Source organism: Pollicipes pollicipes, unplaced genomic scaffold (assembly GCF_011947565.3).
Source record: "Pollicipes pollicipes isolate AB1234 unplaced genomic scaffold, Ppol_2.1 Scaffold_7231;HRSCAF=8579_pilon_pilon_pilon, whole genome shotgun sequence".
NCBI classification, from domain to species: Eukaryota; Metazoa; Arthropoda; class Thecostraca; order Pollicipedomorpha; family Pollicipedidae; genus Pollicipes; species Pollicipes pollicipes.
In genome coordinates, this window is record NW_023597034.1 from 1,314,149 (window position 1) to 1,443,687 (window position 129,539).

The 129,539-nt window shown below is 55.2% G+C and overlaps 5 protein-coding genes and 1 pseudogene across 5 annotated transcripts in view; 5 read left to right on the forward strand and 1 right to left on the reverse strand.

Moving 5' to 3' along the window:
* Positions 1–21,208, forward strand: part of LOC119109236 (katanin p80 WD40 repeat-containing subunit B1) — a 30,995-nt gene extending 9,787 nt beyond the window's left edge. The window contains exons 3-10 of the mRNA XM_037232828.1: positions 13,955–14,173; positions 15,201–15,326; positions 17,060–17,247; positions 17,951–18,101; positions 18,829–18,885; positions 19,240–19,409; positions 19,754–19,946; positions 21,140–21,208. Coding sequence (XP_037088723.1) covers positions 13,955–14,173; positions 15,201–15,326; positions 17,060–17,247; positions 17,951–18,101; positions 18,829–18,885; positions 19,240–19,409; positions 19,754–19,946; positions 21,140–21,208 — 1,173 coding nt within the window. The remainder of the gene's footprint in view (positions 1–13,954; positions 14,174–15,200; positions 15,327–17,059; positions 17,248–17,950; positions 18,102–18,828; positions 18,886–19,239; positions 19,410–19,753; positions 19,947–21,139) is intronic.
* Positions 21,209–23,193: 1,985 nt separating this feature from the next.
* On the forward strand, positions 23,194–26,392 carry LOC119110313 (katanin p80 WD40 repeat-containing subunit B1-like). Its single transcript, XM_037234089.1, has 4 exons — positions 23,194–23,293; positions 23,599–23,855; positions 25,194–25,388; positions 25,839–26,392. Exons 1-4 carry the CDS (start codon positions 23,222–23,224, stop codon positions 25,969–25,971), a joined length of 657 nt encoding a protein of 218 aa, XP_037089984.1. The 5' UTR covers positions 23,194–23,221; the 3' UTR covers positions 25,972–26,392.
* On the reverse strand, positions 26,092–32,897 carry LOC119109237 (translation initiation factor IF-2-like). The gene is made up of 7 exons (XM_037232830.1): positions 32,860–32,897; positions 31,077–31,307; positions 29,894–30,032; positions 29,518–29,713; positions 27,819–27,928; positions 27,102–27,279; positions 26,092–26,096 (listed from the first exon to the last, which is right to left on the reverse strand). The coding sequence occupies exons 1-7, from the start codon at positions 32,895–32,897 to the stop codon at positions 26,092–26,094; spliced, it is 897 nt and encodes a 298-aa protein (XP_037088725.1).
* An 11,276-nt stretch (positions 32,898–44,173) lies between these two features.
* Positions 44,174–56,840, forward strand: LOC119109613 (dnaJ protein homolog 1-like; annotated as a pseudogene).
* A 24,021-nt stretch (positions 56,841–80,861) lies between these two features.
* LOC119109614 (uncharacterized) lies at positions 80,862–85,571 on the forward strand. The gene is made up of 4 exons (XM_037233317.1): positions 80,862–80,973; positions 82,193–82,301; positions 83,324–83,440; positions 85,274–85,571. Exons 1-4 carry the CDS (start codon positions 80,882–80,884, stop codon positions 85,442–85,444), a joined length of 489 nt encoding a protein of 162 aa, XP_037089212.1. The 5' UTR covers positions 80,862–80,881; the 3' UTR covers positions 85,445–85,571.
* A 17,071-nt stretch (positions 85,572–102,642) lies between these two features.
* On the forward strand, positions 102,643–120,832 carry LOC119109238 (E3 ubiquitin-protein ligase MIB2-like). Its single transcript, XM_037232831.1, is given in 22 exon segments — positions 102,643–102,739; positions 104,716–104,949; positions 105,263–105,434; positions 105,970–106,076; positions 109,368–109,555; positions 110,089–110,223; positions 110,594–110,806; positions 111,619–111,790; positions 112,851–112,984; positions 113,257–113,415; positions 114,296–114,451; positions 115,361–115,450; positions 115,452–115,518; positions 115,869–115,972; positions 116,267–116,441; positions 117,055–117,136; positions 117,946–118,029; positions 118,244–118,274; positions 118,869–118,899; positions 118,964–119,146; positions 119,505–119,646; positions 120,501–120,832. Coding segments are annotated over 21 exon segments (2,889 nt in total). The 5' UTR covers positions 102,643–102,739; positions 104,716–104,717; the 3' UTR covers positions 120,733–120,832.
* The last annotated feature ends 8,707 nt before the right edge of the window (positions 120,833–129,539 follow it).

The following is a 129,539-nucleotide window of genomic DNA, read 5'->3' on the forward strand; positions in this document are numbered from 1 at the left end:
GCGCTGATCGGCGAACTCCGCGCCACCCCGCCGCCGCGGCGGCATCGGCGCCGCTCGTGCGGCCGACGCCAGTGGCCGACACCGCTAATGCGCAGCTGACGTGACCGGACCAGGCGGGCCGCCTCCGCCGCTGCCGCCGCTGCGGGCCGGCGGCCGCTCGACATGCACGGCCGGGGCGCGCGACGCCTCCCGGCGCCTGGAGCGTGCCGCGGCGCCGGCCGGGTCCGACACTCGAGCCGCGGCGCGGGGGCTGGCGCCACTTCTCCGAGACGGGCCGCTCGCGCCCGGTGACCCGGGGTCACCGGCCGGCCGATTCGCGAGCGTGCCGCGGCGGTGAGCGGGCCGGCCGACACCCGACACCCGAGCCACGGCGCGCAGGGCTGGCGCCGCTCCTCGGAGACGGGCGGCGGCGCCGATACCAGGCCACCCCATCAAGACGGCGATTTGTTTCTGTTCCAGCCGATGGCTGATGGAGATCTAGCGCTTCCGTGTTGGGCCTGGCTGCCGCGGATTCGTGATGCGGTGTTTTACTGCGGGGACAAAAACAGCAGCAAAAATGGCGTGTTGGTGGGTGAAAATCCTGTATACGGACCCGTGAAACCCAGATCTCTGATATGACGCGTCATATGATCGTTATCTTCGGGCGCGTGAAGGCGCCGGTTGCGTCCGATCTTTGTTTCCTTTGTTCTGTGACCGGCCCGCTGAGTGGACGTGGGCCGCCGCGGCTGACGTTACCCTTTCGTCGTCGCGTCCGAGGCTCGACCGTCCGGCGCCTCGCCCTCTGGTGAGTGCGCGTGGGCCGCGGCGGCTGACGCTCCCTGCATTGTGGCGTCCGAGACCGGAGCGTCCGGTTCGCCGGGCTGGCCGGCAGTGGCCGGGCGGTCGTGTGGGCGGCGGTCAGGGAGTGAGGCGCCACCTCTCAGGGAGGCCGGCCCGGCATGACGCAGCGGCCGTCACCGACAGTGGCCAGGCTGCGGAGGGGCCTCAGGAGAGGCGTCCTCCTAGAGGTCGGGCGACGGCGGCTGGCCGAGGTCGGCACTGTCGGCTCCCGGAATGCGCCGCTTTGGGCCGTCTCGACTGGGGCCAGCGATACTTTTCACAGCCAGCTGCCAAACAGCGTCTGTACGCTGGCCGAAGTGCCGTTGCCCTGTTGTTGCGCTGTCGACGGCGCCCGCTGTCCGGCGCGGTTGGCGCCTCTGTGCTGACGCGCTGCGGAGACCCGGCCGTGTAATTGGCACGAGGACGTGCCGCGCGGCCGTGCCCGTTTCTTCACGCCGCCGCGCCGTGACTTGCACGCTGCAGCGGAGCTGGCAGTGTGGGTGGCACGGCGCGGTCGTGCCGCTCAGGTGTGAGGCCCCGGCGCCAGTCGAAACCTCCATCGCGACCGGCGAGGCCCGACCGGGCGGAGCACCCGCCAGCCGCCGCATGGCGCCGCGACCTGCGTCGTCCGTCAGCCGCCCGGCCGGCTGGAATCCGGCGACGTGGGCCGCGAGCGTCGGCGTCATCTCGCGCTCCGCCCGGCCCGGACCGGATCGGCCGTGGGCAGCGGACGGGCGGCGCCGCGGCCGAGCCGGGGCCGGACGGAAGCGGGCCGCGCCGCCGGCGGACACCGGGCCGCCTCCCGCTCCCCGCTCCCACGGCCGCCGTCGCAGCGGTTGCGTCGGATGGCCCGCGGCCTGGCCGCCGCACGTAACGCTGATTTACGCGCGGACGGGGCCGGCCGGCGGCGGCAAGCCGTGTCACACGGCGCCAACAAAGAGCTGCGGCGTCGCGCCGACGCGCCGGCGGCGGTGGCGTGGCGGTCTGCGTGACCCGCTCGCCGTCCGAATACCGGGCCAACACCCGACAAACAGGCGGCTCGGCCGAGCGGCGCACGAGAGCGGCACGCGCGGGGCCGGCGCCGGACGCGCTGTTGTGACGCGCGCCGGTGCGCGGCCGGTTCACGCGGCTTCGCCCCTCCTGGGCTGTGCCGCACCCGACACCGCCGCGGCCGGCGGTGTCGGGTGCCGGCCGGCGCCCGTCGGCGGCGTGCGAAGGTCGGCCGACCTCAGCGATCGGCTGATAGCGGCCCCGCCGACGCACACGTGAGCCGCGAGCTCTGTCGAGGTCGGGGCGGCCGCCCTCCTGGCGTCAGGTACGCCCGAGAGCGCCTCCGTGTGATGCCGGCCGGGTTCGCCCTTGCTCTGGAAATCTCGATAACACGAGCTGCGGCTTGTTCTGGGCCGTTCACGAGGTCCTATGGGGCAGATGGTTTCGCCATGTTAGTCTCGTCTCATGCTTCCGAGCTGTTTATTTATGTGGCTGCACCGTCGGTAGCGAGTTGTGTGTCGTCACCAAACGTGGTCGGAATGTATTGAGATTGTAAATATAGCCACACTGCAGATTTACGTGCGATTCGCGAGTTGGCCTTCGTTTTTCGGCAGCCCGGTGATTGTTGTCTTCGCGGTCGCATGCGCGGTGCCGATGTCATTACAGAGGAAGATGCAATGTTCAAACATTCGTGTCGGCTCTGTTGGAATTCGAACGACTTGCCCATTTGGATCAGTTGTAAACGGTAGCCGGCGATGAGGAAGTACTTGATCCGCAGGTAACTGGATTCTTGTCCACTGGCGGTGATTAGAATCGATCTCTCCCCGATGGTGAAGGGGCAGACGTATGAGACGGACATGCGTAACTACCCCCGTCAGAGAAACGTAGCTATTACCAATGCAGGTGTGTAAATGCTAATTGGAAGGCCATTCGCTTGCGGCAGGGATATGTGACACGATATGTGCGGAATGTTGGTTTGTAAGTCGGTAGGCGAAGGCCATTGCCTTAAATGCTCGTGCCTAGCAGGTAATCCAAATGGCGGGGGTATGAATGTCCTTGGTTGCGACGTTCACACGTTCCTTCCATGTCAACACGCCGAACCGAACAAGGACTCCCAGCACAATCCGCCAGGGATGACCTTTCCACTTGAAGGCTGCATAGGCCGCGTTCTTTCGAACCAACTTTACGAGTTAATTGATGAATTGTCTTCTGATAGACAATGGTCCCTGACGCATGACGCAGCCGCAAATGGAAGCCAAACTCGCGTTATTGTATTAAGCCTTATATAGTGGTTGTTACCGTTGTGTTTGGACTCTTCTTGTAGCGGCGTCGCCGGAAGACAACGCTGATGGCCGACGTAACGAGACGATTCGTGCCGGAAGGGATACTAGGCCGCTGTCGTGCCCCGGCGGGCCCGTAATTGCTGCCGTCTGACCCCAGTTCCGGTGATTAGCTCTGTTGCTGCTCGCCTGACGCGGGGCGTCGAGCAAGTGAAGCGGCTGCGTGATGACGCTCTGCCGCCGCACGTCGTTTTAAACCCGCCGAGCGGCGGCCAAAGTCAGCCAAGCGCGTCCCGTGCGAGGGGCGCGCCGGGGGTGTTCCGCAAGGCGGCGTCTTCGCCCTCTTTTGTTTCTCACACGGTGGCCGCGCCGCGGATGCGGGCGTTTACCGCGGTGCCCTGGCCGCCCACGTTCCCACGCGCTGGGAACAGGCGTGGGTAGCAGAACACGAGCGCCCATTACGCTGTTCTTTGTGCGTTTCTCACGTGAAATCAGCCGGACGACCCCGCTGCTGGCGGCGCCGGCCGCGTGACGTCGGACATGTCGAAAGCCTTCGACTGTGCGTGCGCCGGTCACGTTCGGCGGGCAGGCCTGACTGCGGGTCGGCAGGTGGCGCCGCCGCCTGACCACGACCGCACGACCCGGCGCGGGTTACCGCTCACCGTCCGCTGCTCACCGCTCACCGTCCGCTGCTCACCGTCCACCGTCCGCTGCTCACGCTGCTGCGGGCGGTGCGTGCCGACAGGCAGGCCGCGTCCAATTACCGGGCGACGCGCGCGCGTGGGGAACGCCGCCGAGCGGCGGGGGCGTGATGGATGTGTGGCTCTCCGTCTGTATGCAGACGGCGGCGTGGCCCGCCCTGACCTCTCACCGGCTGACGGCGCCCCTCGGGATGCCGGCGCCGCGCCAGGCCGGGACGGCCGCTCCTCTCGGCGGCGGGCGTGCGGCCCGGGTCGCGCTCGGCCGCCAGAGCGTGCGCGGCGAACGCGCTGGGCGCCGCCGGTACCGCCGCATACCAGCCAATGTCGCCCGGCGGCATGATATGCCCGCCGGCGCTGACTCGTGCAGCCGCTCTTGGGCCGGGGCCGCCGGCGCCGCCGCCGCCGGATCGGCTTCCAGACGGCGGTCATCCCACCGCGGCCAGATCTCGTTATGAGGGCGCCGCACGTTTTCAGGCGTGCGGGCATTTCACCGATCGTATGGGATCGTGTAGGCACGCCCGTGGAGACAGTCATCGCGGCTTCCGGGGAAAGCTTCTGTGTAATGTAGATTTCTGTCGTGTACATGACGTGCATGCGACAGGCGTGCCCCACATGCATTGTTCTGCATCATGACGCGCTTTGTCGCGCCGTCGTGTTCGTAGTGGCCCATCCACGGCAGGGATACACACACATGGGAACTGCCGTGGGCGGCCGTGCCGGCTGGCGGTCACGTGCGGAGGGCCAGTCTGGTGCAGCTCACGCCCCAGGCCTCGCGCTCGACGGGCCGGTGACGGTGGCGATCTGAGCGCCCCGGACCCGTGCCGCTCCCCGCACAGCGGGCTATCGTCGGCGCCGACCATTCTCATGAACGTGCGTCGGGTGACGCGACCTTAGATGCATCGATCGATCTGCCAGCGCCACTGGGGTGGTCGGAGGGCAGCAGACTCGTGATGGAGCAGCCCTACGGATGGAGCAGCCAGTGGTTTGCCCAGCAAATCCCGCCTGCGCCTGCAGTCTAGCGCAGATATTACGTTATGTTGGCGAGCTGTTTCATAGCTGCCGCCCATTGGGAATGGTTGGTCCGACAAGGCCTGAATCTGGCAGAGATCTGACCTGACACGGCCAGTGTCTGTTCTGACACGGCCGTTATCTGTTCTGACACGGCCGGTGTCTGTTCTGACTCGGCCGCAGTCTGGCCTGGCACGGCCATTGTGTGGCCTGACACCAGCCGCAGTCTGTTTTGACACGGCCGCAGTCTGGTCTGACAAGGACGGGGCCGGGCCTGACCCGGTGGCCGGCCGGCTGGTCACGGCTGACCCTGCTGTGGTGGCATTGGGCCCTCTCTTGCGGCCGCACGGACGCCGGCCGTTCCGCAGCGGCGGCGGCGGTGGCGCAGCGGCTCGACCGTTGCCAGCGATCTGCGTCAATTTGCAGCGCGCCGCGAATCTGGGTAACAACACCCGGGGTGCAGTTTGGGTGTTATGGGACGGCCGTCAAAATTTGGCCGGCCGACGCGGTCAGCCGGACAGGCTGGCCTTGGAGCGCCATACATAATTCAGCGACTTCGATCGAAATGGCAGGTTTAGCTTGGGGTGCACCCTCGCCAATGCATACGATAGTGGCCTTTGTTTCCGCCTCTACCGTCGTTTTTAACCGTCTGGCTGTCTTTTCTTTGTCTTAGGTGTCTCCTTTGCCCATGTTAGTACACCTAAAGCTTCACCAACAGACACAATATCTGCCAATCTGGCTATGCTTGTCTATCTGCGTCTGTGTATCTGGGCGGGGGGAGGGGGTAAAGAAGTCTCCCGCGTCACTCGGCGTGAGGGGTGTGGACGGTGAATGGCTTTACATGTTGAATACTTCATTACACTCCAATGAAAGTTGTTAACGTTTGGTTACCGGCATGCTGAAACTGCGGAATTGTACGCTGGTGCGTCACCGGGCTACCCCGGCGAGCAGGCAATCCATCACTGTCCGCCAGATAAAAGCCTCTACGTTTTTGACCCGACGGAGAAGCTAGTCAGCGCTGGGGGCAAATGCGTCATTGCTTTGTGATGAAGTGATGGGCGAAAGATGTAATGAGATTTGGGTTTGGATGAAGGCCAGATGAAATCTTGTTGCTCCAGAGTAAGCATGCCGCTTTTCACCATTCTTAGATATTGCTTGCATATCCAAACGGGGGGGGGGGGGGGGGGCACCTCGCAGGAGTGTGGCTTGGCTATCTCACCATATCAGTATGCGACCAGGGACAGTTCTCGTGTCAATTCTCCATGATAATCCCGGCTCATTTGTACCAATTGTGGCACTGACTTACAATTCTGCCTCTACTTGAATAATGACCACGCAGCACGACCTCTTCGGAGTTGCCTGAGGCTCTCAAAGCTTCTGGTGGCTCAGCAAGCTAAAGCGTGCTCATTGGTTTAAGTTATCGTTCGTTCAGCCGCCACCATGAGCTACGGTTTGCTAGGTGGTCACTTTGAATTTCTACCTGTTGTCTGTGGCACACACACAGCAGACTGTCCTCCAGGCAAAGCGCCCGTATTGACTGGCGCAGTCGCCTCCTCAGTCATCATCAGCCGTTCCGGGAACGACGTCAGCCCAGCGAGTGGGGCGGAGTGAGCTCGAGGCGTCTGTCTCGGGCCGTCTCCGTCTGGTCCGTCGCTGCCCTCTCGCCGGGCTCCGGTGGCAGCGGCCCGGCTCCGCGCCGACACCCAGCGCCGGCCGCCGCTGCCCGGCCCGCCCCGTTGTGAAAATCGCCGTGGCCGCGTCGCGTCACGGCCCAATTTTCGTGTCGCTTTTTGCGCGGCCGCTCGTGATGGATGACGGCGCGGGCGTGCTGCGCGCGGCTCGGGTCAGCGGCGGGTCAGCCGGGGGTCAGGCGACCCCTGCTTCCGGTCGGCCGGCGCCGGGTCACGGCAGGGTGGCCGGCCGCCGTGGGAGCCGCGCCGCGCTGAGCCTCGCCTGCCATTAGTGCGAGTCAACAGAGGCGGCCGGCGGCGGCGCGCACCGCTAATAACGCTGGCGGCGGCGGCCGGGACGGCTTCATCGGCCGCGGCGGCGGCGGCGGCGGTCCTGCGAGGCTGGCGGCGGCGGCGGTGTGCTGACGACACCGGCCGCCACCTCGGGCGCCGCGTAATGGCCGGCCTACTTGAGCCGGCGGACCGGTCAGGCGGCTCTCCGGCCGCATTGTCGATCTGTTTGTTCGAGTCACGTCGGCTGTGCCGTGTACATAGTTGCGCTCGATTCGGGACGCGTCCGAGGGCCGCCGTCTCGGCCCGTGCTGACCCGGTCTTGGTGCCCGGGGTCGGTGCGTCCCAGAGCTGGGTGGGCCGGGCTGGGCTGGTCATGGCTGGCGAACGGTGGCAAGCGACGCTCCTCTGGTGTCTAAGCTGGTGGCCATTGCCGGAGCTGTTCCTCTCATCGAACGCCATGCAGGGCACTCCGTGCCTTGTGACGGGCATGAAATTGCGCGCATTTTTGCCCCTGGCTGTAAAGATAGCTCGCCGATAAGCGATCAGCAAGCAAGAAACGGGCGCAGTGGCCACCGCCTGCGGCCGGCCGGCCGACCCGATCGGTGCGGCTTGCCCCACAATACCGGCGTGCGCTGTGCTCCTTCCGCGATAATGTATTCCCATGCGGCTGTCGTGGGGATAACCGAGCACGTGTGTCCGGCGCGCGTCGCTGCCCGGGACGAACTCGATCCCGGCCACGGTGGCCGCCCCCAGAGTCGGCCAGTGGCTCGGGATGGCGGATGGAAGGCACTTCCCTGGCAGACTCCGTGGGTATGCGGGGGAGGGGGGGGGGGGGGGGGGCGGGGGGTGACCGACAGGCGGCGGAAGCTGAAGGCTGTCGGCTGAAGGCGGCCGAGCATAGGGCACGCCGAGCAAGTGAACCGGGAGACACGCCGTCGGTGCCAGCGCCAGCGCCGCCGGTAGTGGCGGCAGGCTCCTGTTGATCGCGGCGGCGAGGCTCCTGTCGGTCGGGCGGCGAGGCCCCTGTCGTCGTGGCGGCGAGGGCCCCTGTCGATCGTGGCGGCGAGGCCCCTGTCGATCGTGGCGGCGAGGCCCCTGTCGATCGTGGCGGCGAGGCCCCTGTCGATCGTGGCGGCGAGGGACTCCTGTCGATCGTGGCGGCGAGGCCCCTGTCGATCGTGGCGGCGAGGCCCCTGTCGATCGTGGCGGCGAGGCTCCCGTCGATTGGGCGGCGAGACTCCTGTCGGTCGTGGCGGCGAGGCCCCTGTCGATCGTGGCGGCGAGGCCCCTGTCGATCGTGGCGGCGAGGCTCCCGTCGAACGGGCGGCGAGGCTCCTGTCGATCGTGGCGGCGAGGCCCCTGTCGATCGTGGCGGCGAGGCTCCCGTCGAACGGGCGGCGAGACTCCTGTCGATCGTGGCGGCGAGACTCCTGTCGGTCGTGGCGGCGAGGCCCCTGTCGATCGTGGCGGCGAGGCCCCTGTCGGTCGTGGCGGCGAGGCCCCTGTCGATCGTGGCGGCGAGGCTCCTGTCGATCGGGCGGCGAGACTCCTGTCGATCGTGGCGGCGAGACTCCCGTCGATCGTGGCGGCGAGGCTCCTGTCGGTCGGGCGGCGAGACTCCTGTCGATCGTGGCGGTGAGGCTCCTGTCGATCGGGCGGCGAGACTCCTGTCGGTCGGGCGGCGAGGCTCCTGTCGATCGTGGCGGGCGAGGCCCCTGTCGATCGTGGCGGCGAGACTCCTGTTGATCGTGGCGGCGAGGCTCCTGTCGATCGTGGCGGCGAGGTTCCCGTCGATCGGGCGGCGAGGCCCCTGTCGATCGTGGCGGCGAGACTCCTGTCGATCGTGGCGGCGAGACTCCTGTCGATCGTGGCGGCGAGGCCCCTGTCGATCGTGGCGGCGAGGCCCCTGTCGATCGTGGCGGCGAGGATCGGGCGGGGAGGCCCCTGTCGATCGTGGCGGTGAGGCTCCTGTCGATCGTGGCGGCGAGACTCCTGTCGATCGTGGCGGCGAGGCTCCTGTCGATCGTGGCGGCGAGGATCGGGTGGGGAGGCCCCTGTCGATCGTGGCGGCGAGACTCCTGTCGATCGTGGCGGCGAGACTCCTGTCGGTCGTGGCGGCGAGGATCGGGGTGGGGAGGCCCCTGTCGATCGTGGCGGCGAGACTCCTGTCGATCGTGGCGGCGAGGCTCCTGTCGATCGTGGCGGCGAGGCTCCTGTCGATCGGACGGCGAGGGTCCTGTCGATCGTGGCGGTGAGGCTCCTGTCGATCGGGCGGCGAGGCCTCCTGTCGGTCGTGGCGGCGAGACTCCTGTCGATCGTGGCGGCGAGGCTCCTGTCGATCGGGCGGCGAGACTCCTGTCGATCGTGGCGGTGAGGCTCCTGTCGATCGGGCGGCGAGGCTCTGTCGATCGGGCGGGGGAGGCTCCTGAGGTTCAGGAAACATGCGTGCGAGGGAAGTATGTGGCGTTTCGGCCGAGACCCGTAGCTCGGCCGGCGACTACCTTGTCCGTCACTGGGCGCGCCGTGTGTGGCTCCTTCGGGGCGGGGTCACGGCCGGCGGGGCGCCGTGAGCCGACCGTTGCGTGGCTGACCGGGGCGCCCCCGGTAGTGCAGGTCGTGCCCAGGGACTGGCCGAGGCGTACCTGCCGGTCCGGCCCGAGACTCGCCGCCGGCTGAGCGATGGGCCTGTCAGGGGGTTCCCGTGGGAAGGGAGAGCGGTCGGTGTCTCCAGTGTGCCCCGGTGCACGGTCTGAGGCCGATGAAACCAGTAGTGGGACGGACCCGTCAGCTCTGTTGCGCTTTCCAAGCTCAGATGGCGGCCAGCGTCGTATGGTTGGTGATGTTATGTGAGCGATGCTGGTGGCTATTTCAAGAGCTCGAACATACTGGAGAAGACTTTCCTAGCCGATTCAACGCGGTGATCAAAGGAAAGACCGCGGCTTTATTTTGATCGTACAGCACTGGGAGAAGCCGAATCATCCAATATGACAATTTTCACCAAACAGTGATATTGCCCACCGTTGGCCCATCATTACACTGTAATTGTCAGTGCCAATGTGACCACACTGGTGTAATCGCCGCCGAGCCAGGTGAAATATGACGGCGGCAGCCGGCCGGCCGGCCACGGCGGCGGCGTGCACCGTTGTCGGCCGGCGGCGGCCCGCCCCCGCTCCGGCAGCTGCCGGGCGCCGGCGCCGCCGCCGCCGCCGCCGTCGTCCCGTAACGGTGCGCCTGCCACGGCCGGCGGCCGCCGTGACCGCCGGTCAGCCGCCGCCGCTCCACGTGTCCTGCCGGCCGGCCGGGCGGGCCGTGCTGCGCCGAGTCCGACCGACGCCGGGGCTGGACCTGGTCGAAGGCAGGCCTGGCAGTCGCAGGACCCGGCCACAGGACGTCCCGCCTGGGACCGGGTCAGTGTATGCAGCGGGCCGGCGGTCCTGGCGTCTGAGCACGTCTCCGCCATGGGTGCAAGTCCAGGTCAGCGCATGTAGGGCAGGCCTCATGCATGCAGTGCATGTATGAAATACAGGTCGCCGCACGAACCTGGCATGACGGAGCGTCTGGTGCTGACCGCGGCCTCCGAGCGTCCATGACCGGTCACCCGGGCCGGCCCGTCGGCCGCTCGCTGGTCGGGGCCGTGGTCGCGCAGGTAGCTAGCAGTTGGCGTTTTGATGTGGCGGTTTTCCTACCGCCGACGCCGTGGGACCGGAGCTAAATCCGGTGCAGACTCGGGCCGAACGCTCAGACCGGCGGTCACCGTCGTGCAGCCGCGGAATTTCCGCTGTGGGCCGCACGACAGGCGACAGGGCCGGGCCGGCCGTCTACGGCGTCCGAGCAAACGGCTGCACCCGATCGCCGTGTGTCACAGTGACTCTGCGGTTCGCACGGGATTACTCGGCGGGCACGTCTGCAACTCCGGTCAGCACGTGGTGGGCTCATTGATCAGTTACGCAGCGGGCGCCAGTGTGTCCGCCTGTCGAGGCCGCGCCGTTGTGTGTGACGTGGACTGCCGGCCGGCGGGCCGACCGCCGGCGCCAGCGGGCCGGCCGCCGGCAGATGGTGTGGCCCCGGGCCGCTCAGCCGGCGCGCCTGTTCAGGGGCTACGCCCGGCGCCGTGGGCGGACCGGCCCCGCTGGACGGCGACTCCGCCCGCCGCGCCGACAAGGCTGCGGTCTGACCCAGAACCGCTCGCCGCCGGTCGTGCTCCGCCCCGCTGGACAGCCGGCGTCGGCGCTGGGCCAGCCGGGCTCCCGGCCGACGCCGCTCGTCGAAGACGTCGCGTCGGCGCCGCCTCCCGGCCGTCCGTCCTCTAATTGGACGGATGATTGGCGCGCCGGTCGATGGGCGAGCGGAGCGGCCGGCGTGGCGTGGCCCGGCCGTGCACGCCGGCCGGGCGCCCCTCGCCTGACCCGGCCACCGCTGCCCGCCCATCGACCGGCCGTGCATGCACAAACATGGTCCCGACCACGGGGTACGGCGCGCCTTTGTTCCCATCCCCGGCCGACCGAACCCGGCTTCGTGACACGAGATCGGGGCGGCCGTCGGTGGTTCTGCACTGTCGCGATGGGACAGATGCGTGCTGTGATGGTTGTTCCTGTGTTGTCCACCACCATCCACCAGCGCAGACGATTTGACGTCGAATGTCCGCCGATTCCCGCGGGGACGTCGGAACTCTCGGCGGGCAGAGATGCGTCTGCTGCCATGGAGACGCCGTGGCCGGTGCGCCGGTGGCCGAGCCGGCGACGGTGGCGCCTGCGTGCCCGCCGGGAGTGGTCGGGGCCCGCGCGGAATGCGATGTGGCCGATTGTCATGATCCGCCCCCGACGCGCCGGGCCTCTGCAGGCCTTACTCGGCTATCGGACCATCTGGGTGCGTGACGGCAGAGGCCGCCGGGTCCGGGAGCGGGACCCGGCGCCCGGGCCGCCGCCGGCCCAGGCGTCGGCCGCCGCTCCGACCGTCGGCAGGTCTGGCGCCGGCGGCGGCGGGCCGCGCCAGGTGCGTCGGCCGCTGCTCCGACCGTCGGCAGGTCTGGCGCCGGCGGCGGCGCGCCGCGCCAGGTACGTCGGCCGCGAGCGCGGCCGTCTCGTCGCGGCCGACCGGCAGGGGTGGCCGCCGCCGCCGCCGCCGCCCCGCCGCCCGCCGCGTATTGATCAGCTGTGCGTGGGGAGGAGGGGGGGGGGGGGGGGGGAGGGGGTTCGAACGGGCGCGTCTGCTGAACTGAATCAGCAGCGGCTCAGCGCGTGGCCCGGACGTCGGTCGGCTCGGGACAAGGCCGGCGACTGTTGACCGGCGGGCGGTGCCGGTCGGAGCCGGTGGCGGCCGCTGCTAATTGACGGGTGACAGGCGATCACGGGCCCAGGCGCGTGTGGCGCGCGCGACGCCCACTCGCTGTCGTTTTTAACTGGGATTTATTTCCAGTCGTAAGTGAGGGATCGAACAAGGGAGTTGACGCGAGTGACAGTGACAGAAGCAGCCGTCTGTCCTTGTTGTGCTTCAGCCTTTACGTCAGAATCGTTTGTCATCCCGGCTGCCTTGGAGAATACCGGAAATGACGGGCCCGTTTCTCCGGTCTCGGCGGTGTCCAGAGGTCGTGACCTGAAGGACGAGCGGCGGCCTCGGTGCCGTCAGGTGCCCACTGTCTCCAGCCGGTATCGACCGCGCCACGAACAGCTGGTGGGCTGCACTCTTTCGTCAGCGACGGACGCGGCGTCCGGAGCGGGCGATCCGGCCTGCAGGTGCTCAGGCTCGAGGGCTGCACCGAGCCAAACAGTGCACGGACGGCTGTGTTGTTCGTGAGTGCAGCCTGCTGCTGCATTGGCATCGAACACTTCCTGGTGCAGATGCATATGATCAAAGCCCGCCTGTCACGAGGCGCATTGGCTTCAAAACAGTTGTTATGTAAGATGTCGGTCGAGTTCAAACGCGGACACCGGCGCGGTGGCCGTGTGTGTCGGTGCTGCCCATCCGAGCCAGCTGCGCGCCTCTGTGCGCCGATTCAAGCCCCGCTTCGTCCGACTACAGATCCGTTAGCGGACGTGGCGGCTTGCGGGCACATCGGCAGGTCGCCGATGTCGCCGCATTGCCGCATGGTGCTCACAGGACAGCCTGCGTGAAGGGCGACAGCACTGCGCAACCGGGCGCTCGCAGGCTCTCCGAAGGTGCCGACCAGAGATGAAACTGGCGTGGCGGTGTGTGAACCCTACGAGCCGGAAACAATTGCGAGTGAGAGGCGGCGGAAAGGCGCCGTCCAGCTGCCGCGCGCCACGGCAGCTGGGGGGCGCCGCCGCCACGCTCTTAGGCTGCCGGTCCGGAAGGCAGTCATGGGTCGTGGGCGCCTCTCCCAGCGCGGATGTCGCGCCGTGCTGACTGTCCAACTCTGCGGACCGGCGCGGCGTGAGCGGCAAACGACGCGTCCGGCTGCGTGCGAACCGCGCCGGTGGCGGCTCGGCCCCGGTCCCTCGGTGCGGTGCCGGCCGACAGTTGTGGTCCTGTCCCGCCTGCAGCCGGGGCGCCGTCGCGGGGCCCAGCCGCGCTGGGCGGGCTGGTACGAGGTCGCGCGCGCGCCCCCGTCCTAACTCGCGCTGTACCGCCCCTCGCGCTGAAGGCGCATTCCCCTGGGGTGGCGTGAGCGAGGCGGGAGCCGCTCTGGGCCGTGCTCTGCCGTCGGTGGCGGTGACGGCGACCTCCGTGATCGGGCTGGGAGTCTCGGCGCGCCAGGTGTGCGCGGCGGCCACGGCTCGGATGCGTCATGCAGTCAGGAGAGGGCGTTGCGCAAGCCTGGCGCGGCAGAAGTCAAGAGGCCCCCGTGCGCGCCGTCAGCAGCGCACCTGTTCTTTGTTGTCGTAGAAAGGTCGTCCGGTGCCGGTGGGGTTTGATCTTGTGTGCTGATTCGCATGCAAAAAACGCCGATCTGATATGGTGTCGTTAACCGACAATGGCGTAGTCGCGTGAAGCACCACTTTGTAAAGGAGCACTTAAGCCGAGAGCATTTACCTCTAGCACTTAAACTTGCCAGCGTAACATTAGCAGAGGAACTGCGCAGCGGTAGCGTGACAAAGTCTGCTTTTCCTCCTTGTCGACCGTTGCCTGTCGGCTCCCAGCCCTGTAACCGTTGTGCGGTGCGCCGGCCGAGCCGCGCCGCGCCGCGCGCCGGTGGCGCTACCTGCGGCACCTCACTGCTGCCATCTGTCGCCAGAGCCTGAGCGGCCACACGACGGCCGTCGAGTGCGTGCGGTTTGGGCACACGGAGGAGCTGGTGTGCGCCGGCTCCAGCTCGGGCGCCATCAAGATCTGGGATCTGGAGGCGGCCCGGCTAGTGCGCACGCTCACCGGCCACAAGAGCAACATCCGCTGCATCGACTTCCACCCGTACGGCGACTTCCTGGCCTCGGGCAGCTTCGACACCAACATCAAGGTGGGTGCGGCGACGTCCGGCGGAGAGCCGCCGGCCGGGCTCGCAGCTCGGAAACTCGTCGCCGTGGGCGTGGATGTGCAGTTGGCGATGCGCAGAACACCTCTGGGGGGGGGGGGAGGGGGGTCGTGCTGCCGGTTTATCCGGCGTTGGGCAGTGTAGCACGCGTCCGGTGCGATGTCAAACGGCTTTAGCTGTGATCGGCACAATTGGTGGCAGTCATCGGCCATGCGGCTGTATTGAGCCAGGCTTTATACGCGCCGCCGATGTGCTGTGTGATCAACCGCGGCAGTCAGACGTGCCGAGGCGCCATGCGCTATTCAATTCTAGCTGCTTCCATTCAGTTGAAGCTCAATTGAAGTTCAAAGGAGGGCCTTTGCGTCCAATTTGATGTCCCCCGGCTTGATAGTCCTATGATTGGCTTGTGTCATCGCAGCCTGTTCGGCGGCGTGGCCGTCGCCGTCCGGTCGCCGCAGCACGGCTGTTGTTGGCTGTTGACTGTTGACACGACTGTTGACTGTTGTGCCGCCGGGTCCGCTTAGTCGCACTCCTGGTGACCCGCCGTATGTCGCCTGAGGCGTTCCGGCGTGCCGACGGCGCCGGGCAGCGCTGCTGACTCGGGCGCGTCCAGGGCGCTGTGAGGGAGGCGCCACGGGCGGCGATCGAGCGCAGGCGGTGGCGGTTGGGCCGCGTCGAAGGCCGGTGGTGCCCCCTTCCTGTGGGGTGACGAGTGCACCTGTGCGGTGTGGCCACGCCACAGGTGTCTCCTTTCCCAGACAGGGCTCGGCTTATCTTGGAGACGTGGGTCGCCTGTTTGTACTTTTGTGCTATATGGACTTCGTCCGTGAGCCATGTCGCGTGATGTTCGATCACGCATGTGCCTTGTCGCTCTACCACATGTGGTCTCCCCTCCCGCTCCACCACATGGTCCGTTCCCGTGATTCAGCTGCCTCAAGTCTGGAGCTGGCTACGTTTCATCTCAGCTGATCGGCCTGTTCCAGTGGCGTGACGTCACTTTCCTCCATTTCAGCTGTGGGACATCCGAAGGAAGGGCTGCATCTTTACGTACAAGGGCCACAGCCAGATGGTGAACAGCCTGAAGTTCTCGCCGGACGGCCAGTGGATCGCGTCGGCCGGCGAGGACGGCGGTGTCAAGGTCGGTCACGGACGCCCGCTCGCCGGCGGCGCCGCGTGGGGGCGGGGCCGGCCCACTCAGCGGGGTCGGCAGCGGCCGGCGCCGGGCCGGGGCTGATGTCAGCCGCGTGGGCGCCGGCCGTGTTTGCCATGCTCTCGGCCGGTCGCCGCCGTCCACAGAGGCCGCCCTCGGGGTGACCGGGATGTGGGCGGTGCCACTCGCCGGTCGGAGGAGGCTCGCGGCCGGCTCTGCAGCCGCCGAGTGCTACCCTCCGCCCCTACCCCCACTCCCTCCCGCCGTCTATGAGTGGGCGGTGCCACTCGCCGGTCGGAGGAGGCTCGCGGCCGGCTCTGCAGCCGCCGAGTGTCCCCCCCCCCCCCCCCTCCCGCCGTCTGTGAGTGGTCGGGCAGCGATGCGATCCAGCAGCGAGTGGTGCGCTTGTGTGGGCCTCGGTGTCAGGAAACGCAGTCCAGACGCGGAGGCACACGCATTTTGTTCGTCCAGAGCCAGGGGCTTAGTTGCAGTTTCTGACGTGGGACTGGAGGGCCAACCGTTTGGTGGGGAGGGGAGGCGTCTGAGGTATTCGTGACATGCTCTGTTGACAGTCCTCCAACATAATCGCCTGAAGTAGCCAGGGCACCACCTTGGCGTGCGTCGGCTGCCATTCTTGCCACTCCCATTATTGGGAGTGTATGTGCTTGGCATGCAAGCCGGGGATCACACCTGGTGCGAGCTCAGCATGCGAGCCGGGGTCGCCGCCGTCACACCGGGCGGGCCAGTGGCCTGGGGTGTTTGGTATGCTACCCATGCAAGGTTGCGGCGCGCCCGTGCGAGGTTCGGATGTCTCCCGCCCGCCCGCTGCGGAGATGTGCCTTGCGATCGACGCTTGAGACTGGATCGCCAGGTGGTTTGAAACTAATGCGGCCAATGTGTAGGCCACAGAATTGTTGACATCTACAGTCGTGTTTAGATGTATAGCGCTCAAACTCCTTGGCTTGAGCGTTGTGACGTTTTTGTTGAGTGTAATTAACGACCGGATATTGAAATATTGATGTCGTCACGTGGCTCGGACGTGTCACGTGGTGAAGAAGGACAACACCGACGATCACCGTGGGTGTTGCCTTTGGTCGCTACGTTGATGCCGTCAACACGGCCACCAACCGCCGCTGCCGGTTGGTGATTGGTTAGATGAATGTGACCCGCGGTACGACAGAGCGGGTTCGAATTGGTTCGATCAATGTCAGCCTCGGTGTGGCAGACCGGGCTCGATTTTTTCCAGCTTGATGTTCCCAGTACTTAGTCAGAGCACGAGTGAAAACGAATTGCAGGATTTCGCTCAGTGTCGCTACTTAATCGTGCCTGTCATGTTCTGACAACTGTTGAAGACAAAATACGCTCCTTGTGGTGAACCCTGGTGCCCAGCTGCGGGTGGCGTGGGTCGCACAACCGCGACTGCCCATTAATTCCCGTGCATTAGTTATGACGCGGTGCATAGTACTGACTGGTGGTGCGATAGGCCGCTGCATTAACGTTAAGCACGGCCTCCTGCGAGTGGCGCTGAAATATTCATGAACGACGCGTAGCTTGTGCGCCTTCTCTTCGGTGTATGTTGGACGCGACGGACAGGCGGCCGTACTGACGGCGGCGGTGCCGGTGCGATGCCTGCCGCGGGCGCGGTGGATTGTTGGTGCCGGGCCGGGCCTGCGCGTGACGGCGGGAGTGAGCGTGACCACCTGTTGCTCGGCCGCCGGCAGCTCTGGGACCTGCGGGCCGGCAAGATGCTGACCGAGCTGACGCACCACACCGGCCCCGTGGTGGACGTCGAGTTCCACCCGCACGAGTTCCTGGTGGCGTCGGGCGGCTTCGACCGTATCGTCAACTTCTGGGACCTGGAGAACTTCCAGCTGGTGACCAGTACCGACGGCGAGTGCGGACCAATCAGGTGAGCCGGCGCGCCCGCCGCCAGCCAATCACCGCTCGGTGGTGTTAATGGCGCGTGCGGGCCGCCCGCGACGAGGTCCCACGGCGCCCACCAATTACGGATCAGGGCCGGCCGCCGGCATCAATCACGGGTGTTGGCCGGATGGCTCGGGTTAAGCAGGCCGCGTGGGGCTGATCAGGATTCTACGAGAGATGCCCGGCTGACGGCTATTGCAGTCTCCTCGGAATAGCAAGGGCCGGGCTAATCCTGTACGGCTCGGTCCGATCACGCCGGTCAGTGTAATCATGTGCAGAACATCCATCTGCTTGCGAAAATGTTCGACCGCGGCATTATAGCTGACTTACGCCCCGAGTTCGTTTGCGCCGTCCCGTTATACTACGGTGTGAGCATGCAAAGGCCACGGAGTGGGCGGATACGGCCGCCGCCATGGTTTTCCTCTGGCGTGAGTCACCTGAGCGCCCTCCGTCTACCTGATATCCTTCCTTTGGCTGCGACCCTGGAGAGCCGTTCCTCTCCAGTCACTGTCACGCCATTTCAAGACAGACGTGGCGCCTCCGGTCCGTGTCAGCAGTGTCGTGTCGTATCGTCTTACCTCGGCCGCGCAGGAGCCGCTGCACCGTCTGGCGCCTGTCCGCGCGGCCTCCGAGCTCGGTGTCCCTGCGACGTCCCACCTGGATTTATCACCGCCCCCATCGTTGCGCAGGTGTATCGCGTTCGGCGGCGACGGCGACTGCGTGTTCGCCGGCTGCCACGACCTGCTCAAGGTGTACGGCTGGGAGCCGTTCCGCTCCTTCGACACCGTCTCCATGGGCTGGGGCAAGATCCACGACATCGCCGTGGCGCAGACGCAGCTGGTGAGTGTGGGCCGGCCGGGGGAGTGGGCTCCCTGCGCCCGTTGGCGATCGGCGTTTGGCTGTCAGTCGACAACGGCTGATTCGCGACGTGGACCGCAAGCCAAACTGGTCGCCGGGTGTCATTCCTGATTGGCTGTCTGCATGGGGCTATCTCCCGTGAGGAGGCAGATCGATAATCGAAGTTTGTCCTGGCCGGCTTTGGACGTCGTACCCCTCGCGGCCAGACGCTGATAATGGCGGTCGCGTGAGCTGTGCCGCCACTCCGCACCTCCTGTCGCTGCTGGTCCGACGCCAGCCGGGTGGTGATGGCCGGCCGCGGGCGCGTGCCCGCCTCACGCCAGCCCTATCGCGGTGGCGATCGGACCGTTTCGGACACCTGCCGGTCGCTGCCGATGGCGAGATTGCGGCGGCGCCAGGGCGCGCTCCGCGAGCCCAGTGGGCGGGCGGCGGGCGGTGCGGGCGCCTGGTTAGCCGGCGGTTCGTCACCGCGGCCCCCAACGCAGAGGACGACAGGCGTGAGCGGTGTCTGTCAGTCGCGAGGGGCTGCCGTCGTCCCTTTCGCCGGCTGACCGACTGCGGCGCGGCCGGCGTGTCGGTGGACTTGGTGCCGCGCGCGGCAGACTCCGACGCCGTCCGGGGGCGCGTCATGGAGCGGAGACGGCTGCTGTCGCCGCTGCGGCCGCCGCTGCCGCCGCTGCCGCCGATCCGCCGGCGCTCGGCCGCTCAGGAGCGGCGGCCCAGTCTGCTGGAGGAGTCGCTCATACGCTCTGCCTGTCTGGCCATGGTGCGTGGCTCCGGGGGCCGGCTCCTCCGGCTCCCGTCCGGTCGGCCGATACCAGCCGCTGAGACCGTGGTCACCAGGACTGGACCTACCAGGGGTCCGGGCGGGGGCGTGGGTGCCCTGATCCGTTGGGTACTGGGCTGCGTGTCTGCTTGTGCTCGAGCCGGGTAACCCAGTCCTCTAATTTGTGATATGAGCCTTGTGCTGTAGAACGAGCTCTGTTTGGAAGCCCCTATTGCGCGTATAGTCGGGCAGGCGAGCTTGTCACAGACTGAGTTGCCCACTGTCCGTATCTGACCGGGCGCCGGCTGGTGGCAGCTGATTTGGGAAGGCGCTGTGACACCCGCTCGTCCCCAGATCGGCGCCGCCTTCCACTCTTCCAACGTGTCCATCTACATGGTGGACCTGAAGAAGGTGCAGCCGTTCGGTCGGCCGCAGATGCAGGAGACGGCGCCCGCCTTCCGTCACGGACAGCACGTCCGGAAGAGCTTTATCAAGGAGAAGCCGCCAGACGGCAACGGAAACGAGTGAGTGATGTGGATCATGTGGAGAATCAGTTGAGGTTACTTTGGGCTGTATTTGGGCCGATCATCGTGTGATTTGTGCTATCGTTTCGTGTGGTGGGCGAGGCGTTGTGTTGTTATGTGGCTGCAGTTATGCTCTTCCACAGTGGAAGCTATCAATGCGATTTTTCACGTGTCTCAGTCGGTTTTGTTTGGACGAGGACATTCCGTCGTAGGCGAACCTGGAGCATGGGGACAGAAGGCACTTTAAGCTCGCGGCGTCCCTCCAAATCCTCAGTGGGCCTCAGTTCCTCCCATGTCTTCAAATTCCGTCGCACGATGTTCAGCTTCTTCTTTCCGCCGTCCAGTATGGCGGTGCGTGTGGAGGATTCGTCCGACACGAACGTGAACACGGACCCGGAGGATGACACGCTCTCGGTGGTGGACGTCAAGGACGTCAACGACTACACTACCATCTTCCGGCCTCGTCAGCGCACCTGTGAGTGGTCCGAGCGGGACGACGGTCGGCGTCTCGGCCAGGACCGGGCGGTGCACCGTGAGGTGGGCGGGGCCCCCGCCTGCCTCCCCTCCTCCCCCGGCGCGGGACGGTCGGCGGGTCCCATGGGCACGCTTGGCTGGCGACCGTTGGGACTCTCGCACGGATTGCAGGAGTGGGACCTCATGAGGGGAGTATGCGGGAAGCTGTCTGCGATCTGTCTCTGCACTCGTCGGTTGGTGTCTTCGGTGTTCTGCCATTTTGTATGTACATGGAGCCTGCCGTAGAAATGAAGCAGATACTCGATTATGTTTACCGTTCAGCAGTACTTGCCGGAATGTGTGTGATGTAGCCTGTAGAATACGCAGACCTCCGATGTTTTTTTTTTTAAGCTCCATGTTACGTGCATTTTGTCACAATTTAGGGCAATATGCATGCTTTCTGGATGTTCCACGTTGCCAATGAGAAAATTGGGCCACATCGAACACAACATGTTACTATGGCACCACTATCGCTCCAATACGCCGCACCCATTCCCTGCGTCTGCCCACTGCCTCTGGTTGTCGCACTTTCCCTCTCCGCATTCTGTCTGCCGGCCGGCCTGGTATTGCATGCCGCACTCTGCATCGTCGCCCGTCTTGCAGTGAACCGCACGCCGCCGCCGGAGCCGGAGCAGCCGCCGCAGCCGTCGCCGCCGCCACCGTCGCTGGCGCCGGCCCCGGTCCTGGCCCCGGCTCCGGCCCCGGCCCCGCCCCCGGCCCCGGCCCCGGCCCCGCACCCGGCCCCGGCCCCGGCCCGGTCACGGTTACCCACGCCGGCCGCTCCAGTGCGCTCCTCAGGTAAACTATTGAACCCGCCGGCCGGCCGGCCTGGCGTCCGCCTTGCGCATCGACCGGTCGGCCGGCTGGCATGGGGACCTGCTGCCTGTGCTGCCGGCGGCGCGCGCCCCAAAGTGAGCCCGTGTGAATTTGGGTGACGGTGTTCGGTGCGGACTTGCGGTCTGGGCGGGCCATCTGTGCGCGCAGCTGCGGTCTGTCGCTGCCGCCGTTGCCGCTGCCGCCTGGCGGCCAGCTGTGCTGAGGACAGTCCTCTGTTGCCAGATCTGCCGCCGGTGTCGCGTCCGGCGGCCGCCGCGCCGACCGAGCCCCCGACGCGCTCGCCGCCGCCGCCGCTGCCACCTGCCGAGTCGACGCCGCGGCGGCTGCCGGCTGGGTACGCGCCCGCCTCGCCGGCGCGGGCGCCGCTCGCCGCCCGCCAGGCCGTGTACCACTCCACACCTGACATTCGTCCGGACAGCGTGCCCATCCCGACGGAGCCGTACAGGTGAGACGGCGTGCCGGCCGCCGCGGCGCCTCCGGCTGGCGCTGCACGGCTGCAGAGCCTTCGCTTGGACATTCCCAGATGAAAGGGCCGAAGAATGGATGTTCGGTTCGCTTCGCTTTCTTTCCGATCGAGTGCATTTACAAAGAGGAGCGACGGGACAGTCGCATGAGAGCCAGTCAGGGATTTGAACTGCACTGGACGCACCTCTGCTTATGTAGACTGTATGGCATGTGTATCGTTTTCCCAAGTAATGTCCAGGGTGGTCCGGTGATGTGGCGTGTTCCCCCCCCCCCCCCCCCCCCCCCACTAAGTTTCGCGCTTCCACACACGCGACGCCAGGCCGTGAACAAGGCCGTGCTGCACATTGCTTTTCCATGAAACCATGGTAACACAGTTTCTAGGCCGCGCCGGCGGCAGCGGTATTAGTGGCGGAGTTTTTGTTGCGTGGCCGCCGCCAGAAAGCCAGATTGGCGGGGCGTGTTTCCGGGTAGGGCCACCGATGGGCAGTTGGCGTAAACACGGCTATCGGAGGTCAATACCGTCGCTCGCTGTGCCGTGGTACGGACCGGAGCCGAACGACACCACACCGCAGCCGCTGGAGCTGGTCGTGTTGGCTGACGAGGGACCCACCGGTCCCTACCCAGTTTGAAACATGTGTAGACGTTCTGACGTATCGGTTCGCATCGGTCCCCGTGTGGTTCGGAGTAGAGGGAGCCGGACGCCGCGCGCCGCGCGGCTTGTTTCACAGTAGTGATGCGACGGCGGCCAGTGTCGTCCGCTTGGGCGCCTGTGGTGTCGCTGCGGGCAGCCAGGCCGGGTCGGCGATGTGGACGGCCGCGGCTGATCCGTGCAGGGGTAACGACACAGTAACAGCCCGTGTCGTCCGCTGTCTGTCGACCGAAGCTCAACCGGCGCCGTCCCGTGCGTGACGCGCCGCGGTCGGTGCCGCCATGCTGGATCACTTGGTCGACAGAAATCGATGCCGGTGACGGCTGTGGCGCACCGTTTCTGGGCGTCACGAGCGTGATACCGAACCCGGCCTCTGACGCACCTGTGCGGAGCGGAGGCGCTCGTTATTGGGGCTACGAGGGTTGGCCACTGGTGGGGGTCTGCTGAAGCAATGTGTGTACGTGTTAGTGAAGCGATGGCGCGCTGGGATGAATAGAAAATGGAAGAGGGCTCGTTGGCGGTTGCCTTGATTGCGGACAGGGAAGGGAGGAATCTCAGGCTGCGGAGAATGTCGAGCGTTCCATGGCCGTGAGCTGGAAAAGAGCCCCTCCCCCCTCCCCCTCCGTGAGGATCGAGGTGACGCCGCGGCGTGCGACTCGCGTAGCCCGTTGGTTCGACCGAAGCCCCTGCGCCTCTCGGTGCTCGTCATACACGCCCAGTAGTACGCATATTATTGACGGCACGCTGCAGCCTCCGCCAGCCACTGGCAATCCGTCTGTCGTATCGCACGGCTCGGACGGCGCAGCCGTGCGGGCGCTGAGCGTGGGCCGCCCCGACCGGCCTGGGAACGATGCTAGGACCCGCCGCGGCGGGCCGCTCCTGCCGCCCCGCTCTGGACCGTCCAAGCTATGCGGGACGGTCGGCCCCCGGTGTGGGCTGCTGCGGCGGCGACCTGCGTTGTCAGAGCCGTGTGAAGGTGACACCAGACTTCAGTGTCGGCGGCGACTCTCCCAGACCCGGCTGTAAATGATCCAAGCGTTGTATTGCGGGCGGGTGGGGTCTGGCTCCGCGCGTCTGTGTGGTTTTGATATGGCTATGCTGTGCGTCATGACGTGGCCGTCGCTGGCTGCGACCGTGACGCATTGTTTGCCCGGTGCCGGCTGTGACCGCGCGTCTGCTCGCCCCAGGCCGCAGCCGCCCGGCCTTCGACACAGCCCGTCCGACCCGGTGATCGTCCGCGGCCCGGAGGCGGCCGTCGGCCCGGCGCCCACCGGCACGCAGCCGCCGTACGGCTCGTACACGCGCCACGAGTACCCCGCCGCCGCCGCCTTCGGCCGCCGACTCGGACATGGAGGGCCGCAACATCGTGCCGATGACCGGCGACAAGCCGTCCGGCCTCGACATCGACGACTTCCTGCCGGTGAGCGCCGGCGGCCGCGCCGCTGCCGACGGCGGGCCGGCGCCGCGGGGTCGCGGGCCGGGGTCGGCGTCTTCAGAGCTGGGGAGGAGATGCGTGAGTCCCCGGCTGTGCGGGATGTGTGTTTTGTCTCTGCCGTGTCAGCCGCTGTTATAAAGACGCTGATGATGCCCAACGTTTTTAGCGGCAGCTGCATGCATGACGGTCGTGTTTGCCGCCTGGGTTTAGTCAGCTGTCTGCGTACAGGTGCGCACGTTACGTTTGTCGCGCTGGGTTTGACTGAGTGTCCGCGTCTGCCGCGCCCACAGAACAAGTTCGGTCGGCTGGGCTTCGGCGGCAGCCAATACTACTCGGCGCAGTCGGCCGTGTCCGAGGCCGAGGCGTTCAGCAGCATCGTCAAAGGCCACGATTCGATGATGTCTGTGCTGACAAACCGGCACCGCCAGCTGGAGATCACGCACTCGCTCTGGTGCAGCAAGGACGCCAAGACGGCCATGGAGCACGTGGTGGCGCGGCACGACCTGGCCGTCAGCGTCGACCTGCTCAGTCAACTCAACCTACGGCCGTGAGTATGGCCGCCCGCTCAGTTAGCTCAACCTACGGCCGTGAGTATGGCCGCCCGCTCAGTTAGCTCAACCTACGGCCATGGGTATGGCCGCCCGCTCAGTTAGCTCAACCTACGGCCGTGAGTATGGCCGCCCGCTCAGTTAGCTCAACCTACGGCCGTGAGTATGGCCGTCTGCTCAGTTAGCTCAACCTGCGGCCGTGAGTATGGCCGCCCGCTCAGTTAGCTCAACCTGCGGCCGTGGGTATGGCCGCCCGCTCAGTTCGCTCAACCTGCGGCCGTGGGTATGGCCGCCTGCTCAGTTAGCTCAACCTGCGGCCGTGGGTATGGCCGTCTGCTCAGGCATTAACCTGCGGCGGCGAGTATGGCGCCCGGTCAGCCAGCTTATTCTGAGCAGGCTTAAGGCAGCGTGTGCTCTACTCCAGTACGCGCGCGCGCGCACCATTGGGGCTTTACGACGGACTCAGCTGACGAGGCATGTGGCGTCGCCTGCCTCTCACCGTGGCAGGAAGGGCGGGCACCGTGGGTAGCCCTACTCCAGCCAGCTGAACGTGAGGCTGCACGAAGGGACGCGTGATCATCTAGCTTTGCATGGAGCCGCAAGACAGAACTTCACAGCCAGGTGGTAACCCACATCCAATAAACCGACGACAGGGACCCGCCCGCATGATTTGTGGCGTGTGTGCGTGTGCGCGTGCTCGTGTGTGAATGTTTGTCTTCTGGCTGGCGGCGTGTTTGTCACTCGTTTCTGGTTGTTTGCGTCGGCAGTAGCCGCTACCACAGTCGTCCTCGCCAGTTTTTGAGTCTGTAAGACGGTCGGCACGCTCCGCCGTATGTATCCGTGTTGTGGTAGGGGGTTTTGGGTTGTGCTGGCTGGCCACGCTCCGCCACATGTATCCGTGTTGTGGTAGGGGGTTTTGGGTTGTGCTGGCTGGTCACGCTCCGCCGTATGTATCCGTGTTGTGGTAGGGGGTTTTGGGTTGTGCTGGCTGGCCACGCTCCACCACACGTATCCGTGTTGTGGTAGGGGGTTTTGGGTTGTGCTGGCTGGTCACGCTCCGCCACATGTATCCGTGTTGTGGTAGGGGGTTTTGGGTTGTGCTGGCTGGCCACGCTCAGCCATATGTATCCGTGTTGTGGTAGGGGGTTTTGGGTTGTGCTGGGTGACCACGCTCAGCCATATATATCCGTGTTGTGGTAAGGGGTTTTGGGTTGTGCTGGCTGGCCACGCTCAGTCAGGCAGCTGTTCTGTGGACTGATTTTGGCCCGCAGGGCTGTTCCTGCTGCGTGTTCTACTGCTGTTCTGGCGTTTCTGATCACGGTTTCCTTGTTGGGCAGGTCGATCTGGAATCTCGACATATGTCAGGTGCTGTTGCCCTCGATACAGGAGCTACTACAGTCCAAATACGAGATGTATATGACTGTGGGCTGCAACTCGCTCAAACTCATCCTGAAAAACTTCGCCCACATGATCAAAACCAATATCCAGAGCCCCGTGTACACGCACGGTGTGGACATCTCCCGCGAAGAGAGGTGAGCTGCACCGACTCCATCAATCACACCGACTGGACAGTGGCTTGTCGCGCTGTTCGAGCGAGGCGGTCGGCGAAACTTTTGGGCGACCCCGTCACTAGCCAGTATTGCTGCCGGGCTTCTCTCAACTCGTTACTCCTCACGTGTGCACACAACGATACCTGCTCTCCTGCAATAACTTTTTGGAGAACTTCACCTCGATGACGGTCGTAGCATTGCTGCCAGATGTTGTTGCCGTGCTCCATGTTGCTGGGAGCATGCCGGCGTCAAAGCAAAGCGATGCTCGGTTTGATTCGGCAGTGTTCGTGTTCGTTTGCTTCGAATCGTTGCCACTAGTGCGTTGCCAGTGGTCTGGAGAGGTGGCGACATCAGCCCGTATGCCGTCGGTCTCGCGACGACCTCAGCACGGCCGCGGCTCCCCACTAACGCGGGCGTCGCCGCCTGTTTCAGGTACAACAAATGCAAGGGTTGCAACGATCAGCTGCTGTCGATACGCGCGTTCCTGCTGAAGCGGCAGACGCTGCAGGGCAAGATCGGCCAGACGTTTCGTGAGCTGCACATATTGATGCAGGCGCTGGACTGAGCGCGCTCGGCACGCTCGCCGCCACCTGTGATTGCAATAGCCGTGGCCGGGGCCGCGCCAAATTCCCGTGCCTTGGGGCCGCGCGCGGCCGCGGGCGCCGGCCGGCCCGGCACGGCGCGCTTAGTCTAGTCGACGGAGAGGGAGCGAGCGGGAGCGAGGGGGCAGCTGAGACGGGGCCGGCGGACAGAGATCGAGAGCGCGCTAGATCCGGAGCGCTGTACATACGGACCGGGTCAGACGATCTCAGTTCCTGTTGTGTGCGATCATGTGCAAGTAATCGGAGCTGCCTTCCCCGCTGCCGCGGATGCATAATGTCATTTTTACGTGCCAATTATTTCTGTTGGTCGGTAGGTGTGAGTGTGTGTGGGATTCGGTTCTCGTGATATTGTTTCGTTTGTCTCGCGCGGCGCGTCCGCATGACGGGCGGGCCGTCAGACCGCTGTGGCCTTCCGGTAGCCAGTCTGAGCCGTGGCCCGGCTCGGGGAGCGGGCCGGCGCAGTGGTCCGAGACCGAGACCTCCCGGCGCGCTTGTTTTGCGCCGCCGACGGCTAACCCACGCCTCGCGGGCGTCTGTAACACCCGGACGCGAGCTACTAATCTCGTTACGAGCGGCGTTCGCTGGCAGTGCGCTGGCTGGCGCTGCGGCGCGCCGTCGGCGCCACGGGCGCTAGGACCACGGGCCGAGGGCCGCCGGCCGACAGTAACATTCCCCCGCCTAGGCTGAGATCAAACGTAACGTCTTGTTAATACAACGCTTTTTAATGAGGTCCTGTGTCTATGGACGTGGCGAGAAACGGACCGCAGCCGTCAGCAAGCGATGGTGATGTTCACCGCGGAATGGAGATCTCAGAAACTGCGCCTCAGTGACACGTTAAAACACCAATAAAAAGACTGGGGGGGGGGGGGGGCAATGCTGCGGGGCGTCAGCAATCACTGTCCGTGACGTGCCGGCACTAGGGTCGTGTTCGAGCCGCGCCTCTCCTGTTCGAGCCCCTCCACCGGCTACAGCGGGATGGCCAGAACGTCTGTCGCCGGTGCGCTACCCTGCCCAGGGGCCGCCTGCTCAGACACCGACACTCGAACGACGCTGTTGACGGGTGGCGCCGGCCGCCGCGGGGCCTCCGGCTGGCCCAGCTCCGCCGGCTCGGCCAGAGCGTGCACCAGCAGCTCCTGCTGGTCGCCGATGCTGGTGTCAGCGGCCAGCTGCGCCTGCTGGGCGCGCCGGCGTTCCGCGGCCACGCTCCGCTCGTTCTGGGCGGTTGTAGCGGCGGCGGGCGGGCCGCCTGCTCGGCCACCAGCCGCTCCTGGCTGCTGACCAGGCGGGCGACCTCACGGTAGGCGGCGGAGTCGCGCCGGACGCCGCCGCCGCCGCCTGCTGCAGCCGCTCCGCCTCGGCCGCCTCGGTCCGCAGCTGCGCCTCCAGCCGGGTAGCCTCGTCCCGGAGCAGCGCTCGCTTCGCGGGCGCGGCGCGGCTGGGCGGCACGGCTCGGCTCCTCGGCCTCACGCGAGCGCTGCACGGCGGCCGGCAGCAGCGCCCGCTCGGCCTGGCCGGCCGCCGCCTCGGCCTCGGCCGCCTGCTGCTGCCAGAGGCCGGCCGCCGCCTGGCTGTCGGCCAGCGCGCGCTGCACGCTTTCGGCGTCCTTCTCTAGCGCGGCCAGCTGCGCCGTCTGCTGAGCGGCTGCCTGATCGGCCGCCGCCGACGCGTTCAGCGCCGCTGCCGCGCGCTGCTCGGCATCGCGGACGCTCGCGCTCGTGGCTGGGTCACTGAGCACCTGCGCCTGGCGCTGATGGAGCCAGGCGGCGTAGGCGGTCGCCCGTTGCACCAGGTTTCGCGAGGCGGCGCCCACCTTCGCGGCCAGATCCTCGAACGCAGTGAGCTCGCTCTCCAGCAGCTGGCGGTCGTCCTCGAGCGCCTCCAGCGCCGTCTCGTTGACGTCGACCTGGCGGTCCAGCTCCGCTGCGATCCCCGCGACATTCCGCTTCCACCGATCCACTCGGAGCACACCGTCCACCCAGCCGTCTTCTCCGTCGCCGTCATCCCGCCAGCTCTCGCTCGGGGGCGCCGAGCCACCACCACCACCACTACTATCACCACCGCCGCCGCCGCCGCCGCCACCGGCGGCCGGCGCGCGGCCCGTGACACCTGGCGGCCGGTCTAGGATGGGTCGGCCCCGCCGCAGCACCGGTTCGGCGCGGCGGCGCGGCAGGCGCGCCCACCAGTCGGCCAGGTGGCTGTAGAGGCCACGCCGCCGCGGCCAGCGCCGTCGGCGTCACATCAACGTAGGGTCGCGCCGGGCCAGACCAGCAGCCGCCGTGGCACGGCTGCTGCTGCCGCTGCTGGCCGTGTGGCGGGCACGCGCCGGGGGCGAGCAGCAGACAGAGCCGGCTGCGGCTTGCGCTGGCCGGGGCCGCAGCGGCTGCTGCAGGGCGACCAGAGGCCCCACGGACTCCAGCCGGCGGCCGGCTGCGACTCGGCGCACTGTCCGACCCCTGAAACCTGGGGCAGGCGCAGTCAGGAGAGGGGACAACTGCAGTGCACGTGTCGGGCATTGGTGACAACACATGTGGGCATGGCGGATGGTGAAACCTGCCACAGTGGCACAGCAGTAACCAGCCAAACCTGCAGCAGAGGTCCAGCAGGACGCTGTGATATTTGTGGCCATGGTGCGGAACGAGAAAATGCGCTTAGCCAAGGATCCTAGCCGCAAATCTTTCACATTTCCTCGTTACCGGCCTGCCTTTCCTATCATCACAACAGTTGGTAAGATTGCGTAACATGTCGATTGCCTTTCAAGCCGCGGCAGGGCTTCTTCAGCCCTGAGCTAGCTGTAACAGCCATCAATCCGTGTGGACACTTGGTTCCATTCCGCGGACCTGAATGCCCGAACGAAACAACTGAATGCCTCTGGCTGTCGCACAGTCACCGGACGGGAGTCCCGACTCCGTAGGGAGTCCTACGGACTGACGGCCGCAATCCCGTCCGGCTCCTCGAGGACACCAGAGTCAGAAACAAGGACTCCACGTTGAAAAACATTGACGCGTTTTGGTGTTTTCGTGCATGTGGTTTTGCTCCCAGCACGTGTAACCACTAAGCATGTGCCCCTACGGATACGCAACGGTTGAGTTGCGACTTAAGCATGTGTTCCAAAAATGTCGCGGTACTTCCAACACATCAGCATTCCAGATGCACAAGGTTCGCATCGAAAGCTGTGTCCCGGTTTTTGGGAATATACATGTGATCGTCATTGTACATTTCTTTTCTGGCATTAAAATGTCCAGAGCACCTAGCATGAAATATGCGGCAACTGCGTATATTATACGGCGTAGCTGCGTACAGCGCGCAAGCACAGTGCATCTTGACGCTCTATATTCCCAACGCGTAAGTCGACTTCCTACACAAATTCGTCGCAGGACACTCGCGCAGGACAATTTCAAAGCTGCGGGAAAACTTCACTGTGGTCTTGTCGTTCGGGTAACATATCTAAATCGTCCCTTTCCCAGGCTTTGCTGGTCACAGAGGCAATTTCGCAGGCTCGGCGAGCACACTAGTCTTGCTTTCGGTGAGCACGCGCGTCTCTGTCCGCGTCGGCTGCTGCTGTCGCTTGCTGGCCTCCTGCGCCTGGTACGCCGCCTGCGCACTGGCGCGGCTCGCCTCCTGCGCGCGCAGCTCCTCGGTGGCAGCCTCCTTCAGCATGCTACGGAGCGCGGCCTCTCCCCGACGGCGCAGCTCGGACATCTTGGCCTGCTCGGCCGCCGCTAACTGACGCAGCCGCTGCCGCTGCTCCTCCCGTTCCGCCTCGGCGGCACGCGCCCGCGTCTCGGCGGCGGCCGCGCGCTGGCACGCCGCGTCCAGCCGGAGGCGCAGGCTAGCCGCCTGGCGTCGGTCCGCCGCCAGCCGGTGCAGCAGACGGCGCCGCTCGGCGCGATCCTGCGCCGCGCTCTTGGCCTCGGCCAGCTCTAGCCGGCGGCGCCGCTCGAGCTCGGCCGCCAGCCGAGCCTCGGCCGTTGTCCGCCGTCGGCCCTGCCGCTCGGCGCTCAGCTTCGCTGCGGCGACGAGCGCGCTGGCGGCGGCGGCGCGCTGACGCAGCTCCCCGCAGCCGCCGCTCGGCCGCCTGGCGCAGCGCCGCCTGGCGGGCGGCCGCCTGCTCGGCGCGGCGGCGGCGCTGCGTGGCTGTCTCGGCGGCGGCCAGCGCGGCGGACCGCTCGGACGCGCGCGCCGCCTCCGCCTCACGTAAACGGGAGAGAGCTGTGCGCGCCTGCTCCACGGCGGCCGAGACGCGGCGCCGCAGCAGGGCAGCGGAGGGGAGGTCCACGTCGCCGGTGGACGGCACAGTTCTGTTAGGGGCGGACGCCGTCTCTTCGCCTGATGAGACCATTGTGAGACTCTGTGCCACTGAGGTCCAGTTCTGGCCAAGCGCTGCCTTTTCAGAGAATATCTCTACGTGGCCTGGCACCTGGGTCTGTTCCTGATCAGCCGTCGCGTCCACTGCGGATGCTTCTAGGCCACCTGCCGTGTGTGACCGGACATTGCCGATAGTAATGTCATCAATGAGTGTTTCTAACCTGCCTGGTACCGCTGAGGACTGCTCCTGACTCACACTCCAAACGGATGCTTGAAGGCCTCCTGTTGTCTGAGACTGGTCCTGACCTGCCGTTGACACCTCAGCAAGCGTGTCCGGGACCTCATACTCATCTGGCCCCTGAAGCTGAGGCGGCCCCTGGTTTGTCACTTCTTCCTCATCAGGTGTTTCTGGGGTTGGGCGGTTTCCAAACGTGGCAAGCTCTGTGATATTCACGGAGACGTTATCGTTGGAGCGTTTCTTGGCATGTGAGTGATCCCGTTTCTCGACGTTGCCCGTGTGTTGCACGGATCTACGGCATCTCCCTTGCTCCTTTAATGACTGTATCAAATGTTCACCTTACTCTCGTCTTCCCGCACATCCCTGGTTTCTTTAAAGTCGCTTTTCATCAGTGGTATTTCGAAGTCTTCGTAGCTTTCAATTTGCGCTAGAGAACGCTTCTTTCTAACGGGTTCAAACCCGAGAAAATGCAGGATCTTCCAGTGGTGAGCCAGTGAGTCTGTCCTCCGTGCCTCGCGCCTCCACCCGTCCTCTGCTATCTCCGGGATCAGCGTCTCCGTCGTCCCCTCTCGGCCGTGCGGACCCTGGCCGTCGTCTCCCTGCGTCTCCTTCTCCTCCTGCTCGGCGCCCTCCGTCTGGTCGGGGTCACAGCCGGCGCGCGCCCGGCACGGCCGGGTCTGCTCTGCCTCGCCCTGACAGCCGGGCTGGCGGCGCCCACACGTTCTCGAGCGCACGCGTACGCCCTGGCCGCAGTCGCTGAGGCAGCGCGACCAGGCTGACCAGGCGCGCCAGCCGTCGGCGGCCAGCGACGGCAGCGCCCTCACCTGACAACGGCCGCCTGAGAAACCTGTCGACACACAGGGCGGCCGTCAGTGCCGCTGGCCGCCGGCGGGAGGGAGGGCAGCGCCCGGTACCGCCAGAGGGCGGGCCAGGCGCGGCGACCCTGACGCCCGCCACTGTGTGTCGGCAGCGGTTCCCCCCCGCCCGCCATGCCGAGCACCGCAATGCTGGCGTTTCAACAATGTACGCGCATTTTGCTACGCATTTAAGTCACGCATAAAGGGAGAGTGAAACAAAAGCAACAAAAGACATGCGTTTTAAAGTTGCCGCTGCATTTTGAGAGAGAAAAACATTTGAGTTACGCCGATTACACCAGCCCCCTTTCATCAACTTCATAATCATCCCCTGGTTTTGACCAATCTGTTATCACCGTATTGATTAGAACGCGCACTTAAACGCATCCAGTGGGATTCGCGCTAAAAATGATATGCGATAATAGCAAAACGCTGTCTAACGTTTGCTGTTGTCGTCGACTTTACATCACATTCAGTCACAGAGTACGTCAGTTTATGCTGTCAAGCTAAACAAGCTAATCCCGTTTAAGCCGATAGCCACGCCGAATAGTGCCAGTCACCAAAATGCATCCTAGCGGAGCATGTCACTGTACGGTAACAGGGTCGCGTCCCCTGAATCACCACCATGGAAGGCGACTCTGAACGTATGAAGCACTGCGCGGCAACCCCGTGTTACAGCGGTATAATGCGGCACAGCATCGTCTTGGAGCGTCATGTGGAACAGTATCACAGAAAAGCGTTATACGGCACAGCATCGCCCAATAGTGCAGTGTAGCACAGTGTCATATGCAACTATACTTCAACTCAGGGTGATCTTGAAACGAACGCAGCATCCTCCGAGCCTCTAAACACGATGAACAAACACGACGCACCGCGACGTGGCGCGAAACCAGCTTTTTACTTCATTTTCCGGGAATTACAAGTCGTCATCGTTGAAACTTCAGTCTTAATCATGCAGGCTGGAAGCTTGTGTTGTTTTTCATCACATCACCTGACAGTCTCCATTACTTTTCGTTCGCGCTAGGCTGCTTGTGGCGTTCTACGATTTTAGTACGTCTTCCGCATGGCTTTTGAACACCTCCGCTAAGGGTCGGTATTTTCATCTTCGTATATATATATATATATATATATATATATATATATATATATAAAGATAGATGGATAGATAGATAGATAGATGCTTTGCGTTGGACTCGAGCAAACTGGTACTACCTCTCAGCAAGTCCTACACGCGGCTGAGACGAGCCCGGTGACCCACCAAACCACTAGGACTCTACACACGTGCATGAGCGCGCGCATGCATCTGATGACCACACCAGCACTCCGACGCGATCAGGAACCCGTAAAGGCTGTTTCACAAGTGCAACGCCACCTCGTGCGGACCCTGTGTCTGCTCACCAGCTTCTCATGCCTGCCCTGTTCTGCACAGCGTCTGCACAGCTGAGCACTCTGACCTGGCCTGCAGGTGCACCTGAAGGAGCCGGCCTCTCATGCCTGCCCTGTTCTGCACGGCGCCTGCACAGCTAGGCACTCTGACCTGGCCTGCAGGTGCACCTGAAGGAGCCGGCCTCGTTGTGGCAGCGGCCGCCGTTGAAGCATGCTGGCACCAACAGCGCACACTCGTCGATGTCGACACAGCTGGGCTGACTCTCGCGCAGCCGGCTCCAACCAGAGCGCGCGCCGCAGCCGCAGTCGTAGCCCGCGTGCGTGTTGGAGGAGTTGCGGACGCAGCCCCAGCCGGGGCCGCAGGTGGCGCTGCCTGCAGCACCGAAACCACCCCTGACGCCGGAGACCGGACGGCGGGACCGGGGTGTAGAGGCGGGGCCGCAGGCGGCACTGCCTGCAGCACCTGCAGCCCCCCCCCCCCCCCCCCCTTGACGCCGGAGACCGGGCGGCGGGACCGGGGCCTGAGGCGGAGGGGACACAGTTTGGCGGATGGTACCGAGGCGCAGGATTGTGACGCAAACTAAGGGACGCAGCAATGCCAAACACAACAGAACTGAGGTGGAAGATGTCGGTGCTTGCTACAAAAAAGTAACATTGTGGCCAATGCCAGGCGTCATATTGAGATGCATTCACACATTTGTTACAGAGATGATGAAAATGGGAATAAAGCGTGAAATGAAAATACCTAGTCTTCCCAGTTTGCTTAGTTTAAGTCCACCGAATGTTTACCTGATTTAATCTATTAAGTCCACTAGCAGTATCTAGTTTTGCGTATCATGTTGATTACGGAGTGTTAACAACAACAACATTACACCCATGACTCAGGCTCCCGGAGTCATTGGCCGGTGCCGACAGCCAGCAAAGGGCTGAACCTACCATCAGAGCATGGGTCGCGCTCCATTTGGCACGTGGCCCCCGTCCACGCCGGGGGGCACCGGCACGTGACGACTGGCGGGCCGGCGCGGCTGGCCGACACGTGCACGCGGCAAGCCCCGCCGTTCTCACACGGGTTCTCGACGGCACGAGCCTCGCAGGAGAACAGCTCTCGCGGCCGCGGAGAACCTGACAGCAGGCACCGTCCGACATTCATATGCTCAGCTCTGAAACACTGTTATTTATTAGGTTTTAAGGACACATCAGCTGCAGTGGTTACCCGCACTTGGGGTAAATAACCATTGCAACGCATTGGTGCGTGGGTGCACACTTAACGCAAAGAACGTTTAAAAACTGCGTGTAGTTATTCATCTGCTGCAAGTTGCACTGCATTGCTCATGATGTTCAATACTGCTGAAGGATCGTAACAAAAGAATATGCGTCGGAAAATGGGGGTCGTTTTTCTACAGTCCACAGGCACTTAAGGCACCGCATGGGCATAAGACACTGAGTTGCAAAGACAGAAGATATATATATATATATATATATATATATATATATATCCCAACCCTAATCTGTTCCGGACTGTCTCCGAACATTTCCCCAACAGGGGTGTCGGGAGCGCTTCCCTAGCTGCTCACGGTGATTACACACTGAAAAATGTCCATCCCGATTGGTATTTCTCAACGTTTTCCCAAACGGCCTGTCGGGAATCCCGAGTGCTCTCCGTTCTACCTATGGCGATTACGCACATAAATACGACTTCCTCAAGCAAATCTCAAATCTGATTATCGAGAGGCCCGCGAAAATCCCATGTTTCCCCATGTTTCCCCAAGTGATGGTCGGTGGTGCCGGAGACATCTTGAGAGCCCTAAACATTCCCCACGACGGTTGGGGAAACTTGGGCTTTTCCACGTTTTTCCAACATTGCCAATGTTTTCTCCATGCAAACTGCTGGTTGGGCTCCGTCCCCCCTCCCTCCCCCATTGCAAAAACTTGCATGCATCCTTGCCCGTAGAGCCCAGGCTAAAACAAAAACTAGTCGCAGCATGACAACGTAAGGAGAAGCCTTTTAACAAAACAAATATACCGAGTGCTCCCTCATGCGTGTTCAACTAACACAAAAGCTTCATTAAACACAATATCCTTAAGTCTGGTTATTATACCCGTTCTTCAAGAATGCATTATATACAGGCATGCATTTAACATCAAAGAATGATCATTGCAACGCGTCGAAGCCTCTAAAATATCACAGTTAAATCGTATTATCACGCTGATTAAGAACATCGCTTGGGCAAGAAAGTTGAAACGGGCGCATTAAATATCACTCATTTCTCAACTTTTTTGGCGAGTTAGGTTATGCCAGTGAATTCCGCAACACTCGTTGAACACTGATTTAACCTTACATAAATTCTCAAATCGGTTGTGTTGTTGGGACGGTGACAGTAAGCAAAGTGTCAGCTGTCGCAAAATCGCTGTCTAATAAATAGGGTTCAGAATGATCTTCATAGAGGTTTTTGCGCAGAACACGGTAATAGGCATCTTACCGCCGATGAGGCTGAGGTGGTTGACAGTTATCATGACCAGCAACACACCGTTGAACATCTTACAGGGAGCCGTCCCATGCCACTGAGTATCTTTTTCCAGATGAACAGCTCCTTGTTCCAGAGGCTGTGGGCACCAAGGCAGATGGGAAAGGACCAAACATGCAAACGATCGGTTAAAGTTACACGTTAGGGAATGTTCCGTTTTGGCGCGTACGTTCAGCTCAGTATGCAGTAAAGAGTAGCAGTCCGACGCGAACGAAATGAGCACGAAGATTTTATAATTCTCTCAATGTTTCTTTTATATTGCATGGTCACTTAGCTTCTGGTAGTTTTGTTTGGGTGTGTCCGAGGCTTGTGTCAGTCGGATATGACTATAATATTAATATAGTGTCGGCTACAATATGAAATGCAAAATTGCGCTGCAAACTATGTTTCTGCCGGTTTGTCATCACATGAGAAAATAGAGGCAGCAAATTTTCTGAGATCAAATGCATTTGGAGAGTGGTGCCAGCTAGACAGAATTAAATATAGAATCTGGAATTGATTCGCCGGATGTTGTACCACCAATATCACTAGACGGGGATTCGTGCCTCCACAGAACCCGCTTATTCCGGCAGACGTGATCTCGAGCTCAGCAACTGAATAATCACTGCATAAAGTGTCACCAGCTCACAGTTGTGCTATTCAACTGAAACCCGCACATGAGAGACTCATATCCTTGATCTTGGCATAACCTTGATGCCTTTAAACGACAACACGCGATCGCAACACACATCACATGCCAATGCCCGTTGGTGCTATTCTTCACAAACAGCATGTCATGCGTCATTGTGACAGCAAACGACAAAACTCACTTGCGACAAAACCGTCCAACTAAAGACATTTTCCAACTTACCCCGCAACTTACCTTATGGCGTCCCGTTTGGTAAGTCGGTGGTCAGACAATCTACATGACGAATGAAACAACTGGCTTATCGTTCAATTTCTGTTGCTGACAAGGTTAAGTGCGTTTGTATTGCTGAGTCTCCACGAATTTCCACTTGCTCCAAGATCTAAAAACCATATCGCCCTAATGATGTTGCTGATGGCGCGCAATGCTAGACGGCCTACAGGAGGAAGCCTTGGATAGCAAGGTCCGCTACCTGTACAACGCTTTGGCTACCTTGGCCCACCAAAGTCAAAGTTGCAACACAGCATACAAACGTCGGCAACTGCTGACATGCCTCACATTCGCTCTGACATCCACGCTGAAATGTCTGCAGTTGTCCGTTTGCTTATTTCTAATCCTATTTCACGTGCCGAAGTGTTATGCTAACTCCTGTGTGGGACTGGCTTGGCAAGGAAGCAAATACTTTTGCATTATGAGGCGATCGAACACCCGCTTATTGTGAGGTTCATCAAAAGGTTTATCGTGCACATACATTAGAGACACAACCATTTAAGGATGCGTGGATAGAAGCATAAAAGTCCTCATGGGCGTGGAAATATGGGGACCGGGGGCCCATGGGCTCCGCCTTTTTAAGGTGGGGACCAGCAGTGTTAACTATCCCCCTGGGCCCCATATTTCCCACTTCTCAGATCTAATCTGCGTTCAGCTTGCTTTGTGCTATCTTAAAACGTGCATGCCGATTTGTTTAGCTTACCAGCCATGTTCCACGAATGACACTGGATAAAAGTGTGTCATGCGGTAAATAGCAGTATTTTACCCTACAATGTACGGTGATTTTCATGTTTCATATCCAGTTTAAAGGCCGACTCCAGGCTATTCTAGATCCAAATGCTCTGTCCAGTTTTTTATAGAGCTTTAGTTCTTTTGCTTGACTGCTTAGTCTTCTCAGCATGGGTTCATGGGGTCTGAGATGGATCTAGCATAGGAATTTGGCATAGTCCAGTATGCCAGGTAAAAAGTAGGTTTTTTGTTATGCCGGGTTACATGCAACATCGCAAAATTATCGCTACTACGCTATCTGATTGAAAAACCTAGACATCACTTTAACTTCCATGATTTCGTGGACGTTTTGCCATAGGCAACGATGTCATCTTATCTGCCCAACCGATATAGTATTTCCAGGCATTTTATGAAACGTTGGAAGAGCACCGGGCGTTTCGGGAAAGGCCTGACTAAACGGAGCATAAATTTTGTTGTATGGCCGTGCGATCTTTGCTGTTTAAACGGATCGTCTGTTTTGTTGATTGCTCTTTTGCCTTACAGACTATGACGAAATACATGAACTGGTCAAGCGTTAGTCATGTGATAATCAATCATTTCAAATGCGCATCTTATTTAGAGTGAGTCGTCAGAACACCAGCACGTTCAAGTTTGTACCGGGAACCACTGCACCTAGCAACGACGACCGAGAGTCACGAGTCTGCGGGAGGCATTACTGAACGGTTCTGGTTTAGGGACAGGTGTTTTAGGACAGGTGACAGGGACAGGTGTTAACCAGTTGCGTTCGTCCGGTAGTGCAGCGCCATGTACCTGAAGTGCCATACAGCGCGCGTGATATCTTTATCTAGATGCCACCATTTGGCGCCTCGTGTCGTCGAGTAGATTGTGACGAACGACGAGGCTTGTCAGTCCCACACAAGCAACATTTTGAAGACGGTTGTCTCATTCCGTTATTGAGTGCTGCTTGTGTTGAGCCGCGAAATGCTTGTCAACGTTTTGCGAAAGCGTATGAGCCAATATTTTCTCTTCAACCCTCCGGGGAATCTTTTGCGCGTCATCGGTCACACGGACCCGGTCACGCCGTAGAATGGTGGAGTCCCTTTCACCTCCCGCTGGCTGACATCTGCCAGGTAAAGCAATCAGCTGTCTCATGAGCCCCAGCCCATGTGTCTACCACAGCTAGAGTGGGAAGTGTAAAAATAAATATATCGATAATATATACCCCAGTGACCAGCCGCTACATAGCAAGCTCGCAACGGAGGAGAATTACGTGTTCAACGCCCGATAACTGAATGCGATTACCCCTGACCTATGAGGTGAAAGCTCGATGAACGTATGCATCAAGTAATTAAACATCACGCATGGAATGACAATCCGACGCGTTCTGCTTACGGTTTAGTCAGTCTTTGTTAAGGGCACCTTAAGAAATCCCGATAAAGTAATACATATGTAGAGAGAGAGAGAGAAGAGAAGGAGAGAGAGAGAGAGAGAGAGAGAGAGAGAGAGAGAGAGAGAGAGAGAGAGAGATATATATATATATATATATATATATATATATATATATATATATGTATATATATGTACATAATCCATTCGCTTGGTTTGTGTCTGCCTGTCTGTCCCATTTTGCATTACGTTGCGCCATGCCAAACGGCGGGTCGCTGAATGGTGAAATTTGAACACGTCGCGCCGTCACTTGAAGCGGTTCTTCACAGGTACCTCGTGAGCCGCTGTGGTCCGAGGTTTGTTGCGGGACAGTTTTGCACGGGTGGTCCGAAAATGTGAGCCATAAAAAAATCGACGAGCAGCGGTTCGAAAGCCTGACTACATCCTGGGAGCCGGGTATTGGATCGACGAGAATTAGCACCGTTTGACCGGAAATTGAACAGGGAATCGCATCGTGTGATGTGGGCGAGGTTCCTGTCAGGTATCCCGGAAGTCATTTGTAGGATCGGCCAGAAATGCTATGGATGATATTGAAATCATCCCGAAACGATGCAAACACAGATCGTTTACTGAACGCAACAGGTCTTCACGTTCGCCTTTAAAAAGACAGCTCCGTCCGTTACCGAAGCATTGCCTGCAAGTACTTGTAACGACTCAAGTGTCAGTTGGGTGACATAATCCACGGATGTTGTACGAAAAGCCGGCATTATATAAAACGCCAAATTATGTCCTAAAATACCGGGTTACGCTATCCACAAACGGCAAATGTAAGTGTCCCGCACACAACGAATCAAGTCGGCGATATTAAAGAAGAGGCGAGGAAAAGGCAAATGAATACTCGGTGGAGGAATTTATGCCAAAAACAGGCAGTTTCCTGAAACTCCCCATTGACTTTAAATCCCTACCGGCTGATAGAATTCCGCCTCCCCGGGGGAAACTTTGTCGAAATGGAGGGCGTATTTTAGAAAGCTGGGTAGTCTTGGTTACCGAGGGTATAAATGAGTCGAATAGGCCATATTGTTCACCTGTGGAAAACAGTTGTAGATGTATATCTAACATAGTAGCCAGGAGATTTGCTTATGTTCAAAATGTGCTATATGAATTGAGAGTGTACAAAGCCCTCCTCTCCATCCCTCACCCTCTCCCTCCCCTCCTCCTCCCTTGGTTGCCGGGCTTGCCTCCCAGGTCAAGTTCCTTCAGTTTACTTTGAGCCCGGTGGGACTCAGGTTATACTGAAGGGTATACGTATATAAATTGTTTGGGGTATACGTCGGACTTGATAAATATATGTTTATTCGAATCGTGCCCCTAGACCCAGTGGGACAGCCAATGGGGTGGGGGTGGGGCAAAGTCTTGCGCCCCCGCCTGAAGATGGCAGGGGCCTCTTAAGATGGCAGGGGCCTCTGGATGGAGGGGCTCCTATGACCTAATTTGGCCCACTCCTGGGCGAAATCCTGGCTATGCTACTTCTTAGGCTGTTGGGGTCTCAAGTTTCCGCAGATCATGTTTACTGCTGCTTCTCATCTGTTTGAAGCCCGGCAAAATTGGGTTCTTGTGAAATAAGTTGAAAATATCTCCCAGTCTTTCTGTTGTCATGGAATGTAATCTTCGCTTCATGACATGTCTAAATTGGTGGTCGACGCCTGCTTGGTCGTAGTTGGTCAGCTATGGGAGAATGCTGCGACTAATGACCAGGCCATTATCGAACAATGTGACATACGTGACATACATAATGTGACATACGGGTTCGTTGCGACCCCATGTGTCCTACCCTTCCTGCGTCACTGATCGGGAGGCCTTTCGGGAACATGAGGCCCCGTTTTAGGATTGCGAGATCCTTTGCTAGATAATCGCAAGGTCACCATTATTTGGATTTTCGACTCTTACTTACAATATGATACATATAACAATTTGATTTGTGAGCTCATACCCTCGGCGCCTCTTTCATTGAATGCGGAAATAATACCAAGGCGGTCCGTCGGTGTCGGAAGACTCCATTTTGTTCATGAGGCCCGTGAAAAATTGTGTCCCCCAACTCAGAATTCATGGCTGTGCCTCTGGATATGGACAATGTCGAGTGTCTGAACAAAGCGAGCGAACATGTCACGAAATCATGTGTGTTCTTTCTATTATGTCCGTAGCCCAGTTTATACTAATATTGCCATCTGAATACATTTCTCTTTGCTGTCTACGAGGGTGCCTACGATACAATTAACCCAAATGCCTCTTTTTGAAATACAGGGCATCATCTTGTGATTGTTAACGTGTAAGAAGTCATTAAAGCCACATGATCTTAGATCGCTAAGCTATTACGCCAGCATAAAATAAAATAAAAGCAAGGACGTCTCTGATTTTTTCGAAACTCGATCAGGTTTTTACACAGTTAGTGTCTTCCCTGTGAGTTGAAGCTGTACAAGCCGAAACACTCCGTCGTCGGCGCTGGCTAAAAGCACTGATTGAATAGTCTAGCGTGCTGGTACCATGACACCGGTACGAAGTGCGCCGGCTATGCATGTGGATCTCGCAAGAGGTCCAAATATTACAGCAATTTGGGTTCAATGACACATTCAATATCTCAAATCATGCATGGTCATATCCTGCGCGGATTTCCGCGCGAGTCGATGAAGCTCGGCCGGGAGCCAGCTTCTGACCACATAACTTGCGGTTGTGAGGTGAATGCTCGCCCATCTAAGCCACACCCTCCTCGGGATTCAGGTGTAAATTTATCAAGAACAGATACGACATCCGAATCCAGCAAATCATAATTGGTTTTCAAGCATTTTTGGCGTATGTTGTCGAAAGGTTTAGCCATTTCTGTTCCCCGTTCCACACTTATTTAGCAAAACTACACCACTGGCCGTATCATTTCGCGTATCTTTACATGGTCGCAGAACGTCACCCGTACAACCACTGGGCTGAATGTCAAATCTTCTCCGATATCCTGAGGATTTGGACGACATCCCTATGAAATCGTCTAACATCTGGTGAAACCTCTTGGCTCGGGAGGGCAAAGTTCATGGCCTACGTGCTTCCCTCCTCCCTTGACCTCGTCCCTGGGTCGAGAGGGTGACGACCGCTGCAGCACATGCGCGCGCCGAGCCGCCGCTGTCTCGTCCCCGGGTCGAGCGGGTGACGACCGCTGCAGCACATGCGCGCGCCGAGCCGCCGCTGTCTCGTCCCCGGGTCGAGCGGGTGACGACCGCTGCAGCACAGGCGCGCGCCGAGCCGCCGCTATCTCGTCCCTAGGGCGAGCGGGTGACGACCGCTGCAGCACAGACGCGCGCCGGGCCGCCGCTGTCTCGTCCCCGGGCCGAACGGGTGACGACCGCTGCAGCACAGACGCGCGCCGGGCCGCCGCTGTCTCGTTCCTGGGGCGAGCGGGTGACGACCGCTGCAGCACAGACGCACGCCGGGCCGCCGCTGTCTCGTTCCTGGGGCGAGCGGGTGACAACCGCTGGGTACAGACGCGCCGCCGGGTTCGCCCGCTGTCTCGTTCCTGGGGCGAGCGGGTGACGACCCGCTGCGGTATAGGCGCGCGCGCCAGGCCGCCGCTGTCTCGTTCCTGGGGCGATGCGGGGGTTGGGGGGGGGGGTGACGACCGCTGTCAGCACAGACGCACGCCGGGCCCCTGCCGCTTGTTCTCGTTCCTGGGGCGAGCGGGTGACGACCGCTGCGGTACAGGCGCGCGTCCGGGCCGCCCGCTGGCCGTGCTGCCGGAGCCCTTCGGCGGTCTGGCTTTTTCCTGCCATTGACAGGTCCACAAGGCGCTCCTCACTAAACGCCCTTACGGAACGGTGCACTCAACGAGACTGTGATTTGTCTTCGGTGGTTCGGTGCAGCAGTCCCTAGGCGTGAATTCTGCTACTGCATTACTTAAGTCTGGCAAAATATGAAAACTAAACGAAAAAACTTAACTTAACGTCCGCGCGTTGTACACCTGTGAGATTCGCACGTGTGCGGAGCATTCACAAGTGCGTGTGCACTTTGCAGCGATAAGACGCACCTGTGCCCCTCGCAGCCTTATGTCGTATTGCCCGCCGAATCTAGAGTAGCGGAGTCCAATTGGCAATGTTTGTCGGTCTCTGCGCGCCAACGCCGACATCAGTTGTGCGCGCGTGGGGCTCGAGGAACTATACAATGTGGCCTCCCCAGGTTAGGTTCCAGGAACTGGTAGAATATGCCTCAAAGCTCGAGAACATAAGCGCTTGATTAGCTGGACAAGGGCGCTTGATTAGGAGCACGGTAAGCTTGGTGAGTGGGGTTGACGAAATGCGCTCATGGCCTGAGGGTGAACATTGGTCCTTGCATACTGCTTCGTTTGTTTTGGGACCCAAAATGATTTCCGCTCTGCAATAGGCATCCGGTAAATAGGACATGTGTCACTCATCGTACCCTGTTTAATGCAATTATTTTTTAAAATGCTCGATTTTGTTGGTTTGGCTTTAATGTTCGTTTTTGTTCCATATTGCATGCATTATTGGGATCAAATATATTTCACTTCGTTTTCATGTTTCCGCTCCCGCCAGACATCCCGTTTAATGCAAACGAGCTGGTGAAGAAAGCATCTGTTTTACATTTGCCTTTTCATTTCTGCTCTTCTCTCCTTTTCGTGTGCGAAATGCCGAGGCTATCCTGCGATGAACAAATATTTATCCATGTCCCGGCTGCAGGCAGCTGCCGTGTTTCACACGGCTTCATCGTGGATGCTGCTATCCCCGGCGATATCGCTGAACTGAAAAACACTCGTCTCGGTGTGACCATGTCTAGGCAATTTTGGTTACTGAGGTGGCAGTTTTTGTCGACTTATTTCTGCATGATCATCATGTCAGCATTTTAGCTGGTTCAAATGCGAACGATAAACGTGTATTGCATTATGTGGCCACGCAAAGGGCAGTTTTGCTCGAGCTGAACTGACCGAGGGCAGTTCGACCTGTATCTGACACAAACCAAGTGTAAAATAAACGGGTTTTTGGTCATTTGCTCGTTGGAGTTAAAAGCTTAAACATCTCAATTCCCAAACGTTGCCCGCACCCTACCTGCGACGATGTTGGTGATCACTAACCCAACAAAATTGATTACCTTGATACAAATGCTGAGAACCGCCAAATTCAGGTGAATTAGCAGTCGATTGATCCATTAGGGTCGAGGTGTGCCTCCTCTCCCCCCCCCCCCTTCCCTAGTGTGCTCGTGTCTGAGAGAATATTCACATTGACTGATGTTTGACGAGTTCAGAGATCAAGACCGATATCCTCCATCAGGAAGGTCTGTCGATGCCAGTATACTGCTCCGATGCACGCAGATGTCTGGTCCTGGACGTTCAATATATCAAGGGGGCATCATAAATGAGGTTACACATAGAAGAGCAAGAGGTGATGGAGCGGAACTGAAACGTTAAAGAGCCCTGCCCCGTTTCGTTGTTTCCGTCCCGTTTTTTGTCAGTGACAACAAGCGTCCCAGCTTCTTATCTTTCGCTACCCTGTACACCAGCATATGGAGCTCAAAAGAATTCATTAGTGTTGTCGGAATCGGAGATAAAGAAGACAAAATTAGGAACCACACCTGGAGCACCAATCGTCCTCCCCGAATGCAGACAGCAGCACCTAACGCAACGGTTGGAAACTACATATTGTACTTTCGAATGTAGATGGCTCTCCGTCTGCAAGTTGCGCCTCCCAAGGCCAGGCTGCGATCACGTCACCGCCGAATACCCGTCCACCAAACAGGTTCCGAGCTCGCCCTTGCGTCATCGGAGCCATATATGGGGTGAGTGCCCGGCGCGTGTCGGTCCGCGGAGCCGCCGGCTGGCAGCCTCACTCTGTGAATGGACGGTTCGGGGTGGGGTTGCCGAGCCCGTCGGCCGGGGAGGGAAACTGCGACTGGGCGGAGCTGACCACAGCAGTTGGAATTCACACCAGCAGGTGGGTCGGATGCCATTGGCAGCAGATGTGGTCCCTTGGGGACTGTCGGCTGCTGTATCTTGGTAGGTGGTTATGAACATTGGGGACTTGTGGGAGATGGCATGTGGCCGTCAATGCATTCTGTTTGTCCATGGCATTACCCATGTCATAGGTTGTCATACATTTCCATTGACTGCCTCCTGGCCTGTCCCACCCACTTTCAATAGCTAGCTTTACTTGCATCTGTTTGATGAACCCAATCCCACATTATTTCTGGATTGTAAAAAAGGGACCCTGAGCTGGTTTCAGTAAGAGGTATGTAGATCTCTGTGATATGTGCTGCATCCAGCATTCTTTGCACAATTTCAAGGCATGCATCCTTAGCCTGAGCCAGACCTGGCAACTCACAAGAAGAAATTCTGACATACAGCACCACACATTTATACTACAGCATGTTGACTGGCATACTTACATGAGATGCCACCATATCAGTAGCACCTCAGCCTAGCTTCTATGGACATTCTGAAGTGGTGTTTCAATTGCAGTTTGGTGTCCTGCGTTCACTAGTCCCATATATATGTGTGTCTGGGGTCTGGACTCTGGGGAAAGCCCAAAAAGACCCCAGGATCTAATCCCAAGATTCCATCAACATGGAACCCTGTGGGATCTGGAATCAGCTTTATAGTGCATTCCATGCATGCCTGGAGTAGGATACTTTTGATGCCAGAATATAAGATTGTCTAACCCATTCCATTATTTTTAACTATCATGTACATCCAATTATTCAGCTGATGGTGGTTTCGATCACTGAGTTGGTTCTTGGTTAGAAAACATAATCACAGGAACTCCTGGGATAATATTCATAACAAATAAAGACAAAATTGTCATCAGTGCATTCCATGGCTTAAATCAATTTGCCTAGCATGGAGGTATGGTGTTCATGGTGATTTCAGACACTCAAACTGATCCAAACATCACCTTTATATAGGTCCTGCTATTTAATGTTCAGAAGAGCTGCTATGTATATCCTTACCAATATAGGACATACAACATGTAAATACATCATCACTTGTATTTGCCATTGTTGTAGTTATTACCACTACAACCCACATGGTATTGTAGCCTGGATACTGCTCTACCACCCCATTTTCTTTAAACATTTGGGATGCCACAATTTGAGGTGCATGCTATTGCACTTATGTAGGCATGACAGGCATCCAGATTCCCCAACCTTTTTGCCATGCCAGCACACATAAGTACAGATCTTGCATGCCTATGTGGCATTCTAGAATGCTGGTAATCAAGTCATCTCAGGAAGCTACCAAAGTCTTGACTTCTTAGCCTTGCATGTGTGCACCACACTGAGCCCAGGCAAAGCTGCGATTTTTTTTGATGCATGAAGAAACTATTGATGTTTTTACATGAAGCTACCTGTCCTTAACAAGTCCCTGAAACATCGCTTTTGCATGATGCGCTCAGACGGCTGACGACCATGCGCCATACGTGGGAACACGGATTTACCGCGTGCATGGGCTTAGGGGTAGGCGTACCGACCGATCACAAACAATCTATGCCGTTGATGTCAGTCATAACATCATGCCACGATAGATTCTGCGCCTCTCGGTGTTAACAGCGACCCGAATAGCAAAGATTATACCTGACGGCGCATTACGTCACGTAGGATATTTGCATGACGTGCGGAGTCTCCACGATTTGATCGATGTGCGACAGAAGTCGCGCAGCAAATTCAATTACAAAGAGTTCAGCGTGCGCCCCCAGCACGATATGTATTTGATACCACACACACACACACGTACACACACACACACACACACACAGCACGCACCACAGCACGCACGCACGCACGCACGCACGCACGCACGCACTCACGCACGCACGCACTCACGCACGCACGCACACGCACACCCACACACCCACACACAGATACAAATATATATATATATATATATATATATATATATATATATATATATATATGTATATATACATATATACAGACATATACAACACTCATTTCAATGATTGGTATCATATATTAATGCCTAGGACCGACCAGCGATACAAAAGCATGATATACTCGTTTACGTTGCAAACACAATTTGTAGTTCCGTTTGTTAAAAGCACGCGTATTACCCGCAAACGATAATCTGTTGGTGCCTGCATGGGCAGTTATTGTCACGTGTGTTACGAAGATGTAAAAAGAAAACGTATGGTACCGCGAATACCCCGGCAAAACTTTGCGCTATGTCACGTCGAATATAACATCTTGAATACGCTGAAAACACATGTTAACTTGTGGCCGTTGTGTTGCTGAGCCGGACCTGTTGGGCGTAACGGGGATTTTTTCAGTCTGGTCCATTCTCAGTGCAACACATTGTATGTGACAGGTAACAATGTGATAACCACAGTTAATCGCTCAAACTGGACAGTTGCAGTTTATTCCACACCACATGTACACAAAAGTACAAATGTATAGTGGTAGCGTCGCCACAATGTCTAACCATGCCGTCAATTGCCCTTTGCGCGAAAGACTTACGCGTTAAGATCAATTTATGATTAAGTTGACCAAGTATGGTTTATGTACGAACTTTATCAGAATAGGGCAGCCTTTAGATCGTCGATCTGATTTTATTTGTGAATTGGCGAAGCGGTGGAAAAATTTGTGTTCTCATTTATCCGCAAACCTGCGAATGCATCACGTTTTAGAAACATCTGTACTAGGCTGCCATTCTTTCCATGCGATGTTATCATGGGCGCAATGTGACCAGGGTAGTCGGCGCGGCTAAACTCATCAACACCATCATGCAATGTCAATAGTCCAATGTTAGTCAGCTTAGATGATGGGATGCAGCTGTATTCCCAATGCACAGCGAAGTCGCATGATACTGAAAGGCTTGACGGCGCTAAAGCGCATCCGAGACGTGATGTCACGAAGCGAGACGTGGATTTGTGACTGAGACCTTGTCACGTGCGGCTGGCCGGCGGCGCCATATATAGGCATTTAGCCCTCTCCCGGAAAGGGGAGACGGTCGATGAGAAGCCCCCGAGATTTGTTGAGGATACCGCCCCGGTATGCGGTGCAATCGCGCCCTAATTTTCAGTAGCCTATGAGGCATCTATTGCATGTATTTGGACACAAAAAACGTGTCCCTAGCATTTCTGGTTTCGGAGCAGCGGCGGCTTTTGAGGATCAGTGCATGGCGACCTACAGCATGCGCGCAGCAGCAATCAACGATGCTGCGGAGCGCGCTCGGCGTATGGGCATTGTTTCAATAACGGAGCGAAACATCATAAAGATATGGGAAAGACTCATGAAACACCATTGTACTCAGTGCGCACACATACACCATTGTACTCAGAATTGAACAAGGAACATGCCTGTTCAGGTTTCGTATCGCTACAAGACATAACCTGGTATGCGCGAAGTGGTAAAGGTGAAATTGTGATTGTTAGAGAAATTTGACCTTGGCTCTGGCATAATGGGGTCGGTTTTTTTCCTAGCCACATCAAAAACCTTTGCTTATTGCGAGATCTCGTTGAGACCAATCCATTCGTTTGTTTTGCTAAGCCATATCTTTCCGAGTGTACAAACGTCAGGGAGGTCGTATCACCCCCCACCCCCCCCCCCCTTATCAGTCCGCGTTACGAAACACGCCGAATCAGGGTGAGGCTTAAAGCGGCAGAACAAAGCTACCTTGATTTGGGGGCCTGCAGTTTCTGAACCGTGTGCTACTCTCAATGGGCTTTCCTGCAAATGATAACTTGAATGCAAGATCTCAGTACAGTAGCATCTTCAGAGGGCCATAAAGGGGATGTGTCTCCGCGGTGGCCGGGCGCGACGCTGCGCCTCCGATGGCCACCTCCGCGCTGCTACAGAGTCGATCCGTACCCGACAGCTTGAGTGCTGGCTTACCGTATTGATGGCGAGAAGTTGGCGAGAAACGTGCGTGATGCTGGAGCTTTGATGGGGGCCGACCAATTCGCGCCTTGTTTTTGTTGATTAGTTGCCGTCTACTTACTGTTCCTGCGGTCCGATCCGACAGTTACTCGGCAGAATAATAATTTTTCGGCGGATTTGAGCACTATGGTGACTTCAAGCATTGCGCATGTGTTTCTCTGGACTGCAGTCGTGTTCCTTTCGGTAGTTTATAACTTCGTGAGCGGCTTATGGCGCTCAGTCACCTTCCCTCGTTTCCTCATTCACTCTGCATCCCGCATCCTTGCGACGCTCCGTTTGTCCGCGGCAAAGTGCATGCATCAGCCTTGAGTGTACTTGAGTTGGGGAACCTTGAGTGCTTGGCTGTATCATGCGATGACATTACTTAATTTTGGGTATCTGAGATGGTGTGGGTGCAGCTGCATTCCCTCGGGCACTCGAGCTCCCGCACGTACCCCGAAGGGGTTGAGTCCTTGTGCGTGTTAAGTCTCTATGGCGGACGTCTCGCAGGTATGTGTCGTCTTGCCCACCTCTATCCACTACTTTCATCATACCATTGCCGTAAATGGTCAGAACTGGCCGAAAGCGCCCTGATCCGAACCAATCCAAGGGCACGTAGTCACGAGTGGTGGAGCGTGGTAAGCGCTCCGCTGGAGATGATCTCAACAAATCGTGCCGTAGGCACCGTTAGTCGGCTTGTATGCTGTCCAAAGTTGCAGAAATCAAATGATCGCTAAAACCTTACATGATACAATAAAAGCACAGTAACCTCGTTCGAAAACGCCACCACAAGAAATTTACCGAACTGAACACCATGGTGAAGTCGGCGTTTTGGGTGATGGGAGATATCCAAAGGCTATTATTCCAGGTACCAGTAAGCTGGTAGTCGATTGAACTTCCCATTCTGATTGTTGGTCTTTTGGGTTGAGGACTTCGGACGGTCCTCCTGCCCCGCGGGAGGGAGCGATTGTTTGCTAGCAACCGGGGACCGAGCGTCGGCGGTCTGCAAAGTATGTCCATGATTGGGATACTCAGCTCTTCAAGTCCCAGAATTGGCGAGATGTAACGAAGATAAGGATCGGGTGACACGCGAAGAGCACATCCGCACCCCGACCAAATATCTTCACGCTTTCAGTGCCAGCCCATATAAGCTCCTCAGTATCCATATGGGCGGCCGACCCCCCCCCCCCCCCCCGGCCAACGTCTGAAAACAGCCTCTATGACGACAGTTGCACTTCTCCTTTTGTCCTACATAGCTGCCAGTTATTGCACCGTGCTCTTGCTTTTTTTAGGCAAGCACGTGTAAGGCTTATGAAGAATAGTGTCTCAGATTGGAGACCTCAAAATCCAACGTCAAACGGCTTACAAACTATAGTCCCAAATCTCGGGCGGCGGCGCCTGCTGGCTGCTGGTGGCTTTGTGACGTCATGTTGTTCTTACCTTTTCAACCGAGTGTTTCTTTGCGGGCAGACTGGAATGATTTTCTTCGCGACTTTTGTGATTGTTACGACTGATGTGCAATGAGAGGTTTGGAAATGATCAAATTCGCAGCCAGAATTGGCCATATCTAGGTGTTTATATATATATATATATATATATATATATATATATAATCGCAACGGAGAAAGCGTTTGCGGGGTTACTAGTTTGTGACTATATATATATATATATATATATATATATATATATATATATATATATATATAATCGCAACGGAGAAAGCGTTTGCGGAGTTACTAGTTTGTGACTATATATATATATATATATATATATATATATATATATATATAATCGCAACGGAGAAAGCGTTTGCGGGGTTGCTAGTTTGTAACTATATATATATATATATATATATATATATATATATATATATATATATATATATATCCGGAAGTGTTTTCTAAGGTCGCTGGTCTGTTCCCACGAATTGCCAAGACTGGATCTGGACTCTACTTATGGGGCGATTATTCCGATTCCAGTTGGGAGATTTACCTTAGTTTCGGAAGAGCTTGCACTCAGTGGGCCCCAGTAACATTTCAGTTCGAAATATGGTGGTCCGGCTGATGCGATGGATGTATAGCGATCCGTTGCACCTACGCAGCGAGGGCGGTGATTAAGCTATGTGATGATGGTTGATAGCTATGCTTGATAGCAGCAAGCCATGTAAAGACAGGCCGGAATGTATTCACGTAGCGTCCGCGAGAAGCTTGCACCGTCCCCTCCCCCGTCCCTTTCCTATGAATTTTATTACATGCATACAACTGTGCGCAAATATATGTCAACAATGAGCAATTCGCGACAATACTAAATGGCACATACATGTTACCAGTTTGGAAACATGCCATGCTGTTTCATAATTTACGGCATGCAAGAATTTTGCACGTCTGTGGTTCCATCGCTGGGTTTTAAAGGAAGGCCCCATCTTTAGGGCATGTTTCAAAAATGTGCACTGGTGACACCTCGGGACCACTTGCGTCTAATAGTAGCACTGGATAGTACCACCGCAGCACCATCAAAATATAACAGGGATGTGACTTTTAAGTATTTGTAGTACAGATTTCGCTGTCAATGCTCTGTAACGGCACTACACTTTTTTCCTTTTGTGGTGACCCTAGAATGTATCCCGAGTTCAAGGCAACTGTAATTGTCACGACCTTCGTCGTCATGACAACGACCTTCGTCATGACGATGGCAGAATGTGCTGAGCGCAGAAGTCGGCTGTCACGGGTCAGGGGTACCTCTCTTGAGCTGTTTTAGTCCGCACACTGCGGGCCTGCGGGCTCAAAATTCGTATGGCTCATGCAGGCTTGGCGTCATTCATGCCAGTAGAGGTGCCATGTCTCTACGGGTATCAATGACGTCAATAAATGACGTTAAATGGACGGCAAATGAACGTTTGTAGTGGCCAGTGTAGGCGGCAAGGGCCAGTTACCAAGAAGTGCATTAGTTGAAGTTTGAACCAACGCATAACTATAGACCACTTGATACTCCATTCCCAAAATAAGGTGCGCTTCGAGAAGACCACTGTGGTAAATGCCGCAGGGGAAACATCAAAGCCATAGTGTAGCATTTCGTTGAATTCGTGGGACAATGGCCTCATGTTTGCTCATTTTTTTCTCGTAAAGGGAATGTTCTACATTTGAAGGTACTGAAGCAAGCATTAGAGATAAAAAAGCTCGCTTACAGCTATCGGTTACGTGGTGGCAAATACTGCTGTAGGCAACACAATATCTCAAGTAAATATGCTCCTTGATGCGTTGTAGATTCGGAGCTTCTTGTACGTGGGAGGAGTACTTACTCATTGCTTGTTTACTTAGTCATTACCTCGACTCCTCTCCTTTTCTCTCCCGCACTCCCCTCGTCTACTGCTTTGCTCTACTCACATTTTCTTTTCTAGCCTGTAGTCTTCCTCTGCTTTTTTTTTGGGGGGGGGGGAACGAACGTCTCTTTACCTGATCTCTCTAACTACCATCATATTACTGGTGGAATTGCCGTCACATTCGTGTATTCGTAAGTTCAGCATGGAGCCTCTGTTTTCTTGTTGGGATTCCCTTCTAAGTGGGCTAGGTGAGCGTAATGGCGTATTCAGAATCTGACGTCTCAGCGTCGACAGGCCCGCGCTGATTGCCCCAGGGGAAGGCAATAGTTTTAGCTGAGACACAGGCCTGAACCCCACAATTTCCCGCATGTGGTCGCCGGGTGAACGCCTTCCCAGCTGATCCGCGGCATCCTCGCGCATCTGCAGTTTGGTTTGGCGTGACACTGTGCGTGGTCTTCGGATTTACCATTGACCTAGGGATCGGCAGGCAAAGTCAGGCTCGTTGCTGCGCCTCTTTAATTTTTGAACGCCGCTTTAGCCGCGTTAAGGCCTCGCCTCCACACGCGCCAGGGCCTGAGCTCCTGCAGCCCACCACCTACGCTTCTTGATGTTCGTCCACTTGTTCAGTCTGGGGGGACATGTTTCTCCTAAAGGCTGTGGCCCTCGCCTACCTACGTTTATGGATGTCCCTCGACCTGGATTTAGAGGTGCTCCTGCCACTGCTTGAGAGCATGCGTAGGGCTTGAGGGCATCTTTATGTGTACAGGGTGTCCTACTATCGGGGCTGAACGTCGCTCACTCACCTGGGCTAAGGAACATGACTCTATTTTGGTTTGTTACGCCCGTCTCTCGGCTTTTGGTAACACTTGCACCTTAATCGAACAAAAGGTGCCCTTACTTGCAAGTGCTTTCTCCCCACCTATGTTGTGCCGCTGACTCCAGTCATTTTTGTCATGGCCCAATCCCTGAGAGTCGCTTATTGATGTTGTATTGCATTGCGCAGCAATTTGTGTTTTCATATGTAGGTCGGATTTGGGTGCTTTCGATTCAGATACATTATTGTTGGGCATTGGTACGTCCTGATACGCCGATAAAGGTTTGAAGTTGAGTTGTTTTGACTCCATTAAGTGGTAAGTGGACATTGGCACGTTACAGCCTTTTCCTCGTTGTGAGCAGTCAGCCGGGACCAGGCCGTGCCGCCATCTGGGATGTTTCTGTGATGTTCCTCGCATTCATTTTCGCCCCAGTACAGCTGTCACGCGATGGTCACGATAGGTTGGCTCCCAGCTCACCGCTGTGCCTGGCCGGCCGGCCGCTGTGCCCGACTGGCCGGCCGTTGTGCCGGAGTGGCCGTTGTGTGGCTGTTGAGTGGCCGTGGCTCGCTGTGCTGGAGTGGCCGACTGCTGTACCTGACTGGCTGGCGGCTGTGCCTGACTGGTCGACTGTTGCGCCTGACTGGCCGGCCGCTGGGTCTGACTGGCCGGCCGTTGCGTCTGACTGGCTGGCCATTGTGTCGGGCTGGCTGTCCTTTGTGCCGGACTGGCCGGCCGCTGTGCCTGACTGGCCGGCCGTTGTGCCTGATTGGCTGGCTGTTGTACCGGACCTCCGGCCGTCGCTCGGCCGTCCGAAAGTGCCACGCGCGATCAATGCACGCCTCGGCGCGTTTGCGTGCTGACCGCGAGGACTTCCCAGTCGATGACGATCCGGGCAATGTTATGAACAAAGGCTGGTTCTTTCGACGCCTCCACCGTGTTCCATCTGTGTGCGGTAAAACATCAGTCAGAACAAGGACGCATATGCTGTGCGCTCAAAGCCCTGCTTCTCGTAATCGATGCGTCATCGCTGGCATCCCGCGTGATGCGCCAGTGAACCTCTCGCTGGGCCACTTTCGAGTTGGACACGTGCGGCGGGACGCGCGCAGACTGGCCGCCATGCCAGACAGCAGTGCGGCCCCGCGGCGGCGCACCAGTCGGCTGCATTGTGCGGTCGGGAACGAGCGAGCCGGTAACTGGTGTGAGAGTTGTTAGTTGCTATGGAGATGATGCCAGAAGATAAGCTGAGTTAGCCATCTTTGGCAGCCGACGAGCACAACTTTTATAAATGCGTTGGAAAGTGTACCTTTCGTGGACAGTCAGGAGGTGGAGGTCAACTGATGCAGCTCTCGGGCACTAATCCGTAGCTAGTTTGCTAGAAAAATAGCTTACCATGACTTCGGTAAGGCTTGACAGTCGTAGTCGTGGCCATGGGTGAATTTCCAATAATTTATGGGATTTGCAGTCGCCGATAAAATCGCACAAAATCGCAAATACTAATATTTGGGAATATTGGTCGCAATAAACAGGGCTATACGCCTGTGTGATTTCCATGACCCTATTTGCCTTAGCTTAGGCCACAGCACCGCATTGGAGATGGGTGTCAGAGAAGTTGGCGCCGGCCTCTTCGCGGTCGATGGCTGGCTCCCCTGCAGTCGGAAAGTTTTCAGATCCGTTGGCCGGCCGCAGGTGGCACGTTGGCCTACACCGTGCCGTGGGTTTCCCGCCCTCGTCTGGGCTGGTTACAGAGGTTTTATTTCCAACTAAACAAACGCCCCACACGGGTGTATGTGTGGTTTGTGCACGAGAGGACGTGGCCGCACGTGCGCGTCGACTCACGTTTTTTATGTGATGTCCATTTTCTCCTGCATCATGTGACAGTTGCGTCCCGTCGCTGTGGCGCTGGGTCGCTATGACCTAAACACGGCTTCTCATCCGGCGCGTTTCAGCATATTGTGCAAGTTGAATTTCACGTTTTCTGTATTAATACGGCGGGAAAGCAAAATCGTAGTGATGTTGGATTGTTACGGGAAATGCCGGATCAGGCTGCTTGCATGCAAATATTTGGTAACTTAGACCGCAGATTTTAAAGAAGTGAGGGTCTTGTTGCTGGAAACCGCATGAACATGCGATCGGCGGTTGCAAAGATAATAACGTCCAAAAACGGGACAGCCCGGCAGGGCAGGGCCGCTGAAGTGGGATATCTCATAATTCAAGTAAGACTCTTGGCCCTTCGGCCCGCCACTAACCCGTATCCGAGACGTAATAACCTCTCCTCTCTCGAACACGTGCTGACGATGTGGGAGGCGCGTCCAGTCGCGCCAGTCATCTTCCCGGGCCTGGCTGGCTGTTGTCCCGCACAGTCGGATCGCTCCCGGAAAATTGCTTTTAACGAACGGCTGTGTTCTGCATAATGTCACGTGACATTGCTATGCCCAGCGTGTTTATGCTTGGATGGAGATGCTTCCGGAAGACTTCATCAGCTCCGCATCCATTTTTTTGCAGCTTCTGGCAATAACATTCAAAACTGACAAGCGACCGAAGGTGCACGGCCTGTAGCCAACATAAAGGCTTAATTCGATAAGGGATCATTCGATAGCTACGCGTGGGGACGTGTTTGAAGTGGCATTTATTCATATTCACATGATATAGAAGAAATGCTGACGAGACTTCGCCGTAGTCGGGTTCTGCTTTCAATCTCTGTCTAAACTTTGTTTCTACCATTACAGAACATTTTGGTAACTGAACGGCCAGATCTCTCAACTCGTCAACATGGGGAAGGACTATTACAAGGCCCTCGGCATCGGTCGAAACGCCACAGATGAGGAGATCCGGAAGGCATACCGCAAGATGGCGCTCAAACACCATCCGGACAAGAACAAGACGCCCGGCGCCGAGGAGAAATTCAAGGATATCGCCGAGGCGTACGAGGTGCTCAGCGACAAAAAGAAGAAGGACGTGTATGACCGTTACGGGCGAGGAAGGACTCAAGGGCAACATGGGCGGCGGCGGTGGCGGCGGCGCCCCCAACTTCACCTACACCTTCCACGGCGACCCGCGCGCCACATTCGAACAGTTCTTCGGCACGAAAAACCCGTTCGAGTCGTTCTTCGCGTCGGGCATGGGCCCGGGCGGCGGCCTAGGTGGGCGCGTGTTCTTCGACGAGGAGATGGAGGACGGCGGCGTGCCGCTCTTCGGCATGGGCTCGACGCGGCCCGGCGCTTTCCGCTCGCAGTCCTTCAACACGGGCCCGACCAAGCCGCGCACCAAGCAGCAGGACCCGGCCGTCGAGCACGACCTCTACGTGACGCTCGACGACATCGCGCGCGGCTGCACCAAGAAGATGAAGATCTCGCGCAAGGTGATGAACCCGGACGGCGTGACGTCACGACGCGAGGACAAGGTGCTCACCATCAACGTCAAGCCCGGCTGGAAGGCCGGCACGCGCATCACCTTCCAGCGCGAGGGTGACCAGGGCCAGGGCAAGATCCCGGCCGATATCGTCTTCATCATCCGCGACAAGCCACACCCGCTGTTCAAGCGCGAAGGCAGCGACATCCGGTACGTTTGCAAGATTAGCCTGCGCGAGTCGCTGTGCGGCACCGTTGTGGAGATCCCGGTGCTGCACGGGGAGGGCGTGCCGCTGGACCTGACCCGCGAGATCGTCAAGCCGAAGACGACCAAGCGGCTGCAGGGCCGCGGTCTGCCACACCCCAAGGAGCCGAGCCGGCGCGGCGACCTCATCGTCACGTTCGACATCAAGTTCCCGGAGGTGCTGAGCACCAGCGCCAAGGAGATCCTCAGCAGTGTGATATGACTGGCGGACCACTACCTGTGGAGACCGTACTTCGCGGCCGTGAGTGGCGCGCTCTATAGCCACGAAGGGCGCGACGGCGACGGCGAGAGCGACGGCAACGACACCGACGTCTGGTGAGCATGCCGACCGTGACGCGGCCGCGGCTCCACCGGGCGCGTTGTAGTGCCAGCCACCGCTCACGCTGGCGGGGGGGCCGGCCGCGCCCGCCGGCCGCCCCAGCACCATATCGCCATCATCGCGGCGGCGGCACGGCGTGGGCGCCGGCCTGGCCGTGCGGCCGCCGCCTTTTACGGCGCCGGCCGGGCCGCGCGCCGCGCACGCCGCTCGATCGTGTCTTCCACGCCGGACCGTCCAGCACCGCTCGGGGCCGGACGGGCCGACCAGGGGCGCCGCCGCCGCCACGCAGACCGGCCAATGGCGCCGAAAGCACCCAACTCTGTGTTTTTATGTGAATCTATTGCGTAGATATTTAACTCGTGACCGGTTGTTGGCTTGTGCAAGGCTCGATCAGTTGTGAGATGACTTCGGGTATGAGACCTGCCATAAACGCTTCATTCGTGCCTCGGTGCTATACGGACGTCGTTACCTAACTTGTGAAAATGATATGCGAAGGCTGTGTGACTTACGTATTAAATATATTCGGTATGACTACGGCGTGTGTGTGGCCGCGGCGAGACGGGCCGGCGGCCGGGTGGGCGGCCAGCGCGCCGTATTTGGAGTGTGGGCCACGGCCATGTGTGTCGACCGGAAGCGACCTAACCGGTCGCGCCCTTCGCCAACCCGGAAGCGCACGAGCGGGAGAGAGGGGCGAGGTCTGCACCAGCCTGACCTAGAATGGACCAGGTGAGGCGCGCCAGCGCACCATCGTCACTGCCGGTGGTCCGATTGGGCCGGAGGTCCCGCGTGCGTGGCGCCCAGCGGACGCCAGTACCGGCTGGAATTCAATGTCAATGCGTGCAGATCAATACTGAGGCGTACAGGCTGTTCGTTGACGCACTGCCTTGTTCTGTTGCATCAAAGACGTGAGCTGGTGTTTCACAATACCGTCTTTTGAATGTTGGATCCCTGAATGGCTGTCTTGTCCCCAGCGATCACGTGTCTACTAACCTGATTTCACCAGGCGGCGTGTGTGAATGGCAAGCTGGTCGTGCACCACGTCTTAAAGGCTATTTCGCCACATTCGGTTACGTCGTACAGACTATGGTTCCGTGGCTCATCTAAAGCTTGCAGATTATAGATATCCGGTGATTCCGTAACGCAGCGGGACTATGGACGATTCTCTCGCACAGAATATGCTCATAGCTGGCCTTTTAATAACGAACTTTTCTCCAAGAGTGCGGTGGGGATAATTGTTTTCACACAGTTGCCTCTGCGGCAATTCTGCGTTATCTTGGGGCGAGCCTATTGCATGCATGTCGTTGATAACGGGGGGAATTTCCCATGGATGCCAATGGGTTCCATTCTGCATTGTTATCACTGCCTCGTTGTTTGTTTATTTGTTTGTTGTTTGTTATTATTCCCGCAACATGGCTGGCACGTGTGATTCGTGGTACGATGACTTGTCCGGTTCGTAATGACCGCGGCGGCATGCGCGCACGCTCACGCCGCCGTCTCTCCAGTCTCGCGCGTGGTATGGGTGACGCGTGCTGTTCCCACTCCCGGCTTGTAGTCTGGCGTTTGACTGCGTTTTGTGCTCTGCAGGGGCGCGCGCCAGGCCGCCGCACACCGCCCGCGGCTGCGGGGCGGCGCGCTCCTCCGGCCGCCCCTCCCCACCCGCAGCCGCCGCACACCGCCCGCGGCTGTGGGGCGGCGCGCTCCTCCGGCCGCCCCCCCCCCCCCCCCACCCGCAGCCGCCGCACACCGCCCGCGGCTGCGGGGCGGCGCGCTCCTCCGGCCGCCCCTCCCCCCCTGCAGCCGCCGCACACCGCCGCGGCTGTGGCGGCGCGCTCCTCCGGCCGCCCCTCCCCACCTGCAGCCGCCGCACACCGCCGCGGCTGCGGGGCGGCGCGCTCCTCCGGCCGCCCCTCCCACCCCAGCCGCCGCACACCGCCCGCGGCTGCGGGGCGGCGCGCTCCTCCGCGCCCTCCCCACCCGCCCCGCGCTTTCCGGGGCCAACGTCGACAGCCGACCCAAGGCGATGACTCACGGCCGGCTCGGCACGCGCCGCCCGTCGGCATCAGGTGCGCGTGCGGAGGCCGGCACCGCCCGGCTCCGGCCAGCGCTCGAGCCGGGCGCGACTCCTCTCGGCGGGTGGTGGGAGGGGTCTCCGGGATGGCTGTTGTGGTGGCTGTGGTGGATGCTGTTGTGGCCACCATAGCGGCCCAGTTGGAGAGTGCCGTTGCGAAGTCGGATCACGTTCGTTGCGTTCGTGTGCCGCTCCGAATTTGGCGGGGACGTCTCAGCGGCTTTCGCTGAGAGAACGGAGCGGCGTGCCTACGTACGTACGCCGTTCTGGACTGGGGCAGCTGAACATCGCAGATCAATCCCAGCAGCGTACTCCACAGGTCGTCTTAGACGCTCTGGTCAGCAGAATTAGCGCAGCAAACCTTTCGCTATGCCGAGCTTGCCCAACATAGCATCGCAGTTATCTTGTCGTCGGCGACGCTACGCGACCTCTATGCGCTGTGCGGCATGGCTGTGTAGGGCACTGGAATAAGTCGCTCTCAATACGCCGCCCTGACAGCGTCATTAAGCCAGAGCGCAGCTGAGTCGCCCTTGGTATGGTTGCGATAGCACAAGTACTCGGCTGCCACTCGGCTCATCAGATCCATGACAGAGGCCAGACACCGTACACACATAGTGGTCATGCCCCACTTGTGGGAGGCGCAGGTCTGGGCCGGCTGCAAAAGGTGATGACCTCACGGTGCTCTGGCGATTGCGCCCGTGGCGCCGGCGCTGCCAAGAATCACCATCCCAGCCTGAAAGATTGACTCTCGATGGGTCGGAACGAGCCATATCACCTGGGGGACGTTTTAATCAGCGATCTCGCAGCGCCCGCTCGGTATGATGGGGCCAGCTCACGCCGGCGCCCACCTTTTGGGCGGCGGCGGAGACGGCCTCGGTCCACCGCCGCTATAAATACGCCGTCGGGTGAAAATAGCATCCCCGTATGGTGGCGCCGCGGCGCCGTGTATTTCGGCGTCGGTGCGCTGGCGGCCCGCCCGCCGCTACTGGTTCGCTGACGCCTGCCGTCCGTCCGCCGGCAGCCGCAGAGGCGGCCTGGTTTCAGGCGCACCTCCTCGGATGTCCCGCTCCCTGCAGCGGCCTCCCTCGGCTGTCCCGCTCCCTGCAGCGGCCTCTCCCGGCCGTCCCGCTCCCTGCAGCGGCTTCCCTCGGCCGTCCCGCTCCCTCCGGCGGCCTCTCTCGGCCGTCTCGCTCCCTGCAGCGGCCTCCCTCGGCCGTCCCGCTCCCTGCAGCGGCCTCCCTCGGCCGTCCCGCTCCCTGCAGCGGCCTCCCTCGGCCGTCCCGCTCCCTGCAGCGGCCTCCCTCGGCCGTCCCGCTCCCTGCAGCGGCCTCTCCCGGCCGTCCCGCTCCCCGCAGCGGCCTCCCTCGGCCGTCCCGCTCCCTGCAGCGGCCTCCCTCGGCCGTCTCGCTCCCTGCAGCGGCCTCTCCCGGCCGTCCCGCTCCCTGCGGCACCCTCCCTCGGCTGTCCCGCTCCCCCCGGCGGCTTCCCTCGGCCGTCCCGCTTCCTGCAGCAGCCTCTCCCGGCCGTCCCGCTCCCTGCAACAGCCTCCCTCGGCCGTCCCGCTGCCTGCAGCGGCTTCCCTCGACTGTCCCGCTCCCTCCGGCGGCCTCCCTCGGCTGTCCCGCTCCCTTCGGTGGCCTCCTTCAGCTGTTCCCGCTCCCTGCAGCGGCATCCCTCGGCCGTCCCGCTCCCTGCGGCGGCATCCCTCGGCCGTCCCGCTCCCTGCGGCGGCCTCCCTCGGCTGTCCCCGCGGCTTCCGTCCCGCCGCAATCGCATGTGGGATGGACGTCTCCCGCGGCTGGAGTATCCCCCAAATTCGGGGACTCCTACGTGAGCAATCCACAGAATGTGGGGGACACCTCGCTGGGCTTGACGCCTAACTAGCGATGCCCTTCGAAGAATGCGGACGGTTAGTAACATGTAACATGTAATGCGGACGGTTAGTAACATGTAACATGTGATGCGGACGGTTAGTAACATGTAATGCACGTACTGTCCATTACACCATCTGAGTTCATATGTTTGTTTTGAGCTGGCCGAGCATTGGCTTGGCTATTTTTCGATGGGGGTTAACCTCGGGCTACAAATACCAAATTTTACTCTTCCAGTAACGACGTCGTCAACACTAGGTCATCCCCTTTAAATACCAGCCCTAATGTGTAGATATGTTAAGTCTGCACACGTGGTCAGGATCCGCGACTGCTTTTCTATGACTGGATATACTGTGTACTGATCCGTTAGCGTTTGAGATGAACTGCCGCATCTGGCTGTTGTCACAGAAATAACGAACACTTGATGAGCTGGGCTAGTTATTACTGTGAGCACGTGGCATGGGAAAGTGTGCCTAGGTCACACGAAGCATACAAAAGACAAGTTATATTTATCAGATCTCAACCTCTCAAACGCGTTTAAAGTTGCTCACGGACATTCTAAAGCTGAGTGCTATATGAACTTCTTTTAAAAAGATAAGGTACACCACAAAATGTTTGAGTTGCATTATTCCGCAGCCGGATTAGAATTAAGATCACAAAAACTATGTTCTTAACACCTTTAAAGCACGAACACTGCATTACTGCGGATGCCAACGTTTTGGCGCTCTTTTCACCGCCACATCGGCGGTTCACCTATGCGTGTGCGCCCCAGCCCTTCCGTGTTGGCTTGACAAGAAGCAGGGAGCACCCACGCGGAAGTGGCAATATCCCGATTAGGATCATTGTGGACTGTGTCCAGCGCCCACCCATGCAGCCGTCAGCCCAGATGGACCCTGCAGCAAGTCGACTGGGCAACCTACCTTTAAGTATATACTGGCCGTAGAACTAGATGGGGCGAGTGAAGACCACCAGTCAAACACCACTTTGTCGTCATTCCTCACAAATGCCAATCTTCCAACGCAACAGTACAAACGATGACTTTTTTAAAGTCATCAGTCATCAGTCTTCAGTCAAAAAGCTGACGCTGCCAAAGACAGCCTCCGCCACGTAAAGTATCGGTGCACAGCTGGGATAGCTCACGCGCGGTCCTCTCTCCTCGCGCGTAGGAAAGAATGTTCGCCATTTCCCAGCGCTCATCACCGGCTGCTGACCTTGTTGCATACAAGCTTGCAAGGGTCAGGACAAAACGTACGATACCAGGTGGGGTTCTCGATGCGTTACTGTATATGGCTTAAATCGGTCACGCCTTTGACCAGTTTGAAGAAAACGGCGTCATTGGCGTCATCAACTGTTCTTTTAGCGTGCGTTGCAATATATTGCTTTGGTAGTCTTTCCTCGTTCTAGTTTTCAGAAAATAACGTCTGTAATATCAAATTGAAAGCAGCATCGTCATGCGATTGGAAGGGAATGACAAACGTTTGTAGTTTAGAAATTCATGCTGGCTAACAGCCATTTTTGTTTCTGGAATTCTGTGCCGACTCTGGGACTGCATGGATCAGATGATATTGCGTCACTCTCTCCGTGATACATTCTTACAACATAACTAGCGCTGCAGCTGCCACTGATAGGGTGGCATGCAAAATCTCAGCTTAGGTGGCGGCCGGCCCCTTATCCGCGATGATTTCATCACTGAGAATGTTGAGTATGTTTGTACTTTGTCAGTCAGTCAGTCCTTTGAGAGGTTCACTTCGAATGAGATCAGCCTGAAATGAGACCGATGTTTCCAACGCAACGCCGTTGTAGTTCGCGTCGCTCACGCGTGCTAAGTTCTTCGAATTCTCTTCATATCCTACCTGCGTCAACAAGAACCAATAAATGCGCGAAGTCATTAGCCGCGTGATTTTCACGAATGTGTTGTAACAGTGAGGATTTATACCTCACCTCTACTTACCTGCGTATGAAGTGTGCACACCATTGTCCAATATCAGAGCGCACTTAATGGTGCATCATACGTACTGCTCAGCCGGGAAGGCGTATGCCCGCATGTAGGGCCTGACAGAATTATTTTGAATGCAGTCTCCATGTGTGTGGACTTACATTGGCGGCTGCGAACGACAAAGAAATCTGAAAAGAGAATGGGGAGGGGAGAAGCGGATAGGGAAGAGCCTGTCACCGACAAGTGCGTTAATGCCGAGGCGATTATCGCAGGCGTCGTCTCCCCGGCTAGCCCATGGTACATGAACTGGACGAGTCCGAGAGCAGCACGCTGGATGAAACTGTGGCTTTCCGTGCACCGCCGTCGTAGTAATGTCGAATCCGTTCACATTTAGCTTTCTGGACCCATGGCCGCGAACTTGCGGAGCGTGGTATGTCGGTGGGCAGGAGGGAGAAGGGGGCTGCTGCCGGGGTAGAGGGCCGTGCAGTCCGACTGAGCGCCGCGGTTCGGTGCACCGAGGCCGTCGGGCCGAAGGCCGGCGGATGCACGCTACACAGGGGGCGCCGGGTCTGGCGCCGGCCGAAATACGCCCGAGCTTGCCAATACACCAACGAGGCCGCCCGGGTCTTTGATCGCCTGGAAACATCAGTTCACAGAGATGAGCGGGTGCGCGCAGATAAACAACCCTGTGAGATTCGAACAAGCGGCAAATGGGCCGTTGGCCTACGACTTTGACCTTTTTGAGACGTTCTGCGCATGGTGCTTTGTGGCGGTGTGCTCGTATGCAACTCGATTCGAGCGGGTTTATCGCGATCTCGTATAACCTCCAAGAAGGTGTCCGATGAGTGCATTGACCTCCGAAGAAACATGTCTTTCTCTCGCTTGCACCAGAATGAGTGCCGGGGATACACGGGGACGATGGCCAAGCCCGGGCACCCGTGACTACTGAGCGGCAATCGTCGCCAAAAGAGCATGCAGCACGTGAGGCTGATACTGCGGAAGTCCAGGTGGGGCACATCCCTCTGCCGCGCACCTTATGAATTGGCTTGCGCACCAGGTTCTTGCGGGTTCCTATTCTTGGAAACCGACATGCATGAGTCAGTTCCGCCACAAATACCTGACACAAATGTTGGACACATCCTTGAGTCGAGTTCAGCGCACATTGACGTCCCATGTGTATTTGCCTGTTCTGCGGATGTCCCACTCCAGTTGAGGAGGCGCAAGTCAAGACCGGCTGACGGGGTAGCCATTGCCGGTCTGACTGAGGTGGATACGTCAGAGCGTCGAACGGCTCCAAGGTACACAGATGGTCGAGGGGCGGGCCAAAATAGCCTGGGCCGGCCGGCGGTGCCACGTGCCAGGGCACGGGCCTCACGGCCGCATCGACACACGCGCCGGCAGCCGGCGAACGCAGCACTGCCAATCACATTTCACATAACATTTCAACCCTAATGCACCTGGTAGCTGCCAAAATTACGACGCCGCTGTTCAAACTGCCCCGTTTGAATTTCTGTACAAGGAGGGAAATGGGCAATCCTCGTAAAGCTGTTACACGCGGAAAATGTGGCGCACAGGCGGAGCGTTAGATGAAGGCGGCAATCCACACCTTTCGGAGGTGCACCTGCCTCTTCTCTGCTTCAGGACGGACCCAGCTGGCAGACCGGCGCGAAGGCGATCTACCTTCTATCATCATCACATCTGTTATAATTTCAAGTTATCCATGAATCTACTGAAATCAACGAATTTCAATTCATCCATGAATGTGAAATTGAAAGTTTGTACATGTCAATAATTAGGAGTTCCAAATTGTCCCTTGAAATAAGTTATTTTCCATCCAAATTTTTTCGTTTGGACCTACCGAATAAACCTACTGGTGGCATATATTTAACATGTTGTGGTATGTTATTATCGTTACCGTATTTATTTCGCATACACCGAATACAAAAGTTGACTCGAAACCGTAGTTTCAAGCGCGGAAGCTGTTCAGATAAAAGTGAAGTAGGATATGATTTCTTAATTGCAATGAGTTTAGAGCCAACACCGTCGCACACGGAAGTGAGAAACCAGGGGTTGTCGTGGGCTACAATGCACGCGCTTACTATTAAATGCTTTTTGTAGATGCATTCATCAATGATTTGTTTTTATATTTCTTAATTCTTACGGGTTTGCCATTGCCATCTTGCTGTTCCAAATTTCACAAAACTTATCGATACTGACTGGAAGTTTCAAATTCCCATTCAGCTACAAAGCCCAAAAGTACTTTCGACTATAAGCGAACCGAGGCAGCATGAAGGGGATTCATCGCATAGTCGCTCAGATATTGCTTGTTTTGACAGTTATGCACCTTTCACACAGCTCCAAATCTCCAACAGATGTGCTTCAAGAACAATTGATTGATGCATTTCATCAAGAAATGGCAGCTGAACTTGGTGGCTTAGACAATGCTTGCATGATTGGAATGAAAAGTAAATTTGAAGAAATGAAGCTGTTCAGGGAAGATCTTCTAGACAAGCTGGGAGTGCTCAGAAAAGGAGAATATTGTTCTTGCAATCGATCATCAAAAGGTTCTTTAAAAAATGCACGTGATATGCAAAAGCGGCTCAGCGATCAACTCAAAACGCTCCAGGAGAAGCTTAACAAGGTTCTGGAGGACGATTAGATTGATGAGTGCTGGTGCCCGTGATACCCGGATAGGCGTTACATTGGCTCAAGCACCTGCCGAATGTGTCCCATAAATTGGTCAGCCGTTTTATTGCACTTCTTTATTTTTCTTCCTGATGTCGTATTGATCTTCGTACGTGAATAGCAAACTCCATCTTTTGGTTGGTAAATGTATGACACTTGATTCGTGCGAGAAGGTCTTACCATAAATTCGACGTTCTTGGTTCAAGCGATGGTACATTGGTTATACGCTTGAATGCGGAGCATTTTGGCCTGTCACTGGTGAAAACAAAATAAAAGGGACGGGATGACCAGCTCGCTCTAGAAGTTTGAGTCTTAAACTCACCGTAACCACTCGAACATGGCGTGAACCTCTCGGCACATCAGCATGTTTGCCCCTGCTTGGTTGACATAGTTTTTGATGTGGACATGCAATTTCGGGCTCACCAAAGTTTGCACGTAATATACCATAACTAATGTCGTCGGTTATGAGTTAAATTTTAAAAGATTTCCTAACCAAAGGAAGTATGTGACGTACCGATGCAGGGTGTTCCATGAAAAGCAGCAGATTTCTTTTCTTACAAAAATCGTCTGCACGAAGTGCGACCTATATTTTACGCATTCCTTTCCTCGCTGAAAGTCGTGTGCACAAAGCGTGACCTGCATTCCACCCTTTTGTTATTATTGTACGTGAAAGCAAGTTGATGAGAGAGTGAAGTATTGCTGACTCGGCATTCCGCGTTATGTTCCAAGGCAGGGCAATACAAACACTAGGTTAAACTGAGCCGAAGCCACAATACACCCTGGTATAATGGTCACCTGGCGATTTTCAGGAGACCATTTTGGAAATATCTTCCGAATGTTAACTTGTTTTATTCGGGCTCCTACGACTTAAGTGGCAATTTTTGCGATATAAAATAAAGTTTCGTGATCTGTTTAAGATATGAGCCACAGAATAGTGACAGCTGTCAGTTGAATGTCTCAGCTGATGTGCATTTTACATTTGCGCCACCGCTGTTGCTTGAGCATTCCGGAGCGGAGCAGCAGGCTTCAGTTGACCTGGAATTGTTTTGAACTTCAGCTGACCTGGAAGTGCCTTGATCCAGGCAGCCGGCACTATCCTAGTATCATGTAAGCACGGAGCAAAAAAGCATCCATCCATTCTTCTATCCATCGATATATCCGGGAAAAACATCTATTTTATTACGATGAGATTTAAAGAACATTTTTCAAGTCTTAATTAAATTAAAAACTTAAAGACTTGACGGCTTAATTAAAAACTCAATACTCCGGTAATCTGAAAAGGTTCTAGCCTACTGGCCTGTGGCGAGCCGAGGTCGGGGCCATTATCTAGTCATTCCACCACCTTGGCGGACCCGGAAGAGGTGGAAAAGGCCTCACGTGACATCATCATAACCCAGGGCATTGCTTTGCCGACTCGTACATCACCCGTGCACCTCCAAAATGACAACCCATGGGATCTGAAATAAGTTTCATGTGATCTTTTTAAAAATGCAAGGTTACCCAGGCCAGGCAAGGGTAAGGGTACTGACCCGGTTAAAATGCAACCAATATTTTTCAACAGTGACAAGTGCATTTTTCTCGCGAGGAACATTGATAATCATCAGTGATTTCACATTCGTCGACCTCAACTTTAAAAAGATGCTTCTTTGAAGACGGAAACCAGCATCCTGTCAACACCACCTCGTTACACCTTACTACCTCGCACCACGTCACCATCACCTCGGCTCTGATACCCGTCTGGGCGGCCCTGAGACCACTTTAAGGGATCGATCGGGACGAGGAGTGGCTCCGGCAGGACAAAGCAACACCACACAAGGCACAGGCTTGATTGACTCTAATACCTATTCGGGCGGCCATGGGAGGCGTGGGCGGCGGGTGGGGGAATATCTCAAGAATTCTCTCAGGAATGTGGTCCATGTTCACATGGACAAGCTAGCAAACTTCCGTGAGCTCAAGGTCGCCTTGCGGCTTGAGTTGGGATGCGTCACCACCGTTAAGAGCGGCTGGACGGTCGAACACTAACAGCACGCTTGGCTGCCACGCATCCTGAGCAGCCAGCGGGCCATCTGGAGCACCTCCTGAACAGATTTGCGTTCGATCCAACTTTTTAGCCGGCTCAGAACCGACTTATAGATGTTTGGATCTGATTCAGCTCATGACTAATAGCCGTTACATTATTAATATGGCTGTGCCCACTGGACATTTTCTAGTGCGGCTAATAAAGGAATTTTCTGTGGAACTGGCCGTACCACTTATTTATATTTTCAACCGGTCATTGCATGAAGGGTGCGTGCCATTGATGTGGAAGAGAGCAACGATCACCCCTGTGCCAAAGAAAACATCGCCCAAGTTGCCAGGAGATCTGAGACCGCTAAGTCTCGCACCGTCTTTAAAGCAAATTTTTGGAAAAAAATTATTGTCCCGCAAATTCTGGCGGACATAAAACCAAGCATAGCCAAGCGTCAATATGAAAATATGAAAGGTGCCTCAACGTCTCACTATTTAATTAGGTTGTTGCATGATTTGCTGACGTAGTTAGACGAAGCAGACAAATTATTTTCTATCGTTATGTACGATTTTGAGAAGGGATTTGACCTCATTGATCACACAGGAGTTATCCAGAACATGCTTGCAATGGGACTTCGCTCGGGGTATGCAAAGTGGCTTTGCTCATTCTTGCAGGACCGACAGCAGCGGGTCAAGATGCCAGATGGAACCATAAGTCGTTGGAGAACTATAACATGCGACACTCCGCAAGGCACCTCAGTTGGCCCGGTTGCTTTCCTGGCTATGGTTAACGGTGCCGCTGCTGGTATTGACACCCGACTGAACTATGTAGACGATCTTACCATATACCATGCACGTCGAATTGACCAAGTAGATCGGCACTGCCAGTTGCAAGAGCACACTGACGAGATAAGTGATTGGACAACGACAAACAAGATGATACTGAATACTGACAAATGTCAAGTCATGCATTTTTTTCACAGCCAAAAAACCATTAGCACCACCGGACATCCAAACTAATTGCCATCAAAACTAAGCTTTTAGGTGTAACGATATCAAATGACATGTCATGGCAAGCACATGTGGATGAGATTGTAACCAAAGCATCAACAGCTTGTTCGTGTGCATGTTACTTACATCCAGCCATTGCTAGAGTATTGTGCACCGGTTTTTTATGCGAGACTCGCTGCCAAGTCAAGTATTCCCCATATAGCCACTCTTATAAACACAGATATATTATCAACTAAGTAGTATCCTATTTCATGTGTGTATTGTGCACATGTGCTCTATGCGTTGATACTCGAAGCAGTGTTTTTCTCAATAAACTCTCTTCACTCAATCAAACCGACTCCCCAATACTGGCTAACAATCAATCAAGATAATCGCCTCAAGGGAGTGCTGCTTGCCAGACTTCGCATCGGTCACACCAAAATCACTCATTGGCACATCTTTTAGCGCACTCGTCCCTCGTTATCTGTGCAAAGTTGCTGGAGAGGTGGGCAAAATCCAACCATCACGCTGTGAGGCCTTTGTTAAAACACGACAAGAGGCTGGAGGCGGAAATCTTCCCGAAGGAGCCCTCAGTTTCATGCACCCGTGGTCAGCGCACACTGAGTTTCAGCCAGTGCTAAAAATGGCGACGAATGCGCTTAGCAGGTGCGCGGAATGTAAACCTCATGCGGTACAACGGCAAGCTGGAAGTGAAGGACACAGCGACCTGGTGTCCGTCTCTGAGCAGTCAGACGGCAGCAAGGCCAACAAAAGTCCAACCTCTGTTCCAAGACCGAAATTCTTCCTTCGCCAGATGTGGGAATACAGTGGTGGTAACGGGTCTCCGGCTCTTCTCGTCGAGAGGCATTCCACCAAATTTCCGGGCCAATTCTCAGCAAAGCAGCAAGGTAAGAACAAGCCTTCGCAGACAAAGCGACCGTTGTTCATTTCATCACAGTTGACTAGCGCCTGATTCGACACCTGAATGCTGTGCTGGAAACCGAGGCATCCGGATATCCCAGTTTTCTAGAATTGTTGACTTTGGGTGCAAAACAATGCCCTATAAGGAATAATTTGTCATTACTTTTCTCCTATTTTATGGGAATTTCTCACTCTCACCTGTCATGCCAAATAATACTAAACCCCACACTTACTAAGCCACATCATAAACCCACATCGTACTAAGCCCATACTTTCCTTTCAGACGTTTCTATGGTGACATCCTGCGGTATGATGCTGGTATGATGCCATTCAAGTCCTAGCTCACTTGAAGCCTCTTAGCTCCATAGACTACACAGAACCTGGACACCTATGGCTGCATCCTGCCTCACCTGCATCTGAATTATGCGCGAATCATTACGTTTGTCATCAATCCAGCATCCAAACCTGAGTCCCTGGAACCTGCCTGTCTATGGCTCCAAGCTAGATCTGAACAATGAAAGTGAGTCATGGTGGAGCATGTTGTGATATGGTTTAATAACAACTGTGAGCAGTTGACATGTACCAAGCTGGGCAGGAGACCTAGAGTTGGCTCATATCTGGCTGCATCCACGCACACAGCATACCAACAATGCCTTACCATGATGGAACGGTGGCCATGACAGTAAAAAGGGAAGCAAGATATCTTACCTAAATTTGCACCCCGCAAAAGTGCATGACAAACTGCATACAAACCGCACACCATACGATCTAGCCCCGGACGTTCGTCTATGTATGCACAGAGCAAGGACGCTACGTACCTTCAAGCCCGAAAGCCCCAGTGACTCCGCTGTGTGCCAAATATAAGGTTTTCTTGCATCCCGCGGTTGTTTTTTTTTTGTCACACTACGCAAACAACACGCAAAGCCTGGTAAATGGTTGTATTTCATGTCATTTTTTTAAAGAGATTTGGCTACTAAGCTGCACCACTCTCAAAAAATACACATGAAAATTCAAGAAATGAGAAATAGTGTAATATATATGATCATAAGGATACATATAAGTATATAGTGATATATATATATATATATATATAAACAAAATTATATATATATTGAATAAATCAGGATATATATATATATATATATATAAATAACTAAAATAAATGACATTTAGAAGGCAAATGCTGCTGTTTGAACGCTCATTTTCACAGATGTTTACTTAAAAGAGTTCATTGGTCGAGTTGCCATCCTTATAATTTCTATAGGAGACACTGTGATATCGACTATCGCGATCTTTTTCTCGGAAATATGTTTTATGTACCTAGAAGATCCAAATTAGTTTAGTTGCTACTTGTGCATTCTGGGCATTTCTTAGAATCTAAGATGGCGGCCCGCGGCAATCCTGAATTTTGGTCCAGTTTCAACATTTTTATCAATGGCTTGCAGGGTCGTGTGACATCGTTTAGAAGGTTTTTAAGACAGGGAGTCCATTTATAGTCTTTTTTCACGCATGGGATCAAATTCGATGCCAAATTGAGAGTCAAACGCCAGAAATGATCACGAATAATCAAAATCGTCTCTTTTGATCAATACATGTCGTTCGATGTCTTTTCGTGCTCATTATAAGGTTACCACTTACAGAGGCTGCATGTTTTATATAGGGTAAGGTGGGGCAAAACGCCCCGCCGGGGTAGAACGCCCCATCAAGATTCTTAATTTAGAATTTTCCGGGGAACACTTTTTGCTCTGTCAAATAAACAAAATGTGGTCAGCGCGCTGGCAGATAGCGACGGACCTGGTGGATCACGCTGTAGAGATAAAGATAAAAATGTGTTTGCTAGTGTTTTTTTTTTCTATTTTTGGGTTCCAATACCAAATCAAGCGATCGTTTATACCACACTACAGTTCAAATCGTTAAGGCATATCGAGAGATCATAATTTGAAACCAGAATCACCTCACTGTTTGGTGGCGAATTCGTGTTGGTTCTCGTTCTTGGCGCCGCTTTCTATGCCAACGACTGGTCGGGGTGAAACGCCACAGAAGGTCGTGAGGTAAAAAGCTCCATGAAGCGTTTTGCCCCATTTATGTCTTTTGTTGCCAATTTCCTGTTATATCGGCTTTAAATGACTAGTTCACCATAGTTTAATCCGGGTAACTATTTCAAAACTTTTAAGGGACGAAATTTTGAGGAAATGTGATTGCAGGAAGCTAATGATATTGGTAGTTGATTCACCTTTGCAATCTAGAAATGTGGTTAAAGTTAACAGCCATATTGTTTATATTGTAATTAGGCAGCTTGCAATAAAGATTACTTTTTGTTTATCGCATGGTGCGGACACACAACCGAAAACCACAGCGCATGAAATATGGCGAAACTGCCATTAGAAAAACTCTGGATGATCTCGAAAAGGACTGGGTGTGCGGAAGGCGTCACGCAAATAAGGTGTGCCGCTTAGAACACTGACGTCATCGCGACGGTAACGTGAAACGTCCGGGAGAGCAGCGTCTTAAAAGGTACGACACAGTGTTCCCCTCCGATGTGGAAATGGCTTTCAAAGAGCACATTATTGAGATGGAAACTCGCCTTTTTGGCTTGATTACCGTGAACGTACGAAAGCTGGCATTTCAGATGGCTGAACGTATGAAACTCCCGCATCTGTTTCGTGATGGAGCTGCCGGAAAATAATGGCTATGCGGCTTTCTGAACCGCAACCCCGATATCAGCCTCAGAAAGCCGCAAGGAACCCGCATCCATCGGACGATTGACTTCAGCAAAGACATGGTGACTCAGTTGTTTCGAGATCCATAAAGATCTTCTTAAAAAGTTCAAGTTCGAGGGCTGGCAGGTTTGGAATATGGACGAAACTGGTGTTACCACTGTCCAGACATCCTCAAAGATTTTGACCAAGTGTGGGAAGCGTTGCATCGGAGTGTCTACTAGCGCGGAAAGAGGCGAACTTGTGACAGTTGTTGCTGCTCGCAGCGCCGCGGAACATTACATACCTCCGATGATGATCTGGCCGAGAAAGCGTCTGCTGGACAAGCTCATGAACGGAATACCTCCACGGTCCATCGCTGGCACCAATGATTCAGGATGGACGGACAGCGACCTGTTCTTGAAATGACTGGTGCACTTTCAGCAGTGGACATAAAACAGCACCAGCAACCCACAGCTGATCGTACTGGATGGACACCAGTCCCACCACTATCTTTCTTCCATCTTCTACGCCAGGGGACACCACATATATGTGCTGGCCCTGCAACCGCATTCTTCGCACAAGTTCCAACCTCTCGACCGAACCGCCTTCAAGTCACTCAAAGCCGGCTACAACGTCGCGGCAGAAAACTATCTGCGGACGAGCTGAGGCAGAGGCCTCACCGTCTACGAGATTGGGCAGCTGATCGGCAAGGCGTTCAACCGGATGGCAACACCCGAAAGAACCATCAAGGGCTTCGAGGTGACCGGTCTTTGGCCGTTCGACCAAAACGTCTTCACAGAGGAAGACAACGCGCCACCGCTGCTGACCGATGAAGCAGAGCCCAGTGGACGTGGAACTGACGGCGCTGGCCCCAGCGGAGGAGCTGGCGCGGAGGGTGATGCCAGTCACAGAGGAGGAGCTGGCGAGATGGACGGCGCTGGCCCCAGCGGAGGAGCTGGCGCGGAGGGTGATGCCAGTCACGGAGGAGGAGCTGGCGAGATGGACGGCGCTGGCCCCAGCGGAGGAGCTGGCGCGGAGGGTGATGCCAGTCACAGAGGAGGAGCTGGCGAGATGGACGGCGCTGGCCCCAGCGGAGGAGCTGGCGCGGAGGGTGATGCCAGTCACAGAGGAGGAGCTGGCGAGATGGACGGCGCTGGCCCCAGCGGAGGAGCTGGCGCGGGGGTGACGCTGGTCGCGGCGGGAGGACTGGCGAGGTAAATGGCGTTGCTCCTCCCAGCGGAGGAGCTCCGGCGAGCAAGACTGCGTCTGCAAGGACGCTGCTGGGGAGTTGTCACCGCTACACAAGGCAGACAAAAGAAAACGCATCCGTAAAACGGAACGTCTGCGGGCTGAATTTCATCTCCGTCCAAAGAGAAGCTACTTGTAAGCTACCTCAGTAAAACAAAAGGGACTAAAACAAAGCCGGGGAAAGAAAGATCAGTGCTCGACTCCGAGAAAGACGTGACATGTCTGATATGCTCAATGCACTTCTCCTTCTCCTGTGGGGAGTGGACTCAGTGTGGGAGCTGCAAAAGATGGGCTTGTGTTCCTTGCACTGATGCAAATGACACTCAGACGGTGTACGTCTGCAGCCACTGTCGTGAGGAGTTCTTACGTGGCAGTAATCCAGACACGCCACCGCACCAGTACCGTTACCGTTCGCCTGCCGTTCAGCGCAGACATGCCTGAATAAACGTTGATTGTTTTGGTACTAATCTATTTCGATGTTGAGGAAGGTGATATCTACAAGGTGGAAATGCTTAGTTTAATGACTAAAAGCAGATGCTAAATATGTTTGAACCCCGACCTGAACTTTTGGTGTTAGATGGGGTACTATCCCTGGTGAAGTCCTTTGCCCTAATACCCGGGGCTTCTTGCCCCATGGCCCGGGGCTTCTTGCCCACTGCCCGGGACATCTTGCCCCGGAGGTGAGGCAAGACGCTCCGCTTGCAGGCTTCTCGAAAATCACTTCCCAGAAGCGTATGAAATGAAGAATGAGGAAGTAAGTCTTCCATAACTCAGTAAAATGTTCAAAGAGTGCTTCAATAACACACCTGCAATGGTAGTAAGATAGGACACAGGATATTCAGCAAAATGCATTTTCTGGGTGTCTGGCCCCACTTTACCCTACCATAATTGTATAAACATATGCTATATAGGCGACGTATGTACTATAAAAGACACATTTCCCTTGGTTGGGTATGTGTAGTCGAGTTGCCATTCTTATGCTTCTTTTATGAGACCCCGTAATGGCAATCATCGTGAACTTTTGACGGAAATATGTCATGTTACTGGTTTTGAGTAGCTAGGAGACCCAAATTAGCTTAGTTGCTACTTCCGCAACTTTGCGCATTTCTCAAAAATCGAGATGGTGGCCGCCGCCATCTCGCATGCGGCCCAGTTTCAAAGTTTTAACCCGACGACTTGGGGACTCGTGTGATACAGTTTTTAAGGATTTTTGGGGGCAGGGAGCCCATCTTAGCAATTGTTTTGAATGTGTGAGGTCAAATTCAAGACCAAATCGAAATTCAAAGGTCGAACTTAATCAAGAATCACTAAAATCCCCTCCACTGACTGATATGTGGCGTTTGTTGCCTTCTCGCACTCAAGGTAAGGTACACCGCCCAGCAGCTGAATTTGTTATAAACTAGAAGAATATTCACTTGTGTTATATGCACTATGCGTGTATTACAGGAGACCATAATGCTTACATACACATGTACTGTGAATGTTCTTGAGTGTCCGCCAGAATCTCGTTGCTGTCAAGCGATACGCGACGAGCAGGGCACAACTCCGCCAGGGCGCGATAGCTTAGCTCACAAATCGTGCTACCGTAGCTTTATGTTGAGGAGTTAAAACAATGAAACAAGAAAGCATTCGAGGGCTCATATCACAATTGCGCAAAAAGCTGCTGAAGCCCCATTGCAGTGGCTTTGATTTGAACAGAAACTTTCTGCCGTCTAGGCAACAGTGTAAGACGAAAAAGTTAGTCCCACGTAGCTGGGCATAGGTCAAACAGTGTAAAACTGTGAATAAGAATACTCAAATCCCGTTCAAGTAACAATTGAAGAACCTCTGGGGTTAGAGCGATAGCGTTCATGCTTAGTGGGGTGATTCGTTTGCGTCCTGCTGACGCTCAGTATCATGTCCCTTATTATAATCGCTTCTCTGCTGTTCCTGTACACCGTCCATCCATCGTGGAGCCTGCCAACATCCTTCCGGTCGAGTGTTCGAGCTGATTCCAGGAAGTCGCTCAGTTCCTGGTATGACTTGTTGCCATTGAGTAGAAAACGTGCAGCAGCACGGCGATAATGAGGCGGTTTTCTCCCAGGCCTTTGTTCCATGCGTTCCCGTTTGTCCTGCTTGTGATGCCGTCAACCAAACGCTGCGCTCATAGTTACGCCCACAACTGACCCCTCATCAATGCCCCTACATAGCCAAGAACACTCATGGGAATGTTTATCATGCCCGCGCGAAGCATGCGCATGCATCATGAGTGTGCATCATGCCCGTGTGAGTCAAGTGTGAGGCTGGTCCGGCGCTGAGGCTCGTTAGACTAGACGAGGTGTGCAGTCTGATACAAGAGAAGGTCGACTGTGAAATGGGTGTGCTGCACCTCGATAACACTGAGGTCCTTTCGAGATACACAAGCGTAGACAGAAGGGTGTCTGACCGTTAGGCGACGAGCCGACATCGGCGAGTCAAACACCACCAGACTTCAGAGCAGAGCCAGCTACCAGTCGGTCTAGCTAATCACTGCAACCCGTCCACCGGCCGGCTTTTCAGTCTTGCGGACTTCCAACAGTCATGCCGCGTTTCACTGCTGACTGAACCTGACGGCATTGGACTGAGTCCGCGACTCTTCAGCGGACAAAACCTTTGTCGGGAGCTGGGGGGACCCTTGATCGGAGGGCCCCTTGAAGCGCTGCCGCTGCCTAGCCCGGTAGGGTGAGTCACAAAGGGGATGTCTCACTGTCGTCGTTCAGGTAGTACTCGGAAAACACCGCGTCATTCCATGAGTTCAGGGACTACCTAGGGACAGCCAAAAAGCACGTGAGACTGAGAGCACGTGAGTGAAAAGCCTCACTGCTGGCACTCATACTCCTGCGCGAAGGATGAAATGACAACTTCCTCCTTCAGCACTGTCTCCAGGCAACATTGCCTTATTTCTTCGTGGCAGGTCAACTATGCTCATTAACTGAGATGGCATGAAAAAGAGATGAAGCACCGAGACGGCGGGCGCGCACGCCTGGCGATACTCGGACAGCGAAACCCCAGTGCCAGGATCAGATCTCGGTTGACCTTGGTCGGCTGCTGTACCGCATCGTTTGACCAGTTCCTGGGGTCGCAGAAGGCATGTCCGAAAGTTCGGAGACTCGACTGGCCCACTACACTCCTAGTCCCATTCCACAAGATGGTTCTCCGTGCCCCCTCCCCCCCTTCCCCGAAGAAAAGAAGCTGGAGATACTGCCAACGTTTGTTGGAGCGACGAAGCTTACAGAGCTATCTCGATCGTCTCAACGGCAGCACTTACTCCCAAAACGCTCCTGGATGTAGTGACCTGCAGCTGCGCCGCTGAAAACAAGGCATGCAGTATTGCACGCTGCAGCTGCAACAGCCACAGCGCAGGCCTCGCCGTACAGACTACTGTAAATGTTAGGAAGGAATCGCATGTTTTAGCTGTTGCACCAGCAATCCGATGGATGTCGAGGACAGCGAAAGGAAGTTAGGTGAACATAGTGATGATGACTATGAAAAGCAGCGGAGGAGTGTGATGGGTGCTGGCTGACATTACTGTGTTAAGTGTCTCTTTAGATGTCGCGACACTGACATTACTGTGTTAAGTGTCTCTAGATGTCGCGGCACTGTACGTCAAGGGTCTTCTCCAAGTCTGATATGTTCCCTCTTATTTGGCGTAAATTAGACACCGTAGCCCAAAAAGAAGCCCAAAAATGGTCTTGACACTCGGGAAAACCCTCATGAAGAAATATTACACGGCCATCTGTGTCATCCAGATCAAAATCAGATATTTAGATAACATTCAAGATGGTGGCGACCGTCATCTTGAGCTCTTAGAAATGCTCAAGGCTGCATAAATAGCAGACAAGCTAATTTGGCTTTCCCTTTTATATACAATTTATTTCCGTGAAAAGTTTGCGGTCGTCGACATTGCAGGGTTAGCATTGTGGCAACTTGACTATGCTATGAATGTTGAAAGAAAAACTTCAATCCTTTGTACGTATTTATCTACTTCTGTTTTTCTCGGTCTCATACGGAAATGAAACAAATACATTTTTATTTCTTTCTTATAACCTTTAACGCAGGGTAATAGCGGGGCAAGACAGCCAGGGTAGGAAAGACGGACACCCCTTTTATAAGCTAAACTACAAGCGCTGCCACCGCCAAAGTCACAAACCACGGTCCTACAGCACCCTTTATTGTCGACGCGTTACCACGCAAAGGTAAGTGGCGGGGTTCTGTTTTAAAAGCAATGAACTGTCATTTGCCTTTCAAGTGAATATTTTCCGTCGCCTTGCCTGAGACACTACTTAAGTCCAGAAACGTTAGTTTTCGACGGATGATACTTGGCACGGTCAATGTGGAGTTTCGCACGGTCGCACGGTTAATGTGATGCTTCGCACGTTTGCATGTCAATGACAAATGACAATGACTAGACAAATTGTTTTCCTAGTGGTCTTCTGGCTAGTGATCAGAGCGTCAATCTGGCACAGGGCAGCTGTCTCGTAGTCTTGCACGACCTGAAAAATGTCTCCGCATTTGGTATCGTGTGGATAGATTACCGCAGGCAAAATCATCCGTTTAAATGGAATTACGCCATTGAGCTACCAGTTCAAGGTAGAAGGGGCAAGCTATGGTTCCCAAACAGGTAGTCTGAGGTCAAAGCCAATCTATTCAGGAAATTATGTATATATATATTATATATATATATATATATATATATATATATATATACTGTGGAACTGCGCCAGAAGTTTAACGTGTCTCGAGTACGCACGAGAACAGCCGTCGTGAAATAACGCCTCCGAAAGTCTTTCAAAACGAATTTGCACGGCGCGAAAATTAGACTAGGGAAAAAATTCCCATGTAAAACTTTGTAGATATCCCCCGAACAGATAAGAAGCGCCAGCAACAAGAAAGGAGGGATATTATGCTTACTTGCCTGGTTCCAAAACTAAAGTTCAGCGCCGGTTCGCAGTGTTGTGAACACCAATCCCCTCCATCATAGATATGTAAATTGCGCAGCTGAAACGAACCCCTGGACTGCGTTCTTCACGCACGAATTGGCATCCTACAGCGTTCACAGGGGCTTCTTTCAGAAACGTTGCCGTCTTCATCCGCTCACCGACCACTACCTAACATTAGCAAAAGGACCGACGCCACGCGGCCCGCGGAGGCTGGAACGCCGGGTATCGGGGCCTCTGTTCTAAGGCTTGAGAGCTCGCGCGGTCAAAGCTATGCTATGTAATTCTTTCGCATCTCGATTCTGAACAAAGATTAAACCATTCCAGACAAGCAGTGTCACTGAGGAGCCAACTCAACGAGAAACGCTTTTACAATCACCCTGCGTTGCTCGTGACATTGACATGGTCGTTTCAGTTGCCATGCATTCGAACTGAAGCGGGTTAGAGTCGCTCTTTCGCAACGGTGCAGCAGCTTGGAATAGTATCTCCCTGAATTACAGCTGGCTCTCGATATGTCTTTGATGAAGTGAGCAGGAAAAGATATTATCAAGATCTGGGCATGTGCCGAAGCATTTTGGGGTATGATTGAAAACCATTTTCTGGACTGATACGTAGAGGAGGGCTAATTTTTTGATTTACATTAACTGAAATGCATATGGTTCATCGATAGCACTTTTGGAATGCCGAAAAGCTTTATATAAATGGATAAAATGCCAAATATATTGCGGACACTAGTCTTATGAATGCATAAATATATACACCAAGAAACTATAGAAGCACAAAACGATAAATTGCACACACATTTTACTTTTCAGTTCGCATGACAGAGAGCGAGAGAGAGCGAGAGAGAGAGAGAGAGAGAGAGAGAGAGAGAGAGAGAGAGAGGAGAGAGAGAGAGAGAGAGAGAGAGAGAGAGAGAGAGAGAAGAGACAGAAGAGAGAGAGAGAGAGAAGAGACGAGAGAGAGGGAGATCGATAGATAATAGAAAAAGAGAGAGAGAGAGAGAGAGAATAAGAGAGAGAGAGGAGAATAGCTCGAATGATCCTCGAGAGGAGAGATCGAGCGAGAAGGAGAGATAGAGAGAATAGAGCGATGAGCGAGATCTCTCTCTCCCTCTCTCTCTCCCTGCTCTCTCCCTCTGAGGTAGCGAGCAGCTAGAGGAGCTCGCTCTCTCTCGTCCTCTCTGTGGAGAGAGAGAGAGAGATGGCCAATTAAACCGCATTCGGTTTCACAAAACAAGTATGTTTATACGAAGCTGATGCAAACTGCCAGCCTTCTATGCGTGACTGCTGTGGCTACGCACATGAGCTTACAGAAATATCTAGTAAGTATAGTTTATATATATATATATACATATATATATATATATATATATATATATATATATATATATATATATGCTTTCAATGGATAGCCAGAAACGAGAACATAAGTTGACTATGTCCGAGGAGTTTTTCGTATCTGTCCTCTTATGGCGGCTTCCAAGACTCTCCCTCCCCACCCCACCCCCACAATCATTTTGAGAAATCGCCACCCATGGTAGGAAATCAAGAATTTGTACCAGAATTTAGGATATTCAGCCGACCAGCAAAAACGACCATGTTCTAAACCAAACTGGCATCAACTTGGGCATGCTTTGGGACGCGGACGCCTTTATTCACTTGCAGACACGTGACAACGAATCGCTGACTTGATTTTTGTTGTCGTTGTTTGGGTTTCGTACACACCTGCACACCCACGTGTGGTTGCGTACCAGGCCTATACATCCTCCAAAACGGAGGGCGGTTACGCAGCGGACTTAAGCACCCTCCAAAATAAATGAACGCTTCTCACGGGGCTTATACACCCTCCAAAAATATTCAGATCGAACAGGTCACTAAAGGGAATGCTTCACATTTGAAGAGGTTGAGGTAAGCATTAGGTGTGATGAATAACTGTAAGCATACTTTTAAGATGGAAAAGAGTGCTCTAGGCAGCACAATTCTATGTTGCATAAATATGCTCCTCAAAAAGTGCCATAATCGGGTACGTGACTACAAGTAAACACCTTAAACTCAAGGATGACTATACACTAACACCACGAGAAAGGGCCAAGCAAGAGCACATAGCGAGATTTGACTCAGCATACATCCCCAGCGCTGTCGCGGTCATCTCTCGGGAGATTCAAGTACTAAAAATGAATGCTAGGGTGGCGATTTTGCACGACCAGCTTGGCAGCACTTCAACGGCACGCAAACTTTCGATGACACGGGCAAGCAATCACGTATTGAGGGATATGTTTTTTATTTATTTCACGTTTTTGGAAATTTTGATAAATTTAGTAACTATATTTACTTAAGTTGTTAAAATTTCCAAAGAGTGAAATACATAAAAACATTATGTTCTCTAGAGCAGCCTTTTCATTTCAAAGTGTGCCAATAGTTATAAAGTAAGCTTATTCCATTTAATTTGATGCTCGTTTCAATATCTTCAAATGCGCAACATTCAATTGAAGCCAAATGGATGTTTCATTGCTTGCACATTAATATGGAACAGGTAATGCTGCTTAAAAAGTGGGATTTCGTAACAAGAGAAAGTGGTATTTCGTCCAGCGTAACAATGGCGTATCCGGAAGGGACCTCGGGATGGATGAAGAATTGACAAGAGTAAATGTTATTAGCGAATTGAATGAAATTAACTCAGTCCGTTTATTTAGAATGACCCCAAGATAATGGCGTGAAAAATGTTTTCCCGCATAGGGCAGTCCGCATTTCACACACAGTTTGCAAGCCAATGTCATATGCAACACATCGACTGAAATGACCCACAGGTATGGGCATCCTATCAGCAAACGGATCGTCTAAGGCGACGAAGGCCTGATCTCCGTGGTTGCCGAGCACATTTCAATTAGAGTACAACGTAACTGCAGCCTCCCCCTGCATAAGAGGCCACGAACTTATCTCACAGTGTTTCTAGATTACCGGTGTGAACGGAACAAGGAAATGCTCGATCAATCACTGTGAGTTGGCTGTTTTACTATCTGAGTTGTCGTGGGAGAGGCCGCCTTTGTGGCTCGTGGAGCTGTGCGTTCTCACAGCACCGCTGGGAAATGGAACAGCCCACAGTGACAGCGCGCAACCGATAACCGGCTTTAAAAGTGGCAGCGCCACTTCCATCCGCACCGTTGTTCATCAAAAGCTCCACAGCCACACAGCCATGTTGTTCTCGGTGCTGTTCGCGGTGATGCTGTCGGTGGCGACGTCAGCGCAGGTCAGGGGGCCGCTCCACGCGTCCTGCAAGGCTGATTGGTGAGTAATTGGCGAAGCCCGGCAGCACGGGCGTGTGGAACGACCCTGCGGATGTGGAGATCCTGCTGAGGCGTAGGCCACGGATAATGTATAAAAATCACATACCGCTTGAAAGACTGCACGAGCTGTTGACGCTGACAGCTCACCGGGGTGTTACATGTATCTCGTTCGTATCTTAATTCGTTTCTTGATTATGTGGGATGTTTTCAATCCTAACAGGTTCCTAATCCCTGGGAATCCATGCGTCGATGACCCTGTGTGTTAGTCAAGTGGGCGCTATTCTTGTACAACCTACTATCTGGCCAGTAATATTTGTTCTCATGAAAATGTTTAGCTTGGAGAACGCTCATTTGGTTGTCGCTCATAACGTTATATTCCAGAACTCAGCAGCAAGACGCCCTTTGCATTCGCACTGCGCGTGTTTATGTAACAGTGAGAATATTAGCGCGTCGCGTACAACTTTTACGTCATCTGTGCCAAACGCATTTTTACACTATGTCTTTACCTGCTTGTTAATAGCCTTGAAAGCACTGTAGACAGCGGCTTCGTTCATCCACTTCGTATCACACGCGTTAAATAGCTTTGGATATTTACGTCACCGTTTTCCTGGACACATCATTGCTCTTAAGGACTGGAAGCAGGAATCCATGCTAAAACTGTGTGTGGCACCAGCGGTCGTCAACGCAGACTATCCGGCAGCTTCAGTTGTTGTCTGGCTCGAACTCTCGGCCGGCGATGTGCCCCCCCCCCCCCCCTCCCCATCAGCTGGTGTCCGGCTCGGGCTCGCTACCGGTGACGTGTCCCCATCAGCTGGTATCCGGCTCAAGCACGCTGCAGGTGGCGTGCCCCCATCAGCTGGTGTCCGGCTCGATCTCGCGACCAGTGACGTGCCCCCGTCAGCTGGTGTCCGGCTCGAGCTCGCGACCGGTGACGTGCCCCCATCAGCTGGTGTCCGGCTCGATCTCGCGACCAGTGACGTGCCCCCGTCAGCTGGTGTCCGGCTCGAGCTCGCGACCAGTGACGTGCCCCCATCAGCTGGTGTCCGGCTCGAGCTCGCGACCAGTGACGTGCCCCCATCAGCTGGTGTCCGGCTCGATCTCGCGACCAGTGACGTGCCCCCGTCAGCTGGTGTCCGGCTCGAGCTCGCGACCAGTGACGTGCCCCCATCAGCTGGTGTCCGGCTCGAGCTCGCGACCGGTGACGTGTCCACCATTCGCAGGACGTTTGGTCAGTCCTGCGCCGACGCCATGGGCGCCATCGTGGACCAGATGAAGGCTTGGGCGGGCCCCGACGGCTGCGCCAACGGCGGCGAGAAGTGTCTGTATGAGGTGAGCATGCGACGCTGGGGGGATTCGCAAGCGGCCCTCGCATGCTTGGCGGCGCTGCAGCCGGACACGGCGTTACGCGCCAGGGGTAAATTAGAATGGTAAGCAGTGTTCACATCATTCCAGTCGCCGGAATTAGAGGAAGCTGGTGGCTGTTGTGTGCAAACTAATACACTGCCACGTTTTCTTGTGGCATGAAAATTTTGAGGTTGAAATATTGGATATGCCTTTATCTGCTGCCGATATTGCGGTGTGGCGGTAATTTTAGGCTCCGAAATGTTTCCGCATCTTCTGAGGTAGTGTTTCATTTATTTTTTATCCTGGCTCGGAAATAACGCTTCAGCATAGCTTGAGTTAAAATGGATAGGGCTTACAAAAAAAAAACGTGAGACCATTTTAGAGCAAAGCGTGAATTTCGATCAGAAACATTTTGTTTTCAGCTCTGAAGACCACCGGGAAGATTGGCACTTCTACTTCAATTCCTTCACCTGACCTCACTGTAGCGTGTCGTTTGATATTGCAAACACATTTGAAAATATCAGTACAGATTTTCCCTAGTTTGAGACTGCTATGACCTACCAGTGGAGTCTTGCACGAGCGTCAAAGCTTCACAAAGTTATTATGGCCCTAAAATACTTGCAACATGTGCAAACTTGTAGGGTATGAGGTGTCTATTGAGAAGCTTTATTGTTTCATGCTTTAAACAGGGTAGAAATACACGAACATCCTTTAATGGCCCAGAGTTTCATTGGATGGCACGAAAAAGCTTTAACGGTGCAGGGTTTCGTTGGGTACCAATCCTACAGACGCATCTGATCAATCAGTTTCATGATTGTGCACTTGAAGTGTGTCTGCGATCTGGGTGACCACACGCTTCCCTTGAGCCAACATCAAACGAATTGGCACACCGTATATCAAATCCTGGTTCGATTGGCATAGTATAAAGCTACATATGAACTCAGATGTTACTACGATACGATGACAGCATAACCAACCAGTGAACAAATATCCGCTGTGCTTCTCAGTACATGTCGACGGAAGGCAACGTGGTGAAAGGTACCCACACCACGCCCGTGCACAAGTACGTTGACGACCTGGAGTTTACCTTCACCGACGCCGCCGACGGCTCCTGTGCCATGCATGTAAGTGAGCGATGGAGCAGGGGACGTCACCATTGGTTTAGCCTGGTCCGGTCCGGCTCGATCTGGTCCGGCCGGTCTGGCCGTCTGGTCCGCTCGATCTGGTCCGGCCCGGTCTGCCGGTCTGGTCCGGCTCGATCTGGTCCGGCCCGGTCTGGCCCGGTCTGGTCCGGCTCGATCTGGTCCGGCCCGGTTTGGCCCGGTCTGATTCGGAGGCAAGGAATTGGCCGATGACCTGAATCCCGTCTTGGTTGGTGTCTGGCATGGTTTGAGTTGTGATGCACCCTTCGCACTGCCGTGATATATAGTTTCAGGCTACCGTGCTGCTCTGCCGCTTGGCTTTCTAGGGGCTTCTGACGATTCAGGTCTCTTTAGAAGGGCTTTCTTAGGGCATAAACGAAGCTTTGGAAAATAAAGCTGGGGATGCAAATTATTCTCGTAAGCTCATTTGCATGCAATAACATAAACCTGTCAACCAATTGGGCGTAAAACTGAGACTAGAGTCATCATGCCTCGAAGGCTAGGGATCAAGTCTCATGGTATATAACAAAATGGGGACACGAAGCAAGAGGAATGTTTCACGCATAAAGTATGAACAGGTCAGTTTTCATTGTTAAAATTCCTGGACGAGGAAGCAGACATATAGTGCTAATAAGATGACGGCGACCATTCCATACAAATCAACTGAAAAATGCGCTCATCGTGTCTTTCCGTTAAAGTAGACGAACGTCGAAACACCACCTTTGCCTGGTTGCCCTTAACCTTTCGGCATGCCCGTGGATTTAGAAAGGTGAGCAACGGCTGCCAATCGCTCATGATGGGCTTGTGCTTTGTGTACACCGTACCCAACACAGCTCTATCTCCTCGGGGCGTCTTACTTTCGAAGTTTAGAGCTCTTCCAAAGATACGTCCGAAATGAAAATTGTGGGATCGACGGCTAGTCGTCGCGTAAGTTGTTAACCGTATTCCCGAGGAACATTATGCACATAGATAAGACAGCAGTAACAGCCTTATTCCTCGTAGACAAACCAGAGGAATGGCCACTTAGGTGCGTTGATATTTCGGCAACATGCCTTTATCGAAACGAATAATAGAAGCACGAATCGAATTTGTGTTATTCGTTTCAATAAAGGCATGTTGCTGACATATCGACGTATCTATATCATCTCCATTTTCCTGTTGTTTTTTTAATGAGGAATAAGACTATTACTATTGTCTTATCTATGGCTATTCGTCAACACAAATAAGAACTGAGCACGTGTGTTGCATTGCGGCAAGCTGGCATCACTTTTCATCTTCCTGGTGATTAGTCTGTGTCATATTCCCCCGTGTATTTTGGTCGCTTGCTATTTGTTTAGCTCATATATTCTGCTATGCCTAAAAGTCCAGCACTTTCCTGCAGGAAATAATTGCTGTTTAGGTCTTTTGTCTTATATTGTCTAAATATTTTCTTTGCGGGATAAATTGGGTTGGCCTGTAAAATGTTTCGCCACAAAAACTAACACAGGTGGAGCCTAAAATGTCAAAATTTTGTCCCGTTATTGTTTCCAATGTATGATATTAGTGGGACTTTGTTTTGTCCCATCATAAACCTAATACTCACTAGTTTTATGAAACAGTATGGACGCAAGTGCATCTTGCTAAAACAGTTCAGTTCCGAGCATGAATGATGGCTATGTTTTGAAAAAGAGACAGTGATTTGCCATTGATAGCTGGTCACTTGCTTTCTGGCACGCAAACAATAGCCACATCCTCGGATAAAAATGAAGGTTAACGTGCGCCAGCGCCAGCCCGGGTCGGCTCGTGCACCGACAGCACCCCCCGCCACTGCCCCAGGGCTTCTCCACCTCGGAGACCATCTACGCGGTGCTGGACTCCTCCACCAACTACTGCAACATGAAGAACCTGATCACGGGCGCCGGCCTGGACCAGGGCGACGGTTACTCGGAGACGGCGAGCGACGACAAGTGCACGCAGTACTCCAGCGCCAACTGCGACAAATACTAAGCGGCGGATGTGTCACGGTCAAGCGCGGCCGCGGTGCGCAGCCCCGGCGCACAGTGATCGAAACAAAATCACAGTGTCGTATGTGCTGCTTTTGTCTCAATAAAAGTGTGGACTGTTCCGTTCTCAACGCCGTGTAAGCTGTTGGTGATGGCGTTTCTCAGGCCTGGCCGGGACCAAAGCGTGGGCGGGGTCTGCTTAACGCGGGTAAAAAGCTAAGAAAATCAAAATAATGCCTGAGTGACGCTTTCTCTTCCTCGCCAATTTTCAATCGATACGTTATACTACTAGCTTTTCTGTTACATAAAAGGACATGTGTGCTATGTACGGAGAGCTGGACTATCGGGTCAAATACAACTGAATTAGCTGGGGATGTCAGAAAGAGTCCTTTGAGTGTGAAACTTAGTCAATATTAACAAAGTCAATAGTCAATAATATAGTCAATAGTCAATAAAGTCAATAATATTATGCATATTTAACCAAATTAACATGCTTCAAACGAGTAGATGAACACAGAATCATGGGTGTAGCTGTGCTGTACAGGCTGGTGAAGCCACAGCATAAACTGGGCTTTCTGAAACAAAGCCGTGCCGCTTCGAATTTTAGCAAACATCTCTCTGGCAGGGCGACCGCGTTTGTACTGCGCTGTCATGCCGATGAAGTAGCTACCTTCGGCAGATAACAGAGGAGGCGTGCCAGTTGATAGAACTTCCATAAGAGCATGAAATGCAAACAAATATAAACGAAGATAATAATAATAACATAATGATGTGTTTAAGATAGATAATATAATAAATATATACTATATGTAGATATTGAATTCAACATTAGGGTGTGTCATCGGGGGGGTGGATCTCTTGGAATCAGCTGAGACAAAGTTTTTCCTTGGCACACGGATCAATGATAAACTTTCGGGTCTGTCGCACTCCAACAATGTTAATATTCATGAGGCGAGAGCAATTCTTCTTTGATAGGTCAATAAAACCATATTCGATACTAGCGCCACCTATTTTACGCCCTGGGATCTTCCTTCAACAAGTCTCAAAGCTGTCACTTTCCACACTAGTGGTACTTGGTGAATTAAGTATGAAATAGATAGGATGAAGGGCACCAGGAAAACACTGTCAAACAGCTTGTAACCTGACTTTTTAGTAAAGAACATTAATTTTTAGTAAACCCAAAGCTGTGCAGTTATGGGAGTGCTCCAGCAGACCGGGTTAGGTTCCAGGTTGTTATTGCTAACGCATCATTGTGATGCTGATTTGCAATTCATGTGCTTTTGCGTGGTATATATGGGTTTAGTAGTTCAGTTTTGCCGGTGCTGAAATATTTCTTTCGAACAATTACTTGCATAAGCATGTCGAAGGGTGCACGGTCGCACACAAAACGTTTTGTGGTAGGCCACCCGGCTCTTCTGTCCCACTACCAACTGCCGACCACGGGAAAGCCTTGAGCGACATCAGGTGGCTGAGCGTATCGAAGAGGAATCTCACTAATACTATCTCCAAGACCGCCGGGGTAGAAATCAGGGTGCTGTGAAGCCACGAAGCGATCCCTGTTCATGATTTAAAGTACGTGACGAAATTGACTGAGAGGAATTGATATCATCCGAACAGAGCTGTCAGCAAGAAATCAAGAAAATAGGGTGACACAGCAACGCTGCCACCGCGAATTTCAACAAGCTTCTTGATCTTGCAAAATGCAAGTGCAAGCCTCAGTGCAACTTTCCATGCCCAGTTACCTGCACAGTGTATCAGGAGGAGGTTGCTATGAACGACTAGTGCAGGCACCGCAAGCTTACCCTGGGGTCATATGGCCGGGATACGATTGTGGTTAGGGAGACTCGCGAGGTGCGGAGGGTGGTCAGACAGCTCCAGGGGCGTCGTGGCTCGGCCGCCAGTGAGGCGGTGTCAGCTGCTGAACCTGAGTCGCCTTCCCCGCCGACTGCTGAGCCCGCGCCGCCTGCTGAACCAGCGCTGGCTGCCAGTGCTGACCCGAGCCTGTTCCGAGACCAAGTGGTCTCAGCGCTGGCGAGTCAGCCGGGAGTGCGGATTCTTACACGGCTTCGTACATGGTAGAAGGTGGCGACGACGCCGATTGTTTGTTCCGGTTGAGACCACTGTCACTGTCGATTATAACGTTAACGATCTGACTAACACCGCTCTAGTGATTGGCAGCTACGGTGGCTCGAACCGGGCCGCTGCTGCTATCATCAATGCCTTTCAACAAGGCAGCAGAGACGGACTGGCTACTTGAAGAAGATCAGCTGCGCAAGAGACAGAGCGAGAAAGGATGCTTCTCGTTAAAATTTTGAAGCAATCCACGAGTCAGGTTTGACATCATCTAATCCGACGGCCGTGAAGGCAGAAGCTACATGAGGCACACAGAGCCAGATGAATGCCGTCGAAAAACACGTGGTTGTCGTCCCAGACAGCCGCTACGTGACTCATTTTACGTCCGAGTTCGGCCGCGCCTTGTACTTGTTCAACGAGCTACACTCCGTGAATCCGCAGTGCGACGGTCACATCAATTTGCTCGCCTCCGATGGCACGACCGTCAAAACCGAAACGATAGGCGACGTGTTCCGGATGTTTGAGCTGGCCACCCAGTCACCCATACGCTGGTTCATCTGCCAGCTGCACGGTAACGTGCTGAAGCTTCTCCGTCTGCTGCTGAGCTTCGACCTGATTCAGCAGCTGGACACCAACCAATAGCTACTGTACCTTCTGGCCTCCGGCATTCAAAACATCTCCGTCCGAAACGTGGCACCCCAGCGACGAATCGGACCATTGAACCATGTCAGGTAAATATGAAAACGCATTTTCTTCGAATTTATAGCAATGAGTGTTTAAACTTCGTCAAGTATCAATCGATATTTAATGTGCTCACTGCTGATCATTTTCGTATTTTCATACTTTGTGCCGTAGTATGCATATCACTTGCTGGTTGGTTCATGCCTACTGGCATGTTTGCTGATATGCATTCCGCACATTGAAGGACTCTGGGTATCGATATAATTACATACACTCAAGAGGCGCAATAATTTTTGTATGATCTAATGCTCAGTTCGTAGCAAGTTGTTCTGATAGATTCGCTTTTGTTTTCAGGTGATTGACACTGGCCGCTCACCTGTAGTTTACATCTCTACCAAGACCTCCAACAGCGCTCTCAAAGACCTCGTCCAGTGCGTGGTCAGCCAATACGTGCCGGTATGGCCCGCCATCTGGCAGAACAGCAGCTGCGACTTTCGCTAAAGCAACTTGTTCCGGAGCATTGCGCTGCTCCGCGGCCTGCCGCAGCCACAAAGGCCACGGTGCAGGTGGTTCCGATCATCGCGCCGCTCGTGAGCAGGAAACCGAGGGTCTTCTTCAGCCCAGGGTCTTCGTCATCTCAGTAGTAAACCTCGAGGCCGTGAGGTACACCGAACAGATTTCCTGGCACGGACCAGTCACACAGCCTCCACTGCGAGACCTCAGCGACTGCGAGCTGCGAAACAAAGTGCAGGTACCGCTGGCCACCTTGCCCTATCTGGTTCACACTAGGAGTGAGACGCAGCGCCGCACTGCCGAGGACGTCTGTGGCTGGAGCTGTCGCTTCGGCAATATGTGAAGCACAGCTGCGACGGTATTTCTGCTACCGTGCGATCTTTGCCAACACGCGTTTTTGGCTCCAGTCTGTGAGCAGTTGCTATTTGGGCCGGTGCATCGAATATACAGACTCGGCAAGGGGCAAGATGTGCATGGGGTCACCCTGCCCCCCCCCCCCCTTTACGTCCGTGGTACAGGCTGCAGAACTTGGTGTATATGTTAAGTTGTACACTAGACAAGACAATACATTCTGAGTCATATCCTATACGTAGTTTTGTTTGAATCACATGAGTTGTCTTAGAGAAGTGAAAGTCTAAAGCAATACTGACAAGCATATTCGTACAACGAGTATATACTCAGTAGCACATAAAGTTTCCGCCAAATGGCAATCAAGCGGGCAATGTCTGGTCCAAATATTGGACCTTAGGCCGGGACATTCTCGCACGACGGCTTGAGGAGCGCTCGGTAGCATCGTTTATATACGCAAAGGTATTTTGTGTCGGTTGCCGCCCACGGCTTGATGTTACCTGCGGCGGCGGACGCCGCCCAGCACCGGGTGACTGCAACGCCGGGCGTCGGCTTACGGCGATATTTCGATCGACTCGCGCCTCACGATTTTAAGTCTTTGGGAAGAACTTCTCCTAGGTTGTGTACTTTTGGACTCCAGCGCCAAATAATTTATTTGTCTCACTTGGTTTTGTTACTGATCACACACCCTTTTCGACATACATAAGGTATGAATATAGCATACAATAAAAATAATAACTACAATAAAAATGCTTGTCGGACACAGCAGCAGCGACCGTGTGCACACGATATCACTGTATGAGAACTATCAGCCAGCGATGTGAGTCGTTCATCGGCCGACAACGTTTTTTGTGCATGTGACCCAAGGGAACATTAAGAGATGCTTCCGGCCTGCCCGTAACGCGATGACAAGCACACGAGAGCCCCAGAAAACACTTACAATCGCGCGCAGAGTGCGACCGTGTGCATTCCATAGCAGTTTCGCAGAGCTACCAGCTGGCACTGCAACCGCTTGGCCGATGAAGGCATTCATTGTGTTTGCTCGACACCCTAGTATCCATCATCCCTCCCCTATCCCATAGCATAGCACTATCCCTCAAAGTCGACGGGCCGGCCGCAGTTGCGATTTGCAGAGTTTCGGCGGCCAGTTAAAATTAATTGCTTACTCAAAATATTATCGTGCCCGCAGGTGCGCACGCGTGCACGGTATCAACGTGAGTGTACTATCAGCGGGCGACACAATTCGGTTGCCAGCAGACGTAACCGTTTTACCTGCATCACATCCATAACGGCGCATTGCTAAATGCGACCTGGCGGCTCGTAACGTAATGACCACGACATGGCAGCCGACGGAAAATAGTTATAATCCCTCGCGAAAAGTGGAGCCATGTACATTGAATAGCGCTGCTGCAGGGCTACCAGCTGCCACTGCAACACGCTTTCCCAGTGAAGACGTCCATTTTAATCAGTTCACCTCGCCAAAGCCTAGGTAAGGGAGGGCGCATAGGTCCATGGCAAGGGACCCCTTCAACGGAGTTGATTTGCTTCTTTTCACTTGCCATTTTTACCTTTTAACTGGAACAGAAGCTACCCGGTTGCGTCATTTGCTTTGTATTTTAAAGTTAAAGCATGAAGGAACGGGCTCTAAAGCATTGCATGGGATAAATAACGGACGATGTTAGTTTATCAAAGACCCACTTTTCTCTTCTTAACCCAAAAGAACTCGGAAGCTTTGTCACATATTTTCTGGGCTCGACAGAGATATTGACCACCCCGTGAATGCAGGTTATGGATCGGAATGAGACTGCAGGTTGGCATTTGCGTGGTTAATCCACGTTCGTATGGGAATCTTCAACCTGTAGCCAGAACCAATTATTGAGAACAAGTATGTAGCATAATTCTAGGCGAGCACGCTCACCAGTCCTAAAATACGAATTTTGACGCCCATCGCTCCAGTCTTCATAGGCTGCAAGGAGTTGTCCCTGCGGCTAACACCAGACAGCGGCCAACAGGCATACGAAAATGACAACGCATCCAAAGTGGATACCTTTGTACGGCGCACGATATCAGTTCGCCATTCTGACGTACATTTCGCCTGCGCGTCCTCGATTGATGAAATGAGCGGCCTAGCATTTACAACACCGAGAACTGATGTGAGAATCTGCCGGTAAAACTGGAAGAATAAAAGATGAATATCTATTCTTCGTGTCGCTGTTAATGTAAATCTGTTCAGAAGGAGAATCTTAAAACATAAATATGCAATAGAAAACCCAGTCTAATCTTCGAAAGGTGCAAATTTGTTTTGAAGTATTTCGTAAGCACTGTTTCGGGACGGTCGTTCTCGGTAGGTTTGCTTCACAAGTCGATTCTGGAAAGGCATGAGCGTGCTCAGGCAAACATGGGCTGGCCTTCTTCATTTCTGACGTCATTTCGATCTATTGAACACAAATGACACTTCGCACAAGAACACTATGACGTTGCATCGGATTGAATGATTCACCCGAGATCGACTTGGTGATAAGGTACATCTAAATTTTTGATACCAAACGATTCACTTTTCAATTGTCCGCAGCTGTGCAAAATTTTACGCGGTTTCACTTCGTTGTTTGGAAAGCAGTCCAGAAAAAGCATTCGGTGGGTCAAGTTGACCCCCACCCAAGCGGGTGTTAATTTGTATTTCATCGAGGATGCTGACAACCGGAAGAAAATGCTTAACTTAGGTCTAACATGTCCCATTCAACCGAAATTTGATTATGTTGAGAAGAAAGCCGAGCTAGAAGTGTCCCATCAAGATTTCCTGAAGCTCGTGAAGGAAAGCAAGGTAATCGTTGCCCCAAATCTAAATGGCCAGCTAGTTAATAAAAGTACAAAACAAGAACCTGTTACAAGAACAAGTCGTTGAATGCGGATCTCGTTTTAGCAGCCTAGGGACTGAGAAATATTGACCAGATCGTCCTACGAAGAGCAGACAAATTTAGCATATTTGTCATCGTGGACAAAGCTTCCTATCCGAGCAAAATGGGCTACCTCGTCTCTAACACGTCTAAGGTCACCCGCATGACGAGGGGTCTATCCAAAAGTTTGACTACGAGAGCCAACAGCCTGATCACCGCGGCATACGTTCCAGCGGGCGATCAGCACTTTGCGAAGTTCACAGATGAATATAACCCTCGTTATGCCAACGGTAATATAAAGACACCTAAAACGGATAATCCCCATGATCAATTTTATCTCAAAGCCCACGCGTGCCTATCAGACAGCAAAAGCTTTTAAGGGCATGCTTGAGCCCCACACACCTGCTGATCAGAGCATTGCTCGAAATAGACAGGAGAGTTCATGGAAATCATCAGTTCAAGCAATCCCACTGGTTTACTTACTCCATTAGATGTAGAGAGTCTTTTCACAAACTTGCCATTTGATGAGGCAATCCAGAATGTATTGGACTACGTCTGCAGTCGCTTAACCTTGCCACCACCGGAACTGTCACGATTCATCATAGGAAAAATGTTCCGATGGTGCACCACACAGGCGCCCTCCCACTGTCCAAACGGAAAACTCTACCGTCAAGTGAATGGTGTCACAATCGGGTCACTTCTCGGATGCTTGTTTGCAAATATGTATATGAGCTGGCTGGGAAACCATGCTCTCAAAAAACTGAAATTTAATCCATGTATATATATATATATATATATATATATATATATATATATATATATATATATATACTGCAGATATGTCAAAGACATATTTGTTGATGTCAGAGATGAGATCCACCTTCACCGACTGCCGGCCACTATGCATCGACAAACGTTGTTACGATTTACGACTGATCCGAGTGTCGACAACCGTCTAGCATTTCTTGACGTCGATGTACATGCGATAAACGGATCTTGTACGACGAAAGAGCACCGTAAGCCCACTGATGCTGACAAATGTATGAATACGGCTAACGAATGCCCAAGGTGAGAGCACAACGCCGTCATCCGTTTGTTTGAAAGAGGCGATATCAAATGCTCCTCTAGCTGTTCCAGCTCGCACCATGAACTTGAACAGTGTAAGCAATCATTTGTTAGTAATGACTATTTAAACCGCGCAATTGACCAAGAGGTTAGGTCAATTTTGAATCGACGAAAACTGATAGCACTCGACAAGACACCAACCCATCAGCTTTTTTATCTACATTAAATTCTCCCGTTATATAGGATGGAAGAAAACGTTTTGCAGAAAATCATCAGGACAAAAAAACACGCCGACTGGCAATGGTACTGACATAAGACTTACCATCTGTTACAAGAGCAGGACAACTAGAAGCCTTGCAACGAAAAATAACCTGACTTCAGATCAAAGACAACAAAAGTGCATCAATAAAGTGTATGAATTTAGATGCCAGGACGGATACTGCCGGCTCTGCAGCTCGACCCATATTGGAACGACTACGACATCTATATCACGATGTGTGACAATGCACCTGCAGGAGGGAGCGCCGGGCCACCATACGCGCAAAACCCACAACCAAAAACTCCTACGCGCTGACCTAACTGAAAACACACTGATTCTAAAATCGTAGCCAAACAAATACCGTTAACAATGTCTCGAAGTCATCCTCATCAGAGAAAGAATGCCTTACCTAAACAATATAAGCCATGCATCACTTTGGACCTATTCAGTCACCCAGTCACAGGGTGATTCAATGTCTTGAACTTGCCACGGTATCACGTTGACTGAAAAAGTGCTGTGCGGGTGTCTCTATGCACTTTGTAATTTGATCTGAAATTCGGATGTATAACCTGTCGACAGATGATTCAACATCGATGATTTCTCGCCGAACATGCTTCGTATATCACTATCTTTGGAATTTTTCCGCCCGACCACCTCAGATTGCTGTAAGAATGGGGAACGAATTTTTTTGAAACGTTTGTTAGCTTAAATTCATAAAAGTGTCTAAAGGTGAACTCATTCATGACTTTCTGAAAGCAACGAAAAATTTAGTTTGAACCATCGAGCAAACGCTCAAGAATGTCACCAAATGTCAATCTGCGCTCACATATAACGAAGCTTGCATCAAATATGTATGCATTAAAAGTTGAGACATCAGTCAGCCCGCAGTGCCGCACGGCTCGCATCACACGCGGAACGGCGACGGCTCTCTCCTGCGACGAACCCGCTTCGGCCAGTGCTCAGCTTTCCCAGGCTGTGCAACGCCCGAGCCATGGAATCCAGTCAGCCAAACATTTTAATGTCTAATCAATGCAGCTCCTTGGCGACATGGAAAGCACAACATCGAAGCTTGGCAGCGCTGTAATCGGTCGGTCGATCGGTGATGCAGTGCTGATAACCAGCCACCTTTCTCTGCTGGTTAAAGGGCTTAAGCCTTATCCGTGTTATTTGTGGGTTCTTTCCTGACCTTTGCACAAAGGTTTGTGCTGGAAATACTTTTTCACAATGCACGTGCCCCAGGAATACATGTTTGTGCATGTGCAGTCAAAGATGGAAGCTTTGAAGCACGCAGTGGTGCCTGATTGGTGATTCAGTAGTAAACAACCACGTTGGAAACGTCAGTGCTCATTATTAGATCGACTCATTTAGGGCATAGTGATTTTACTGCTAGTAGTGTGATACTGCTGCCATTAATAAAATATCGGTGCCAATAATACATCTAGATCCCCTAGATCTTACAGATGGATGTCGCGATCTCAATGTCATGGCTAAAACCTGGCCGAGGTTGAAAGCTGATCAAAATATGCCTTCGGCTCCAGAAAGTCATGCCAGTGTTTGCCAAAATACAATATGTGATCTGAGACCCATTTTGGGGGCTTGTATAGAAATGTCTTTTCAGGATCCGGAGCATTTCCTAGCACTTTTGACCACGGGCCACACGCCGCGGCTGCAAAAGCCGCAGCGCGGGCCTTTGGCGTACGGACTATCGCGAGTGTAAGGGAGAAATCGCATGCTGTAGCTGTTGCACTAGTAAGCAGATAGAGGGGAACAAAGGGGAGGTAGATGTACAGACGGCTATGAGAAGATGCAGAGGAATGTGACAGCTGCTGGCTGGTGTTACTTCGCTCAGAGTCTCTTTAGATGCCGTGACACTGTGCGTCAGAGGTCTTCTGTAATTTTGATAGTTGACCTTTGATTTGGCGTTGAATTAGACCTCGTAGCTCAAAATAGGTCCAGTAATAGACTTGCTGCCTATAATAGCCCTACTCAGAGATATATTATGCGACCACCTATGCCATCCAGATCAAAATAAGGGTACTCATAATGTAGTAGTTAACGCGTCTGTGTCAACCACTGCACGTCTGAGAAACCAGGCGTACAGAGTTCGATTCCCCGCGGTGCCCGCCCTTCCTGCCAGGGTGAGAGGTAGGCGACGTCGCATCGCTTCAGCAGTTGAGAGCGTCGTTAAGTTCCAATGGCTGATCAACTTAAGGAAATTTGCTGCATTCAAGAGGACGGTAGCCGCCATCTTAAATCTGTGAAATGCTCAAGATGGTACAAATAACAACCGAGCTAAATTGACTTTCCTTATCATATAGAGCATGATTCTGTGACAAAACTTTGTATTAGCGAATATTGCAGGTTTGCGGCAACTTGACAAATGTGAATCGTCCACTGGCCGACGCCGCCTTTTTTGTTCAAATTGCCCCGAGGCGGTACGCTGGCAAGAAGCATGATGGCCTTCATACGGCGCCTCAGGAAAAATGCCTATAAACACGCGATAGGAACACTACTCTGTGCATCCTTGCTTCCTTTAGCACTACTTAAGGGCTAGCAGCCGCCAGTGCATCAGTCTTTTGCGATGAGGTCATTCATGTTACTCGGGTGATCCTCTGTCCCAGTTCTGGTGAGACGGCCGCAGCAGAGAATTAAACGGACGGCCTACAGTTTGAAACACCTTGAGTCGTGCTCGGCGGCTGCAACCATGCGCACACGATGTTATTGTGGGATAGCGGTCGGACGGCTGTGAAATTCGCTCGTCGGACAAGAAGACTTCTTTGTCCGAAACGCCACCAGACGGTGCATTACCAAGTAGCGTGATGGGCCACATACGGCGCCTGGGGAAACGATAAACGCGCGATAAGAAAGCTGCTGTGTGCATTCTTTAGCACTACTGCATGGCTATCAGCTGTCATTACATCGCTCTTTTTGAACACGTCATCTGTGTTATCTGGACGACTCCCATCCCAGTTCTGGTAAGACGACCGTAACGGTGATTTTTGTACGTACGGCCTGCAATAAGAAATATATTTAGTCGGGCTCAGCGGATGCGACAGTTCACGTGCAATGTTATTGTGGGAGAATGTTCTGACGGCATTTCTGAGGCGGTGCTTTGAAAATGCGTGATGGCCAGCATACGACGCCATTGGAAAAATGCTTACAAACGCGCAATAAGAAAAAGACTGTGTGTAAACGCGCGCTAAGAAACGAACCGTTTGCATTCGTTAGCGGTGCTACAGGCTATTACCTGCCAACACGCCGGTGTTTTTTTTTTTTTAGATGTCATTTGGTTTATTCCAAAGATGCCCTCTTCCACTTTTGGTGGGATGGCCGCGGCAGCATCGTAACACGTGCGGCGGAAATTTGAAACACCTTCAGTTGTCCCTGGTGAGAGTTAGCAAACACTCACAACGTTTGCTTGATATAACGCTCGGGCAGCAATGTCATTCACTTATCGGCTAACATGACCTTTTTATTCAAATGACCCCAGGCGGCGCATTGCCAAGTTGCGTGATGGGTAGCATACGGCGCCCCGGCAAAAATACCAGAAGGCGCATTCTAAGAATGCAAGGGTACACAATCTGGATACACTCGTCAGCGCTGATACAGGGCTATCAGTTCTCAATACATCAGTCTTTTTCACGACGATATCTTTTTTATTCGGTCAATCATTCATCCCAGTTCTGGTGAGGTGGCCGTAACGTCGATTTTAAATATACGGCTTTTATAGAAAAAGGCTCAAGTCGCGCGCAGCGCGCGAGACAATTCGCTTACAAACCTAAAAAAGGGCTGCGGCAGATGGATATGACCAGCGAGCTGATGGCGTGCAACTTCGCGACGATACGATTATGTGGCTACCTTAACCGGCAAGCCATTACGAGGCGCTTCGATGCTACACGTCCTCGCAGCCCCGTGGGCGTGTCGTCGCCGCTGGTGCGAGTGAATGGCCAGCGTCACGGGTCCGTTGTCTGCTGCAAAATTTTTTTTAGCTTTATATCCCAGGTGCGCTCCAGACGCGCCGTGCTAGATCCGCGCCTATTTTCTTTCCAGCATGCTCGGTCTGTGCCTGTCTGCGAGGCCGGTCACGCTCGACCCGTACTTGTTCGCGGGGTCGACGATGTTCGGCGCCTACCTGTCTACTTAGTCACCGTGAGTGTCGAGCCACGTGAGTGAGTGTGTTGCGTTCTTGAGACGGTTAGGTGCGTTGCTATGTTTAACGTCAAAGCGACATGTGAGTAAAACTATGGATGGCCAAACCGGGGTGCGGAGTAGGGTACAGGCTTATGATATACCGTTCTTTTGAACCGGCTCAATGTTACATGTACAGCTGGTGGATCCCTCTGCTTCTACGAGTTATAGTGCACTCCAGTAATGATGTTCAAACGACAAATGAATATACTTTGCTCTCCACGACCACTAAATGGCAGCGATGATGTGGACACAGACTATCATGTGTACCAAGTCTCTTGGGCGGCACGCACGACTGCGTCAACCTGATCCGTGGCTGGTTGTGTTTTGGTTCTCTCGTCACTTGCTCAGTCTTCCGTGGCAGTATTCGTGCCTCATAAAAAGTAGGTCAAAGTAAGGCGGTGGCTGCCAGCGAAGGCCATTTCTAGGTCATTGTTAAATCTGATTCAAACGGTGCGGTAGACGAAGCCATACATCTCTGAGATAGTTTCTTAAGCAATAAGACGATTGGGTTTAAAATTACAACAAATTAATTAACCTGGGGTCAAGCATAAAGATCAGACCTAGGTGTACATTAGCGTCCTTTTTTAACTCGATAGCTTGCCTAATGTGATAGTTTCCGATGCTCATCTCGAATTTACTGATAACAGGGACCGAAACGTACACGTTCCATGGACTTCTTCAAGGTCGGGGTATGTCACTAACCTAAAAGGATGCAGGTTAACATTTGGTTTTAGGAACATACCGTCTAGCGCAGTCCCTGACGCCGATTCAAACAGCGGAATAGAAACAATCTTGGAGGTTTTTGTTTCCCTGACCTTCTAAAAGTAAAACAAGTCACTGATCTTAAATGGATACTTGGGACATTTTGCTTAGACTACCTATTTAGGTTCAGGGCGATCGCATGGGAAGGTCTGAGGACACTTTGGACAACAATCTGGAGGTTTACCTTGTTTGACCTTGTTCGGCCCTAAGATCATGGCCTAGGAAGCTCAAATTTGGACAAAAATGAGTTCGCATACAGGCAAATTCATCCTTAAACTTGGCTGCCTTGCTTTCTTAGTTTACGAGATTTCAGGGCGGTCAAATTGACCCCCTTCCGAACCGAGCGGAGGTCATCCAATCGGCCGCACGGGCGTGTGTGAACGGCTTTGCTGAATACAAGTTCGCAACGCACGTGCCCACGCTTCCCAATTTATCTTTATCTGATCGGTTTGCAAATGTGTGACCTACCAAGAATGATTTAATTGTCATTAGTAACATTGTAGCCCGATGTCCAGGCTGCCTTTTCCCAATAGCCCGCGCGTGCATGTTTTCGCCTTGCACGCTGATTGCATTTTAACCGCTAGACATATAGGCTTGTATTTAGCACACCATCAGGGCCGGATCCAGGATTTCTGTGTGTGTGTGTGTGTGTGTGTGTGTGTGTGTGTGTGTGTGTGTGTGTGTGTGTGTGTGTGTGTGTGTGTGTGTGTGTGTGTGTGTGTGTGTGTGTGTGTGTGTGTGTGTGTGTGGTGTGTGTGTGTGTGGTGTGTGTGTGTGTGTGTGTGTGTGTGTGTGTGTGTGTGTGTGTGTGTGTGTGTGTGTGTGTGTGTGTGTGTGTGTGTGTGTGTGTGTGTGTGTGTGTGTGTGTGTGTGTGTGTGTGTGTGTGTGTGTGTGTGTGTGTGTGTGTGTGTGTGTGTGTGTGTGTGTGTGTGTGTGTGTGTGTGTGTGTGTGTGTGTGTGTGTGTGTGTGTGTGTGTGTGTGTGTGTGTGTGTGTGTGTGTGTGTGTGTGTGTGTGTGTGTGTGTGTGTGTGTGCATGTATATAGATACGCATATATGAATGCATGCATTTACTTATTCATTTATTTCATAAATACGGAAACCCATCTAAGCCAGGCGTGCTACGCATGCATACACATAAAACTCGCTCACTTTCTACAGATCATGTTAAATGCTGTGATTTTGGGGCCAAGTGTTTCGAAACAACAGGCAAACTTGAGTTAGCTGCTAACAACCATCAAAACCAAGCATGGACTTGATTCCTAGCTTATGTTTTTACGGCTAGCCGGCTGGGCGATGTAATCAGTTGATGGCTGGTGACTAGTGCAGCATTTTTCCTCTGTTATAAATGAGTACAGCATATCCTAGCATTCGAAATATGTTAAGAACGTGATGCACGAGTATAATAAGTACCCCACACTCAACAGCTAATGAAAATGACACACGCCGTCGGCGGCATGCATCATCACGTTCGGCAATTGTGCGTAAAAATTCATCAGCGCATATTGGACCATTGCTGAGGCGAAGGCACCAAGGTCAATAGGGACGAAACCTCAGCGATTGTGGGTGCCGCAGGAAGTGGCTCAAAGTGACTCTCGTCAACAACTATAGGGTCCGCAGAGCAAGCAAAAAGAACCCGGGACCAGCGTACTGGGCTCATGAACGACCGGTAGTGCCTCAGCAGGTTGACAGCAGGCAAAATTCATGGTCTTGAATTATCCAAGACCATGAATACCCCTGTGAGATCAAGAGTGCGCGGGCGGGTTAACAACACGAGCCTCGATAGGAGTGAAGAGTCCCCTGCAAATGAAACCAGAGGGGAGCTCTCGATGAAAGTAGATGGCCCCTGAGTATCGAGTAGACAGCGTAGTGAGCTCTAAAGCTCATTTTTTACCCAAGCAGCGCTTTCTCAATCAGCAAAAAAAGAGCTGGTCTGCTTTTGAGGCCTTTGCTTTTGCTAACAATTGTTCTTGGTCGTCTCCAGGGCCAAAGACTTTCAATTTTGTTGTGTTTTTGGTGTAAGAAAACTGCGTCCGTCCGGCCGCTTACGAGCCCTTCAGAGCCCTTAGGTCACCTCGCCATGGTCCATTGGGCATGGTTCCGTGCATCCCCCCCCCCCCCCCCTCTGCATCCGCCACTGGCCCGAGCAGCATAATAGATGGGGCTCGCCAATAACATGGGGCCATCCATTCAAAAAAGAAGTACTCACGTCACCTTGCGTAGGGCTCTGAACGAGTGAGTGCGCCCAAGCAGGTTAACATATAGGGCCCCCCGTAAAGAGCGTAGGGCCCTCCATTCAAAAAGGAAGCACCCAAGACCCAATGTAGAGGGCCCCTGAATGATCGAGTGTGCCCGAGCAGGTTAACAGGTAAGATTCCCCAAAAGAGCATAGACCCTCCGTTCAAATAGGAATTATTCAAGACCCATTGTAGAGGGCCCCCGAATAATCCAGTGCGTCAGAGCAGGTTAACAAATAGAGCCCCGTCAAGAGCGTATTGCCCTCCATTCCAATAGGAAGGATCCAAAACCCGATGAAGAGTGCCCCCGAATGATCGAGTGTCCCGAGCAGGTTAACAAATAGAGCTCTCAACAAGACCGTAGGACCCTCCATTAGAATGGGAAGCACCGTAGACCTTATGTGAATGGCACCAGAGTGATAAAATGTGCCCAAACAGCTTATCAAAAGGGGCCCAGGAAGAACGTGGGGCCCTCCGTTCAAATAAGAAGTACCTGAAACCCAGTGCGGAGGGCCCCCGAAAGATGGAGTGTACCCGAGCAGCTTCTCAGGTGGCCCAGACAGGAGTGTAGGGTCTTAAGATCAAACACCACAACCCAATGTGCAGGGCCCTCGGACAATCCAGTGTGGCATAAGCGGCGAACAGATGGGGTTCCCGACAAGTACGTAGGGCCCTCCATTCAGATAGGAGGTACCCAAGACACTATGTGGAGGGCCCCCGGATATTCGAGCGTGCCCGAGCCGGTTAACAGATGGGGCCCCGGCAAGGGTGTAGGCCTTCCGTTCAAGTATGAAATACCCAAGACACAATGCAGACGATCCCGAATAATCGAATGCGCCAGGGCAGGTTAACAGATAGGACCCCCAAAAAGTGCGGAGGGCCCTCCATTAAAAAAGGAAGTATCCAAACCAGATGTAGAGGTCCCCCACGATCGAATGGGCCCGAACATCTTATCAGAAGGGGCTCCGACAGGAGCGTAAGGCCTTGCATTCGGATAAGAAGTACCCAAAACCCGGTGCAGAACAGAGAAAACCCGGTGCAGAATGTGCCCGAACAGATTATCAGATAGGCCCCACAAGAGCGTAGGGCCCCCTATTCAGAGAAGAAGCACCCAAGACCCAGTGTGGAGGGTCACGAACGACTGGGTGTGCCCAAGCAGCCCACCAGATGGGCCCCCGACGAGAGTGTAGGTCTCTAAGCAAGCGACAAAGAATTGGAAACGCTCTAAACCAACGTGGAGGGCTCATGAGGGTATTCCAAGTGTGTCGGTAGGTTAACCGAGGCCCACGTAACGGGCCCCTGAGCAGCCGAAAATGCCTCGGCTATAGCTGACAGAGCCTTTCTGGCGAATGAAAAGAATCCGTGGAAGGGCCCGTGAGTGACAAGAGTGCCCCGGTACGCTTACAGAAAGGGCCCCAACAACAGCGCGGGGCCCTCCGAGCAAGTGCAAATAAATGAAGGGCAACATGAAATGCTCCTTAGCGATCGAAATGATCCTGCAAGTGGGCATATAGGTCCTTCGGAAACAGCGTGCGGTTCCTAGACAGTGTAATGGGGCTTAAAGTTCCAGTTCACAACTTTTCCGATCATTGATTTCTTTTTTGATTTTTCGTAGGCCCTTCACTTTTGCTCACAACTGTTTTTGGCCGCCTAAAAGTCCAGAGATACTCAGTTTTGTTGCGTTTTGCTAAAAAAACTCCAACTCGTTTCCCGATTATGGAGCCTCACCGGAGCCAATGGAACCCTTCGGGCCCAAGGGGGGCCATGGCCCGTGCTCCCCCCCCCCCTCTGGATCCACCCCTGTGTGAAGCCCCGACTTATGGTAAAGATCATGCGCAGCAACCCCCTGGTTTTCTGTATAGCAAATAGCGCACAAGAATCTCGAAACTGAATGGCCGGAATGCGAGGATTTCTTTTTTAAAGCGGGCCCAAAACATCAAAAATGTAACTGTCCCGCCTCCGCAACAAAGTCCTGGATTTGCCACTGCCGTTGTGCTGTGTGACCTGGATGTGCGATTGTACCCAATTTCCGAGAGTCACCTACAGTCCGGTTGGAACCCACCATTCAACCTATTCGGAAACCCCACTGCTGCAAAGGATGACTAATGTAGCTGTGCAGTTGTGTCCAACCGCGCTACATTCGCCGCGCTTTTGTTTTGGTTGAGATTTTGACCTTGGCCCGTAAAGCAGTGTGACAAGCTGTGGCCAGGCCCTGGAACTGTCGCGATTATACAGGTGCCCCGACGGTGCTGTTCCGCTGTCGTTTTACGGGTGAGGTGTGTCGCGCCCGTTTATATTTGCTGATGTAAGGAACTTAGGACTACTTACTGCAAGGACCTTGGTGCTTCATGGGAGGTCCAGCTTAGACTTCAAGGCTTCTACGCTTCCTGGTTGCGGGCAGATTCCGGAAGAGTTCGCGAAGCTGTGTTAGAAAGTTATCAGCATTTACAGTGGTCTGACAATCCTGCCCCGTTTCTGCCCAAACACGGAGGCTAAGACAAACTGGGTAGTGTGTGTGCAATGTGCATTAAGGTGAATGCTTGCATTGAACTTTGAACTACAAACTATGCTTTGTGCCAGGAGCTAGACTTTTGATAAGACACTGTATAATTCTTTAAAGATGCTGTGGGATAAAAGATTCTAAGTCGCACACTTGTGCCAAAGCTGCTAAGTCATTGATGAAGTTGTGTCTGAACAATGTCTTCTCATATTTGGCCTACTCAGAAAGTTTGACTGTTTGGGTAAATGTTTCCAATGCCCCAAACACTGATTGAAGGCAATGTGATTATTATCATCACAGAAATGATACCAGACACAGAGGAAGGAAGCCTGTAATCCTTTGGAGCCCCTGCGATAAGCACTCGGGCATCAACACATCAGAGTATCCTGTTTGTATGAGTTTGGTAACAGGCTCAACTTTCCAGATCCATACATATGCTTGGAGTAATGGCTGCTGACCTTTAGCCTACTAAAACTGGGGAGTTTTAATTGACAATATGGATGGGTTCAGGTTTTGAGGTGGTTGTGGTACATCAGGAAAACATGATTTGTTGTGTGTGAGATGGCTAGTGTTAATGATATAGTGGGCTTTCAGCTATGTAGTTTTGTTGCCTTTATTTTGTTGAATTGGGCTCTAGCATGTTGTACTCTAGGCTGATTTCAGTAGGATGACATTGCCTTTTTCCTGATGTGATACTAGCATGCCTTCCAGGTAGATGTTGTTCAGATTGCCTTATATGTTGCTGACAACAAGCTTTTTCATGCCTTTCAGTTGGTTTCACTCCTCTGCAAGGCCCTGGTGGTATATATCTTATGACAATTTGTAAAAACAGGATGAGTTAGACAAATCCAAGTTTTTTGCTTGATTGAATTGCATAATTCACATATAATTACCAATATGCTTACATCGGTACCTTTGTATGTCGGCACCTTGATCTATTTTGTCAAAATTGTCTTGTCAAAAACACCAGGCTGATGGAGCTACATAACTTCCGGATAACTAATGTTCATATGGACTTAGTGTTATTCACTCAGTGTCATAATGAGATCCAGTTTGCTGATAGCCTCAATCATTCTCAGAATCAGGCATCAGAATCAGGGGGGCACTGTTTCAGGGACCATATGTATGGTCAGAATCAATGGGCCATTATTTCAGGGATCTTACTCATGGTCAGAATCAGGTGCTGTTGATGTACAAAAAACAATACTTGACGCATTGTGTATCCAAACAAAAATTTCGGCCCCAATGACTATTTGTGAAAGGCACAAAAATTGTTTTCCCTTGTAAAAAGATTGCTTTCCCTTATTTCCCTTTCTTGTAGAAGCTCATGCTGCATTTTGAACCTCTTCTTAGGCCAAGTCATTTTGGATCTGCTTACTTCATGGTGTGGCTTATCTCATAATGTGCATTGCCCTGTCCCAGTATGGCACATAATCCTGCTGTCAACCATGCACATAGTGGAGTTTGCGCTGATATGCTTCTCTGTCATTATCCATGGATGTAGGGAAGGTGGGACCAATAATGCCTTTTGCTGTCAGTCATGCACATGGTGAAGGTGGATGGGCACCATATGGCTGGGACAGCCAGTTCACGTAAGATCCTAAATCATTCAATGATGGAGGTGGGACTGAACTCCACCCTCTGTTATGGGCCATTAGTGTGAGTGTGGTTGAGGCGGGGGCTGCCCCTTCCCTCTGTAGGCAGCCATGAACATGGTGAAGGTGGTGAACTGACCCTGCCCTCGATTTCCAGCCATGAGCGTGGTGGAGGTAGGGCTGCGCGTGGTGCGCGGCCCCGACTGGAACTGGGGCGCTCAGGACGGCGGGCTCGGCCACACGGGTACTGTCGTCGAGGTGGGTGGCAGCAACAGCGTCACCACACCCGACAAGACGGTCGTCGTCATCTGGGACTCTGGCAACAAGACCAACTACCGCGTCGGTTACCAGAACGCACATGACCTCTGCGTGTTCGACTCGGCGGCGGCTGGTGGGTGGTTTGGTAGCTCCGCAGTGAGGCGATAGGCTGCGAATGGTGGCGATATCCTGTGGTGGTCATGCTTAGCGGCAGGGAAATAAGCTCTGTCTTTCCCATTTCTGCATGCATAGTCCCAGCTCGCTTTCAAGACGTGCGAATCTAGCTCCATGCCCATCTCGCTGATGGCCCTGGCGGTTTTGCATTCAGTCTGTCGGCGGCTCTAACACGAGCTCATCAGTCACCCGGTGTGGCCACGCGTCGTGCGCCGCCGGGGGCCAGCGCCGGCGCGGCCCGCCCTCTGACCCGTCCCGGTGCGCGTGCGCAGGCGTGCACCACCCGCAGACGGTGTGCGCCGGCTGCAAGGAGCGCAACATTCGCGGCATGCGCTGGCGCTGCGCCGTCTGCCCGGAGCTGGACCTCTGCACGCCCTGCTACATGCAGGACCGACACGACACCAGCCACCCCTGCGTGCGCTTCGAGCGGTCCACGCTGCCCGGGTGAGGATGGTCCCGCGCGGCGCGGAGGAGACCCCATGCCTCATGGGGCGCAGCATTTGCTCAGGGATAGCATGACAGATATCCACCAATACCCAACAGCAAAGGTACTGCATACATTTTTGTTTCAAGTTGTCGGGCAAGAGGCGCCGATGAAACCTGAGCAGCTGAAAAAGACGGTATCAGTATTTCCAAGTCCCACATTTACGAGGTTTGGTTGGTAACATTGTATAGCGTTTTGGAATGAGCATGGCTGTCGTACTGTCGTTCCGCGTTATTTTCTCAGCTTTTGGGTTTAACTTGACCAATTCAAACCTAATCATCACCAGGCTAGGCCCGTTACAGGCCATTATTGTCTTCTTACTCTGTTTTTCTTTAAACTCCCAATTGTGTGAGTAACGTAATCGTGATGAATCCACTTTCAGGAGTGCGCTGTCGATTGCAAAACATGAATGCCACTTGCGCAAGTCCAGGAGTGCTACACACTGTCGCTCTGCCTGCTGGCCTGTGCTGACCGAGGGGGCCTGTGTCGCCACAGTGTTGAGGTGCCGTGTCGCCGAGACAGCACCAAACATCAACTCAAGGGCATCTTCACCAACGCCAAGGTGGTGCGAGGCGTGGACTGGGAGTGGGGAGACCAGGACGGTACGTGCTGTGGGTTGGGGGACCAGCATTGCGCGTGCTGGGAGTCGGGAGACCAGGACGATACGTGCTGGGAGTGGGGAGGCCAGGGAGGTACGTGCTGTGAGTGGGGAGACCATGACTCTGCATGCTGGGAGTCGGAGATCTGGGTGGGGAGCACTAGGCAGGGTATGTAAACAGTACCAGGAAGGATGACTGGAATCTGCATGAGTTACAGGTCGTCCTGTGGCTCAGGCAGCAGCTGTGTGGGACATACAGAGTATATCTGTATGAGTCATGGATCGTCCTGTGGCTCAGGCTGCAGCTGTGTGGGGCATACAGTGTATCCATATGAGTCACAGGTCGTCCTGTGGCTTTGGCTGCAGCTGTGCAGGGCATACAGTGTATCCATATGAGTCACAGGTCGTCCTGTGGCTTTGGCTGCAGCTGTGCAGGGCATACAGTGTATCCATATGAGTCACAGGTCGTCCTGTGGCTTTGGCTGCAGCTGTGCAGGGTGTACAGAGTGTATCTGTATGAGTCACAGGTCGTCCTGTGGTTTAGGCTGCAGCTGTGTGGGGCATACAGAGTGTATCCATATGAGTCACAGGTCGTCCTGTGGCTCAGGCTGCAGCTGTGTGGGGCATACAGAGTGTATCTGTATGAGTTACAGGTCGTCCTGTGGTTTAGGCTGCAGCTGTGTGGGGCGTACAGAGTGTATCTGTATGAGTCACAGGTCGTCCTGCGGCTCAGGCTGCAGCTGTGCAGGGTGTACAGAGTGTATCTGTATGAGTCACAGGTCGTCCTGCGGCTCAGGCTGCAGCTACGTGGGGCATACAGAGTGTATCTGTATGAGTCACAGGTCGTCCTGCGGCTCAGGCTGCAGCTGTGTGGGGCATACAGAGTGTATCTGTATGAGTTACAGGTCGTCCTGCGGCTCAGGCTGCAGCTACGTGGGGCATACAGAGTGTATCTGTATGAGTCACAGGTCGTCCTGCGGCTCAGGCTGCAGCTGTGCAGGGTGTACAGAGTGTATCTGTATGAGTCACAGGTCGTCCTGTGGCTCAGGCTGCAGCTGTGTGGGGCATACAGAGTGTATCTGTATGAGTTACAGGTCGTCCTGTGGCTCAGGCTGCAGCTACGTGGGGCATACAGAGTGTATCTGTATGAGTCACAGGTCGTCCTGCGGCTCAGGCTGCAGCTGTGCAGGGTGTACAGAGTGTATCTGTATGAGTCACAGGTCGTCCTGTGGCTCAGGCTGCAGCTGTGTGGGCATACAGAGTGTATCTGTATGAGTTACAGGTCGTCCTGCGGCTCAGGCTGCAGCTGTATGGGGCATACAGAGTGTATCTGTATGAGTTACAGGTCGTCCTGCGGCTCAGGCTGCAGCTACGTGGGGCATACAGAGTGTATCTGTATGAGTCACAGGTCGTCCTGCGGCTCAGGCTGCAGCTGTGTGGGGCATACAGAGTGTATCTGTATGAGTTACAGGTCGTCCTGCGGCTCAGGCTGCAGCTGTATGGGGCATACAGAGTGTATCTGTATGAGTCACAGGTCGTCCTGTGGCTCAGGCTGCAGCTGTGTGGGACATACAGAGTGTATCTGTATGAGTCACAGGTCGTCCTGTGGTTTAGGCTGCAGCTGTGTGGGGCATACAGAGTGTATCTGTATGAGTCACAGGTCGTCCTGTGGCTCAGGCTGCAGCTGTGCAGGGTGTACAGAGTGTATCTGTATGAGTTACAGGTCGTCCTGTGGTTTAGGCTGCAGCTGTGTGGGGCATACAGAGTGTATCTGTATGAGTTACAGGTCGTCCTGTGGTTTAGGCTGCAGCTGTGTGGGGCATACAGAGTGTATCCATATGAGTCACAGGTCGTCCTGTGGCTCAGGCTGCAGCTGTGTGGGGCATACAGAGTGTATCCATATGAGTCACAGGTCGTCCTGCGGCTCAGGCTGCAGCTGTGCAGGGTGTACAGAGTGTATCTGTATGAGTTACAGGTCGTCCTGTGGCTCAGGCTGCAGCTGTGTGGGGCATACAGAGTGTATCCATATGAGTCACAGGTCGTCCTGCGGCTCAGGCTGCAGCTACGTGGGGCATACAGAGTGTATCTGTATGAGTTACAGGTCGTCCTGTGGCTCAGGCTGCAGCTGTGTGGGGCATACAGAGTGTATCTGTATGAGTTACAGGTCGTCCTGTGGTTTAGGCTGCAGCTGTGTGGGGCGTACAGAGTGTATCTGTATGAGTTACAGGTCGTCCTGTGGCTCAGGCTGCAGCTGTGTGGGGCGTACAGAGTGTATCTGTATGAGTTACAGGTCGTCCTGTGGTTTAGGCTGCAGCTGTGTGGGGCGTACAGAGTGTATCTGTATGAGTTACAGGTCGTCCTGTGGCTCAGGCTGCAGCTGTGTGGGGCGTACAGAGTGTATCTGTATGAGTTACAGGTCGTCCTGTGGTTTAGGCTGCAGGTGTGTGGGGCGTACAGAGTGTATCTGTATGAGTTACAGGTCGTCCTGTGGCTCAGGCTGCAGCTGTGTGGGGCGTACAGAGTGTATCTGTATGAGTCACAGGTCGTCCTGTGGTTTAGACCGCAACTGTGCTGGGGCTACAGAGTTAACTGATAGAAGCTTGAGTCAGACATTAAGCAGGCCTTTATCTCGGGGTTGAAGAGGGGGGGGGGGGGGGGGGGGAGGGAGGGGCGTCGCCTCTCTGTACATCAGGATTGGTTACGGGAATGGTTTTAGTCTTTACATCGTGAGACATTTTGCTCCCTGGATGGCCCTGTGCCACATGAGCTGGGGTCATATGCAAGCGTGGTTGACACGCATGAGGCTTTACTGCTCTCTTGATAAGACAAAGTCCCGTGGAAGTACTGGGTCGCATCATGTGAGGTTGTCTACTGATGTCGCCCATACCCGTCATATGTTACGTTCGTAGCGATTATGCCCTTCTATGGTTGGTTCGTGGTGGAATATTACTAGTGTCGTCATCTCGAGGTAGTTGCACTTGCACATTCTTATTTTTGGCAGCACATCGTGTTCGTGCACCACATGCCCGGGATGTGATAGACGTGATGTCGTACATATTAGTCCACAGAATGCTGTATAAGCATATGGCACTGACAGCGAGCAAATACCGGGTGACATCTCATCGTCGTTCCTCTGGCCGTGCCGGCCGTTTTAATCTTCAATTGTAGTCCACTTGCTTGACCAATACCATTGCACATTCCAACGGTGACCTTTCACTATGTCACGGGGTCCGGTACGCTTACCTGACCTGACCTGACCTGACCCGACCTGACCCGACTGCCACGTGCCCTCCAGGCAATAAGGTGGGCCGCGTGACGGACATCCACGGCTGGGACAACGAGTCGGGCCGCTCGGTGGCCAACGTCTCGTGGGTGACGGGCGTGCCCAACGTGTACCGGCTCGGCCACCAGGGCAAGGTCGACCTCATGCACGTGACCAACGGCGAGGCGGGCGGCGGCCCCTGCTACCTGGATCACCTGCCGGCGCTGGGTGAGAGGCCGCGCCGCGTGCGGGCAGCAGCCTCCGGCCGCCGCGTGTTCACGCCCGCCAGGGGTCTGTGTCCCAGCTCCGTTGAGACGTGCCCGTCGTGCTCCGTTGGGCGAGCTTGCCGGCTTCGCCTGCTGCGTTTGTGCCGGCTGCTGCTGAGATGACATGCTCGTTACTTGCGTCGTTCCGGATGGGGCTCGCGCTTTAAGACACTGCGGCGTTCTTCTTGCCCGTTGCCTTAGTTTAGTCTCCTTTGTGATGATGGCGAATACTTTGTGTCATACACAGCAGGATGTGAGAAAACGCGTACATTGCGGCATGTTTTGGACTCTGTATGAGTTACTGCGCGCGTTTTGTGCTGGCCCACCCCGTGGACGCGGTGAGCGTGGCCGTGGCGGCCGTGCTGGGCGGCTGGGCGGCGAGCCGAGGCGGAGCGCTGGGCCCGTGACCGCGCCCGCTCGGCTGTCGGCAGGCCGCGTGCCGCCAGCGCCGGCCCGCCGCCGAGGGCGCCGCGGGCGCGCTGCGACCGGCGCCGACGCCGGCGCCGCCGACCCGGCCAGCGCGAGTCTTCTCAATGGGAGACCGGGTCCAGGTGGCCGGCGACGCCGCCGCCCTGCAAGCGGCACAGGAGGGCCACGGCGGCTGGAACCCGCGCATGATGGACGTGAGTGGACCTCCGGCTGGCAGAAGGAGCGGCTGCTGCGCTCGTTAACGTGGCGTGGGCATCTGTGCTTTCGGTCGGGTACGTCTCGTTTGGAGCTGTGCTCTCTTCTCGACTGGCAGGCCCAAGTCGCGAATCATATCTGCTGCGGTGCTGCACATGCGCCACGTATCCGGATCGGATCACTGTGCTGGCTGTCGGGTCTGTACAAGTCGTCGGAGACCCACAAAGCCGCATGTCTGGACGCTGTGCTGGCGGCGCCGTACCAACCGATCGCCCAGCTACAGCGCAACCCGCCGGGCCCAATTCCCTGTGTGGACACGGCGCGCGCGCCGCCTGAGCCTGACCCGCTGGCGTCTCCCTCCTCTCGCAGTTCATCGGCCAGGCGGGAGTGGTGCACCGCATCACGGACCGCGGCGACATTCGCGTGCAGTACAGCAACGGCACGCGCTGGACTATCAACCCGGCGGCGCTGGTGCGCGTCAGCCCGCTGGCCGTGGGCGACACGGTGCGCGTGCTGGAGGACGCGGCGCGCGTCCGACTCTTGCAGAAGGGCCACGGCGAGTGGAGTGACATGATGAAGGCCGTGAGTGTCACGACGCGGACGGCGGGCGCCAGCGTGCAGGCTTGGCGGCTATGCAGCGCGCTGGGCATGGACGCCAACGTACTGTGCATGGGCGCCAGCGTGCCGTGTATGGGCACCAGCGTGCTGTGTATTGCGCCAACGTTCTGTGCGTTGGCACCAGGCGTGCTGTGCGTTGGCGCCAGCGTGATGTGCATTGGCACCATCGTGCTGTGTATTGGCGCCAGCGTGCTGTGCATTGCTTTTTGGAGCAGAAGGGCTGGCCGCAGCGCTTCCATAAGTCATCTAGCATGTACGTAGAATTTCGTGCTACCATTGCCCTGGCTCTGTGGCGGTCTCTGCACGCCGTTCGTAGGCGCTAATCCGTTGCCCTTTAACCCCGAGCCCAGAACATCTGACCTGTCCGGCCCATTTATTATGCCTGAGGCGCTTAGATTCTGGGTTGACCTCCCGGCGCGTTGCAGGAGTGGCCAGATTTTGAGCAAGGGAGGGCAACGGGCGGTGAACCCCAAAGTGTTATAGCAGGAAAAAATATCGGCATCCCCGGCTCCCAAGTGGCCAAATACTGAAACGCCCGCGAGCTGCGACCAGTGGGAGTCATTGCTAGTGCATGTCAGATTTGACGAGTCGTTCGTCCGTTCAAGTGTTTAATGTCTGCGTGTAGGGGGGTGCATATTATATACCCGACCTTTCGCACGTGAGCAGTGACGTAATGCAGCGCCGTGTCGTCGAGCGTCGCCGCGCGGTCTGCCGAGCCGCAGACCAGAGCGGCCCCTAACCGTGGCGCCACCGCCGCCGCCGCCCGCCGCCGCCAGTGTCTCGGCAAGACGGGCCAGATCACCAAGATCTACGCGGACGGCGACCTGCGCGTCAGCGTGGACGGCCAGACGTGGACCATCAACCCGATGTGCGTGAGCCCGCTGTGTCCGGGCCCGCCGACCGCCGACCCCAACTCGATGCGCAGCCGCGACAGGGACGACCAGCCCGGTGAGCGAGACGCCGGCGGCGGCCTGTCGCACGAGGCGGCCTGCAGCGGCACGCGCCGGCTCGCTTTGTTAGCTGATTGTCTGCTGTGTGGGTGGCGTGCAGTAAGCACTGCAAGGCGTCCACGTAAGCCGTCGTGAAGAGGCGACTTTTTCTGTCCCAGAGATTTGTACCAGCAGTGGCTTCGATGCCAGCACGCGTTAGCAGCATACCATGTCCAAGGTTCCGCTAGTGCCAGGACGCGTTAGCAGCACACGATGCCCAAGGTTCCACTAGTGCCAGCACGGGTGCCAGTCTTCAGTGTTTTAAAAGTGATTGCCGCGTTTTAATCGAACTTCGCTTCACACGTAAGTGACCGAACTCAGACATGCCGGAAACGCGTTGTAAAACCGTTCTTCCCAAAGTGTTGCTTTGAACCCTTCACATTTTCCCCTGAAATATATATTTTGCTGTTTTTTTCATCCGTTTCGTTCATTGCAATCATCAAACAGCTTTCCCCCAACAAATATACCTTTACTTTTTTCATGTGCGGCCGAAATGCACTGATATGCTGTGGCCAAATTGCTGCCTTCCTAAACCATATAAGAGCTCGTTTGTACCTTATTTTGTATAAAAATGTGAGATTCAAAACGGTATCCCTGAGCAAAGGTTCTGCCGTGACTCTTGCAACGAGATAGTCCAATTGGCCTTTTCAAACTGATTTGTTAACCGTGCTCGGGGTTATGTTTGCTGCCATATCCGAATCTGGTTTAGCTTTAACTAACCATGTGGAACTTAGTCGAAGTGGACTGCCAATTGTATGCTTGAGGTGCCCAGGTGCACCCTCTGGCGCCTTGTTCAGCGATCGCATCGCCGTGTGTTTAGTGCGGTGTTTTTATGTGGTCGCACCCAGACGTGACGACCGGACTTTAACACAGCCCAGCGGCTCTGTCACCGGCAGTACCCCTGTACCGCCAGGGACCCATGCGGTTACCCTGCTGCCGACTCGACGTGCTGACTTTCGCATACGTGCGCCTCGCGTCTCGTGCCGACGTCCCATGACCGCTGGGCCCCGATGCCGCAGGCGCCCTGGTATCGTTCATCAGCAGCTTCCTGGAGCAGCACAAGGAGACGTCGCTGGCCGACCGGCTGGTGCGGGACGCCGCCCAGGGCCGCACCGAGGCCGTGCGGCAGTGGCTGGAGAAGCAGCGCGACAAGGTGCGCGCCGCCGCCCGTCAGGCCCGGCGGACGCTGGGCGGGCCGGTTTGGGGGACTGTGCCATCCGGTCTGGATGTGCTGTTTGGCACTGCTGGGGGCATGGTGTGTTATATACCGATGCCGATTTAGTCCGAAGGCTTTGTTCCTCTCCGTGTGCGTTCTCGCGGAGCAGTGGCTGTTCTAGGGCTTGCGGTCTGCCGATCGGGCTGTCGTGGGCCGTGCCGCGCCGGCCCGAGCGCCGTCTACAGCGTGTGTCTCGGTGCGCGGCTCAGGTGGACTGCAAGAGCAGCGGCCGCACTGCGCTGCAGCTGGCCTGCCACCAGGGCCACATGGAGACGGTGCGGCTGCTGCTACACCGCCAGGCCAGCGTGGCCGCCACCGACGACGACGGCGACACACCGCTGCACTACTCCGCCTTCGGGTACTGGCCGGCCCGGGCGCCGACGCGCGCGCACGCGCGGCCCCGCAGTTTCGGGGTTGAGGCCCTGGCGTGCCGAATATTGCGCCCCCCCCCCCCCCCCCATGGACATGCCTCGGAGTAGTGGATTTGGCTGTCGATATTTGGGTTTCATTCGTAGCGTCACACAGACGCTCGCCGAACACCTCACCCCGCTGTCATGCTTTCGACCGTCGGTTGCCAGACGGCTGCCGTAGATGAGAGCCATCTATAGAATGAAAACATTTTTGCTGAGGCGCTGTTCAGTGCTCTTCTGTCGGAGTATGTCTGAGCCGGCTGTCGGTCCCCGGAGTGTGTGTGAGCAGTCTGTACCCCGGTGTGTCTGAGCCGGCATCGGTGCCGCGCCGGAGTGTGTCTGAGCCGGCAGTCGGTGCCGCCGGAGTGTGTCTGAGCCGGCAGTCGGTGCCGCCGGAGTGTGTCTGAGCCGGCAGTCGGTGCCGCCGGAGTGTGTCTGAGCCGGCAGTCGGTGCCGCTGAAGTGTCTGTGTCTGAGCCAGCAGTCAGCTGCAGCTGAAGTGACCAGTCCGGAGCGTGGTCTGTACCGACTGTCGGTGTCGCCGGGGTGTGTCTGAGCCGACCGTCGGTTGCCGCCATAGTGTCTGAGCTGACTGTCGGTGCCGGCGGGGTGTGTCTGAGCTGACTGTCGGTGCCGGCGGGGTGTGTCTGAGCTGACTGTCGGTGCCGCCGGGGGTGTTGTCTGAGCCTGACTGTCGGTTGTCGCCGGGGTGTGTCTGAGCCGACGTCGGTGCCGCCGTAGTGTTGAGCTGACTGTCGGTGCCGGCGGTGTGTCTGGAGCTGACTGTCGGTGCCGCCGGGATGTGTCTGAGAGCTGATCTGTCTGTGCCCGGCCGCCAGGAACCAGCCGAGATCATGGAGCTGCTCATCCGAAAGAGCTGCGATGTCAACGCCACCAACCGGGGCCAGTGTTCGGCTCTGCACGTGTCGGTCAACAAACAGCATGTGGGCTGCGTGCGCGTGCTGGTTAAGGCAGGATGCGACCCCAACCTACAGGTGGGTTGAGCCAATTCCCATGCTTGGAAGGGGAAATCGTTGCAGGCAGGGGACAAACTGTTTCCCATGCAACGCAAGACAGGTCCAGCCTCCCCTCCCCCCCTCCCGCTCCCATGTAGCCAGGAGGGGACAAACTGTTTGCTCTAGCTGTTTGCCTACCTGGATCGATCCGGTCATCACTCGGCTGGTATAGCAGTTGTCCAGTTGGTGCGGTCTCCTGCCGGGCTTGGTATTGTTGCTGGATTCCCGGGCTGTGCCTGGAGGGGAAGGGGGCCAGGGTTAGCGTGTCTGCCTGTCAGCTGAAGGGAAGTTCAGTTTTCCCTTGTTGTTGGATTGGATTGGAGGGCGTTAGCCTCACATCCATGAGGTGTGCTATTTGAGCCTGGGTTTCTGGCCAAGAGTTGAATGCTCCCCCCCCCCCCGCGCAGAAATCGGCTAGAGAGTTTTGGCGCTAATGATTTGCCGTTAATGGCTTGACTTGTTAATGAATGCCGCCCTTCGTTCAATCAAATAACGGCAGCGACCACCTTTGGCGAGCCGTCTTTGTAAGCTGGACGGGTTATAGCAGTCTGCTGCTGACCGACCTTGAATAGCAATTGCCAGTGTGCGCTAGTGAAGCTTTGTAACATGTAAACAGCAGTGTTGGGTCTAGAGTAGCGTTGTTTGGTGGCTGTTGAAGACGGCCTTTAATTTACTTCCTGTCTGATCGCCTGATTCTTCGTAAACTGCTGTAGACACTGTTGACACACTTCCCCGCGAGTCTGTTCATTACGGTGTCGATCGTTACCACTCGTTTTGGGACTTCACCGTGTTACGGCACATAGCGGCTTGATTGCTGCGATGGGATGGGCTGTTCACGGCTCGACTACTGCCGTCCGGCGCGTTCACGTCAGATGGCCGGCCTTGCAGGACATGTACGGCGACACTGCCCTCCACGACGCCATCGGAAAAGACAACCTGGAGATCATCGAGCTGCTCGGTAACGTGCCGGCGCTGGACTTTCAAGATCAAGAACAAGCGAGGCTTCAATGTGCTGCATCACGACCCCGCCCTGAAGGCAATAACTTGTGAGTGCGGGGGACCTAGTGGGCGGACGCCGCTGACGTGCTCGTTGAAATGTGTGGCTGATGATCCAGACCCTGCTCACTGTGATGAACGTCCGTCGATAAGCACGCAAGCTCAGACGCCCTGCCCTGCCCCGGTATCTGAGCTGGCCCCCATTGGCCCATGGGCGCGGTGGAGGAGCCAATGTGCTGGCGCTCGTGGCATGCCGCGTCGTGTTCGAGGTGCCGCGGCCAGCTGACGCGCCCCCGTCGCGTGCGGCAGCGCCGTGGAGAAGCTGCTGGCGCGCTTCCCGCAACGCGGCCGACATGCGGAAGGAGGACGGCTTCACGGCCCTGCACTTGGCCTGCCTGAACGGCCACGCGGCCGTTGGTCGAGACGCTGGTCACGCAGAGCGGGTGCTGCCTGGACGCCGTCAACAACCGGCGCCAGACGCCGCTGCTGCTGGCCGTCTCCCAGGTCAGCCGCCGAGCCGTCCGCGAGGCGCCCAGCGGGTGTGACCAGCGCCGGCGGCGCAGCGGCATGAGTGTGGTGAAGCGAACAGGCGTGCGGATTTATAGCTAGTGGAATTGATCACTTCCGGAGAGGTCTGCCTGTCACATATGTACAGTTTGTCGCTAGCTTCTGACGTGAGTGTCATATCACGTCTGGCGTCGGCGTGCCCTAAAGCTCATTGTCCGGTCTTGCGTGCTCTGCTTTGCTGCCCTGTCCGCCACATTCACGTTGTCGCGCGCGCGCGCGCTCCGTCGCCAGCTACACCTGGGCATCGTGGAGTACCTGATAAGCCGTGGAGCGTCCGTGCTGCTGGCCGACGAGGACGGGGACACGCCGCTGCACCTGGCCGGCCTCAAGCTGGCCGCGGCCGTCGAGGTTCGGCCCGGCGAGGCGCCGCTCATTCACGGCATCAAGGCGCACCTCGCCACGCAGGGTCAGTCGGCCGGCCGGGGCGGGGCGAGGCTCGTCAGTCGGGCCGTCACTCGGGCTCGGCGGCGGTGGTCGGGGTGGTGGTGTCAGTCGCCGGAGACGAGGACCGAGTCAGCTCGGGTCCGTGTGTGGGGTCCTCGCCGAGGCGCTCGGTTGGTCCGTCGCGGCTGTTGGTGCCACGGTTATGACGAGCTGTGCTCTGTGCGCGCACGGGCTCGACGATGTCGAGTGAAGGGCAGGCCGTGACGTGCACGCGCCGCCCTGTTATGCGCATAGGAGTGAGGTTGCGCTGCCTTGTACGCGGGTTCTGGCCTTGATGCACATTTGGCCACTCTGACCTGTGTTGTGGCCGTGACTTTTGGCCGACACTGATGGTGTCAATCAATTGTGCGGGGTGGTGCCACTGGCATCTGGGTGACCATGCTTGCGTCTGTAGGCCTTCTCTGGTTTTTTGAATGAAAGAGTGTCTGACTTCGACCCGTTTCCTCTGGCCTTGGACTTCTTGCCCATAGCATGGATTTCTTTCCCCGGGAACTAAGTAATGTGTAGCTGTGCACGTGAGTGAGCGCGGCTGCATGCCTGTCTGTCCGGTGACACCGTGCTGGCGGTGGCCGCAGGTTCTGAGGTCAGCCTTGTCCAGGCGATGGCCTGCTACCTGGCGCTGGAAGGCGCGCCGCTCGAGGTGCACCAACAAGAAGGGTAGGGACGCCGCTGGAGACGATCCTCCGTGGCGGCGACAGGAAGTTCGCCGAAATCGTGCAATGGTACTCAGCGCAGCGCAGGTGAGAGCTGCCGTCCTGTCGCGCTGCTGATGGCAGCGGGGGTAGGTACGTCGCAGCATCCTGCAGTGACACATAGGGGAGGTGGGTATGCTGCTGCGCAATGGTGCTTGGAGCAGCGCATGTGCGTATGCTGGCACCGCCTTGCAGCGGCTCTCCAGCAGCGCAGGCCGGGCCCATGACGAGCTGCGGCCTACCCGAGCAGCGTGTGTGGGCAGGCAGTGCCCTGATCAAGCGCGACGAGCGCTTGAGGCGCGACAACGTCATCCACAACACTGCCGGGACGGACATGTTGACAGAAATAACAACACATGGTCAGTTTGAAGCAGCTGCGGAAAAGCCGACGGCGGCAGCAGCGCTTACGTCGAAACACGGTAAATTTTACGCCGCAGATAGCAATGGAATTTAGGACAACCAGCCGCGAATCCCCCGAAATGAATACCGTTTGTGAATGTGGCCAAAAGGCACAGGCGCGGGTGGTGAGAAGTGGTAGTGAAGGACAGCCCGAGTCATACATCAGCGCCGCTCCAGTGTAATCCCGATAAATGTCGTAGTGTGAGCACAAGTCGCCCTCCCCCCCCCCCCCCCCGCCTTCCCCCAGTATCCACAGCGTGGGCCAGAGTCCGCCAAACAGCCACAGTGCTGGCCATCCGTGCCGACCAGCACGGTCCGCAGTCTACCGTCTGCCCCATGTCTGCAGCGTGAGCCGGTTTCGTTGGCGTTTCACAGTGGGGGCCAGTGTGCGCCCGTGCCCGCAGAGGTTCAGCACGACCCGTGCCACAGTATGAGCCTCAGCCTGACCGTGCCCACAGTGTGAGCCTCAGTCTGACCCGTGCCCCGCAGGTTGAGCCTCAGCCTGACCCGTGCCCCGCAGTGTGAGCCTCAGCCTGACCCGTTGCCCACAGTGTGAGCCTCAGTCTGACCCGTGCCCACAGCGTGAGCCTCAGCCTGACCCGTGCCCCGCAGTGTGAGCCTCAGCCTGACCCGTGCCCCACAGCGTGAGCCTCAGCCTGACCCGTGCCCGCAGTGTGAGCCTCAGCATGGCCCGTGCCCACAGTGTGAGTCTCAGCCTGACCCGTGCCGCAGTGTGAGCCTCAGCCTGACCCGTGCCCACCAGTGTGAGCCTCAGCCTGACCCGTGCCAGCAGTGTGAGCCTCAGCCTTGACCCGTGCCCACAGTGTGAGCCTCAGCCTGACCCGTCCCCGCAGTGTAAGCCTCAGCCTGACCCGTGCCCACAGTGTGAGCCTCAGCCTGACCCGTGCCCGCAGTGTGAGCCTCAGCCTGACCCGTCCCAGTGTGAGCCTCAGCCTGACCCGTGCCCACAGTGTGAGCCTCAGCCTGACCCGTGCCCACAGTGTGAGCCTCAGCCTGACCCGTGCCCACAGCGTGAGCCTCAGCCTGACCCGCGCCCGCAGTGTGAGCCTCAGCCTGACCCGTGCCCACAGCGTGAGCCTCAGCCTGACCCGTGCCCCAGTGTGAGCCTCAGCCTGACCCGTGCCCACAGTGTGAGCCTCAGCCTGACCCGTCCCCGCAGTGTGAGCCTCAGCCTGACCCGTGCCCACAGTGTGAGCCTCAGCCTGACCCGCCCACAGTGTGAGCCTCAGCCTGACCCGTGCCCCCAGTGTGAGCCTCAGCCTGACCCGTGCCCACAGTGTGAGCCTCAGCCTGGCCCGTGCCCGCAGTGTGAGCCTCAAACTGGAGCTACCGTCGCTGTCTGACCTGACCCGGGAGCCGGCTGCTGCGGCAGCCACCGCCACCGCCACCAGCCCGTCGCAGTCGCCGGAAGAGCAGAGCGCCGCCGCGGTCGCCTCGCTCGCCGAAAAGACAGCCAAACTCAAGCTGGATAGTGATGAGGTGGGACCGATCGTGCCAGCTGGGCTTGCTTTTGTGGACCCGGCAGGCGACGGCGAGTATCGCTCTTGTAACTCAGGTGTGCTCCGGTTCCCAGTGCCCGTCGTTGAAAGGTCATACGGTGGGAAGTTATACTACTCATTTCTTAACTTGTAAGCTATTGAGCGTTACTACATCTTATCTGTGACCATGATATATATATATATATATATATATATATATATATATATATATATGACTTACGTGCGTCCGCTTTTCATCCCAGCCCGAGGGATGGAAGCATTTCAGAGGTCAAGCATGGTTGCATGCGCGGCGTACTTTCGGAAGCTATCCACTCTCGCGTTCGATTCACTGGCGTTCCAGAGGGCGCATCGTCGGCATTGTGTTGGACGGGTCCGGTGGCCGGCGCCGGTAACCGTGACGGTCGCCTCCGCCAGGAGTCGTGGCATGGGTGTGCTGCGAGCTGCCTGCCTGCGTCGAGTTCGAGCCGTGCGGACACCGCGTTACCTGCAACATCTGCTGCGCCCGCATGAAGAAGTGCGTCCGCTGCCAGACGGCCATCACCCCGCCAAAAAGACGGCAGGTGAGGGGGACGCGCCGGACCGCCGTCGGGGCGCTGGATGTCCGCGGTCACCGCTGTCCTGGCGATGATGCATCGCGGGGATCGTGGTTATCAGTTAAGTTGATCCCTACACCGGTGCGTGGAAGACTATTTTCGAACGTTTCGCGTCGGTCGAAGCGTTATGAGCCTGGGGTGCTGTTCTAAATGCTGGCTGTTTGTAGAAGGGAAGAAGACATGTTCTCGTTCCGAGAAGTCCGGATGTGGTTATCCGACCTTCTCGAGTGTGGTACAGATGCGCATATCTGCTTCGCGTGTTTCAGTGCTATCGCGGACCGTATGCGGATAGCTTACCTCTAACACGGTGCGCGAAGTTCTTGGCAGACACGTCATTCGAGTTACGTAGCACTTGTACTGCGGTGTTGGCCACCTTCGCTCTTTTCTTCTCCTGTTTACCGCATCGCTGCGTCTGAAACCGCCTAACAGGCGAGTATGACGTGCCCTTTCTTTTTGCGCTTTTGGAAAAATGCTGGTATCGCTGAAGCTGGTCCGGGAGAGAACGTGTTCATTCCAGCCAAACCTAATGGGAATGGGGCTGCGGCAGTCGCTGCGTCTGGTGTGTGTTGTGTGCTTATTTCGTGGTTCGCTGTGTATCTTGGGGTCCTGTTTTCGTTTTGCCAATTTCATCCATTCGGTGCGTTGAACACTCTTCTAGGTCTCGGTGATCGCGATATTGACGACAAAATCGGGGCGGCCGTTGTGGATGTGTGGCGGGGACTAGGTTCTGCATCCGGCGGGATAGGTGAGAGTCGCGCTGAGAGTTGCGCTGCAACCGCCCCGTCGCCAGGCTGTCACGCAGACGTTCCGTTTACAGACGGGAACGTGCTGGCATCGCGCGGTTCGGGCGCCGAGCTCCGAACGCCTGCGTTACCTGGAGACGAAGATCGCCGAAATTGAGGAGGTCCACGGCTGTTCGATCTGCATGGAGAGGCCGTCGCAACGTCGTGTTCCTGTGCGGTCACGGCGCGTGCGCGGTCTGTGCGCACGCGCTGCAGAATTGCCACATGTGCCGCAAAGCCATCACGCAGAAGATCAACATCTACTGAGCGGCCAGCGCCGCGCCACCGGGTGCTCCGGTCGTCGCGCTGGGGCTGGCCGCGCACGCGACTGCCGCATGCTCGCGCGGCGTTGAGTCACGGGGACTCTTGTGACTGATGGGAGGAGGGGAGGGCTGGGGGGGGAGGGGGGGGGAGGGGAGCTTTGGACGGCAGCAGTTTCCGCTCTGGCCGGACAGCTGTGACGCGGCCCCGTCCCAGCCGACGGCAAGGCGTGCTGCGCGTCACAGAGGCTGGCGGCCGTCGTCCGCGCCCAGCTGGCCGGCGCCTTGGTGGCAGTCTGGACGTGCTGGGGGACGTCCGCGCCTGTTGCTTCGTGTCGGATGCATGCGGGGCGCACGGCACACCGCCGTGCTGTCCGAACACGTCGCACTATCCTCGACGCGTGGTGCTCTGACTGTGCTGGTCGCGTTAAAGCCAGACATTAGGTGAGCGCGTACTCCGAAGTCGGAGGCCATTTTTTCCGCCGAGCGGCTCCTGTTTCATTGGCGGCGCCTGGCGCCGTGTCACCGACTCTCTTGATAGAAATAGTAACGCTTTGTAGTGTGGGATTGAATCCGTTCATGATGCACTTGGCACGTAGTGGGCGCTCTGCGGACTTGGCCGTGGGTTGATGCGTAGGAAGCTCGGATCTTGAAGCTTTCATCGTTGCAGACGTGACCAGGATTTGTTCACATAGACGGGCAAGACACCATATGTGACATTTATTTGCAAAGCTACTTTGTGGTGTGTGGAGTGTCCACCGTTTACAAGATGGATTGAGAAAGTACTTCGTCCGAATGCACTCTTTTGTACCATTTTGCGGGCATGATTGTCTTCATATCGATGGGATATATTTAATTACTCGGGCTATTGTGTGTGAACTGTGATCATGCACTTCAGCTTCACAAATACATGTACACATTTTCCTCTCTTTGTGCGCACCACTGAACTGAACAAGCGCATGTTTTCCCTATCTAAAATGGAATTTAACCAAAGATGCGTTTGCGCGCATGCATTGTAATGCTATTTCATAATTGGCAGGCGCCCGGCCAAGCAGACACCGCACAATACAGATAATTTGATTCTAGTTGGGCGATAGAGTTAAGGACGCAAACGTCTACCAAGGTTCCCAAAACCAACTGCATCCAAGCTATGAGCGATTTTGTGGCCTATCAGTAGCCTTCCATTTGACGTAATGTTGCTATTTGCAGGTATTGTGCTGGTATTTGCAGGTAATGCGGGTATTTGCAGACATAAGTACCTCCAGAACCTAGATACCTGTCCTAGCAAAAGGTCACTGATGCTCATTCTGATGTCAGTGACCTTGTTTGATCTTAAGGGGGGTAATGGCGACCAAAATCACGCAAGACTGCGTTGGTTTGCATTTAAATGAGCGCCAAATATTACGCTAGGCAATAAGTTACTAAGAGCAAATTGTTGACCAGGGTCAATTTCAGGTCAGTGACCTTTTCTGACCTTAACGAAGTTCGTAGGAAAACTGTCATGCGGTTCCTGTGGCCAATAAATTCAAAATGAGCACCAGAAACCAGAAAACGGCCATCAGAATAATAAAACAGGTTGGTTTTGACCTTGGTGTGACCTTCATATCTGACCCTAGGTCAACGAAATCCGTTCATTCAATTGTGTCGACTTAGGAACTATCTCAGGGGTTCTCGGCATCGTCCAGCACTCCGTTGTCGCATCAGATTGAATGATTCCCACGAAATTACCTTCGCTGAATCCATGGCCCGAATAAAGCAAATGCTCAACCGCAGGATGGGTTTCTCGCTAAAAACCAGGGCCTTCCATTTTATAACGGGGAATTTTTAGTTAACACTGTGGGGCGTCGTAGATCCCAACGGAGCTGTCTGGTTCATAACGGGGGCCTCGTAGATCCTAAACAGGGTTTTCTAGTCCATAACGGGGCCTCCTAGTTCATAACGGGGCCGTCCTAGTTCATGGTAGTGGCCACCCGAAGCAGCCAAGAGGCTCCTCAATACAAAATTGGGCCTACTGATCTAAGGGCATGAACAGCTTTATTCATAAAGGCACCCTCATGATTCGGAAAACGGGGATCTTGGATGCAGAGTTACGAAGGGGACTCCAAATCTAGCCAAGGGGCCTGGCTCTCCGAAAATAGCGCATCCTGATACGGAACTGCGGCCATCTGATGCTTGAAAGGGCTTGCTGTTCCAAAACCGGGATATATATATGTCTCTGGATGGTGTCTTCTAATCAAGAACAGGAGCCCCTAGTTCGTAACAGGGTCTCACGAGCCAAAAAAAAAACGCCTCCTTAACATAACGTTGGGTTTATTGATCTAGACGATGGACTACCTTATTCATAAAGATATGTCCTCATGATCCAGAAAACGGGCTTCTGGATGTAGAAAACGGTGTTTTGAGCCCGAACGATTGCTCTCTCGCTTAGCTTGGGGACCTCCTTGATTTGAATTTTGGTAACCTACGGATGGGTAGAATTCCTTTGACTAGGCGAAAGGGGCTTCCGAAAACTTTTGAGAGAGCAAGAACCTACTATTCCCCTGCCTGCCGGCGGGGGCTGCCCTCTCTGGACCGCCCAGAACCTGGCCGAACCGCTGCCAGGCCGTGACGTCATGGCAAGGCCTCGAACATTGACCAACGTGTGGTAAACACGTGGACTCGTCTGCTAGAAGCAGCGCTTAACACCCCTCCACACTCCGTTCGTGACGAAGACGTGAACGACCCCTTATCGAACGTCCTCCGATTGGAATCCATTTGCGCGTTCTCCGCTTTTCCGTGACCTTCCCGTGACTTTTGCGGCGGGCATACTAGGCACATATATGTACATTATAAGAGTGTCCAAAGCCTGTGTATTGCGTGCAATGCGCACGGGTAGAAATATAGGTAACCGTTTCGGACCCGTTAGCGCGCCGGCCCTTTCAAGCGCGCGACCACGTGATTGTGCCCTGGGACGGCGGCTGTACCATAATGTTGTCCACCCCTAGGGCGGCGCCCCGCACGAGTTGTACGGCTGCCGTTGTCAGCAGTTACCAGCGTGCGTCCAAAGTGTGGGGTGCGACCAGTCAGCAGCAGACTCACACTCGTCCAGCGTGTGGGGTGGCGACCAGTCAGCAGCAGACTCAACACTCGTCCAGCGTGTGGGTGCGACCAGTCAGCAGCAGACTCAAACACTCGTCCAGCGTGTGGGGTGCGACCAGTCAGCAGCAGACTCAACACTCGTCCCAGCGTGTGGGGTGCGACCAGTCAGCAGCAGACTCAACACTCGTCCAGCGTGTGGGGTGCGACCAGTCAGCAGCAGCAGACACAACAACTCGCTGTACATTCTAGTAACTGTGCCGCAATGATTTTTTTCCATGAGAACACTGTGGGATTGAATCGCCCGCCCGGTACCCCGTTCAGCAAAAAGGGAGGCTCATAAAGAGCAGAGGTTGCCTTCATCCGCGGGCTCACAAAAAGAAAGTGATAGTGGTGCATTGCACGGGCTTAAAGCAAGCATAAAAATCATCAAAAACAGCGACATCCTATTTTCCACACGAAATCTTGGTAACTGTTGCCAATCACCCTTAAATTGTGCAGTGAGATACCATTAGAAATCGTAAATTGCAACTGAGTTGCTCCGAGACATTCTAAAACATCCAGCATAGACTGAAGCGCCATGGGAACCAATCAAGACCGTAAGAAGTCTAAGGATGGCCAGAATGCGGTAAAACATATATTTACAGTATAGGACGCAAGAGAAGGTGGATTTCGTCAAGATTTTGGGAACTCGTTATTTTCGAAGTTTGGCGCAGCAAACACAAGCGTTTACTTAGACCATCGCTACACACGGCAATGGGAGCACTTCATGGGTCGACAGAAGTTCACAGAGTAAGTTTTAAACAGCTTGGTATTCTTGCTTTTCAACCACCGTTATACGGCAAGAATCTCGCAACATTTACAAGCCTAAATAATGGCTAACCCGGGTCTGTCTGGGTTTTGTTCACTGCTGTGCCACAAATATGAATGATACTCGGGTGCTCAACCGGGATCTTTTATGAGGTGCCCTGCTGATGTGTTTTTATTATTCCGACCGAGAACTGTAAAAGCCTATGTAAGGCCCCAGATAAAAGGGGGCAAGGGGGTTCCCGGGACCCTGGCACCCCTGCCCTCGGCTGCGCCTCCGGTGATGTTTGTTCTTAACTTGAGGTTTACCAAATTCGTCATGCATTCACAAACTCACCCACACCAAGGAACTCCGGCTTGCTTTGATTTAGTTTAGATTAGAGTTCTTCTGGCCATTAAGGATCACTTCAGGGCTATGGGATAGAGAAGAGTGGACAATGGAGGAGGGGGGGGGGGGGGGGGGGTTACTTCACGCACCTGGGGTCCTCCGCCCAGAATTAACCCGCGAGGGGACCCCTATACGGGGGAAACCCCTATACGCGGGGACCCCTATACGGGTATGTGCTTAGTATTCAGACGGCACACCTCACCAGCGACACTCAAGCTCTCTCATGACTGGCGCGTGAAGCCTGTCTTAGATAAACAGGGCGTCGCCAAAATGCATCATGGAGCGAGAATGAGGATAAAGAAGGCAGATGCATATTGATGTTTGACTGTTGGCGTGGGTTCCTAGGCCAGTTATTTATCAGGCCGTCATTATCAGTCGCCGAAGTTCTGGTCCGATTGTAATGGATTCAAAGTTCAAAAGTTGCCAGTCGCTTCAAAATTTGTTTTAAAAAATCAAACGAAACCGGAGAGCACATCAATGATTTTACCCAAAATTATGAAGCAGTCTCCCGGGTTCGCCCGCATGAAGGATCTCCCGCGGCACAGTTTGGCGTTGCGATAAGGCTCCACTTTGGCCGTACGTCCACGGAGCGAGCCGTCCAACCCGCCTCAAATGATGTGAGCACTCCCTCACATGAGCGGCATCAGAACGTGTCGTTCAGGTAGGAGAGTGCTCACATCACGTCCGTTAATTGGGGGTGTGGAGCCTGGCTCTCGTCAATAAGCCGCGCTGGGGTGTGAGCCTGCTCTCGTCAATAGAGCCACGTTTGGAGGTGTGGGAGCCTGGCTCTCGTCAATAGCCACGCTGGAGGTGTGGATCCTGGCCTCTCGTCAATAGAGCCACGCTGGGGTGTGGAGCCTGGCTCTTGTCAATAGAGCCACGCTGGGGTGTGGAGCCTGGCGTCTCGTCAATGAGCCCGCTGGGTGTGGAGCCTGGCTCTTGTCAATAGAGCCCACGCTGGGTGTGGAGCCTGGCTCTCGTCAATAGAGCCACGCTGGAGGTGTGGAGCCTGGCTCTCGTCATAGAGCCACGCTGGAGGTGTGGAGCCTGGCTCTTGTCAATAGAGCCACGCTGGGTGTGGAGCCTGGCTCTCGTCAATAGAGCCACGCTGGAGGTGTGGAGCCTGCTCTCGTCAATAGAGCCACGCTGGAGGTGTGGAGCCTGGCTCTTGTCAATAGACCCGCTGGGGTGTGGAGCCTGGCTCTCGTCAATAGAGCCACGCTGGAGGTGTGGAGCCTGGCTCTCGCCAGTTAGAGCCACGCTGGAGGTGTGGAGCCTGGCTCTCGCCAATAGAGCCACGCTGGAGGGTGGAGCCTGGCTCTCGCCAGTAAAGCCACGCTGGAGGTGTGGAGCCTGGCTCTCGCCAGTAAAGCCAACGCTGGAGTGTGGAGCCTGGCTCTCGTCAATAGAGCCACGCTGGGGGTGTGGAGCCTGGCTCTTGTCAATAGAGCCACGCTGGAGGTGTGGAGCCTGGCTCTCGTCAATAGAGCCACGCTGGAGGTGGAGCCTGGCTCTCGTAATAGAGCCACGCTGGAGGTGTGGAGCCTGCTCTCGCCAGTAAGCCACGCTGGAGTGTGGAGCCTGGCTCTCGCCAGTAGAGCCACGCTGGAGGTGTGGAGCCTGCTCTCGCCAATAGAGCCACGCTGGGGATGGTAAAGCCTGGCTCTCAACAATTGAGCCACGCTGGGGGTGGATCCTGGCTCTCGCCAATAGAGCCACGCTGGGGTGTGTGGAGCCTGGCTCTCGCCAGTAGAGCCACGCTGGGGGTTGGAACCTGGCTCTCGCCAATAGAGCCACGCTGGAGGTGTGGAGCCTGGCTCTCACCGATTGAGCCACGCTGGGGGTGGAACCTGGCTCTCGCGCGATTGAGCCACGCTGGAGGTGTGGAGCCTGGCTTTCGCCGATTGAACCACACTGGAGGTGTGGAGCCTGGCTCTCACTGATTGAGCCACGCTGGGGTGTGGAGCCTGGCTCTCACCGTTTGAGCCACGCTGGAGGTGTGAAGCCTGGCTCTCACCAATGGAGCCACGCTGGGGGTGCGAGCCTGGCTCTCGCCATTAGAGCCGCGCTGGAGCTGTGGAGCCTGGCTCTCGCCAATAGAGCCGCGCTGAGGTGGTGGAGCCTGGCTCTCACAATAGAGCCACGCTGGGGTGTGGAGCCTGGCTCTCGCAGTAGAGCCACGCTGGAGGTGTGGAGCCTGGCTTCTCACCGATTGAGCCGCGCTGGAGGTGTGGAGCCTGGCTCTCGCAATAGAGCCACGCTGGGGGTGTGGAGCCTGGCTCTCGTCAATAGAGCCACGCTGGAGGTGTGGAGCCTGGCTCTCGCAATAGAGCCACGCTGGAGGTGTGGAGCCTGGCTCTCGTCCAATAGAGCCACGCTGGGGTGTGGAGCCTGGCTCTCGTCAATAGAGCCACGCTGGGGTGTGTGAGCCTGGCTCTCGTCCAATAGAGCCACGCTGGGGTGTGGAGCCTGGCTCTCGCCTTGAGCCACGCTGGGGTGTGGAGCCTGGCTCTCGCAATAGAGCCACGCTGGGGGTGTGGAGCCTGGCTCTCGCCAGTAGAGCCACGCTGGAGGTGTGGAGCCTGGCTCTCACCGATTGAGCCACGCTGGAGGTGTGGAGCCTGGCTCTCACATTGAGCCACGCTGGAGGTGTGGAGCCTGGCTCTCACCGATTGAGCCACGCTGGGGTGTGTGGAGCCTGGCTCTCCCAATAGAGCCACGCTGGAGGTGTGGAGCCTGGCTCTCGCCATAGAGCCACGCTGGTGTGGAGCCTGGCTCTCGCCAGTAGCCACGCTGGAGGTGTGGAGCCTGGCTCTCCCGATTGAGCCACGCTGGAGGTGTGGAGCCTGGCTCTCACTTGAGCCACGCTGGAGGTGTGGAGCCTGGCTCTCACCGATTGAGCCACGCTGGAGGTGTGGAGCCTGGCTCTCACCGATTGAGCCACGCTGGGGTGTGGAGCCTGGCTCTCACCGATTGAGCCACGCTGGTGTGGAGCCTGGCTCTCCCAGAGCCACGCTGGGGTGTGGAGCCTGGCTCTCACCGATTGAGCCACGCTGGAGGTGTGGAGCCTGGCTCTCACCGATTGAGCCACGCTGGGGTGTGGAGCCTGGCTCTCACCGATTGAGCCACGCTGGGGGTGGAGCCTGGCTCTCACCGATTGAGCCACGCTGGGGGTGTGGAGCCTGGCTCTCACCGATTGAGCCACGCTGGGGTGTGGAGCCTGGCTCTCACCGATTGAGCCACGCTGGGGTGTGGAGCCTGGCTCTCACCGATTGAGCCACGCTGGGGGTGTGGAGCCTGGCTCTCACCGATTGAGCCAGGCTCCCGCGTCCTCGCGTGGGAATCGGCGTGAAAGATTTCGATGCTAAATGAACTGACCTGAGCTGTTGTGCGGTTAAAACAAGCCAGCTCAGGTCACGCCATGCAGGCTTTCGCGGTTAGGGGCATGGCCAAGGGGAGGCTAAGGGACCGTGCTCCCACCTCTGCCCTAAATGGAAGGCTTACACAAGATCCTGGGCAGATTTCGCAGGCATTGTATCCGGATTTGCAGAATTTGAGACAATTTTATTTGCCTAGATTTCCTAAATTTAGTCCACTCGTTGCCCATGGTCTGTGCACACACCAACCAACTACGCATTTTTGAAAACCTATTTCCAAATTATGGGAGAGTCTCAGGACAGTTTATACGCCCGAACACACCCCGCGTTCATAGTTGCAAAAACAGTGTGAGCTAAGCTGCTGATGACTAAACAAAGCATAAACGAGCATTTTAAGTATGCCTGGAAGCATCAACCCGACGTTTGATAAACGTCTCACACACACCCGTACCGTGCCCATAACTTTCTCAAAATCTGTACCGTCTGTACCCAGCCCGCTGGCCATTCCACATGGGCACCAATGAATTTACCCAACCGGCTAAGTCCTTTTCTGCACCGCAGTCCGGCAGGGAGTCCTGCATTTAGGTCGAAAGTGCATTGCGGTCCAAAGACAGGTTGCTTAGTTGTTGCTTCATTTCGACCTTAGTTTATTATTCAGGGCAATTTCTCTTACTGGGAACTTTTGTATTGTCTGTGATCTAGCCAACGTTTCGAACCTTGTACGCAGAAACGACAGCACATGTGTCTTAAGTTGACGGAGGTCAAGATGTTGGCCACGTGTCACGTTTGTTTAGTTAAGTGATGCCACCGGAGCCGCTTGCCACTGGCGCGTGGCTTCACAATGACGGCACCGTGCCTCCTCCACAACCAGTCTGAGAGGCAACGAGACCAATCGCCGCCACGGTTAGATGCGTTCACGAGTCTAGCGCCTATCATACACGCGCGCGCACGTGCACCTTCCGCGGACACACGGCGGAGGGTGCACTGCGGACAGACGCACGTGCAGCTCACAGCAGCAGCGCCCGATGCTCCAGTAACGCCTGCCGGACTCGGTTACAGCATTCACAACGTGTCGACGCTGCAGTTCGGGTCGGCGGCTGACCTGAGATCGGGAGAGCCGCGCGAGTGGGCCTACACAGAGCGGGCCAACGGCGACTACCGCTACTA

Excerpts from the sequence above, each read along its gene's own strand:
- LOC119110313 (XM_037234089.1), top strand. The coding sequence starts at position 23,222 with ATGGAGGGCCGCAACATCGTGCCGATGACCGGCGACAAGCCGTCCGGC. Across the intron at positions 23,294-23,598 it reads ACATCGACGACTTCCTGCCG|AACAAGTTCGGTCGGCTGGG; the intron begins GTGAGCGCCGGC and ends CCGCGCCCACAG. Across the intron at positions 23,856-25,193 it reads AGTCAACTCAACCTACGGCC|GTCGATCTGGAATCTCGACA; the intron begins GTGAGTATGGCC and ends CTTGTTGGGCAG.
- LOC119109237 (XM_037232830.1), bottom strand. The coding sequence starts at position 32,897 with ATGAGAGGCCGGCTCCTTCAGGTGCACCTGCAGGCCAG. Across the intron at positions 31,308-32,859 it reads CAGGTGCACCTGCAGGCCAG|CGACTGCGGCCAGGGCGTAC; the intron begins GTCAGAGTGCTC and ends GCGCTGCCTCAG. Across the intron at positions 27,929-29,517 it reads GCTCACCGAAAGCAAGACTA|CGGAGCTGGACCGCCAGGTC; the intron begins GTGTGCTCGCCG and ends CGGGGATCGCAG.
- LOC119109614 (XM_037233317.1), top strand. The coding sequence starts at position 80,882 with ATGTTGTTCTCGGTGCTGTTCGCGGTGATGCTGTCGGTGGCGACGTCA. Across the intron at positions 80,974-82,192 it reads GCGTCCTGCAAGGCTGATTG|GACGTTTGGTCAGTCCTGCG; the intron begins GTGAGTAATTGG and ends CACCATTCGCAG. Across the intron at positions 83,441-85,273 it reads ACGGCTCCTGTGCCATGCAT|GGCTTCTCCACCTCGGAGAC; the intron begins GTAAGTGAGCGA and ends CCACTGCCCCAG.